This window comes from Vanessa tameamea, chromosome 24 (assembly GCF_037043105.1).
Source record: "Vanessa tameamea isolate UH-Manoa-2023 chromosome 24, ilVanTame1 primary haplotype, whole genome shotgun sequence".
NCBI lineage: Eukaryota > Metazoa > Arthropoda > Insecta > Lepidoptera > Nymphalidae > Vanessa > Vanessa tameamea.
Genome location: NC_087332.1, coordinates 2060368 through 2204546, shown reverse-complemented (window position 1 = coordinate 2204546; position 144179 = coordinate 2060368). Strand labels below are relative to the sequence as shown.

The 144179-nt window shown below is 32.6% G+C and overlaps 1 protein-coding gene across 2 annotated transcripts; it reads left to right on the top strand.

Moving 5' to 3' along the window:
* The first annotated feature begins 25058 nt into the window (after positions 1-25058).
* Positions 25059-123650, top strand: LOC113396496 (thyrotropin-releasing hormone receptor). Of its 2 annotated transcripts, none has more exons than XM_064218770.1 (4): positions 25059-25263; positions 82385-82940; positions 98248-98428; positions 122238-123650. In XM_064218770.1, exons 2-4 carry the CDS (start codon positions 82493-82495, stop codon positions 123343-123345), a joined length of 1737 nt encoding a protein of 578 aa, XP_064074840.1. In that variant the 5' UTR covers positions 25059-25263; positions 82385-82492; the 3' UTR covers positions 123346-123650. The 2 variants fall into 2 exon arrangements, with proteins under 2 accessions (XP_064074840.1, XP_064074841.1); XM_064218771.1 differs by lacking the exon at positions 122238-123650 and adding an exon at positions 109938-111390.
* Positions 123651-144179: the final 20529 nt, after the last annotated feature.

Here is a 144179-nt window from a genome sequence, read left to right as displayed (position 1 = left end):
TGGGGCACGGTGTCTGTTTGTGTTGAATACGAAGTGGCCATTACAGAGTTTTGTAAATACGACGCGGATTAAATATGGGTTGCCGATATTTTTATAGTATTATGTGTCCCTTTGATTAAAGATGGTCTGTTTGTCAAGTTGTGAGATTTTTTTTTAATGTTTGCGTTCATCTTTGATGTTTCTTTAGTCTGATGCAATTATTGTTTGGAATATTATATAAATTATTTTTTGTTTATGGCAACAACGAATTTTTATAGTTTTTTTTTTATTTATAGAATGAATGACAACATTCTGATTGTTAAGCGAGTGTTTAATATAGCGTGCTTAGTATCTCTCTTTCTGTCATTTGACATTTGAAGGAAGAAGAAACAATATTGTTTAACCCAACCCGTAAACAACATTTATAGGTAAAACTGTTAAATATTTGATTAATGATTTGTCACAAGTTTTAATTGTATGTAGGTAAACTTTCTTTTTAGTTGCTTTGATCGCATGATTCATAGACAATTAGACTTAATCTTGATAAATTGTTTATGGTAGGGTTGATGGAAGGAACTCACCCAATTACCTTATTGTTCGTGTCATCAAATAACTACTTTCACTGATTTCTCTAGTCAGACAAGAATAAATTTAATAACCGGCAATTTCAATATATGAACAATGACTAAGTAAAAAAAAAAAACCACTATATTACCCTTAAAAAAACCAACAAAAATTTGATATAAATTTTTGTCTACACAAAATTAGACCAAGTACCATTTTCAGAGTATTATTCCCGTAACATTTTCACCCGTAACTCGCAAAACTAGCTTTTTGTTGAGTTCAACAAGCAATTTCCTTTTGTATTCCATTCACGTATCCGGGTAAGTTGTGTTATTTGTCATTTCATAAAAGTAAGATACATTTAAAGGGCACGTTGACTTTTATTGTACAAATCGCCATAAATGAGTTCACAAAATCGTAATATATTTTTTCTTCTTCCCGTATAAAAAAAAATATATTATTTTCGTTAAATATAATTTAAATGGAGTGCATGTCCATTAACCAGGAATGGAGCAAATTCAGAACTTTCAGGCCTTGGCCCAGGAGTGGGACATCCCACACACCCCCCCACTTTCCATCACGTGGGGGAAGCGCGTAACGCGTTATTCCAGCGAGAAAAAAAAAAGGAGTGGGACATTTACAGGCTGTTTTACTATTATAAAAAACTAACTATCTAGAGGTCTAGACTTCACGCAGGTAGAATAATGGTCTAGGTATATCGAAATACATCATATAACATGTTGATATACGCGGCACACGCTAGTAAAGTATGAATAAATTTTTAGACAACTTCATTGTCTTTGTCTTATTTCAACCATTTCACACAAAACCTGTAAGGAATACACCCAAACTTTCCTCATGCATTACATTGTTCATTAGTGAAAATCGTATGAAAATCCCTTCAGTAGTTTTTGAGGTAACGCACAGACGCGGTGGAAGGACTTTAGCAACATATACGTGTTAAGGGAAGTACGGACAAAATTACATGCATAAACAAAATGACATAGTCACCGTATTTAGAAATTGGTGGGTTTTAGTTACGTCTCCGCTACTGTATCACGTGACGGCAGGCATATTTAAAATCCTGTCAGATGTTGAGCGCCATTGTCACAGTCGCGCCGCAGTAAGCAATTTTATCGTGTTTCGCTCCTTCAAAAGTTTATTTTACTGATGGTTTTCTCCTATTTTCTGGTAAGTTATTTGTAATTATTTCTACTAAAATCAATGAACTATGCCAGTACTCCATGATTTCGATTAACTTTATTGCAATCATTAGTTGTTTGATGGAAGTATGATTATTTATTCGTTTTTGTTTACATTTGGACAAAATGACATACATATACAATGGACAAAATGACATACCATTTCTTGGAGCCAAGAATAAATGAGTATGGCTATTGAAGCATAGATGCAAAAAAAAAATGGGATGGGAATCGACCGCAAAAACATTTCGTGTTCCTCAGGTGACGCTTTGAAGTCATGCACTCAATATAAACAAAACCTTGAATTCTAACTCTAAAGGATTAGGACGATTCAAGAAAATATATTCATTCTGAAATTGAGCAGGAGTTAGTTAAAAAACATAAAGTTTTTAGAAACACGACTTTTTGGTTTGACGCGAACATCAATCCAAGACCTTGCCTTTGAACTAGCCGAAAAAAATGTTTTCGATCACCCTTTCAGCACGGACAAGAAACGTGCTGGACAAGAGTGGCTTGAAGGCTTTCTGAGAGGAAATAGAAAGTTGGTTACGGTGTGTTTCTTGTTTCCTTTGGGCTCATGCGTAATGTGCTGATGTCCCAACAATTTATTTGTGAACTGTGTTCTTAAAAAATATCATTATCATTATGTCCTTACTATATGGATAACATGGTTTTGTGATTAGTTACATTTTTTCTTAATGTATATTTTATTATAGTTTTAACTTAATTAAAATACTGTGTTACTGATAGTCAATAAACCTAAGATGAATAAAAACGATTGAGACAGATTATAATACCATTAAATAAATAAATATGATTAAAAAACAAAACACCCTGTCATTTTGTCCGTACTTCCCCTAATTGTCGATATTGAATTCGTGTGTTTTAAAGTATAAAATAATTAGAAAATTCTGTAAAATATGCATATTAAATATAATTGTTTACGCTATTAATGTTTAAACAAATTGGAGGAGATTCCACCATATAATTTTTTTAGTATTTTATCGCGCTCAGACAAACAGACGCGTCGGAGCTTTGTTTTATAATATGTAGTGTAGGGTTCAAAACAATAAAAACTAACGTGGAATTTTATTTTTCATCTTTTGAATATCATAAATATATAAAAACTTTTATACATTTTAAAGTTTAAATGATGAATGAGTTTTTTATGAAACTATTAAATCTACTGCAGTAAAGTCTATTTACATCAAACTAGAACTTTCATTAAGTATTCTAGTAAAGTAAATTAGTTTTAAAGTGAATTTACATTCGTATAATTTTTATTTATTCGACTTCGTGTAACTGAAATGAGAATAAAATTCACATTGCAATGATTAAGCGACTGAATAATTTAATACTGTACCATATTTTTCTTAGTTTTTCGTATATTTAGTCATTTCGAGTTTTCGCCATTTTCGTCAAGCGATTATCTACCTTATTAATAAAGGTTATTTAGTGGATGTTATGTCAAACATTGATTTATCTCTTTGTGTCATCGTAGTTTCGATATTCAAATAAAGAAGACTAAAATTGTTTAGCTTATCATCTATCCAACATTAAAGCAGTATTTGTTTTATATTGATAAGCGTTTGCTTATTGTCGATATTCGAGTATTCGATCATTTTGTTTATTATTTTGTCTTAGCATGAATTTGTACGTTTTGAGTAATTTTTTCACCTCTTATTTTTTATAACACTATTAATAACACTTTTATAGTTCGTCAATAGCTACAAACCAAAAATATCAGATGTATTTACTTAAGTAATTTTTACTTTATACATATAATAGTATTGCTATTTTTATTAATAATTAATGATTTGGAACAAACGTAAAATTATAATAAATCACGTGAAATTGTTTGTGTTGTTACCTGTACTACCTCGGGCAAATACAAAAGAGACTATTATATACGTATAGTTATTGTTTGGATTTTTTTTGCTAACGCTCCTTTGCTTAAGACTCTAATTTTCGATATACATTGACAAAGTGCCATCCTATTCTCATAGCACACAGATTCTATATGATTAAATATATTTATACTCGAAAAAGCATAGAGTAATAAACTATAGTTTTTTTTTAATTGAATCAATTGTAGTTTATGTCATTTTGGTTCTATAAATCTAAATAGTATATTGGTATCAGGCAACCCTTTCAAAGCCCAGTAAGCCAATGGTAGCTCCCGAATTACGCTTCGCTGACAATTTTACAACCAATAAGCGATAATAATATCTTGAATATAGTAACTGCACAAAAAATCGTCAGATATTCGGATCTTCGGATCCGGTTCAGATTCCGTTGATGGCATTTATATTATTAATAGTTCATTGACTTTTCAAAATGTATACATTATTTTTTAAGAAAAAAAAATTAAGCCGTTTACGATTTGATAAAACACATTTGTTGTGATGTGTAACAGAGCGAAATAAACGAGTCAATATATTAAATCTTTCCCCATTCGTTACGACAGATGTGCCTCTGTAACATTTCATATGACAACTCCAAAAAATTACAAAGAAAGATTTTCTAAATTATTTCCATGTACAACAACCATTGAAGGTTTAATACTCATTTGAAATAAGTCTGCTAAATAAAAACAGCGATGGATGTATAATAATGGTTTTTCAAGGACATATTCTGATGTCAGGTTGTACGAAATTTACATAAAATGTATGATGTACGATGTATTGTCAGCAGAGTTGTCGCTTGGTTTGAGTTTATGGTTTCTGCACTCATTTGTTTTAGGTAAATAAAATATATTTACTTTTTTGAGATTTGGAAGACTCATTTGGAGGTATATTTTACGATTTTGCTAGATAACAACATTTCGGATTGTGTATTTTACTCTCTTTGAGGCGTATGTATCTCATGTGTAAGTTTAAGATCCTTTTGTTATTAAGAAATAAATACGTACACCCGAATCACTTGTACATTTATTCCATACTGACTTTCCGTGCCAACTTCACACGTGTCGAATTATGATTTTATCTCGTATACTTCATAAGTGTTTGTATTGCAGGCTTATTAAATTGATATTTATCATCATCATCACATAGTATAAAACAAAAGTCGCTTACCGCTGTCTGATCCTATTTATGCTTAGATCTTTAAATTTACACAACGGATTTTGATGCGGTTTTTTTTAATAGATAGATTGATTCAAGAGAAAGATTTATATGTATAATAAATGCACAATATAGTAGAGAAACACTGATCATTTTAGAGGTTTCTGAAGTGATGTCGTAAATAAACACATTTTTTGCGTTTACATTGCAAACGCTGGCTGAACCCTACGAGATAGATCAAAATAATGTACTACAGTATTGTACAACTTAAAAAGATGTTCAAAAAAGTACACCATAGTATATTTCTATCTCTTAGGGATCACCCACAATAACCATTTTTTATCCTTTACTTTTTACGAGAAATATTGGCTTATTTTCGAAGCGATTCTAAGCAATACAGTATTAAACCTTATCCTATTAAGTACCTTAAATATATTGTGCGTTTAATTTAGATCAATATAGCATGTTATTTAAAACGCAGGGACATAGCGGTTTGTATTGTTAATGACTGAAAAACTGTTAACGTTGTAAGACATTCTGTAGTATATTTTGTATCAGCATTGCACCCAAAGCAAATAAATAAATTCTTCGAGAAATATTTAATACACAGACGACTCTTTGGTACTTTTAATTATAAACGTTTTTATTATTCCATATTTAAAACAAAATAATTTTTATCTCTTCATAAAATATATTCCGTATTTGAAGACTATAAATTAAGACGAGTAGAACCTCTTTAACCGATAATCTTTTTTATTTCTTATTTTGAGAATATTTTCTATATGATATTAAATTGAATTTGGAATATGTTTCATATAATTTTACATGTCACCCGCAAATATTCACCAAATGCGACAGCTTGCGAGTGAAATAGTAATACGAGTTTCATATTGTACGTAAATCTAGTCAAACGAGTCACGGATGTGATGTGAGGTAAAGCCATGATTTGGGATCGCATTTTTTTTAAATTATATGCATAGAATGATAGGCCAATGGTCATCACTGCCAATAGACATTGGTGCTGGTGGTGTGGTGTTAGAAATATTAACGATTCCTTACATCGCCCATGCGCCACCAACCTTGGGAACCAAGATGTTATCGCCTCTTCTGATTTGTTATATGTATTTTATTATCGCCTAGTTTGTATAGCGGTTAGCTCGAATGACAGATTTTGAAGTTCCAATTCAAGGTCGAGCTAATTTAGATATTATTTTTTCTCTTAATTCAGTTTTCCAGCTTTGAGTTGGGTAGTATCATGCCCCAGAAAGGCCCAATGGTTACAGTTCTAGTGTCAAGAGCCGGATGTTTCTCCAGTCCTGTCGAAATTTCCATTGGATTATGGGAGTCAGGGAATAAAAATGAAACTAAGTTTGGGCACCTATGTTCACCAAGTATATTTCTTGCATAGTCATTAATTTTTACAAATTGGCAAGTCGGTAATTGGTTTGGGGGCATTATTAGAACAGTCTCTGTTATCGTTAGCTATATTATAAATACAAATATATATTTGTTTAACAATTTGTTACCTTTTCGCGTAACAACCGAACATTATGAAATGTTTGTATGTGCATCATCAGTAGGTATAGAGGATACAGATTAAATAACAGATAAAACTGCGGGAACTAGTATAATACAAACTATTCAACTTTAAAGTATAATACTAGTAGTTCTCCTGCGAAACTTCGCGTTTATTCAAGAGTTAGAAATTTCGAAATCTATGACAGGTTTTGTTTTGATTTAATTTCAATGTAAACGGCAAGTTACTCATCTGACACCTTATTTGAATTATAACTTTAATGTCAATTAGTATACATTCGTTCAGCTAGAATTTAAGTTTGTCGATGACTTTAATTTTGTTTACGTTTTTCATATTATCCAGATTCCTCTTTAATTTTCTGCACCTCTACGAAAAGCTATTCAAAATGTGCAGCCATCGTCCCATAAACACTGGGACAAAAATCGGCTTACGCTATTAATATATAAGAAAAGATAAAAGCACATTTTATCGGTAGTTTCTAACAGTAATACCGTAAGTCTTCCTGATATATGTCGAGTATTTCCCGATATATAAAAGTATATAAAACAAGATACTTTTTTCTTAACAAGAGTGTTCATATCATTTACCACAGTGGACTCATATCTTAAGTCAAAATGGCTCGCTCTTCGATATTATGTTTTATGTCATGACATCCAAATAACACATAAATGTTATGTAATCGATGACGTTTTTATATGTGTGTGTATTATAATTGACAGCCATTGAATGTCTGATTGCTGAGCAAATTATTTATCCTCCTTCTCTTCTGGAGAAGAATGTTTGTAGCTGATTCCATTGGATTGTTCCAAAGTTGGTCGTTGGTGGCATGTTGTACAATTTCTTTCAACCCATGCAGCTTTTCTCACTATGTATTTTTTTGAACGCCCACATAAGAAGCATCTGATAGTCTTCGCTTAGTCGCTTTTTGAATCTGTTTTCTGCTGATAAAATTCACGATTTCCAACCACTGGACAGTCTCGGCTTCAGATACAGTCAAATATCGATTAACTTGTAGTATTTTGTAACAGATTATTAATACACAAGTTACAAGTATATGAAACCATTTCTCTAGTAGAGAACATTAATCACTATGTTTCAGTACGCATCAAAGGGTTCGTATTCCGCGAAGAACACGTGCAGTTCCGCTGCTAATAGACTGAATCTAGAGCTGCCATTTGTAAAATCAATCAAACTGGAACAAAGTACTAAATCACTTTGGTATTTTACTCGATTACAGCGCAGATTAGAAGGGTAATGGTATTGTTTGTAATTTAATCGAATTGCTACGCTGCTCCAGCTATGCGGAGCGAAATGAGGAGGTTTTTTGGTAGACAAATGAGCAGATGTTGATAATGTTGCCATTATCACTCAAAAGCTAGTCTTACACTATCTGAGCAGGACATAACAAAGTTCATAAGTGTTTGTATCAAACAAAGTTCACTGTCTCCCTCACTCTCTGATCCGATGAGACGGGAAATCCAGGATCAATAGTTTTCCGTTCTATCCCAGGTAAGAGAGTACAAGAATTAAAATAATCAATAATAATTAAATATAGCACAACATCACATACATTACTCTGATACCAATGTAAGTAGCTAAAGCACTTGTGTTATAGATAATCAGAAGTAACGTCGGTACCACAAACAGCCAGACCCAAGGCAACATAGAAAACTAATGAACTTTTTCTACATCCACTCGGCCGGGAAGTGGTCGGACCTCGGAGTGGTGTACCTATGAAAACCGGTGTACACACAACTCGACCACGGAGGTCGTCAAAATATTTTATTAGCCCAACCTGTTTTTTTCATCTCACAGTGATTTGTCTCTTTATTTCTGATTTATCTGTATTATCTTGTATTGTATAATGAGTCCTTAGTATAAAGTCTTGTTTTTACGATAAAATTAAAAAAAAATCATATGGTATACATATTTATTATTATTATTAATTTCTATACATAAATGAAAATTAAAAATAGTTATTATACAAATCATGACCTGGGGCATTGGTGTCTAAGCAGCATTTCCCCATCGAATCGCAATTCCGATCCTTTGGGCAAAAAATGAACCAAAATATTTATAAGGTATTGTACACACCTGCGTAACCAATCAAAGCAGGGTTAGCCGTGAAGTGGAATCATCTGTAAAGGGAAAGCAACACTTGTGCGACGAAGCGAGATAACTACTATAAAGCGATTCCGCATCCTTCGTCGCACACTTGTGGCCTGAGCTTTACAGATATTTTCATGACGCACTTTAACTTCGCTTGATATATTTGATCTTCATGAGTCTTGATTATTTCGAAGATTTATAAGAAATATATTTAAAAATAATAACTAGCTGTGCCCGCGACTTCGTGTGCGTTTGAAATTGAATAAAAAAGTTATTGATATAGTCTAAGTTAGTCCTTATTACATCAGATATTTGCCAGTGAAAGTTTCGTCAAAATCGGTCCAGCCGTTCCAGAGATTAGCTGGAACAAACAGATAGACGGACAGACAGACAAAAATTGAAAGTTATTTTAGTATATGTACCGTGTATACATACATATGTATTTAGTAAAAAGCGGTTTAATATTACAAACGGACACTCCAATTTTATTATATGTATAGACTAAGTAGGATTTCTGTAGTACTACTTAACAGTTTTAATGGCAAATCCATTAAAATTGTTACGTAGTCATTGTAAGTCACAGTCAAAAGAACGTAATAGGATTTTAAACGTTGCATTAAATAGCTTCTTTGCTAGGACAGACAAAGGGGTAACCCATTGCAGCTTGGAGTCAAAAATCAAGCCACAAACTCAAGCCTTTCATTTATTAAGATACGCAGAGAAGAATTAATTATAACTGAACACTTAGCAGAGAAAAAAATCTTTATTTTTAATACGGACTAGATTATTTTTGTCAAACCAACCTAGAACCTGCGACTGAGCGCTGACTATCAATATTGGACGTTCTGACAAGACGAGATAGTTGTCGATCGTATATTGAGAACATTTTTCAAAAAAAAAAAACCAAAGATTATATGTTAACTTCAACGTTATGATGCTTTGTTGAAATATCTTAGAATATATGTATGTATATAAATATTGTAAAATGTACTCAATATTCCCGTAACGTGCTTCAAAGGCATTCGATTCTGCGAAATACAGCAGGCGATGGATCGTTTAGACTTAGAGCTCAAATGTTAATAATACATGCAACTTACAAGTTTATGTCACTTCTAGTCCATCGGGTTCCGTCTGTGCAAAGAATACAATACAAACTTAGTTGGGTAATCTCTTAGTCTGCACGTAACATTTGGTATCGAATGCTTGATATTTCGTATATTGCAAACATTACTGATATCCGAGTATGAAATTAATAATAAAAAAAAAAATTAAAGAAATATGTGAGAACATTTACTGCGCATTAGTAGGTAATATTCAAATTTTGTAATTTTTTTTATTACTACTAAAATAAATACAATAACAAGAGAAAAAGTTACACCTTTAACGGAGCCATTGTCTAAGCGAAAATGAAGTCCACTGATATATTTGTGCGTTTTATTTTTATCATGAAAAATAAACACAGACTAATTAATATGCGATATATTTGTATATGTGTTGTAAAGTAAGTTCGAACAATATATATGAAAAGCTGATTTAAAGTAACAAACAGTAAATCAAGCTCTCGATTCAAGTGCAGCGAGGTGTAGTTTCCAATTGAGACTATTATCATGGAACGTAACTTTTTTTTTAATGAATGTTTTTTAAAAGCGAATGAATAAAAAATGTTTGCCACTTACAGCATAAAAATGAAAAGAATCTACCATCGTCTTGAAAGAGAACTACAACAGACATAAGAAGGGCCAGCGAAAGAAACGTAGCGGTTGGTCAGTAATATGAGAGTCTCATCCCAGTTTATCAACTCTAGTGATACCAAGAAATATTGTCAATTAGTTATTAGTATAGAATCAATGCTTTTTCACGTCGACTCATAAAAGCACTTTTGAATCATCATTTCACTGCTGAATTTAATTTAAAGCTACCATCGGTTCGGAAATTAGATTCTACAAGAAGAACCGGCAAGCAACTGAGTAGTTACTATTTTCCACCAGTTTAATTACAGAGTATGTCAGTAAACAACAATTAATTTGATGTCTTTAATATAATCTTGTAAAGAGTAATATGCCTCATTAATGATTATTTTTTTTTTATTTTATAACTTTTTAATCGATAAACGAACACCATCTCCCAGGAAGTATGTATTCACTTTGCGAAGTCGGAAACTAGGTCTTATTAGTTTACCTTTCCTCTTTGTGTCCATACAATGATTGTCACCGTTGCTTTCGAAAAGATCTACATATATTCATTTACATATTAAACATTTGGAATAACAAATTTGATACATTGATATTTTTTGCTATTTATACTTAACAACAAGTAGGCAGTTTGTACACTTATCTGGCTGGAAATAAAAAAAAAAAGCATTTGCGTAAAGAGCATGTTTCGTATCTAAAATGTAAGAGGTCACATGTAGGCAAGTCGTTAGGCTTAAAGGCGTTGGCATCGCTATTAAAAAACGATTAACCTTTTATACCTAAGGACATTAGTTAGTTCAGCTAATGTGATTCTCTTGGGTAATTTATGATTAGGCCAAATCTATCGGGGATATTGTACATACTGCGGGCCATTATAAAAATAACTTTCAAAAGATTTATAAAAAACTACAGGTCCACACATCGGAGAGTTTAATAATTTTCAAAATATAAACGCACATTTTTTGTCAATTTTTGGAAATGATGTCTACTAAGGCTGAAGAAATTTCCGAAATTTCCAATGAAATCGCCACTATTTCTTGACTATTTTTTTATTTTACTTTGCTATTTTTTAAACTTTGCTCTTCAGATATCCCCACAAAACGGTAGATAAATCTGGATTTCGTGATGGCTACTCATCACATCTTCCCATTTCATGTCACTTTTCCATAGAACTTTGGCGACGACGTCCGAATTGCATCCATGAAATTGCCTGTCTGCCTAGAATAAATAAAATTGTATAATAATCCGAAGTTTATTCTAAAAACAAACTATTAAAATGCGTTATTTAATAAAAACATAATTCCGCGTTAATTAACGTATCGGCTACAGCAGTCGTTCTCAAGGGAGATTAGCCGACAAGTGCAATCTCTATCCCTTCACTCACAATGCCAATGGGACGGCAAGTTCCACACTAGCGAAAAGGCTTCAGGTGTAAGGCAATATACGAGTATAAGTACGAAACATACATAATAACAAAAAAAAAATAACACCGTTTATATAGTGTAATTTCAGTAGTTTAAGATGACAAAATAAAATCACGTCTTATAATAATTCTCCAACGAATATATTTTTTAATAACTTTCAATCATCTCATTATATCTCGATCATCAATTTTTAAATATATATATGTATTTGTGCCAGTCTTAAGTAGTGTGCCAAATAAAATAGTATTAATTAAATTTTAACAAATTATTAAACAACTAATTATAACAATAATTTTATAAGTATATAATAATGTAAAATAAATAGTTTAGATTATAATCATTATATATGTATAATAATGTTATATAATTAATAATGACATCCTATGACGTAACACCGTATCCAGGCTAGGGCTAACAGTACATAATAACAATAAAAGTAACTCCTTTTATAGAGTCATTCTACATCGAAAGACGTGATCCAATTTTTTTTTTTGGTTCATACTTTTATAATAGTAATAAAAAAGATAAAACATACAATTAAAGAGAAAGAGTTCACGCGTAAGAAAAAATAGTTATATATGTATATATATGTATATATATGTATGACTTTTTGCGGGGTGGTAGTGTAAACTTTAAGCTTCTGAGAATTTATCTATGGAAGACCTGGTTCAACATCTTTTTTTTTGGTTCAATCCAGGGATTCAGCCCTCAGAATCTGCAGTATTATAAACTAGACCACTATACCGGCGAGGCAAGTATTATTCCTATATCACAAACAGCATGAATGTAATAACATTATTTAATTTCCAAAGATTTTTCAATCGAGATTAACTATAGTCTATAAGATGCGACTTCAACTGTCACAAATAAATAAAATGTTTAACGTCTGTTTGTGTATCTTTATTAACGACGCGACGTTAAGATGTTGATATAGGAACTAATCCTTCGATAAATTTAAAGAATAAACTTTAAGAAGTTTTAAAAGTTGTGAGTTAAATACCAGCATGGATGACTGCTGCCCGTTTCTTTGCTTGGGTTTCTTAAAAATGTATACTTATATTACATACATAATAACAAAAAAAAAATAACACCTTTTATATAGTGTAATTTCAGTAGTTTAAGATGACAAAATAAAATCACGTCTTATAATAATTCTCCAACAAATATATTTTTCAATAACTTCCAATCATCTCATTATATCTCGATCATCAATTTTTAAATATATATATATATATATTTTTTCTTACGTTAATTAATTAATTAACGTTAATGTATATTTATTTGTATACTTGTATTAGCCATTTGCTGAGCCGGATTTAAAGGTCTGAAGATAATAATATTATAATTCGACTACATCTAGATATCTAAACATATATTATTAAAATTCTTAGCTAGTTGTAATCTCTTGTGAGGGCCATTCTCTTGTGGACTTTTGCCCCGGTTTGTCCTCCCCTGATTCGGACCACGTGTACCATCCACTTAATTCAGCTCACTCAATTATTCTACCGCCAAACATTACTCTTTTGTATTTCACGTTCCGTTTTAAATAGCGAGTGACTCAGTGTAATTACATCGGACAGCGGATGGATATATTCTATCACGCGTTGGTTTTAGAAGTGTTTATCATATCTGGCATTGCCAATGTTTATGTGCGAAGGTGACTTAATATTAAGTGGTCCATTTACTTTTTCACTTCCGAAAATAATTGAAATACAGTTTTATTTCAATTCTTTCGACCCTCTTTCATATTGTTAGAAGAATTAGACCGATCCTGCGAGTCTCATTATGCTATTGAGCTTGTAAGATTCATTTATAGTTACTTAACACATTACGTTAGAATAATTTAAGAAGAATTTATATTTCCTTATTACCTATAATATTTTAAGGTTGTTAGATAATAATAAATAAATCATATTCATTATTATTACAGAATTTATTGAAACATACAATAATTAATGTAAGCGTTTTTGCTTTTTAACTGTCACGTGCATTTAGTCCTGTGACTTTGGCCTATTAGAATTTAGATCAATATTTAAAAAAAAAACAGAACATCAAAGATAAAGATGAAAAACGAAGTTTATATAATTTATACATTAAATTCGATTATGAACAGAAGTATCTTTACATTTTATGTAATTTTAAAATTAAGAAGAAAATGCTTATCAGAGCTTCCTCGAGAAACTGATTAATAAACATGAAAAATACCTGTCTTTGCCTCTCCGTTGAGCTGTTTCTCTATTTGTATAATACACGCATCAGTAGAGAAAAAAAGATAGAAGAGACTAACAGATAATTAAATACTATCTGCTAACAAATTGAATTAAATAATTTGTGACTACACTGTTGTTATGATTTTAATACGAACAGATTACATGGTTTAAATAAAATAACATTACATCCTAACAAATACATAACTACGTAAGAAAACAAAACCGGACAAAAATGTATACAAAATATTTTAATGATTACTACGATATGACGGCGAAAATTTTAAAACTCCCTCATGTATAAAAATATAATCGATAAAAACCTATGACATACAGATAAAAACATACAAAATAATTATTATGTATTTTATAAGTATCTCACGTACAGACAAAACTTAAAGAAAATTTTATTATATGTATAATGTATGTTAATACGAAGATGTCACACGAGATGTCAGAACAGGTGTGTTAATTTCAGGAGACAGCATCTTGTATTTAGAGCTTATATATTACACATAGCTATCTAATTTGTTATGATTACAATGTCAAAGTATAACTAAAATGAAATATATACGTGATGTAGTTAAAGTATAATAGTTATATATTAAGATTATAAAGAAACCTCTTCTAAATGTAATCTTTGGGAAAAGAATTGATTTAGTATAGAAAATTTGGGCATGAAATAATAATTTGTGGAATAAAATATTTATATTAAAAATATATTTATTTTTAATTAATTTATTTTATAAAAAATATTTATTTACTCCTAAGGTTTTAATATATTATGAATGTCGGTCGTTTAAAAATCGTCAGATTTGAGAATAAAGGATAGCAACACCGCGAAACAATCTCGAATGTATTCTATTTTTAAACGTCGTTGAATTGCTAACGCTTGGTGTAAAAAGTACCGAGGATAAAAGAATGTCTCACTTTTACAGGGAATAGAATTGCCATTTCACGGAAAATATCTAGTTTAATGTCACCAATCCACGCTGACATGATTTGTGTCGTAAAGCTGCGTCTACATTGAATAAAAATTGAACTTGACAGCCTTTACAGTGTTTTAAAGTGTTATTTAAATTTATTTGTATTCATTGAAATACCGTCAACTATGAGTCAGTATAATTATTATTGTTTAGTATAGTCAATGTCCTCGACGCATTAATTGCAAAAATGTACCCGCCTTATAATTGCGCGTATATTTTTGCGCTTGAGGAAAAGTTTAACTCTTAGGTACATCATTTAGTTTTCAAATGTTTTCAGCTGTTTATTTTTGTTTAAAATATAGTCATTATACCCAATTTGTAGCCAATTATACCGATTTATAATGGGTGAAAAAATATTTTCACCCATTATAAATAAAATTGCTCCATTTTTTAACTTACAATCGGGAATGTTATTGATATGTTATTTCGTATCTGGATATGTGAATAAAATTTTATTCACAAAAGGGAGCAATTTTATTTATTTATATATATTACGGTTATTTATACGAAATAATTTCGGATTATTCAAATAATTCAGATTACAAATACGATTATTTGGAAAATGTATTTGGTATTACTTATAATCACAGATAAATCTAATGGCCTTAAAAAATCAATTTAACTTCCTCTTTTAAAATACACTATGCAAAAATAAAATAATATAATAAATATTTTTTATATCAGATTCGGTTAGAGTATCGAATAGATTTTTATTTCGAATATTCGACAGTTTCGGTTATGGTTACGGAGCTTCATAATATCTCTGATTACAATATTGCTCTAATATTTTAACAATTTATTGTTTATGATGTCTCAAGTCTATTTTTCTTGTTCTTTTAATAATAAGTGAATTTCAGTAAAACAAAAATAGTTTCAAATTATTATGATTTGTGATTTCTATAGATATTAGTGGATTTCCCTGTATTAAGAAATATTAAGAGAGGTGATAGAGACTCTTGTGTCGGAATTTGACAATCTTTGATGAATCAATAGAAATATTAAATATGCGGAAAAAGTCTGTCTGTTTCGCTATCAAGGCCAAACCAATGAATTTCATAATTTTTTTATGAAACAAGCTGAGTCTCAAGGAAAAACATACATGACATTTTTTGTAACTTACAGCTGACGAACAACCCATAAAACGCTAGCGAAGCCGCGGGCGACAACCAGTAATCTTTTTTTTTTAATAAATATAAATTTATTGGCATGAAAAATTAACATAGTCACAAAACATCCAGTGGCCCCGCACTAGGCAAGCCTAGTCTTGCGGGTATCGATAAAGGTTTATAGTTGTGTCTTAAGATATTTGCTTTAAATAATCCTCGTATTACGTCTTCTATGTTTCCATTATTGTGCTTAAATTAAATGTCAAGTTAAAGGTTTCGCATTTTTGTACGAATATCCACGTGTGAACGTATCACAAAATTAAGTCATACATTATGTACTAAAAAGGGACCTCCGGGAGAGATGAAAATGATGTACCCTACTAAATTTAGTTGACAGGACCATTTTTACCGGGACGAAACGAAATAAAAATGTAATAAAATTAGAATACAATTAAAATTACAAGATAGATAACTTCTATTACATAATTATGAGAAATGATTAACTAGAGAGTATTACAAACAATTTAAACTTGTAAATTTATCTATACTAATATTATAGGTAAATGGGAAAGTAACTCTGTCTGCCTGTGGCTCTTTCACGACCAAACCAATGATAGATTTTGATGAAGTCTATGAAGCAATCTTGAACTCCATGGACAAAGGCTACTTTTTATGCCTAACACCAGACGAATAATATCTAACGCCAACTAATTTGATATATAAAAGAAACTAAATATTAATAATATTTCTTTTTAGCTTTTGTTGTACAAAACATTTTCTTTATCACGATGTTATTTTGTAAATTGAAATAATGGCTCCTTTAAAGAGAAAGATTAGTTTGAACGTCACATTGCTACGTTGCGAGTCGGTGCATAAACAAGTATTTTCTGCCTCAAGATCAATCAAGATCAGATCTTCAATTTTATCTGGGAGCTTTACATTCAATTCGGTCCTGTAAGGTGATGATTAAAGAAATATTAAGAAGAAAAAAATGTATGATTTGAACATCAATAATTAAATTTTAGAACTGAATCATGGGAGTATAAGCTTGGTAACTGGACTGCTACTGAGAATTCCTTGACAGAAAAAAAACCCAATTATTTGAAATGGGCCTAACTCAGACGCTTGCCACTAGGTCATCGCGTGAACCACGGGGTATATAATATTATGTAATACAGATGAAATTTCAAATATTCATTCAATATATTTTTTATTACTCGACATCTACTTAAAACTATCTAATCATATATATATATATATAATGTAAATAAATATAATTTTATCACGCAATTATTATTAATCATAATATTTATTATCTGTGGAATTTTTTCCTCTTTCAGCGAGTGTCGTGGGAATAATGCTGTTTCCTGAAGCTGATAAAGTCGCGCGGCATTGACCCATACTACGAGTTCGACGTTGAATCATTTTCATATGAAACAAGCGGGATTTGGTTTTTTATTGGTGATGTAAAATATTTTTAAGGATATACTGAATGTTTTCCTCGTGTCGAATTCGAATACTTATAAAAAAAAAAAAAAGCTGGGGACAATTTTCCATTACAAAAGACCGTGTTTGTAAATATTGTTTATGAGAAAAATCTTAGTAGGTACGATGTTTGTGATGAAATGGCAACGGCAAGGTCACATTTAATAAATTATTCAAAGAGAAAATTTTTGTGCAATATTCATAGACTTTAATAAAATAAATGAGAACTATTAATTAAATAGTGGATCGTAACCGAAAATGCGGGTTCAAATCCGGACAAGAACCTCATGTTTCATACACTTAATTAGTGTTTATAAACAATCCCGGGTTCAGCGGTAAAGGAAAACTGTATTGCACCAGTGAAAAGCAATAAGAGCTGAAGCGCCAAAATTATGCTTTTGGAATATGAGATTTAAGCTAAAAATTTTAAACCTCATATTCCAAAAACATCATTTTGGCACTTCAGGTCTTCTTTATTTTCACGATTTGTTTGATGAAGCTCTTTCGCATGTATCCAACGTTTGTATATACTAATCCTTATTAATATTGTAAATGGGAAAGTTTAAAAAAAGTTTGTTTGTTACGTTTTCACGTCTAACTGCTCAAGTGATTATCATGAAATCTTGCATACACGTCAGGTTACAGACAAAGACATAAATCACCTCGCATCAACCCCCACAATCCAACACGGAAAATAACCTTTATAGTTCTTCATATACAGGCTGTTCCTTTATTTTATATTTGATAAAATTGTATTTTATCAATTATAGTTTACATCTCTATGGTATCGACATATCGGTTGCGGGTTGAGCGATCTGGACTTCTGTCGACGACTTTGACACATTGTTCTGTGACGTATTAATTGATGGACATTTTTGGGTTGGTTCGCTCGAAAATTGTGCACATATTATTCGGATTGTTCCGGTTTCTGGTGAACCGGAAATAGATTGCAAATGTTTTTATTATGTATTTTTTTGTTTAAAATAGGAAGACTGGTAAATGGACCGTCTTATGGTAAGTGGTCATCACCGCCCAGACATTGGCGCTGTAAGAGATAATATGCTCCGCAAAACTTGGCAACGAAAATGTTCCTTATGCCTGTTGTAATACTGGTTCATTTCCCTTTTAAACGGATTCAAAAATACTAAGTATTGCTGCCCGGTATTAGAATATGTGATGAATGGGTGGTATCTACTCAGACAGCTTGCTCAAAGCCTTACCACCAAACAAAATTTGTGTTTTTATTTTAGTTTGTATATTACTGTTATTTAATGTATTATTATGACTATTTTTATGTTTATTTCCAGTTTCCATAACCTCCTATTAATCCAATAAATCTAAGTCAGAAGAGATACATTTACCACAGCTGGATTAGTGCATAGATTTAGGATAAGAACACTATGTTGTTCCTTAGCGGGTCGGTCAAGTACCCTTGATAGTATACAGAAAGATTTTGTAATTGCTTCGTATATTATTCATATTTGTTTACATTTTAATTTATTGAATCTATTTGCAAAGGTATTTATTTTATTTGTATAAGCCTTCTATGACTTACATTTTATATTCCATATTTTCGTTTAAAATATTACAATATATGCAATATAATTTACTTGAAACTAAACGTTTAATACTCGAAAGTTTAAGTTGTTGTAATTTAAGTAAATTAACATAATTCGAATCGAGCAACTACAAGAAGAGATGTAACTGCAACTCTCTCGCTCTAACATTTCGTGAGTACAAATCATATTGCTGATAGAAAACAATACGATGCAATTTCGAATAAATGCAATTATATCATTTTTGTGACATTGTAACAACGTATCATCGTAAATTGGTTTTTATCGATTAGCGAATGAGATACGAAGTGAGTAATTATAGAATATGACTGTTGTATCGCTGTATGTTAAAATATATAATAAGTTAAATAAATATAAAAAGCGATACTATTTATTAAATCCATGCCGAGATTTTCTTTTATATTGATATCAGAAAAGTACGTGATCAAACGAAAAGAGGCTTTATGAACATTGATGTACTTAATGTATCGTATGTCTATGTAATTATTTTATAGATACGTAACTGCTGTCCTGCTGCATATAATTTGTCAGGGTGATTCAAGGTTGTAGAAGTAGATGTGCTGCGGCGACATCTAGCGGCGAGTTACAGCTTACAGTACAGTACAGTAGTATGAAAACCATCCACACAAAAAAATACATAACAAAGATTTGCCAATATAGTAACCAACATATCAGCAACTATTTAAATATATATATAATGTAGATATTAGTTTTCGTTAAGTTTCGATTTAAATTTTATGTGGTTTCAATTTGCGCCGAGAGAGCCGAGGTGGCCAGAGAGCCCAGTGGTTAGAATGCGTGCATCTTAACCGATGATTTCGGGTTCAAACCCAGGCAAGCAGCACTGAATTTTCATGTGCTTAATTTGTGTTTATAAATTATCTCGTGCTCGGCGGTGAAGGAAAACATCGTGAGGAAACCTGCATGTGTCTAATTTCAACGAAATTCCCACATGTATATTCCACCAACCCGCATTGGAGCAGCGTGGTGGAAAATGCTCCAAACTTTCTCCTCAAAAGGAGAGGAAGCCTTAGCCCAACAGTGGGAAATTTACAGGCGGCTAATGTGAAAAAAAAAATTCAATTTGTGCCGATAGGGATTCGACATAGTTGTATATCTTTGATTATTTATATGACTAGGTAGACTGTAAAAACTGAGAACGTCAAAAAAAACGCACTCTAGTAAAAAAACGTGACGTTTGGCGAGTGTCAAGTTGACAAAGACAGGTTGACTCGTTTGTTTTATACCGTGTTCAAGTTAGCTTGATCTTTTTGACAGACGGCCTAGTGATGGGAAACAGAAAATATAACACATATAACAGTCGATGGAACGATGGAATGCGTAATTCAAATTAGAATTCAATTTTTTTTTTACCTTAATTTTCTAAAAAGAGTTATACCAGCCAAAGAGACCCCAACCACTAACCAAAGAGACCCCAACCAAAAGGCCCCCCGTTCGTCAATAATTTAAGAATGATCTTTGATAAGGATTTTTTGTGATCGATATTTGTAACAGTTACTGCCTGTCATACGTGTCCCTACCGACCAACCGATATAACATTGTACAAGCGTCTATTATTTTCAGTGTTTCTATTTAAATTTTACTTTGAAGCCATAAAAAGTCTTAAAATTTTCGAATAACACTTGAATCTTTAGAGACTTTTGTATTATATGTATTTTTTTTTAATATTTTTAAAATCATTAAATTAAAAAAATAATATGCAATGACGCAAAGTTATGTAAATCAGAAAAATTTACATCTGTCAAAAAGATCAAGCTAACTTGTACAGGGTATAGTTATTTTGTAGTGTGACACTCTATCTAGATCGTGGTCACGAACTGACAGTTGCCACTGTCAGCTGTCAGCTGTCAGCTGACTATAACAGCTCAAAATAAAATATCAGAATTAATATTTTCATTTCCAAGAGACTTCTGTTCATTTGATTATCCTTATTTATTAGAAATGATTTCAGGTCAACGCTGTAAAGTATGTTGATACAAATTTTATTGAACATTGGTTTATACATTTAAGATATCATATTTAAATACAAAAACAAATAGAGTTGTTCTACAAAGACGATAATATCGTTTGATCTGAAATTATAATTTTCATTTAAATCGTTTGGACGTATATTAATTATTATCTAAACAGTCATAAATTTATGTAAAATCTAATGCTATAAACTAAACTTTGAGTCTAAACAAATTTTCATCTAGATTTATTTACAACAACATTTCAATATGAAAACATATTTGAATTTGATATAAAGTTAATAGAAATAAGATATAAATTTAGTTGATTTATCAATTATCATATCAATTTTAATGAAAATGGCTTGGTCTTCATCAATGAATAAGAAAGGACGCATAAAAATTATATCATAACATTTGAATAGTAATGCAAGACTTTTTTGACATGTTATGAAGGCTTTGACAAGTCAGTCTGGGTAGATACCACCCACTCATCATATAGTATACCGCCAAGCAGAAATACTATGTATTGTTGTGTTCCATATTGAAAGCTGAGTGAGCCAACAATAGGACAAGGTACATAATAACTTATTCCCAAATGTTGGTGGCGCATTGGAGATGTAAGATATGATTAAAATTTCTAACGGCGCCAAAGTCTATGGGCGGCGTTGACAACTTCCTATCAGCTCCATTTTCACATACATTTTTTAAAATGAACAGCCTGTAAATTTCCCTCTTAAGGCCTCTTCTCCCTTTGAGGAGAAGGTTTGGAGCATACCACACCACTACGCTGCTCCAATGCTGGTTGGTAGATACACATGTGGCAGAATTTCGTTGAAATTAGATGTTCTCCTTCACCGCCGGGCACGAGATGAATTGTAAACATAAATTAAGCACATGAAAATTCATTGGTGCTTGCCTGGGTTTGAACCCGCAATCATCGGTTTAGATGCACGCGTTTTAACCACTGGGCTTCTTTTTGATCGTCCGTTGCAGTTATATTCTGTGAACTTATTCAGTACAGACAAACCGACATACACAGCTTAACTATTCTGACATATCACGATCCTGTTCCGCGATGAGTTTTGAGTTACTTTATAGCTCTGCATATACAAGATAATATATATAATATTGTATCTAGTTCGTAGTAATAAATTTGTAACGACTTTAATTCTGTTTCTATGAAACATTAAATAACGTTTGAATGTAATAATCCGTGTTTGTTTTTGTTTGTTATTACATATGAAAATAAATATGCCCCAGTTATTACAGTTTTAATCATTTTAAATAAAGTTTAGTTGGATCTTATTGTAACCTTGTAAAAACATTCTTTGAATTTTCTTTAAGGTAAAACTTTTTAGATCACTGACGCAAAAACTGATCGGAAAATATACTAATTTCTATAATTATTTGCATAAAAATTATTAACATTTTCCTTAAATATATACAAATATGAATTAAAAATAGTTATTGTATAAATGTTGTCCGCGTGGAATGGTGGCAATTCCGATCCTCTGGGCAAGAAAACGAACCAGCCCTCCTGTCACCAGTGGAGGCAATAAGGCGAGGTGTTATACTTTTAATAAATGAAGATGTATTCAATATCAGTGTTTCTCTAGTAGTATTATACATGTAAACTTTCTTCTTGAGTCACTCGGTCTTTAAAAAAAAGCGCATCAGAATCCGTTGCACAGTTCTAAAGATCAATAATATACATAGGGACAGACAGATAGCGGGAAGCGATTTTGTTATATAATATCTAGTGATACCGAGAAGTATATGAGAATATTGAATAAACGCTCTCTGCAAGTAGTATATATGTATATTTAATGTTGAAAATCTCTTAGAATACTGCGATTTTCATGTCAAATTTTGTATCAAAGTCCATTCATTGCTGTTCCAGATTAGTTTCAATACATACATAGACATAGCGTTCATGTATTTTGCGGCTCAGCTTTGTGAACGAGCAAATGACGGTCATAGACATTAACGCCTAAGATATATTCACCATTCCTTACATCGCCAATGCAAGTAACATCTGGTCTACGACGTAGTTAACTTGGTGGTAGGGCTTTGTGTAATTCGTTCTGGGTTTAGATACCAGTCACTCATCGCGTATCTGCCAGCAGTGTGTTGGGTTTCGATTTTAACGGCGAATAAGTCCGTATAACTAGACAGATGGGGCATAACAACAGGTCACAGGTCAGGTGGTGGTGGTGACCACTTACCATAAGCTGGTCAATCCAGTATACCTACAAATGTATAATGGAATCTGAATCCGTATATGTGTTTTTTAAATTGCGCTATATTACTCATAATTCAAAACAAAGCACAATAAAACAGCTGATAGCAGGCGCTCGAATAGCCGATAATTATAATATATTAGTACTTGTACAGACGGTTCTGTATTCACTATGCCGCACACATGCTTATTTCCGTACGAAGCATTAATTTAATACTGACATATTCTGTGTTAGCTTAGATTTAAAATCACATGTGGTTATGAAATACTTTCCATTGAGTCTCAGTTATCAATTCTTATTTCAGTTTAAAACAAACACACATACTTGGTGGTAGGTATGTTCCGGTTTGAAGGGTAAGTGAGCCAGTGTACGGGCACAAGGGACATAACATCTTAGTTCCCGAGGTTGGAGGCGCATTGGTGATGTAAGGAATGGTTAATATTTCTTACAGCCCCATTGTCTATGGGCGGTGGTGACCACTTACCATCAGGTGACCTATTTGCTCGTCCGCCTAATGATATACTAAAAAACTAAATAAAAAACATACACACATTTATTTGAAGGTAATGTAAACTGTATCAATATTGTAAATAATAAATAATAATAATAGACCCGACCGCGAATCGAACCCGGGACCTCGGAGTCCGAGTCGGACTCCATGAAAACCGGTGTACACACTACCCGACAACGGAGGTCGTCTAATATAAATAGATCTGTTTTACAATCAGTGTTTTGCATCAGTAGAACAGGGGAAATGCGAATATGTTCAAAACAGATAAAAGAGACTTGCACATCTTGAATGAAAAAGACTATAAGGATCACAGGAGTCAACGCTTCCTCAGCAAGGATAGGACCGATACATGCTGCACATTTACAGCGTCTCCGCCGGCGGAAACGAGGATCCCGGCTTGAGACATCTAGTGAACGGATGTGACGACCGTTGTGAGTGGAGATTTTTCGCAAGAGGTGTCTTTAAGATATCATCTCTCTGAGGCGGTATGTGGCCTCCGATTTTCGTGGATGAGTCACAGTTCTTGGTCTCTCAACCTGAGATACTGTCAAGATCATTAGGGCAAACAGAAATATAAAAATTAACGATTATAAATACATTTGTTATATTGTACGTGTGTAACTAAACTCCTAAACGGTTGAAATACTTTATGTGGGTTTGAATGGGATTGTTTACAATGGTTCCGAACCGAAGTTACGGACGGACAGATATTAATACACAATAATTATCATTAAAATAGTTGTTTATGAGTTCCCGGTTTCCGCATGCAATATTGTTAATTTTAATGTTGCTTAATAAAATGCTCAATTTCACGCTTGGATGTTTCACTGTAGATATTTAATTTACCTACTTTATTTTATATTTATATTATATATATTGTTGTAGCTTAATATTAAAAACGAATCACATGAAATGTCACTTGAATAAAGCTCGTTTTGATTTTATTTTATATGTATCTGTATTTACATAAAACAAACATAACACAGTTGACAAATTTAAAATAATTTACTTTAAAACGTACAGCAGTACTGCTAAATGATATACATAATAACTAATAAGGATAGAGAAATAATGATATAAAATAAGTGAAAAGTCGGATTGCCAAAATTGTATTTTGTTATTTCGCTTTGCACTTAAACATTGAGCTGTGATTTAGTATTCAATTACACAAAGCCAGCAAGTCTTTATTAAACGAAAGAGGTTCGACTACTATCAAAAACAGATAATATTACAATAAAATAGTAGGCGGAATCGAGGAGACCTTTGTCCTTTTTTCGATAAATAGAAACAATTTGACCAAAGACAATACGCGACTTACATTCATAGTCCGAATGATATTTCCCGCCCCTAATGCGTGAGCGAAATATGAAAAATTAGGATTTTTTTCAGTCAGTCAGTTCAGTAGACGCGTGACAAGCGCCGAGTGCGGACGTGTTAGAACTTAACGCTCAACGAACCAAAGTTTCCCGCGCGAAAGTTTCCGATCCATTGCTGAACAAAGTGACTCAATATAATTTTATTACCGTGTTAAAGGAGTGTTTTAAATACGTTTTTATTAGTGCTCCCGTGTTCCGTGATTAAAACTTGCTTGGCCGAATTTTTTGATGCACGTAAGTTATTTTAATAATTTAATTTCCTTTAATGTTTATAATTAAGTCGTTTTGAACTCGAAACCTACAAAATGAGACGTGCATATTTTTTAATTACATCATAACTTCTAAAACGACCGTTGAGAAAATGAATGGCATACAGAATTTATTGATATGTGTTTTCGAGATTTAAATTAAATTATAGCAATTTTTGTGTCACTTAAGATGTAAAATGTTTGTTATTGATGATCATTTAGACAGAAATAAAAAATAATAATGATTATGTAGGTGGCCTGGTTTAGCAATACACAATAATTATCAAAAAGACAAAGTCGCAATTGTCTATGCGAAAAAGCGTTTCAAACTTTTGAATTAAATGTATGTATAATTGATATCATCCTTATATAAACATATAATAATATTTATTTGTACCTAAATTAAAAAAAAAAACATGTTTAATTATTTATTGGGCTGAAAATTTAAGACTGTGTGACAAAGACAATTAAAAAAAATATTCTAGTCTTACTGTATTTATGATATCAATGCTGCCAACACGAACAGAAGTCATAATATGTCTCATGTTTATACTGGTCACTTAAATAAATACAGCTATTATCTTTTTAGTATCAGAAACAGCAGTTTATTGTTTCTCAACCATAACAATCTAAGTGACCCCTCATAAGTCTTCATTGAGATGAGAATAAATGTAGGGGAACAGTTTTATTGCATAGATTAAGGAATAAACTACAATTTGCATATGAGTTACTCAATCTATGTTTTATATTAACATTATATTTTATGATCGAGCATGTGCATAATTATTTTTTTAATCTGTACATGTTCAATTATATATTTATTTTATAGTTGTTATTTTCGATGTCATGCAAATACGACTATAAATATTTAAAAAAAAAAATCAGTAACTCTTGTGGGACATTCTACGGTTTCTTTTATAAGAATATAATTAATTAAATAATGAATTTATAGATGATAGTATGCCGTAGGAATGAAACAATTGCCGCTGACTATTTCTAAAATTGGAAATTATTGAATGTTTCGCTGTTTCTTGAGGTTTTTTCTTTTCCAAACCTCAAAGACTACCACTATAGTTGTATTTTAAATGTACATAAACAAATAAAAGTAATCGTACAGAAAATGATAAAGTTTCGTAAATAAGCTTTGATTAAATATACACGTAGCCTGTATCTATTTTATTCAAGTTTTATTTTGTAACAATGTATTCGGAAAAAAAATCTTGCGGTAATTTGAGAGGGTTTTTTCGAGAATTTATCTGTCAAATGAATTAATTTTAACCTTTTGGTCGTAACCGTATTTTATATTTGTAAATGAAAAACAAAAACATTGCATAGGAAATGTATACTCTTATTAGCTGGCCTTATTTATTTTACATTTTATTAAAGAAATAAATCCCTAAGCGTGATCGCAGTAGCAGATATCGTCTGGTCCAATCTAACTATCGATTCGCATCCAAAAACAAAATAATCATCAAAATCGTTCCTGCCTTTTTTAGTTCATTAACAGAAAAATTATATATATTAAGATAGATAAGCTACAGTGTAACATAGTAATAGTATTCGTAGTTTTTGTAACACAGCTATAATCTGTTATTATTTTAAATTCAAAAATTCAAATGAACGTTTCCGTTCTGTAACTTCGGAGATAATACAGGAAAATAGATCATAAGACATATAGAATTGCGGAGTTTTACCAAGAAAAGGTTGCGGGTACGGTGAATCGGTTGATATTGGTTATATGTGTGCGATTAAATCACTATATATTTTAGAAGAATGACAGGCAACTGTTATGTTGTCTAAACTTACATACTAAGATTATAGAGAGGTAAAATTTGTTTGTTTGTATGTAAAGGGTAATCTCCGGAACTAATGAGCCGATTATAAAAATGTCTTCGCTATACGGTATAAATTATATGTATGTGATATTTTTTTTTTTTATTAATACATTTCGTGAGAAGTCTAAACAGGACGTTAGTTTACAAGAGTCGCGAATATATTTTAAAACGAGTTATCGTGGTTATTACGTTTTTTTTTTTAATATTACAGAGGTTATCGTATTATTTTCTATTCTGAAGTCGGGAAACATTAAACGCGCGTATTTACTATATATTGTAGCTTTAAGATAGAGGTCAACAACCTTTACGTAGTCAAGGACTAAATGAGAAAAACTATACGTAAAAATATGTCCATTTTGGAATGATTTTTTATAAAAAATATATATATATTTAGAAAATTTTACATATATACATTGTATAAATTTTAACTTTGTAACCGTTGTCAAATATGAACAAAATTAATAGCCATTATAACAAACGGTCATTGATTTTTTTGTCTTGACAGTAAATAAGTAAGCTAATGAAATATGTTGTAATTTTTGTTCCAAGTTTAATTTTTTTTATTTTTTTTAATGTTCAAATGTCTTTTTAAGTATTGCTTAAATCATATTATTTTTTATATAATTTTGCTGCTTACCTTGTCTGTAATGAGTACAGCTTCGGTGGTCTAGTCTTATAGTAGTAGATATAAAGGCGTAGTTCCCGAGGTCCTGGGTTGAATTCCCAGGTCGTGCCGATAAAAAGTTATTGGGTGTTTCTATCGAAAAATTCTTAGTAATAGCCGGAATCATGAACACACGTATGGCTGTTGGTCTTGCGCCTCAACTCTTTCTGGTCGTGTTGGAATGGACGTCCCGTCGGATTATGAGAGTGCCCAGAATCTATACTAATGTTTTACAAACAACGAGCTACTGAGCTTCTGTAGTAAAAGTATCGTAAACAATAACTTTAATAAATATTGTTATTTATTAAAACCAATTCAGGAGTTTATCGCGACATGGCCATAAGCTGAGAAACAATTTAAAAACAATACGTTTATTGCCTTTGCCTCTATATCAATGTCCCACAGGACCAATATTAAAAAAAATATATATATATATATCTATTTATAAAGGAAGGCATTTAGGTGGGTAAACGGGTCACGTGGTGGCAATTTATTTTCACCATCCATTGTCATTGTCCTTGAGAGTAATGTCAACCATTCCTTCCAATCCTCAACGCATCAACTATCGAAAATGTGTTATAAAAATAATGTAGATCTATACTGGCTCACTGACAATTAAACTGCTACACTTTGGTTTATCTGTTTGGTGTTAAAATAAATCATGAAGGGGTGAGATATACCACCCAAGGCAGGTACACACAAAGCCATACAACCATATTGATTGTACGCGTGAATCTTAACCGAAGATTGGGCGTTTTGTTTTCCATGTTTACAATTATAATTCATATTGTGAGTTTGTTTCTGTTTGAAATTTTGACATTTGTATAATAATTATGGAGAGGTGGATGACCTACTAAAACATCGCCTTAACGAGGAAGTAGACCTTTATTCAGACAAACATACTATTTTAGTATATTATTTATTTCTAACTTTATGAATTTGTTAATGTTCGATTTTCGAAGTCGACCGTACTGGTCTACCCGTCTTGGTCTCACATTGGTAGAATAATCTATAAGATTTTATATTGAGGGAGTAACCTCATCACACGACTAAAGCTTTATCATAATCGGCTGAATGGAGAATAAACACAAAATATTATGTGTAGCGTAAAATAAAATAAATATATTTGTATTTCCTGTTTATAAATTCTCTCTTTTTAATCATAAACCAACTTTTACCTAATGTCTGACGGCTAGGAAATCTCACCGGACTATATTCGTAACCTGGTATTGTAACAATAAAACAACTGACTAACCTATTCCTAGGTTGTAAATAAAAAAAAAAACTTGAAAGGAATACTATTTTTTGTAAATTCCCATTAAGGGCAACATATTTCAAGCTCTGTAGTCTATGCCATGTGACATTTGTGGTAATTCGGATACATGACCCTAAATAAATTTCATAAATATTCAAAACAAAGTTACGACTGTATTTATATAATATATTAATATTTTAATACAGCCGTTGTATACGATAAGTGTCAAGGACATATTGCGTGATGTTATTAAAATTCGCGATGGTCACGGATTTTGTAATATTACAAAATATTTTTTACAACATAAAACTATGTTATTTATGGATTAGGTTCATTAATTACATTATTCACGTAAATGGGTAAACAAGTACGAGTAATATTATATTAATGACACCAGATGTCCGAAAATCCACAACAGCGCGATTTTTAAGACATTTTCTACCTCGCACAACCACTCTGTGGAACCAGCTTTCGCCGGCGGTTTTTCCGAACCGATACGACTTGGGAACCTTCAAGAAGAGAACGTACTCTTTCCTTGAAGGCCGGCAACGCATCTGCAAGCCCCCTGGTGTTGCAGATGTCCATGGGCGGTGGTCCACCTATCACATAAAAAAAATCTTAATTTATTCCAGTCCAGTGGTTAAGGCTTATGTTTGGTGAATGACCAAGGTACCTCAGCACTACTTTATTTAAATGTTAGAAAAATATTGTAAGGGAACCTGCATGTATCAGAAGAAAATTACCCCATGTGTAACCAACTCGCATTGGAGCCGTGTTGAAATAAGATTCGTCTTTTCGTAAGTCTTCGCATTAAACGAAGCATGGACATCATCTAAATTACTTTTTTGTTTTTAGTTCTAGTTATTGTATCAATACTATAATGTATATCATTGGTGGAAAGGAAGAAAGGCTAAAGCCCAACATGGTATTTTTGAGAAATGAGGCTTACTGATTTAATTTTAAACCTCATTTCTCAGAAGCATTTCCTTTTCAATGAAAATATACATTATATTACAGTTATAATATTTAAAACAAAAAATGAACACACTGCCGTTATTTTTATTGAAACTCTGTGTTAAAGTTACCGATATCTCGGACTTTATTCTACATAAAAGTTTTACTGGTGTGAAAGAGATAGAGTGTTTGAATTGTTTTTTATATTGTAGAGGGCTGAGATGACCCAGTGGATCAAACCCGGGCAAGCACCATTGAATTTTCATGTGCTTAATTTGTGTTTATAATTCGTCTCGTGCTCGGCAGTGAAGGAAAACATCGTGAGGAAACTTGCATTATGTGAATGAGAATTTGCCACATGTATTCACTAACCCGTATTGGAGCAGCGTGGTGGATTAAGCTCCAAAACTTCTTCTAAATGGGAGAGGAGGCCTTAGGCGAGCAGTAGGGCATTAACTATTACTTTACTTGTATATTATATGTATAATTGTCGTCACATATGTATAGACGCTCTTTATATAAATGTTTATAATGTATATTTAAGTTGATAGTTAAGAATATATTAAATAGAAACGTCATATAACCGTATATTAGGAATAATATAACATTTATCAAATATCAGGATATTTTCGTCTGCATATATATTTCACTGCATAATTTACCATTGCTATAAGGGTATTATCAGACTGGCGATTTCGTAGATGCGCGTTTTTCGAAATTGATAGCAGATGTTAAAGAAACATTACTAAACTAGTTGCTGCCCGCGGTTTTGCGTTTTAGGGTTCGGTCGTTAGGCGTAAAAAGTAGCCTGTATCTTTCCTTGAAGTTCAAGCTTGTTTTATACTAAATATCATCATATTCGGTTTAGTGGTTTGGTCGTGTAAGATCGACAGCCAGACAAACAGTTAGACAGACGGAGTTACTTTAGCATTTAGAATATTAGTGTAGATTAAGCATATTATTCAGTAGAAGATTAAACGGATGACAGAAGTGCTTGGAACTAGAATTTGTTGATTTTCTGTCAGGGATGCATTTTAATGATATATGACTATTAAAAGCATATGAATTATGAAAAAGAGTTCTCTCAGTTTAATCTACATTCTGTACCGTTTCTAGCAAGATGTTACACGTAGTGAGTCGAAAAAATAATTTTCAAAATGTTTGATTTAAGTATATTGCACTTATGATACGATAATAGTGCCAAAACTTTTCCTGTCAATCAAGTGTGCAAAAAATTTATTATTTTTTTAAAGTAGATAACAAATGAGTCCCATACTTGATGTCGTTTAATTATAATTAATAAAAATATAAAATACTTGTATGTTAAATATATGTTTTTATACATCGTCGTGCGCAGTACCGATTATCTCAGAACGATTTACGTTCACAAGTCGCTAGTGTGATAACGCTTTTATAGTTGAATCATTTTGGACGCACCAGTTGTGCGTGATTGTACCAAATTATGCTTTTTATTTCTACTTATTATGGAAAAAGTTTAAAATATAATGTGCAAGTATCCGAATACAAATTATTGTTTTGAATGTTCTTTAATCTTTATTTTAGTTTAGTAGTTACCATATTTGCCCTCCTTACGTTGACAATATATAATGAAATAATAAATATTTAGTGTCAAACATTATTATCTTATTATGCTAAAATAAAAGGAAATCGATGGGATTTTTTTATTCGCTCAACTCGGAAAGCAAAACTGGTACTTAATGGTATACAGATTATTCAGTCACGAAGTATGTTTTACAGAATAGTACATATTGCTGATTTATTGTAGTGGCGATTCGTTGAATTTGCAAATAATTGTAAGAGTTTATTTGAGTTTCATTTTCATTGGTAATATTACCAACAAAATACATGTTTGGTTGACATCTTGTACGCCATTTTAATGACAATAAATTCTACTAAACTAAATTGCCTTTATTATTCGAACTATGTTGGTTTTAGATTATTTCATACAAATCAGAAACTTGCAATAACAATCTTATGAGTGCTTTTTATGTACTCTTTCTATTTATTTTATTGTATAGCTCGGACAAATGGTAAGTGGTAAAATTGAAAGTAGAAATGTAAGATGTATTAAACATTATTTACATCGGCTATGCGTCACCAACCATGGGAACTAAGCTGAGATTTCTTGTGCCTGTAGTTACACTGGCTCACTCACCCTTCAAACCCGTATCGCTATTTGGCGTTGAAATTGGTGATAGGTATTATCTAATGGACTTGCAAAAAGCCCTACGACCAAGTAAAAAAGTTAGTTTAATAAATACAGCTATTGATAAAATGAGCCGAGATGGCCCATGAGCCGAGATGGCCCAGTGGTTAGAACGCGTGCATCTTAACCGATGATTTCGGGTTCAAACCCAGGCAGGCACCACTGAATTTTCATGTGCTTAATTTGTGTTTATAATTCATCTCGTGCTCGGCGGTGAAGGAAAACATCGTGAGGAAACCTGCATGTGTCTAATTTCAACGAAATTCTGCCACATGTGTATTCCACCAACCCGCATTGGAGCAGCGTGGTGGAATATGCTCCAAACGTTCTCCTCAAAGGGAGAGGAGGCCTTAGCCCAGCAGTAGGAAATTTGTAGGCTGCTAATGTTATAATGTAATTGATAAAGTAACTCCTTTATTACTTTAATTTAAAATGTGAGCTGCATACATAATGCGCACTATACAATTCCAAAGTTCAAAGAATCAAATTAGATAAATCTTTTGTAGGATTAATACAGTTGTCCCCTGCTAGGATGTGCGGCGATTGCACTGACCGCTTACTATAAATCTACACGGCCAATTTATACTGCGACTTGTTCTAGTCGACAGTTTCTTCTCCTATATTGAATTGTCATGCAAAGATCTTAGTTTATAGCGATAAAATATACGCAAGGATTTACAAAAGGAGTATTAGATGCAACCTATAGTCCTCCCATAGATTTTCCAGGTAAAAATATGTTAGTGATGTGGCTGTTAAGGCATGCCCGGCTATATATTATGTATTACTTGAGAATAATTTAATTACAATGAAATAATTGTTATTAAAAATAATATGAAAAGTGAAGTATACAATAGAAAGAGACAGAGAGAATGAGATAGAGAGCCTGGTAATGGAATGGAAAGGTAGCCTGGAGGGGGCATAACTCTTTTTCTTCACGTGAAGATATCTACCAGTCCACTCTACAAAAAGCAAATATATAAAAACATTTTTGTAAACTAAAATAAGTTATATATATTAATATATATATATATAAGTTATATATTAATAATTATAATTATTTTAATAATGTATAGCAACTACAACGGGATAAAAAACGATGACGGAACGGTACTATGACGTCATAAGACAGCGTCATAACGTTTGCGTACGTACATATGAATCCGTCTGACCAGAAGGCGAGCGAATAGATGTTCCATATAAGAAAATGTTATTTGTGCGGCTACTCGTTTGTTTTGAAGCACTTGATCCAGTGTTTGATTTAAACAGTTGAATGGATTTAATATCAAGAGACTTCTTGTGATGAATAAGTAAATATCGTTTATTGCTTGCGAAACTTTTCGGACCTTCAGTTTAACCCATTGGATGGCCTGCGTATTACAAATTCATGAGTTTTAAAAGTTTTAGGGTTCTTTAATTGTAATTAAATCCATAATACAATCACTTTCCTATCTGTCAACACTTCGCTCGATACTGTTATAATTGGTTTTATTTCGGAATTTAAATTAGTAATACGAAGTGTTTGGTGATGAAATATAATTTGTTGGGTGGTAAACCTAAACAAGCTTCTACCATATTATTATGAGAGTGTTAAATAGTAAATCATCATATTATATTTTTCTTTGTCATAAAAAACTTTAAAAAAAAAACAGTATGTAGGGTAATCAATACGAAAATTGTCACACGTGTGGTTTTTGTTCTAAGGCAACTCCAAAAACAATTATTTGTTCTATTACAAAAGCCTCAAAAGAAAGCAGAACAGATGGTTAGTAAATATCACTCATTACCTTATATTATTTATACGGAACCCATGCGCGTCATTTCGATATCTAAATTAAAATGTCGAAAACACTTTGAATTATTTTATTTAGAAACTTTAAGGGTTAGAAAATTGGTTAAAATTGACACAACGTGAATACTAAACAGTTCGTTGACCTTGTTTAAAATTTAAACGCCCAACAAAGGGGTGAACCTACCAAAAATATAATAGGATACTGACATTTTGTCCTGTAAACTTCGCTGTAAAATTATTATTCATCACGTCCAGGCCTCTGGGAAGTGGTAATGGACTGACCCCAAATTGAGATCCGTTGAATCTAGATTATTTTTGATAAACTGAGATTTAAACGAGTTAGGTTCTGCATATTACTATACTAATATCAATGTAATGCGATTTCACTAGATTAGTAAAAAGTCTTAGAAAAATTGTAATTTTGAGTAATTTATTGTTGTTTTTTTTAACAAAAGATATTAAGGATACTAGAACTACGTCTTCTACGTACTCGTATTCTTGGTCAGCGACGCGAACCGAGAACATTTCAAATATGAATTCAGCTAAAACATTACTTCTTAAATTATTAACTTACTCACGTACGTCGCGACGAAGTTAAACTTACATTTGCGAAGCTCCCATAGACCAACAAGTAGTATATTTAACACATACGTATATAAAATATTAAAATGGATTTTATGCGATTAAAATACTAAATAATAAAAAGAAACTCCAGAGAAAGTTCAAGTGATAGAAGTTAAACCTTACGTCAGAAATTTTTAATTAAATTCTATTTTGAAGAAAATGATCTCGAGTAAAACCTGAGCAATATTAAAATATCAAAGTTATAAAGATTTTTTTTTAAGTAGGTCCTTACCTATATTTTTTTATGTTATAGGTTTTAATTATCTGTAAAAACGAGTTGTCACCCGCGGCTTCGCTCGCGTTTTAGTGGTTGGTTGTCATGTGTTAGGCAAAAAAGTAGCGTATGTCCTTCCTTGGAGTTCAAGTTTTCTTTATACCAAATTTCGTCGAATTCGATTCATTGGTTTGGCTGTGAAAGAGCGACAAACAGATAGACAGAGTTACTTTCACATTTATAATATTAAGTATAGAAGTATAGATTGCTGCGGTTACTCTTTTTCTCAAACTAAATGCATAGCATCATCAATTTGTTTACTGTTGTTACTTATTTTCTGTACTCGTCATTTTATTTTTACTTCTTAACGTAAACGGGGTGTTGTTATGAAGCCTTTGTCTATCGCTGGCGAGTTTTACGATGTTATACTTCGCTGTCTAGTACGGTATGAATTATGATCGAAAGTTTCGTAAAACTTGTGGCGCTTGTTCAGATTTAAATATGTGATTTTTTTACGTTTTACTTTTATTGACTATATAATATTGAGTATTTTTATTTTATTTTGTTAGTTCTAGTAGCAGTTCCCTTCATTGAATTTTGGTCAGTGGCAACACTTTAATTTATGATTGCCACTAAGACAATTTTTTTTTTCAATTTAAAAGTGTTACATTTTGTTTATATTAATGAATATCAGCCAATCGTTATCCACTGTTGAACATTGGTCTGTCTCAATGTGCATCAAAGTCCCATTTCGCCACTTTCCACATCCCGTCGAATCCCACCATCCCCCATCGGCTCTGTTACATTGCCGTATGAGCGGTTTCTACTCTAGGACGCCTCTACTCCACTGCTAATGGCCAACTGACTTTTTTATTGACTATCAAAAATCTATCATTAGTTCGGAGAGAAATACTCCAGAACTGAGAATAACCGGCGAAAGAAGTAATCCCGATATTTATATATTCATTTGCAATTAATTCTGCATACAGGTTACCTACAAGTTAAGTCATTTGTATAAATGAAGAAGAAAAATGGTTCAAAGAAATATCTCTGAGAAGCCCACTTAATTGCAACCTCGGGAGATATTTTTATCATTTACACCAACCCTCTGAATCCAATTGCTCTGTTATATAAGTCCTAAGATTATGTGATGATGCTAAGTCATTAGCCGCAGCTAGTGACTTAGCATCCTGTGACTCCTTCCAACTGCACAAATCCAAATTTTAGTTTATTATTTAGCAAATTTTGAGTGGCTGTTGTTCTTCACAAACAAAGAGATATATACAATATCCGCGATACTTCTAACTCTGGGCTACCAGCCCAGTTTATTGACAATTCTGTAACTTCTCGCCCGACTCGGGATTCGAAAGAAGGATCTCACGACTTGTAGTCATGTAAGCTAGCTAGTCATTGACCTTTGTTTCTAAAATTAAGAGCTTCAACTATAGCAGAGCAAATGATAACTTCATGTGGTTAAAGCCGCAAGGTAGTATTGTTAGAAACGATCTAGGACAAATCAATCTATCTAGGTAGAATTGATAATTTAATTTTGTATTACGAAAACTATTATTGATAAGTTTTAACCGAGCTTATTCATAAATTTAGCTGTTATGTCAAGAAAACGTTAATAATTAAGGACATTACTCAATATAAAATCATGTAGGTGATAAAAAAACGTGAATGCTACGTATTTGTTGACTTTGACGTATGATATATAAATGTAATAATTAATTAATTAATAATTAGTAATTTCATGCAGGTTTTTTTTATATAAGATCTTACTTTTTAAATTTATGGAACCCTAAAATACGAAACCTAGAATCCTAAGGCCAATCAAAGTGAAATCACTCAAGTCCAGATTATTCTTATCCTATTACGTTCGAATATATTAAGATAAACCTGATTTATAAACGCTATTTTTCATCTAGACTAAATGACGAATGGAAAATTAACAAGCTTAAGTGAGAAAATTTCATTTTTATTTGAATTTCAAATGATTATTATTTTAAAGAGTAATTTCAACTTTTGTTTCGATGTTCTTTTTGACAGAACCGTTGGTACTTCTGATATCTATATACATATTAATTTACATAATAATATTTAAAAAAGACGTATTTTTGTTTGTTTGTATATGGTAGCTTCCGCAACTAATAAACCAATTTTAAAATTTTATTTACTAATAAAAGCTACTTATTCTAAAGTATTATATAATATAAATTATATGCATATGTTATCTTTATTAATGAACTGCATCTGTGCGAAGCCGGGGCGGGTCAATAGTATTGAATAATATCCTAACCTATCTGAAATAAACTAAGTTATTAAAATTAATTCACGCGTCGGTCGAACATTGCGATATGCGAATACGTTTATTTAATCAAAGTAGGAATAGGATGATCGATACTCTTCGATTTATAATGAAATCGTTCGATGAGACATAACACGAGTGTTCATTTTAACTTTATTAATAAAATACAATTCCATAATAGAATTCCCATTGTAAATTTAAAGTAACTTTCCTAATTCTTCAGCTTCAATAAACAAAAGGTTTATAGAAGTATGAATTATAGTCGAAATAAGCAGTAAAAGTCATTCTTACAATTTAGTGGTTGGTTTGTAGCAAAAATTTTTAGTCAACTTAATTTACTTCGCTTGTTTGTGAGTTCATCCGTGAAGTTCTTAAGAATAAACTTATTGGACTATCTAAAGTTTATAGTGCACTTGGAATAATGAGAATTGGTGTCAATTTCGCTTAAGACTTTAGGATTTAACCACAGACGTCTATAGAAATAGAGGCCGCAAGTGCATCTAATTTTATGTAACGTGTCACATTTTTAAGTACCTAGTATGACGTCACGAGAGCAATTTAATTACGACAAACGTCGGTTATTTTTTTCAGCTATTCCGGCCTTCTGGCAAAGTGTACCGAAAACCATGGGATATTTAATGATAATCAATTCGTATTATTCCTTGCGTTAGTCCATTTTTTTTAAAGACATCAATTTAAATTTGTTATAAATATACCATTTCAATTGAAATTCATTCATTTAAAACCAGACACCAGGTATTCTAATAACAAAACTACTTACCGACGAAACGGAATAAGTTTTTTCCCATGATTCTTTTTATTAATTACTCTGATTGAGTTTTTACAGTTTAATGTGGCGCATTTTTTTTTTCGACAGCACTTGGAGAATGGCTTCGTACCATTACAATAATAGTTTATTTAATCGAAGAAGATAATTATATTCTATTATTATATCATTATAATTATTATTTTTTAATTAGAATAAAGTTGTATATATGTTTATACAGGGTGACTTAAAGATGGGTGCAAATCTTTAAGGAGAAGCTAGTATAGGCAATTCTAAACTATTTAGGCCAAGGTTGTCATCGACAAAGTCTGCCTATTTTTCTATACAGGTATATTTAAGTCCATTATAGAAACGCCCTTTATTTGAAATATGTCATGGATAGAATAATAATTATCTATATTATGTTGCATGACGTATAATATTTGTTTGAGTGTATCATGCAAACGAAAGGTTTTCAGTCTTCTTAGTTACTCTTATAAATGCTCGTAACATTTTACATTACATTAGCAGCCTGTAAATTTCCCACTGCTGGGCTAAAGGCCTCCTCTCCCTTTGAGGAGAAGGTTTGGAGCATATTCCACCACGCTGCTCCAATGCGGGTTGGCGGAATACACATGTGGCAGAATTTCGTTGAAATTAGACACATGCAGGTTTCCTCACGATGTTTTCCTTCACCGCCGAGCACGAGATTAATTATAAACACAAATTAAGCACATAAAAATTCAGTGGTGCCTGCCTGGGTTTGAACCCGAAATCATCGGTTAAGATGCACGCGTTCTAATCACTGCGCCATCTCGGCTCAATGCTCGTAATATTATTAAAAAAAAAGTTTTTCTGTATCCAAAGATTACGTTTACTGGTGGTTACATTAATTTTTTGTATGAATTATTTTGAGAATAAAACAATTTATAACATAAGAAACAAACTATTATAACAATACTTTTAGTTACTGTAATCATTCCAACAACTGATGTCGATTCGTAGTTTTCTCGAGTTCCATTTTAAAATAAGTTCCAGTCGTATACACTACTATTAAACTGTCTTTGTGTGAGTGCGTATTTGAAATACAATTAATGAATATACACCTGCATTAAAGATAAAACAAATTCTTGGAATATCTTGTACGATTTAAATTCGTTCAATGTGGCATGGAAAATATTTTAACTTAGCTTCTCTGAAGTTAGTTTGGTTCTTGAATGTGAAAATGGATTAAAAAATTATATTCAATGCCTGAACATTTATTTACTATTTAAATTAACTGTAAGATGTCTCAAATAACTATAATTTTTCATACTAATCTTAGTAATATTGTAAATGTGTAAGGCTGGATGGATGTTTGTTATTGAATCACGCCAGAACGTCTGAACGAATCTGAGTAATATTTGGCACAGATATAGATTATAGTTTAGAATATCACATAGGTTCATTTCTATTCCGGGAAACGCTCTCACGTTTTAACCAATCGTTGTAAAATTTCGCAAAAAAATCGTCAGAGACATAATATCTCCCCTCGGTATCATAGGTGGAGACGCGTGCAGAAACTAGTACCAAACAAATTAAAAAGAGTTACTTACGTTTTGTCGCAAAAATATAAGTAAATACTCTGAGGACATAAAGAACATTGTATTAAGACGTCAACTGGCTACGTAATAATAATAATAAAAATAAACTTGAAAGCTAAATAATATGCAAATGTTAGTGTGGCGTTTCGTTGCATTTAATTAAAACAACAATAAAATTAAAAATTAACATTAAGTAATCATGCAACTCGTGTGTCAATTGTATATAAAAAAAAAACATGGATAAGATAAATAAAACTATCTAAATTTGTAATTGTCTTTGAAGTTAGTTTATTTTTTTTTTTAAATTAAATAAATAGTTGGCCTCCTGAGGGTAAGTGGCCAACATCTACCCGTTCACCAGGCGCTGCAAATAAATATTAGTCATCCTTTACATCGTCAAAGCGTCACCAATCTTAGGAACTGAAGTGCCAGTTACACTGGCTCACTGACCCTTTCGATCGAAACACAACAATACCAAGTTTTGCTGTTTGACGGTTGAATATATGAGTACCACCCGTACCTACTTGGAAATGGACTACGATCAAGTAATATTTGATTTTACTAGTGGTAAAGCTTTAGGCGTTTATGTGTCTGTAGGCGTTTTAAAATCAGATTGTACCCCAATAAATACGTACTTGGTATAGTTGTGTTACTACTCGTTTTTTATTGTCTGTGTTGTCTTTTATCGAGTAATATTTGTACGTAATTTCTAGATTGCGATCAATAGTAAATACAGAACACAGAAAGGTCCAAATCATGTCTAAATTGGTTTTGTTTGATTTTAAAATAGCGTACATGGAACGCTGCTGAAACCTAGAAATTGAATTTAGAAAGAACGATTGCGATGTTCTGAATACTAGCTATCTTTCAATTCGAAGTTTCTCGGCGTACTTCAATGAGACTTGACGTAGAGTTTCAAATTATTAGAAGTGGCAACTATAAATATGAACTCCAAATCGAATCATTGTATCGATTATACAAATCGATTAATCGAATATTTTTCTTTTTTATTTGTAAGATTATATTTAAAAACCGAATAATGAAAATAGAACCACCTGTATTCATAAGTTATAATTAATAAGCCGACATAAAATAAATCGGTAACGCTGCAAATAATTCCGAACGCAGTGACGTCACTTATCCGTATTGTGCAGTTTTACCTTCACTAATTATTTTTCTTGATAATTCATATGTAAATGGTTATGTATCAATATCGGTTATTTAAAATAGTTAAAGTAATTATGGTTATTGAGTAATATAAATTAGATTCCTGTACCATAATCCATTTCTAAATCACTAAAGGAAAAACTTCTTTAGTCGAGGGGTTCCCGTGAGGGTTGACAGAGAACCCTCGGTTCAACAATTTATTGATTACAACTCAAACATTATCATGTTATATATGTCAAATAAACCAAGTATAAACCAATTCTTGAGAGATGGCTGTTAAGTTAGTTACAATATTGGAACTCCGAGTTACGATTGAAATGAATTGGGTTATAGGAGTCTATGTTAATAAATCGGATTTAAAGTGATAGGAAAAATATAAGGACAATAAAAATAAACTAATAATTGGTAAATAGGACGTAATTGGTCAATTATCTTTGGATCTAACCACTGTCTAAGAAATAAGGCCGGTAGATGATCTTGTACATTTTCCTGCAGTGTTATCCGATTGCTCACTTAATATTTATGTCGTAGAATATTATATTCTATTCATTGAAAACGAACATGAGCTGATACGCTTTTTGATGCGTTTATCTTTTAAATATTGTATTTATTATGGTCAATATCGCATAGCTATATTTTTATCTATCTATCTATAAAAGCCTGTAAGTGTTCCATTTTTGGGCTACACTCTCTTTGAGGATAGTGTTTGGAGCCAAATCCACCACATTGCTCCAATCCAAGTTGGTCGATACACCTGTGGCAGAATTTCATTGATATTACACATGCAGATTTCCCCACGATGTTTTCCTTGAATGAAAACGAGATGAATTATAAATACAAAATAAGCACACGTTAAGTCCGAGGTCCTTTACTGGGTTCGAACTAACAATTATTGGCTAAGATGCACGCGTTCTACTGGTAACTACTGATCCATTTCGGCTCCATTGCATAACTCTTTCTAACATTACACTGTCGAGTCCGCGATGAGTTTTTATAGTTATAGTTCTTATATACTAATTTTAAAAGTTTTATACTATGTTTAAGTTCCTCTGATCATCATCCTTCTGCCCTTATCACAATTTTACTTGGGGTCGGCGCAGCATGTCTTCTTCTTCCATACTTCTCTCTCGGACGTCACCTCACAAGTAATATTCTTTCTAACCATATCGTCTTTCACACAATCCATCCATCGTTTCTTTGGTCATCCCCTACCTTTATATCCATCCACATCCATTCTCAAAATCTTTCTCACAACATGGTCCTCATTCCTCCGCATAATATGCCCATACCAAGACAGGTAAGTTAAGGTTTAAGTTCCTCTGATATATAATGAAGATTATGTACTGCATTGTATCTGATGTGAAAAATTAATACTTTCAAAATCAATCAATTAGGATGCTTTGAAATATTTGAATGATACTTTTGAAACATTTTACAAGTTGATAAATAAATGTTACCGGTATAGAATACATATTATATCAAGACGAATTAGCACTAAACTAAGTAGCTACTTTTATCTTTTACTAATGGAACACATAATACATAATCATATTTTTTACATATATATATATTTCTGACTACAAAAACACCGCCGGCTGTTCTCAGGTCTGAGGTGCTGCTTTCCGAACCGATGGTAGAAAAATAAGGAACTGTAATAATGATTGATGTTGAATAAACAGTTCTAAATTTGAATTTTGTTTTAGTTTTTTTTAATTTTATCCACTCTTAAATAACTTATACCGTGCAATGACACTAACCAACGACTTTTGAGGATAAGATTTACTACCGAACCTACTTTGTCATACTGCCTCAATGCAAGTTGGAGATTTTACTTATATCGAAATTTCACCTGAAACATTAAGGCGTTACGATGTATCAAACGAATTATACATATAGATCATCCAAAGGACACGTGCGTATTCAATTTTGAACTGACTAGTCTGTCGGGAATATCAACGCGAGGGCCATAGCGTCTCTCAATTTTACAACCTTTAATTCGCTCAAGCCGTTAAAGGGGTTAAACTTAATAAAAGTAATGGACAATCGACTTGGTGATGTTAAAAATAAACGAAAGATTTTCACAAAGAAATGACTGAAAAGCTTTAGATCCACTTTCGAAGCAAGAAAAACTATTTCATTATAAACCTTCGGGTTCTTGTTACATTGCGTTCTGTAACCTGAATGTAATTAAAATATAATGAAATTATTTGTTTTAACCGACAATGGAAATAAATTGGGTTATTTCTTTGATTTTATTTGTATATACGGTACATAAGAATTATTGACATTAAGTTCTTAAATAAATACAAATATGAATTAAAAAATAATAAATAAAACATAATCAGCCTGTAAATTTTCCACTGCTGGGCTAAGGCCTCCACTCCCGTTGAGGAGAAGGTATGGAGCATATTCCACCACGCTGCTCCAATGCGGGTTGGTGGAATACACATGTGGCAGAATTTCGTTGAAATTAGACACATGTAGGTTTCCTCAGGATGTTTTCCTTCACCGCCGAGCACGAGATGAATTATAAACACAAATTAAGCACATGAAAACTCAGTGGTGCCTGCCTGGGTTTGAACCCGAAATCATCGGTTAAGATGCACGCGTTCTAACCACTGGGCCATCTCGGCTTTTAAAAATTAAAAAATATTATATACCTAATTAAATTAAAAAAATAGTTACTTTATAAATCTTGACAAGATATGGTACATATTATAATGCATGTTACTAAAATGATATTTCACTTTTGAATGGAGTAGAATAGAGTCAACAGCAACAAAATAAAAAAAAAATCCTACTGCTGGGATAAGGCCGCCTCTCCCTTTGAGGAGAAGGCTTGGAGCATATTTCACCACGCTGCTCCAATGCGGGTTGGTTGGTTGGATACACATGTGGCAGAATTTCGTTGAAATTAGACGTAAAAGTAATTAAACATCTGATGTTCTCATGTGTATGTGGTAGTACTGGACTAAGACCTATCCTTTTGAGAAAACACTTGTGACAGACGACATACGACACATGAAGGATTCTTCACGTTGTTTTCCGTGTGAAAAATATTATAATCATATGAAAATTCAGTGTTGCCTAATTTTGAACCCCCAATCTTTGGTTAAGATTCACGTGTTCTAACCGTTGGGCCATTTCTGCTTATTTAATTATTATTGGTTTAAAATTAAAGTATAGTGCCAAAAGTCGCAAATATTGCTTATGATTGGGCATATGTCTGATGGTGTGCGGATAACTTAATTACTAGTTTTTTATACTAGGGTTACGATTTACTTGGTAGGGCTTTGTACATGTCCGTCTGGGTAGATAACATCAGGTCATCTGATATTCTACCAACAAACAGAAATATGATGTTGTATCTATGCTCAAGGCACAGAACATCTTATGCCCAATGTTCGTGGCACATTGGCCATATAAGGAATGGTTTAAACTTCTTACAGCAACATAGTTTATGGGCGGTGGTGATCACCTACCATGCCATAGCCCATTTGTTCGTCCGAGTAGCTATATCATAAAACTAATAAAATTTTCTATACTAAATAGTCTCGAGCACCAAAATTGTGCAAAGCAATGAATTAAATTTAAAGTATTATTAATGAGTATTCAATAATAAATTAAGAAAAAAATAAAAAAATGTTGCAAACAATTAGATTTATATATAATATAAAATAAGAACCAGCCTACGTCATTCTTGCATCCCCTGCAACGGAACGAAATTAAAGTAAAAACTCTGGTATTCCCCGCATGTGTACAACTTCAAACTTAATCTGTTCTATAAAGGATTTGATTAAGGTATTTTAACAAGTTGCTGCCAGAAATCTTAATTGCTAACTGATAAATCACTTACAAACGCATACACTAGACACACACAAGCATACTTTGTATATATTTACGTAAATATGTACACACTACGAATATGTAAACAGACTATAAATATATTAACAGCGTATTAATATATTGTCCTCTTTTAAATCCAAAAAAATGTAGATCTTATTTAATATTTCTGTTAAATATCATAAGAATGGTAAATATTGTAATTAAAAAGGCTGTAGGATTACTAATGAATTTTAAATATCGTTCCAAAACTTAAAGACTTCTACATAAATAATTTATAAACAATAAGCCCATATTTTTATAACCATTTTTTAACTGTAGTGGTGGTATTTTTCCTTTAAATTTAATTAGGACCCAACGGGAAATACAACCTTCCAAAAAAAAAAAATTTTTATAAAATTTCATAATTTACGGAGTTCTGAGGCTTGTTATCTCAATACAAGTTATAAAATAAAATACAAAAAAACATTTATAACCTCCTTCTTTTTTAAGTCGGTTAAAAATACTCATAAACACATTCAAAGACAACATGATAGATGCTATCGTCCATAATAGCCTTAATTATTATGACGTCACAAAACCTAAAACAAAAAAGATAAATATCTTTTTTGCTTTATTACGTAATTCTATGGTCTCATTCTACTAACGAACCTTATTGCTAAATGAATGTTTATATGTTATCTGCCTGGTAATAAAGACATGTAGGCACACTAAAATAAAAAATAAAAATACAAATTAAAGATAAGAAAAATATCTGTGGAGATACAAACGCATTTTTTATATTATATTTATGGCATAGGTAGGCGAACGGGCGTATGGCACACCTGATAGTAAGTGTTCACTGATCATAGACAATAGGCGCCGTAAAAAAAAAAAACTATTCCTTAGATCGCGATGTTATGTCCCTTATATTTGCAGTTACACTGACTCACTCATCCTTCAAACCGGAACACAACAGTGCTAGGTAGGTAGGTGGGTCACAAAGTCCAACTACTACGTTAATTATAACAAAAACCAATGATATGATTATTAACTGTGAAGTCGCCTCGTTTGTTTAGCTAGCCTGAACAGGCTGGTTATATAAACGAGTTAGGCCGATTGAGTAATACAGAGCTTTTGTACCGAGATATTCGCAGTTGGTAGCATTCCCATGAATCGGAAAACATGCAGGGGATTGGTCCTGCTTCTAAAACAGAAGGACAGGGAATAATAACGCAGCTGTAACTGCACACACACATATGTATGTTCGCACACATATATCTATTACATATACACTAACATTTGATGTTGGCTATGCTGGAATAACACCGCTACCGTCGCTGTTCCGTTCTCGTCACAATAGTAGAGAAATATATCCCCGGGAAACTCAAGAGTACTGATAAATAACCTTTGTTAAAAGATATTACAACACTAATGACTTTTTAGTTGACTGCACACCTTGGGAATGAAATGATCGCCTCCAGGCTGGTTCAAATAACTAAAATATAATTATTATTGTACATGCAAAATGAAAATATATATATCCCGCTGAGTTTCTTTCGCCGGTTCTTCTCAGGTCCGAGGTGCTAAATTCCGAACCGGTGGTAGATTTTTGACAATCAATAAGCAAGTGTAAACACTTCTATATTGAATAAAGATTTTTGACTTTGACTTTGACTTTCATGATAATTTTTTAATAGTGTGGTGTTTGAATATTTACTGCAAATTACTTAGCATCGACTATGTACGAGTATAACATACCAAGATACAATATATTATTACAAAATACTAAACTTCTTTTGTTAAATAAAAATTTTGGTTTAGCGCATATTGCACAATCGTTTCGCAAAACATAACCATTAATGGTTTCCTTTCTTATCAATGCATTTATGCATTTCCTTTTAAAAGAAAAAGAAACATTTTTCAGGGCCATAATTAGTGTCATTAATCCTGACACTAAAGACCATTTTCCGTCGACAACGGCTCGAAAGTTACACACAAGTGTAATTGAATTTAATACATATGGCGTAAAAAATAAAGTGCATTTTTAAATGTTGTTTTTTATTTAAAAAATGAACCGGTTATGCGAGTCGAGATAATCGCTGTAATGACGTTGAAGTATTTTGATAAGAACTTCAGCTGAAGTTTGAAATTTCCTTCGTTGACATAGTTTCTGAACGATGTGTTTGTCGAGAAAAGTTATTATTAAGATATTTTCGCGTACGTTTTAATTATGGAATGAAATTTCGTGTGTTTTTTTTTTGTTTTTTGTTTCATAAAATACTTTTATGTACACGTATATGGAATATGTTTTATTAAGATATTGATTAATTTCTTTATATTTTACTACATTTTTAAACTTTATAATTTTAAAATAATTATAAAAAATATAAACTATTATAGAAATAAGTTTAGATTATCTATATAGGTTATTATGGTTAAATATCATTATATAAATGTGAAAGTAACCCATTTAGAGTTGGTACATAAATAAACTCAAACACTTCATGTCAAACTTTATTATTTTTTTCATTAAATTATTTCGTTAGTTAGGCAGACGACTATAGTATTTTGACTTCTTACCAAAACATTAATTATATTTTTTTTATAACAATAACAGTCCTTGAATGTCCTATGAACATTCTTAAGTGCCAATATACCTATGTGTTGTTGGTCATCACGATATCATTACATGGATCGAAGAACCCTTAGGCTGACATTTTTAGGCTTACTATCCGTCGGTCCATAGCGTTAAATTATACAGATTTAGCTTTTGATATAATATAAATGGGCTATCATAGCTTATTCTTATTTGATCTGATGATTGATGATCAAACGAACAAATAAAATCTCCAGCTATTATAATATAGGAGTCAATTGTTTAATAAGCTTGGTAATTTAAACGAAATGGACATTTCATGAAATTTGTTAATATAGGATACATATATTTTTCATTCGACGACCTCCGTGGTCGAGTAGTGTGTACACCGGTTTTCATGGGTACGCCACTCCGAGGTCCCGGGTTCGATTGCCGGCCGAGTCGATATAGAAAAAGTTCATTAGTTTTCTATGTTATCTTGGGTCTGGGTGTTTGTGGTACCGTCGTTACTTTTGACTTTCCATAACACAAGTGCTTTAGCTACTTACATTGGGATCAGAGTAACGTATGTGATGTTGTCCAATATTTATTATTATTATTATTTTGAAAATATGTTATTTTGGTATCATCAATGAAATAGAAAAGGCAAATGAATGAAAAAAAGTCCTCTACGAAACCTTTACATAGCTTGCAGACGAATTTCAATCTAAAGAAATATTAGCAAACACAAATTGAACAAGATTTGCATTCATCCTATTAGGTCTTTCTTTGGATAAAGTAGGATTCTGACGTGCGGTTTATTGGATGAATGCTAATGCTGATTGATCGAAAAAGTTTTTAGTCGAACGATGAGGATAATTCTCAGTTCGAATTAACTAGTATATAATTTCGTCATCATGTTACAGTCACGGAAACTTTTAAGACGATTCGATTTTTGTCGATGATTGTAAAGGACGACCGTGATCGATGGATGTTGTTGGGGAAGTAGTCTCGGGAAATCTCCGGGATCTGGGGAACGATTCGCTGGAACAGCTTGCTTTTCATCCACTTATAATTGTTGGAGATGTACAAAGTATTATATAAGGATATCTCGTTAAAATTCCGAGTATCGAAAATCCACAACAGCGCGGTTTTTAAGACAATTTCCACCTCGCACAATCACTCTGCGGAACCAGCTTTCGCCGGTAGTTTTTCCGAACCGATAGGACTTGGGAACCTTCAAGAAAAGAGCGTACTCATTCCTTAAAGGCTGGCTACGCACCTGCAAGCCCTCTGGTGTTGCAGATGTCCATGGGCGATGAGACTTCTGCTCTTTTGCCGCCTATAACGTATTCATAAAAAAGTAATTTTTTTTTCATTTTACTTGACCATCTATAAGGCTTTTCTAATTGGATACCCTTTCCTCTTACTTAGACCAAAACCTAAGTAAGTCCTGGATAACGCGCAATGACTCAATTTTCAATACAATTGCAGTAAGACAATTAGTTTAATCTAAGATGTAATTAGTTCATTTGAAAGGATTAGTCATATGGCAGTACTACCACGTACTAAGAACTGGTTAAAACTGGATAAAACTGAATAGCAGCCACTTTTGTACAATTAAAATGTCCGCCATATAGCATAATATTGTTGCATTCCGGGGTGACTCAGTGAAACTACAGGCACAAGGGACATAACATCTCAGTTCATAAGGTTGGTGGCGCATTGGCTATGTAAGGAATGGTTAAAATTTCCGATTCCTATGTCCAGTGGTGACCTCTTACCATCGGGTTGAACATGGACCTCCATCTACCAATTTTATATAAAAGTATACACATATAGTGTTTTTGTTACGAACATATATCGTATTAACGAATCTTAAATACGAGGAACGATAGTTATTTTTTATTAGTTCAATGACTGTAGTCTTTCGATTAGCTTCGTAACTTAAATGTCGAACATATAAAATGTTTATAGAGTCATAGTCGGCATTAGATAAGGCCTTTGTCTATTTTCTTTTAATGAAGTATTTATTATGTGGTTTTGTGGATAGCGTTTTGTTTCAGCATTGTAAGTGGTTCAATGCTTTTATGCGAAAGAGAAAACTAGATTAAAAGCCTGTAGTAATACTTATATTGTAATGTTTTTGCGCCAATCACGTAACGATATATACGTTTAAGTTATAAGATTGTAACCAATCGACGTTGAATCGTCCAAATAGGGTTAAAGGCTTAATTTATTTAATTCGGTTTGTATCAACTCCCCCCACCTCTTTCTTCAATAGCAAAGGTCGGTTAACAGCTAGTTTATTGTATAAAGCCCTTTTTTTAAAATGCGAATTTCGGATCTGCAAATTTTATTTAGTAAATATATTGATAAAGGTTAAATAAGATATAATATCGCTGTGATCAACGATGGTTGAGCAGTGATGTTTATTGCGAGTGAAACAAGATGGCGCATTTTTATATAGCAAAATAAACAACTTCGACATTGAATTGACGTGATATCATTGGTCGAGATCTTGAATAATTTAATCTATGATATTCACTATGGATTAGAGAAAAACGTCGTTTTGTTATGTTAACGATGTTGTAATTGCGATAACTTTGGAAGTGTAATTAAACTAAGTAGTAAAGTGGAATATCTACATTTATATTTATCAAGAACTGTCTGTAGTGTATATTACGGCAGACTATATGACAATTTAAGGGTTGTGTATCTTGACGTATTCGAATGAAATAGTCGTGATCGCCCATTAAAATTAAACCAGTATCGTGAGTTTTATGTTGTTAAATTGGTGTTTGTAATTCTTTCTTTCTTTCTTCGTACTTGGCTGTGTTGTGAATGAAACCTCTTTACATATATCAACTACATCAACAAGTCCGCATAGAAGAAAAGCTGTAGAATAAACTCTATATTTTTTTTTTATATTTTCTATTTACAACTGTTACTTATAGTCACTCCAAAACCTTCTCCTCGAAGGAGATGACTCCTTAGCCTAGCTGTGGGATATTTACATTACATCAACAGCCTGTAAGTTTCCCACTGCTGGGCTAAGGCCTCCTCTCCCTTTGAGGATAAGGTTCGGAGCATATTCCACCACGCTGCTCCAATGCGGGTTGGTGGAATACACATGTGGCAGAATTTCGTTGAAATTAGACACATGTAGGTTTCCTCACGATGTTATCCTTCACCGCCGAGCACAAGATGAATTGTAAACATAAATTAAGCACATGAGAATTCAGTGGTGCTTGCCTGGGTTTGAACCCGAAATCATCGGTTAAGATGCACGCGTTCTAACCATGGCCAATATAGATAGATAAGATTCTGGAATCGCCCAGGATTAAGATATGTGATAACCATTGGACGTATTCTATGCGCAGTTCTTAAATAGCGGAAAAAATGTTTTTAATACTAAATAATATTTTTTGGGTGTCCATTTGTTTTTTGTTACTCGACTATAATGATGTCGAGTAGAGTATAGTTCTGTGTGTTTACTTTTATCGCCAGTCGGAAGTCGTACGAGCGAGGCTACGTACATCGTCGTTTCTGCTCGATACATTGACATATAATGATAATAGACATTATTAAAGTGTGGTTAACGTTTAAGTAATATTTTGTCTTTAATCTAGTTTACAAATAAATAAAAATAAAAAAAAAACAATGTTATGACAAAGAGATAACTATAATTAAGATTACAATTAAGTACGACGTTACTGTAGTACATTATTGTACTGTTATTAATTTATAGGCGTGAGCTGTCAAAATTAAATATTTATATGGTCATACCGACTATAGTAATATTTTGGTGTTCTTTTTACAGATCTATCTTTGAGGTAGATTTAAAATAACTGCATTATATTACGTATTTAAAGTTCTTTTTTTCTAAAATAATATTCTTTGTTACTTTAATGTCCAACTGAAGGACAAGCGCTTCCTCTCCTTTAGATAAGAATATTGCGGCTTATTTCAAAACGCCGCTTCAATACGGGTTCGAAGATGTCCTCCTGAATAAACTCACGATGTATTGGTATTAAAAAATATAATGCTTATATAAAAAAAAAAACATGTTTTTATTTTTTTTATATTATCGGTAGGCGGAGGAGCAAATGGGCCACCTGATGGTAAATGATCACCACCGCCCATAGACAATGGCGTTGTAAGAAATATTAACCATTCCTTACATCACCAATGCGCCACCAACCTTGGGAACTAAGATGTTGCGTAGTTACACTGGTGCCTGTAGTTACACTGGCTCACTCACCCTTTAAACCGAAACACAATAATACTGAGTACTGCTGTTTGGCGGTAGAATATCTGATGAGTGGGTGGTACCTACCCCGACGGGCTTGCATAAAGCCCTACCACCAAGGAAAGTTGGAAACATTGATAAATAACGAATATTAGCAATACAAAATTATATTAAAGATAAAAAACGTGGTTTTAATATTAATTGACTTCTTCTTCTAAAAAATAATTCTCGTTTACTCAAATACTTTGTAATTAAAACGGTGGAACAGAGTAACTACTGAGTATCTTGCGGGTTTTTGCGCTAAAATCTTCTTTTCAAAAACGGTGCTAGCTTTAAATATCATTCAACAGTGTAACACGATGAACATGACGATCAAAAGTGCTTTTATGAGCCTTCTTGAATAAAGAATATGTTTATTTTGATTCTGTTTTTTGATTCGTTTGTCGTTGACCATGAGATATATTATAAACGCACATTAAGTACATGAAACTCGGTTATGCTTGTAAACGCGTGATAATCAGGTAAGATTAAAGTGTTTGTTTGTGAACGCTACCATGTCGGTCCGACCCCAGGATCAGAACTCAAAACCTCTTTAAGAACAGCGAAGCGAGAGACTGGGAGACGTGATATCTCCTGTATTTCTTGCAAGCTACCATTTAAACCGGCAATATACACTCAGGAAAATATGCCCATCAAAAGCAAAATTCTATTAAATTTCCTTTGAAACTCATTTTTAACGTTTATAACGTCTTTTTATATGCCACCATACACGCTGTAGAGGTGATGAAACTGTAACAATACAAGGACTTTGACTTAAATGCCTTGATGACTTAAATTTTATCTTCTATCTCGGAATAAAACGTTTACAGTCTAGGATATGGTGTGAAAATTTCATATCATAACTTTTATCATTACATAGTATAAAACAAAGTCGCTTACCGCGGTCTGTCCCTGTGTATGCTTAGATCTTTAAAATTACACAACGGATTTTGATGCGGATTTTTTTAATAGATAGATTTATTCAAAAGGAAGGAGGTTTCTGAAGTTATGTCGTAAATGTTCATTCTATTTTAAGTCGTCAAATTTTATTTCGGTACAATAAATTCCGTAATTGAAAAGTATTTATTCAAATATACACTTATGCAATGATGAAGTCTGAGATTACTAATCAAGCTTTACAAAGATTAGAAAAAGTTGATTTCATTGACAAAATTGTATATGTATGTATATTTATCTATTTATTTTTATTTACAAATACATACTTTACAGATTTGCATATGTTCATAAAATCTCTTTAGAAACGTCTTTTTCCAAGATTAAATTCTACTAAATGTATCTGCAAGAAATCAATTATTTCCAAGTTTCCAACGATTTAATTATTTAACAGTCGTCTCCTGAACTATGTGTCGAGTATGATCGGAATGAAAACTGTTTTCAGTGCAATGTTCGGAATGAAGAATTGTCATTTAACTGTGACTATAAAATACTTAATTTACTTTTCTTAACTATTTACTAAAACTCAAACATCTTGTAAGAACGATTAGGGATACCAAATTTTCTGATTTTACAGGACATGTCCTGATTTTTATGTTTTAAAAAAAATCGAATAAAATATCAATATCTGAATATACTTTATTATAATTTTAGCAGCTCCGGTATAAGAAGATATATGTACTTTTCGTTTTACAAATCGGCACATTAAATAATGGCTTATATATATAATTAATTCGTGGACAGTTCAATTATATACTAGACAATAGGAAAGGTGATTCTATGAAACTTGTCTACGTGAAATAAGAGGAGACAAAAGTTGTAAATCACCGTGTATATCAAAATGTTCAAGTTTTATTTCTAATAAAGTATGAGATAATATATCAAACGCTTTAGATATATTTATAGTATGGTTATTATATTAAACAAGAACAACTGGATTTAACAATAGATGCAAATACGATTACCGGAAACGTTGTTGATATTGTTGCAGGGAACTCGACTTTGAAATCGCAGAAGTTTCTAACTTCGCAAAGTCAATAACCCTTTCCTGGGGCCAACATATCTGTAACTAAAATAAAATCACGTAGTTATTTTTTTTAACTTTGCCTTTAAAATATACATTTTGTCTGATTTAAAATATTATGTTGAAGAATAATGTCTACAAGTCAATACAAAATATTTTCTCCTATATATATAGTTTAACCTGCGGTTTTACTCGCCGGAGTTTATAAAAGTTTACCAGGTAGGTAAAGTTTTATATCTTTACGTATACTCTATTCCAACCATAAGAGGAGAAAACCCAAATAAATAATATTTGACAGCAAATTGACGCGATATCATTGGTCGAGAGCTTGATTAGTCTATGATATTCACTATGGTTTAGTGAAAAATGGCGTTTTGAACGTCGACGAAACTGTTATCGGAATTTTTGAAGTACAAACAAAGTGGAAATATATAGTTAAGTGTAATTGTGTTGTAATATGAATAAATATATATTAATCATATACTCTTAGCAGCGCACAATATAGCTGAGTTATTAGCGAATCGCATGAAATACGTGAATCTAAGCTTTGTTTATCTTTACGGCGTTTATTACCGTTATCCACATTTTTTTGTATATTTTATTCATTCCTGAAAGGTCGGCAACGCATCGGGTGAACTTGCTCTAGTAGTAACTATATATAAAAACCCACCACCAAAACCCCGAAGTCAAATAAATAGTATTGAAGTAATTTTTCAACTCTTGGAAATAAAGACGCGTCCAATTCAGTTTGACAGAAGTTCGAACAATTTGTAATCTTGGAGTTAGTGACTCTCTTGGGCATGTTTTTAACAAAACCAATATACTTACGGTAGCCATACGTCATATTGTATTGAAAATAATATAATGTATACGATAAAATCTTGCTTCCATCGAAAGAGTGACAAGTCTTACTAATAAATGGCATAGTTTGGACGTATTTGTTATTCAATTACGTCAGAAAGGCTGAACGAATATGTATGAAATATGGCACAGAGATAGATTGTAGTCTGGAAAACATATAGGTTGCTTTTAATCCCTAACCCTTACATCTCACCCCCTCCCCCATACACCCTTCAAAACTGGCGAAGCTGCGGGCGTAAATTAGTGTTGTATAACATGACATTGACATTTGCAATTTTTACTCAGAGAGAGAACTAGTCATGATGATATTATACAACACTAATTTCAGCTCCCGGCTTCTGAAATAAGAAAAATTGTAAACCGGCACACCTAACTAAAACTAAAAATTAAAAAAAGACACTGTCGATTGTGTGTCAGTGGGTGTGGTGTAACTTAAAAACAAAATTTCCGATACTATATATGATTAATACGATCATCATCATTATCATACGATTAATATTACAAATTGAAAAAATAAGCCTATCCATGGTACATGTATGCACAGAACAAATTTGCACATTACTATACTCAATGTACAGTCGTGTACAAAAATAATCAATCAATATTTTAAAAAGAGAACAGAAGCTGAAAGAACTAATATTATTTCAAAGGCCGCGAAGGAATTGGAGAACGTTGCAACCGTTAGAATAACACCGAGCTTGGAGATTAAATTCTATGACGTCACAAGTTTTTAATATCAGAGGAAAATATTTTAGCCATTGTAATATTTAAGTCTAATAGATATAGAGGTGAAAATAGTCTGTAGTAAATATGTACGTTGCACATCGATAAGAGTTATGGATATTTTACATAGTAATTGTTAAAGAACAGCTATGTTGTTTTCAAATGTTCTTTTTAACCTAGAATTTTTGCAATGTTTATTTTTGATCAATATTTAAAAGTTTTCTGTTATTATGTTAAGTTTTTATTTTAGACGAGACCTCGTTTTTGTTGACTAAATGACTAGTTTTTGCCTCCGCGTGTTGTGATTGGGGGGGGGGGGGTGATGTTAGAGGTATCGACCTCAACACGTACGTTTTATGGAAGTATAAAGTCCTTCCTTGGGGTTCAAGCTTGGTTTATAAATATGATTTAAATTCGGTTCTGTGGTTTAGCCGTGAAAGCATAACAGACAGACAGACAGAACAGTTACTTTCGCATTCATAATATTAGTATAATTATAGATAACGTTAAGGCTATGTTTACATATATAGCTTGGTTTCACCATCCTTTTTTTTTCATCCTTTCGACTGATTTATAGCAGCCATTATTGACGGAGAACAGCGTGCACAGGCAACATTGTAGTGCTTAAGTGTATGCTGTATTTGTACTTTCTTCTCCATTATTCTCATAATTAACTAAATGAGCTTTGTTACATGTTCATACCGCCAAACAGCGATACTTAATATTCTTGCGTGAGGTACTGTAACTCCTGGTACAAAAGACATAGCATGTTAGCTTCTAAGGTTGGTGTATTGACGATGTGAGTTTTAGTATTTCATACAGTGTTAATGATTTGGTGAAGACTTATCATCGGTTAGCAAATTTGACAGTCTCTCTAGCTATTGCTAAAGCAACCCGGCACCACCGGAATGAGATCAGGTGCAGCAGGCTCTACAGTCTTAACTGTCTGAGTCTTAACTCCAACATTTATATCACCCATGGATCCAACATCTGCCAAACTGTAATACGATTAAAAATCAATTCTAATAATTTCACTTTCAAATCGTAACTTGACCTCAACTGGGCAAAGGTGACATTTAAATGTATAGTGTTTGTTAACAACATAGAACATCACTGAAATAGATTCATTAAACGTCAACCCACACTGCTTTAAATATATCTCATATAATTTTATCTCGTTGCGTTTTCATTAGTATATGTGTCCCTATCCATCAGACTAATAATATAAATGTCTTGGTCTAGTGACTATCTTATGTAGATACAGATCTCGTGGTGCATGATTCAAATTCCGGCAAGGGCGAGTCCAAGTTATTGGACTTTTCTGTGAAGTCATTTTCAGAAGCATCTGGTGCCTCAGTAATTACTATGCTTCTAAATTTACTAGCTAAATTCTCCTTCGGTTGTGTCGGATTTTCACATTATGAGAGAGGGATATTTGAGAGCTTGTAAATGGGAAGCCACTTAAGCACTTTGACATCTCCTGCACAGTTGGCTTATCTTCGTTGAGAATATTTCCATGATTGAAGAGACCTTCATTGATAAAACGGCGTTTAATTGAATCCTACTGGACTTAAGTCTGAAATCATCTCGCTAGGCTAAATTAAGAATGTTACTAGATATTTCTTTGAAAATATTAATTGTTATATCACCTTGTTTTTTATCAAATCTATCAATACAAATATATATATTTATAATATACAGATAGTACCTTTATAAAACTACTATAAAATTTAGCCATCACAAAACGAACGCTCGACGTTTATTGTAATTTTTTGTATCACAAAAACTTTACTATTACAAAACAGTTACTTTTTCCGAATACTTGATTAAAACAAAGACTACGTTATCTCTGAGATATACCTAATAGATGTTTATGATTTTAGCTATTTTTTTAATTAATTCATTCGTAAATATTAAGTCCGTTGTTGGTTTCTGTAAATAATTGAATAAAAATTATTTCTAAAAGGTTAATGGCAAATTGAAAGAGAAGTTCTACGAAACACGACATTGGACGTCTATTGGGCTAGATTAGAGTTCGACATCAAAGCGTTGGAGCATAGCCAAGTTGTCATACTTTTGTTTTTAAAGGTGGCTCTACACTCTCGCTTTAGTCAATAAGAGGAGCGATATAAAATATAGTTCAGATTTTAAATCTGATGTTTTGTGTATGGATCTATTTTTAATTTTTAATTTGATGATGATGAGCAGATATTTCCCAGTGGTTGAATGATAAAGGAATGCACAAAGAGTTAAATTATTTTTCATAAGCATTTACTTACATAACAAGACTTATTTACATCGATGACTTAATTATATACAAATAGTATAAGGCACCAACAAAATATTGGTATTTCTTTGTTTCAATTTAAAAAACATATATGCTTATTTAGAAGCTAAGGACGGACGAATTTTAAGAAATTATTTTAAAAAGTAATGAGAGAAATGATCCATTTCAGCCTAGTAAATCGGTATTACGATTCAACGGGGAAATGCTGATAGCATTATGGCCAGCATGCGACGTAGAGTAAATTATTACATTTGGATTTGAATGTTTTTGTATTTAAGTCCTCTTTGTAAAAAGGTAGATTTACTCTTCTAATTTATCTGTTTGGTATAACATAATTAATATTTCTTATATATATCACTTCTATTCATCATCGGGTGAACACACATCTCGTCATGCACATCGGCTTTCGTAACAAAATATAGGCACAGTATAGAATAATTCCGATTCGAGTCGTCTCGTGTCTAGCCGAGAGTGTGAACGCTATATAAAAGAAATATTAAGACCTCTATGATTAATCGCATAAAAGCGATTATTTACGCAGCTTTAGAGATGGCAATCAAGAGAAATGGTTGGTCAGTACTTTTTTTTTATGTTATATTTATTGATGGTATCGAAATGACCGCCTCGTATCGGATGTTTTTGATGAGGAAAATGTTGATAAGTATCTTAGTGATGCTCTTTGAGATTATATGTGAATAATTGTTTGCGCTGTGTCATCTATTTTGAGCCAAGGCCCAGGGGTTGGAACACGTCAACATTAATACATGATTGCGGGTTTAAATTCAGGTAAGCATTATTGAGTTGATTTGCCTAATTCGTGATTAAAATTTACCTCTTGTTCGGGGGTAAAGAAAAAAAATCTGAATATTTCGAATGAAAAATCTTTTACATTTGTTGCCACTAATCTCCGATCTTCTCCTTAATAGGAGAGGAGAGAATCGGACTAATTATAAAAGGAGTTACCGAGTTTTAGCCAATTGCAAACAGGCTAAGTACAGGCTCATCTAAGTTAACATACTCATTATTATTATACCGAAACAATGTATACGATTTGCTATGATGTGTAATTAAGGGTACAATTAATTTACTAACTTCCATCTAAGGCACTCTTGGTATGAACTAGAAATGTTCTTAAGATATTGTTCACGCGTTATGGAATCCGCATGTCATGTGGCTTGTTCGTTCTGCTTTATTATTAGTCAAGTGAGGATTTGTATTCATGAGAATTATTATATCATAAATAATAATCATAACATTATTTTACATTAATCTTGCTGGTGAATTAACACAGGCAATGATTTTCAATCTTTATATTTCAATTATGTTTTATGATGCTGCTATATAATTTAGTACGTTAGCTATTATTTCCTTAGCTTAGCTTCCTCTTGCAGCTATGTCCGTATGTTATGGGGGGGGGGTCATTTATGTTAGATAGCCTATGTGTTAAGTCGATTATAAGCTTTTTTTTCTTTTTCAATTTTCATCCAGATCCGTTAGTAGATTTTGCTTGAAAGATTGACAACGATTCATCCATCATCACAAACTTTCGCGTTTAGAATATTAATTAGTAAGAAATGTATACAAATACAAATGTTATGGACTGAAGAGGGAACCATTTATATTTAGTTTATTAGTAGTTTAATGACTGCCTCGTTGGTCTAGTGGCTAGGTATATTGCCACAGATCCCGAGGTCCGGGGTTCAAGCCTTAGGTCGAGCCAAAAAAAATGTTATTGGATTCATCGAAATTACTTCGTGGTCGGGCTTTGTGTAAGCCCGTCTAGGTAGGTACCACCTATTCATCAGATACTATACCGCCAAACAACAGTACTCAGTATTGTTGTGTTTCGGTTTGATGGGTGAGTGACAGTGTAACTACAGACACAAGGGACATAACATCTTAGTTTCCAAGGTTGGTGGCGCATTGGCGGTGTAAGGAATGGTTAATAATACTTACATCGCCATTGTCTATGGCCCCTATGCTTGTATCGTCATTTTACAAACTATATAAAGTGAAGCTACCACCGGTTCGGAATGTAGATTCTATGTTAGTTAAATACAATTGTATATGTATATAATATATCCTGCCTTAATGCCTAAATATAGTCAGAGTATAATAACATTTAATATATTGGTACTAATAAAGTACAGTGCGGTAAGGCACCTGTTAATTAAGGGAACATTCAAGCAGAGGGTACTCATTGAGATACTTTAAATGTAAATTTTATGAATGTCAGTGTTTCCTACAGTGTAATTTGTTTTTTTTTTCTTTCTTTATTCTTTACTTTTCTTATAAAATAGGCAGGTGGGGTAGCTAATGTGCCAGCTATGTATAACTATTTCTTAGTCCGCCGATGCGCCACCAACCTTCCAAAATGTAGTAGACTGGGCACTGGTAGAATTTGTGATGAGGTGGTACTTACAAAGCCTTACCCGTTGTTGATTTTAATATTTGAGTTAACAGATAGCGCTGAGTGTCCTTCAATGAAACATTAGAACATAATAAACTAATAAAACACGTTAATCTTTAATATTTGTATTTAAAGTATTATTCATTATTTTTGGTCCTTCGAGCCGGACTTAGACCAGACTCATGATTTATTTACAATCTATTAATAATAAAGTTTCGTGAATGATTGAGAGAACCTTCTATTGGACTAATTATCATTTCATTGTCGGCGGAAGTAAAATGTGATCCAATTTCAGAAGTTGCATACATAATTTATATAGTTTAATAGTAACACTTAGTTAATTTATTTATTTATTTAGTTTAATTATTTATTTACGTATGAGTCAATGATGTTGTACGCAGTGGCGTAGCTAGGTGGGCAAATCCCCCGGTGCATAAAAAAAAATCGGGCCCTCAACACCTCCTTCCGCCCCTCTTTAACTTATATTGTCCTTCAAAATTATATATAGGAATAAGAATAGGATACAGGCTACAGTGAGTTCAATTTAACATTAGCAGGCTGCATCCTTACGTCATCTCTATTCAACGCTCTTTCTAAAGCTAAAGTTAGAGGGCTCCGTGAGCTGCAGGGCCCTGGTGCACTGCACCACCTGGTCCTACGTTAGCTATGCCACTGGTTGTACTAATTGTGCAGCTATGCATCACGAGTACAGGAAATAGCTTGAGTATCGTAACCGACCAACGTCTACCAAACTCCCCGGAGCCCTGGACGCCGAATGCGCCCAGGTACGCCGGGTTTAGCCACTAAAAAACCAGCGGTACCCTCTCCGCCTTTCGGCGGGCGCCACGGGATCGCTTGCGCATGCTACCGTTACGCCCTGACGGTCGGCTCGCCTATGCGGGCCTCCAACACCTAGAGGGGGTTCTCGGGGTCTACCAAACCAACCAACCACAAACCAACTTCTACTCATGGATACGATACGAGACATAAAGATACAATCCGCTGATTATCTAAGTTTAAATCATTAAATATATTGAATTTACGATATAACAAAATCTAAAAATCTTCTTGTATGTATATGGATAGGTTCAGTATCAAAAATCCTTACTAGTATGATATAATAACAAACTGAGTGCGGAATAAGACGTAGAATACCTGGTCCCTGTTATGGATAGACTGTTGTAGGTATAAGTATATAATATGTATATAAAATGCGTAGAATGTGCGAACTATGTGCTCCCACTGAGTAATAGCCAAGTAATCAGTAATCAAGTCCGTTTAGTTTCAGCGTTTGGAGCGGGATTATTATGAGTGATTAGAACATTTGTGAAAAGAGCCGAGATAGGCCAGTTTATGAAACCACGTTGATATTCATCAAAGACTTCAGATCAAAGCTACACAATTGATTTTCCATAGTTTGTATTCCCTCGTGTTTAGTAATGAAGCAAAATATTTTCTGAAAGGCATATATTTCAGACCTATTTCGTTCATAGTGGTTTTTTTCAAGGAATACTAGCTAATTCCAATGACCCCTGTATTCCTTTAATCTCATAATTCGTTACGGCATTTCAATATGATAAGAAATCAAGCGTTCTACCATGGACATTGCGTGCACCCAAATTTTGTCAAATTCTGCCATCTCTTCAAACTGCTATTGATAACTGCTTGACAACAAACTTAAAAATGCTTTTGGTACCCTTGGGAACTTATACGCTAGCCACTATAGCAACGAAAAAACAAAAATTCAGCGATACATACATACGCTAACCCGTACTGGAGATGGCGTAGTAGACTAAACTTTAAGCCTTCTTCTTAATAGCAGCATTCCCCTTCACGCAAAACTTATTTACGCACTGTGCTACTATAAATTGTTTGTGTAAGTCAAAATTATTTTAAAATATAATTTTCTCATGATGCGGCGTCTCTAGTATTTACTATTTATAAAATAACAGATCTATTTTGAAACGTAAGTTACACTAAAAACTAACATTTTCTTCGACGTTTTTATTTTAAACAGAAGGAAATGTAAATCGGGCGAGATTTCAACCGAGTGACAGACGGGCGGACAGTTGACATTATTAGTTGAGATTAGGAAGTAATGGAGTTGTTTTTAAACTAAAATAATTAATGTCAGACGTACGAGTCATCTCATACAACGGTCTTAATTAGACGGCTATTTTGAGAAAATAAACTTTGCTAAAGGTCAAATGTTTGATCATAAAGATTTGCACACACTGAAAACAAAAGTAGGAATGTACTTTCGTTTTTAAATGTATGTATTTATGTTACTAAAACAGACTAAACGTCTCAATTACACAAACAAAGTCTGATAGGATTACAGAAATGTCTCAACTTTTAACGGATGTACCGTCAGTACAAATCGACTATAGCGAACCAATTCAGTTAAAATTATTTCAGCAGTCAGCTGAAGTAGTCAAGAGATGTTTTATTGACATATTAATCATAAAGCAGACATCGTTTTAAAGCGTTAAACCATTTGAAATTATGTAAATGTATAATTGCTTAACAATTAATAATTGTATTGAGAAAACATTATTCAAAACAGCACACTGAATGTAATTTTAATGACATGTTTACAATATAATAACAATATGTTTACGATAACAATACATACACACACGTGTTGAAACTGCCTCCTCTAGGGAACAGGAGGTCTTAGCCCTGGGGGACATTTACGAGCGGTTACCTTACTTTTATTACTTTTACTTTTTATGTAAAAGCTACAGAGATTTTTTGTCTTAAAGTCCACACCAGCCCAAAGTTACAAAATAGGAATATGGCGTCTCGTGCCTCTCGTGATTGTGATCTTCGCAACGATTTGCTTTCCAGACGAACAACAACGACGATATTAATAGAAAACACAAATTAATTACATTCAATTTCAGAGGTGCTAGTCCGTTTCTGAATCTGCAATCTTTGGGACGATTCATGTTTTCTAGCCACTGGGCCATCTCTGCTTTTTTGCAGAAATTATTATCCAATATTTTTGGACCTTTCGTGTTTCGTAAAACTTATATCGGAAATGAATCTCGTATTAACTATAAATATAATTAAACAAATGAAATCTATACCTCGTATCGACATATTCCCCGATACACATTGTGCTTTTAAAAAATCAACAATCACTTTTCAGAATACACTTTTTGAATAAATTCCAAAAACTATAACAAACTTAAACCTGTTTAAATAAACTTTATTAATATGAGTTTCTTTATTTTTTCCTATATTATTTATACGAATATTTTAATATTTTAATGCGAAAATATCTCTGTCTGTTTGTCGCTCTCTTACAGTCAAATCATTGAACCGAATTCGGTGAAATTTGGTATGAAGCAAGGACAGAGGCTTTTTACGCATAACATCTGTCAACCAAAGCCTAAAAAGCGGGCGATACTATTATATAATTATAAATGTTGTAAAATTAGTTGATATTTTAAAATTTGTAAATGTTGTATACAGATATTCTACCGACAAACAGCAGTACTCAGTATTGTTGTGTTCCGGTTTGAAAGGTGAGTGAGCCAGTGTAACTACAAGCACAAGGGACGTAACATCTTAGTTCCCAAGGTTGGTGGCGCGTTGGTGATGTAAGGAATGATTATTATTTCTTACAGCGCCATTGTCTATGGGCGGTGGTGACCACTTACCATTAGGTGGCCCATCAGGGGTACCGTATACCATAAAAAATACATTTTTATACGATTATTACGAATTCTATGTTTTTCTATTTAGTGTAAAATGTGTATATTATTAATGTACCTTTTTATATAAATAAATTTATAAATAGGTTCAAACGAAGACTTGAAAATAAACATTTTCTGTAATTCACTTGTACCGTACCTTCAAGACTCTACCCACATTCTGTTATTGGACGTGACAACGTGACAAGCAAATTAATATAGTCAACAATTAACAGCATCTCGCTCACTTGAGAGAACATCACTAATTCATTTCGTTGCCAAAACATCTATCAAAATGTTATCGCTTCGTAAATGACCTGGCTCTCAATTTTAAACTGGTCTGATCTCTATTTATTACAATGTATTTGTAATATCGAAAAATGTTTTGTCTCGTCTTGATTTTTTATCAGTTGAATCGATTAAAAGGCTGTACAATATTATTTATTTATTTATTCGGAACATCTTATAAAAGTAACAATAGCTTTAACATAAAAAAAATAATTCAACATCCGACTCTAAAGTTTTTTTTGTCAAATCTAAATGGGACCAAACGGAAAGCACTTTTTACAAATGTAAAATTTAATTATCCCAAAGAAAATACCAAATCAGTTAATAAACAAAAAAAGTATAAAAAACTAACCAAATTGATGTCCTCCCTTCTCTTTTAGAAGCCAGTTAAAAATAGTTGTAATATATTGTTATAATTCATCTAATACTCGGCGTTGAAGGTAAACATCGTGAAACTTGTACGTTTCGGAAGGTTACGTTTCATGCTATATATGTGAGGGAACACTGCGAAAGAAAACATTCCTACCCTTGCTATTAAGATGAAAGTTTGAAGAGGGCATTATAAAAATTAAGAACCATCTCGGTTCTTAATTTTTATAATGCCCTCTGGCCCAGTGGTTAAAACGCGTGCATCTTAACTTATGATTTTGGGATCAAACCCAGGCTAGCACCACTTTTCATGTGTTTAATTTGTTTTCCTTCCTCGCCGAACACGAAATGCATTATTTCGTGATGAAAAGTTGTAAACACCAACCGTAGACATTGACGGTGTATGAATTCACCGAGACCCTTGTTATTACACTGGCCCACTCAGGGTAATAACAAAACGTAACAACTAAATAATGCTTTTAAGCGGTATAATTAACTATGAGAGGGTAGTATTGTAACCTACCTAGGCTGGTTTGCACATAGCTCTACCTCGAATTATATAATTTAATTTAACCTTGTCTTCTAAATATAATTGTTCATAATACTTAATATTATTTCAGTTGTTAATGATGTTTCAAAGTAAATTAAAATGTTTGTAACTTCTGGTTGCTTTTCACTTTTGATTGTTATTTGAGTCATTAGAAAGTATATTATACAAAATATTTGTTAAGTCTTGTCATTTTATCGTAATTAATAAAATAATAATAAATTTAGTCATTAGTGTTTGACTAGCAACCGAGCCCAGCTTATATTATTCAATTGATTAATAAATATAATTTATACTTTAATGCAATCGAGTATAATGTCGCTTTCTACCAATGAAAACAGTTTTCTTATTGGATCATTAGTTCCTGAGATAACCTCCTACATACAAATTAACTTTTTTTAACAATATAAGTATAGACAGCTGCAGTGAGCCAGTTGATGAGTGAATAAGCTAGTATCCACTTAAAATCAGGTGGTCCACACCCCGCCTACTTACCCACTATTAAAACATGCAAAATAGACGTAAACATCAACGAACGGTGTCTATTTACATAATGTTTGTTTATGTAAATAGTACATATGTGCCAGAAAAAGATGATCAAAAACATAATAGATACATATCACTCGAATATTGTTTCAAGTTTGTAAACGCTAATATTAGAAATAATCCATCCAATAAATTAAAATCTATGTCGTCATAGAAATCCATATAATACAGCAAGTACAGTAAAGGAAAATAAACAACTTTAACATTGTATTTACGTAATATTATCGGTAAAGTTCTCGAATAATCTATATTATTCACTATGGATCGCGAAAAAAGGTTCGTTTCATAACTTGTAAATAAAATTAAGGCGGATATAAGTAGTAATGTTTAATTATATCTGAAGATATATTAATCACGAACTCATAAGTTAAGCGATAAGTAAATCGCACGGAATATGTAAATCTGAGGTTATATATATGTCGGTAACAAAACTCTCAGTTTTGAACAAGATTGATTCGTAAACAATAAAATAAATATACAAAATAAGATGAATTTAAAAAAAGTTTATAGCTTCTGGGCAATTTGTAATACAAATAAAACATTGTAATGAATACTGAAATGAGTAGTTTATCATAAAAATAAATCTCATTGTATTTTAAATTAAGATAAAAGTTTTATGATAAAATACTCTTACGCTTTTTAAATAAAATTCTCTAGAGTTGAGAGCCACTGGCGAAAAGATTAACCTTTAAATAAAAAGAAATCTTTATTTTATAAAAAGAACACAATGTTTCTATGACAATCTTGCGTGAGAAACTAGAGCATACTTGGAAAATATATTTCATAAAGAATTCGCTTTTAAGTTATTAAGTAACTACTATATTCATACAGCGACTTCGCTCGCGTTGCAAATATAAAAGTTTATTTTTCAAATTCGGATATATACGCGATTTTAACATCATTGTGTTTCTTATTAATTTCAGCAAATGCTAATATTCTGGAAATATTCGTTTATTAATGACAATTTTTTCACTGGTGGGGAAAGGCCCCCTCTGGTCTTCAGAAGTTTTGGAGCTTATACCACCACGCCATTCTGATGCAATATTAATATTTCATCCGATATTTACCTTTACCAGGCATAAACATATTACCTATTTAACATAAAAAGGTCAAATCCATACTTATTGATTTGACCTATTTAACATAAAAAGGTCAAATCCATACTTATTGATTTTAATGCTGGATATATAAATTCAGTTTATAATAGAATGTACAAGAAATAATGCACCAAGTTACGACAGCTACATTTTTAATCGGTTCTAGTTTTGATTATAATTAATCTTCCATATTGACGATTATACTATTTATAGTCAAGAAATTTCCATTAATTTACAAATATCATAAATGTTTGACAATATAATTAAAGCAGATTTGAGGTCGTTCATATTCATATTCATTGAGTTATTTTATATTCTCAGATTGTACAATCTATTACACTTAGGTAGAAAAATAAGTATCTAAATATTATACTTCCAATGCTTTTAATGTAATGTAAATATTATAAGTACAGTCAGCGTCAAAAATGTCAAAAAGTACAGCCTGTTCTTCGATACAAGAAACCGTCGTGCCGTCGTCGGCCGTGTCGGATCTGCCGTCCTATCAGAATCTAAATGTTATTCAACGACATTATTGAATCGAAATGTGTGTCTCGATGTTATTGGTATACGTGAGATTCTAGATTCCTGTCTGCACGGCCTAGTCTAGTCGTAGCTATTCTCCCTTGTAAATGGCTCCTTTGGACGCCCAGAAGGACATAATTAACCATTGGACTTATAAATTAGCTCGAACGCGTGAAGTGTTTTCATAAAATAATCTCCGTTCTGTTTTAACTTCAAGTAGACATGTTTGCCCTGCAGTATTTAGTTTTTCTTTATAAGTACTAGTGGTCGTTTAGTGGTCGATATTTGACCATCTTAATTATTAAAATTTACGAAAACATACATGATTAATTCTTTTTAATTCATATCTACTTGTTTCAAATATATATATACACAGTTAGTATATATATATATATATATATATATATACTAACTGTGCCCGACTATAGGACTTTCATACAATCTCCAACTCCCGCTTTACCCCCTTAGGGGTTGCGTTTCGAAAATCCGTTGTTAGCGGATGTCTACACCCTATAAGGAACCTACTTGCCAAATTTCATGTTGGTAGTTTCAGAGGATCATTGGTATAGTTTCAGAGATTTCGTGATTAATCAGTACATATACATATCCGTACTATTATTATTATATATTTTAATATTATAAATGCGAAAGTAACTCTGTCTGTCTGTCTCGCTTTCATGGCAAAACTACTGGACCGATTTAAATGAAATTTGGTATACAAATAGTCTAGAGCCTGAGAAAGGACATAGGCTTACTAGGCTACTTTTTATATGGAAAAAAAATACTGTAAATGGTTGAAAAGGGGGATGAAAGGTTGTAAGTTGTTGAAAGTATTGTCATTTCTAGAACTAGAAGCATAAAACTTATATTTTAGGCTGTACACTTATAAACTAAGATATCATGACACCCACTAAGGAGTGAATTTTGGAAATTCTACCGATAAAGGGGTGAATTAGGGGTTGAACGTTTGTATGGAAGTCCGTAATTTTTTAAGTTAAAAACATGAAACTTTCTTTTTGGTATACTGATTAAAAAGGAGTATTTAAGTCGTACTGCATATTCTACCCCCACGGGGGTGAAATAAGAGTTGAAAGTTTGTATAGAAGTCCGTCATTTTTTAAGATAGAAATATGTAACTTTGTTTCTTGGATACTGATCCAAAATGAGTAGATACGTATTTAAGCGTTTCTGGATATTTTACGCCTAAAGGGAGAAATACAGTTTGACATTTCGTATACATGTTAGTCTGGAAGCCAGTAATTTTTGAAGTTAGAAGCTAGAAATTTTATTTTTGGGATACCGATTAAAAATAAGTAGATACGTATTTAAGCGTTTCTTGATATTTTACGCCTAAAGGGAAAAAGTAGGGGTTGACATTTCGTATACAGGTTAGTCTGGAAGTACGTCATTTTTGAGTTAGAAGCATGAAATTTTATTTTCGGGCTACCGATTAAAAATGAATTGATTTGCATTTAAGCGTTTCTGGATATTCTACCCTAAGGGCTGAAATACACACCAATGTGGTATACAAAGAGGTATTACATTCACGTAACATTTTAAGTTAATTTGTAAATATATTCATATTCTACGCGTGCAAAGCCGCGGGTAACAGCTAGTATAGTTATATTTTTTTCTTTGTGCTTCAATCACTTGAAAACTACTGAACATATCGGTATGAGACTGATGACCAATCGACGTGGAATCGTCCGTTGGTCGAAGGGGGAAGAATAAATACGTTATTTATTCTTTATCCTTTTTTGTCTTATAAGAACTAGTACTTAACGGATTTTTTCTTTGTTTATTTATATATATACCCAATAGTTATGAGCTTAACTAAGAAAGATAGATAAGTATTATATCGATATAAAAACTAATTGACCATAATTCAGCATAACGTCAATGTGTACTCGTATTTTCGGTGCTGACTGTATATTTGTCTAACGAGGAGTCATAAGATTATACAAATCCCGAGTTTTGATGGACATACTAACCATAAAATATTGTATTGTACCGACTACTTCTTGTTTATTAGCTAAGTTTACTGTGACGAATAAATAAAATATTTTATCTTTTATATTTATTATCTGTGATAATATTTCTTATTGAAACCACTAATGAAAGAGAAACCAGACTTTTTTTTCAAGTATAATGTAATATGAAGAATGATTGAAAAATTAAATCTTTTTGTTAAAAAATGTTCTCTATAACAATTGATTGTAGTAAATTACGTAGATTCAGCTATAATATATGTGTCATAATATTATTATATATCTGTTCAAATGGGACTGCAGATCTTGAGTCCTGGGTTCAAATTCTGGGTTAGATAAGAAGTTTTTTTTTCTGTTACACAGAAAAGATATAACGGCAAGTGATTTTATGGCTGCGTACACACTTCTGCACTATAACTGCACGAGTACACGAGATGTGCAGTTACCTATTCTTTGGGATAGATAGATAATTATTTTGAGTTCTATTGATTCCAGAGCCGTGTATTCTGCAAAATCAAATTCGAAATGCACTTTAGTGTGTAAATTATTTATTTATTTATTTATACTTTATTGCACCCAAACTTAAAACTAAAAATTACAATATTGCAACACAAAGTTGCATGAGGTGCAACAGGCGGCCTTATCGCTCAGCAGCGATCTCTTCCAGGCAACCTTTGGGCAGAGGTTATTAGTTATTATTGGTGTTTTAATAGAATAAACTTAACAAATATTATCTAATTTGTATTTTTTGCTGCCTTTACTAGCTTTTGCTAGTCTCACGCACATTAAGATATCTTGCAAGCACGAATGTATGTCACTCACTCATACTAATGCACATAATTTAACGTAGAGGGGCGTGCCTTCGTGCGTGTGTGTAGACATCCATACATGAAATGAAATTTCAAAAGCTATGCTATGCGACATTCACTACAATAACTATGACACAAGATATACAAGAATTAAAAGAACGTGTCAACGTAAGTCGTTTTCGACGGCACACGATTCATATACAGAGTGAGTTTCTACAGATTAGATTTTAAGAATTCCTGATCACGTGACACAATCAAATAATCTAATATTATAACGAATTAGGACTCATAATTGGATATATAAGTGTCTAAAAATATATCATTAGGTAAACATAACGAAATAAGATTTGGTACGGTAATGTGAATAACAGTCTTTTTGTATGGGGATTATTATTTTCTTCCTCGGAGGATAAAACTATTATTTTTTGTCTATTTATCTGTTATTGATAAATTCTCTGAATCACACTTCCTTATTAGTATAGTAAACAAATTGATTAAACATTTTCTAAATTTAAAGGCTGTTGCATATAATAGTATTGAATGGTTACTAGTTTGATATGTAGTAAACTGTATGACAGATACAATGAATACAAAATCATAGCATTTGGAGTTAGGGCCACTGAGTTATTTAAATGTTTTGCTACCCCTTATAAACCAAACAAACATTTTGTAACATAATATTTGCTACTTAATACTCTTTATAGATTTATGTAAACCTGATATAATTAAATTATTAATTTATCAAAATAAATGACAAAAATTATAAATAGTAATTACTGGCCATGAATAATTGTCCGCAAGTGTACAATGCCTACAGAGTAACGCACTTAGCGCCACTGTTAACATAACCCGGCTTAGACGAAATCAATATTACGATTCTATTGCGTCACTATTAACTTAATGCTTAATTCGTATACTTGATAGTTTTATTTTTTATATATAAAACCTTTTTTCATTGTAACTGGACAAACGTAATCGTTAAATGCCGAGTTGGTGCAAATAGAGCAAGTAAATAAATAAATATTGGACATAACATACATTACTCTGATCCCAATGTAATTAGCTAGTATGTAAAGCACTTGTGTTATGTAAAATCAGAAGTAACGACGGTACCACAAACACCCAGAGCCAAGACAACATAGAAAACTAATGAACTTTTTCTACTTCGACTCGCCCGGGAATCGAACCTCGGAGTGACGTACCCGTGAAAACCGGTGTACACACTACTCGACCAGGGTAGTCGGCAAATGAATCTAAACATCTAAGATGGCATATTCAGTCTCAGTTAATACTACTGTTTTTACATGTTTAATTAAAAGATGATAGAGCCAGTGTAGGCAGAAGGGACTTAATAACTTTGTTCCCGAGGTTGGCTGTGCATTGGAGATGTAAGAAATGATTATAATTTCTTACGGCGCCAATGTCTGTGGGCGGTAGTGAACACTTACAAACAGGTGGCCTACCTATGTCATAATATATATATATATAAACTAAAGCATCAAAAAGTTTAATTAAGATTTTTTTTTTATAGAACATTCTGGCAATGTCGGTAGAAGAACACGTGACGTATGACATAGAAGAAAACGTAACGACCGAAAAGTGTCATAGTTATTGTGAATATCGAAAATATATTACTAACGTGAACACTCATATTTCGAATATCATCATGGATGATAACCTCTCGTTATATATGTAATTACTTTTTTACTTTACTTATTTTTGGTTTCATTTCATTATAAATGATTTCAATAGCCATCAAATTCGATGTTCCATATCTGCCGGGTGACATTTCTCGTTATTATTTCATTCTAAAAATACTCCCGCGTTACCCTTTTTAAATATGTTAATTGAACGTTTGCCACATTGCCCGGCAGTGATAAGGCTTCTACTCGCTTTGACATACCGTGTTTCGTGTAAAAAAATATTTATTTGTATGCAATCAAGTTTACAAACAAAATCTTAACTAAACCTAGAAATGTTCTTTAGATGAGTTAGCTCTACTCTCGAGATGATATTACAGATCCTGTAATTATACTGGCAAGATGTTCCAAGTGTTGCAAGAACACCGGACTCTTTGCTGAGCGGGGTTTTAATAATTATAAAACCGTATTCTTTGGGTAAGATTCATTAGAACAAAACGAGCTATTTGGAATAGGCAGACACACTCGCAAATTATAAATATTGATACTCTGAGAAATAATAATAAACATCCCTTAAATCTTCACTGCGCCAAACTCTGGGAACTAACACGCTATTTACTTCGTGTTTGGAATTACACCGGTTTACCTTTATAAATGAAATACAAGAATACCAACCGTAATACAATAAATAAAATAAAATATACAATATGATATGATTTGTCAAATTTAGCAATCGCTTCTAAGTATTGGAAATATAGAAACTATTCAGTACGATCCACAAACATGTGTGGATCTGTAGTAGATTTAAATATCACTCGGCAAAGTATTGCAAAGATCCGTTATACGTCGCCCGTCACGAAGTTCTGCAAAGTAAAGCTGACGTCGTATAACAATTTAAAACGGATATGACTGACGTAGGGAAAGTTTATAATTCAAAAATAACTGTCAATTTCAAAAGTTTTTATTTATTGCACTACTAGTTTTAAAACTGCATTATATTTTGGAACGATGTTTCTTTATGTGGCGACCAAAGAGACGATGGATGGATTGTGTGAAAGACGATATGGCTGCAGAGAATGTTACTTGTGAGATGACGTCAGACAGAGAACTATGGAAGTAGACATTTTGTGTGGCTTACAAGATTGAGAACCGGCAGATATAATCTACGATATCCATGTATTTCAACTTCCACACAACAATACTGATGTTTCACGAGAAAGAATTGTATTCATTTTGGCGTCAAAATCAACATCAAACAATACTATACTTTATTCAAACAGATTTTACAAGCACCTTTGAATCATCATTTTTCAGAATGTAGATTCTACTGAGAACAAGCAAAAGAGTTCAGTCAGTAGTTACTATTTTCCAACGTTTGAAATACATTATGTACGTTAAAGAAAATAATTAAAGAAACCTACTGAAGAAATATTACTTATTGTATGAAACTTCTAATCTTTTTCCGGTTCATATTGTAGCAGTGTGGTGGCATACATTAGCAGCCTTTAAATTTCCCACTGCTTAGCTAAGGTCTCCTCTCGCTTTGAGGAGAAGGTTTGAAGCATATTCCACCAAGCTGCTCCAATGCGGGTTGGTGGAATACACATGTGGCAGAATTTCGTTGAAATTAGACACATGCAAGTTTCCTCACGATGTTTTCCTTCACCGTCGAGCACGAGATGAATAATAAACTCAAATTAAGCACATGAGAATTCAGTGATGCCTGGGTTTGAACCCTAAATCATTGGTTAAGATGCACGCGTTCTAACCACCGGGCCATCTCGGCTCTCCGTGTGGTGGCATACGCTTTAAACTTAGGGGACATTCACAAGCTGTTACTTTGATTTTTCTTTATTGTTCGTGTTTATTCCCGAGCAAGTGTAATCAGTTTTTAATTAAAAGTCGGGTAGTCGGTTTGTAGGGAGCCTGGAATGTTCTGAATTGGATTTAAATTTAATCAAGTGCAAGAGATTCCCGCTAGGATTATCAGAACAGATGTAACTCGAATTAAGTTACTTTGCTAGTATCGACCTGGAGTGATATATTGTTGAAATGCCAAAAATATACTCTCCGATATGCGATAATGATGCATACAGCTTTAAATTGTGATAATGATTACGTTAAATATTGCATGCCATGAAATGATGTTACTACATTTCAAGATCGTGTTTACGTTTTGTTTTATAGACAACCTCTATTTAACTTTGATTGTATGGTAAATATTTAATAGGAATTGCAACTGTTTGATGTATAATTGGGCACTATTTGCGTTTTAATATATGCGATAAGCGTAAATTATCCCTCTGATTATAAAATAACACGCCCAGTGCGCATGGAAACTTAAAATGAAGCGATAAATGCGAACATGGGTCGTGTCGCGAGTAATAAAAAAAAAAATATGTATGTTAATAAAATACTACAAAATTTATAAACATATCTTGTCTGAAAATCAAGAAATACTAACTCTGCGCTTCATATTGAACAATAATAGTAATAAAAGCAACACTCGAACTTCCACTGCTGACCTAGGACTGCCTTACCTTCTGAGTAAATTTAGGGTAAGCCTCAGATTTACTAAGATTAATAGAGGTTGAATAAGTTCCACCACGATTGTGCAATAAAAAATTGTTAATTGTTACACTTGTACATACATCCATACATGTTTTCCTTTACTGCGGAACACATTATTAAGATAAATTAAGCACATGATAATTCAGCGGTGCTTTCCCGGTTTGCAACCCAAAATCTTCGGATAAAATTCAGCTCATTTCAGCAACTGAGCCAAGACGAGCTTGCACAAAGCCCTACCACCGAGTTACATAATACAATAATATTATTTATCAATATATTTTTTTACCAAAATATTTAAATGTAATAACGAGCGAATTAAAATCGTTACATATCCATAACAAATATTATATACCCTCGTGCCTGTAATTAACGATTGAATTAACTACACGAGAGTTCAATGAACTTCATAAACGTAATAATATTTACTATTGACAGGAATTTAATTATCAGACTCACTAAATGTTTACTGAACATGAAAACAAAAAGCTTTCGAGAATTTTAATTGGCTAATATATTATTAATATACTTGAAATTAAATACCTATTACCACGATACGTTGGGTTTATTTTGATATACCTTTAATAATATTATTTAAATATACGTCCACTGGAAGTTTTAAGCTTAAAATTTTATTTTTTTAAATTAAATACCCATGACGGCCATCTTACTAGTTTAAATAATGTTATAATGAATAAAAAAAAAACACAGGCTTCCTCCCCTTTTAAAAAGTGTGGGAATCTTTACCACTAAACTGCTTCAGTATCAATGAGATAGACATCTAGCAGAATTTCATCTACGTGATTACTATCTTTGAAGCATTAAATATAGAATAAACTATTGTATTATTTTATTTTTCTTTGTAACTTCAACAAACCTCCTACACAAAGTTTCAATATATGTTTTAGTTTGATAAGAGTTTGCCAGTAAAATACTCGAATCGACGATGCTCTTTCTGAGTACGATGATATTTCTTATAAAATATACTATCTAAATATTTTGGGTGGTATGTTTTATATATGTATATAAATAAGCTCTTAGAACTTACGAACATTAGAGATTTATGTCATTGCGGTTATTGTAAACGAGAAAAATATTAAAACGCATAGAAAATATGATAATATTTTCTGTGGTAATATTGGTATGATTTTATTAATAAAAAATATTATTTTAATTAAATATATCTAAATAAAAATCTGTTTCATCCAAATTAGTTCAAACTTGGTGCAATTTTTTGGCACTTGCGTGAATGTTTTTATCAAATTATTCGTTCTTCATGAGGCGCGTATTAATAATTTGTATTTTAATGTTCCGATGTGAAGGGTAGGCATTAAAGTCGTAACATCTGATATACGATGACGATGTAGGGATATCTTACAATTCTTATAATGTTTATGGGCGAAGGCATGCCGTATGTAGTGCTTGGGCAGCTTGTTGCTTCGTCTATTCTTATAGTACACTAAACAAAGTCGTTTCATCAGAATTTCAATACAAAATTTCTATGACATAGTGCTGTTTGGTTGCGCTAAAGCAAACTTACGCGTTATGAATACCCAAACAATTGAAATTTGAAATATATTTTGTTTCCACTGACAAACACACTCTGCTCCATACCCGTCTTAGGCATAACAATCGCCTGCATGCAAGCAGAGTCTGGCGTTCTCACCTCCCGTTCTCCAAAAATATTTTAAGATACCTTCGGGGGCACCTCATTTATGGTCCAAGACTTGACCATTAGCGACAATGCGAACTGACGGCACCAGGGGTTTTTGCAACCCTGGATTAATATCCGTCTGCTCCAATAAATAAATAATTCATCAAACTAATACAGTTATTGTATAAAAAAATCATACATACATACGTTCAAAAAGATCTGTAAACCGTTATTTTTTTCCATTCTAAGTAACTTTTGCGAAATAATGGGCACATAAAAAACTCATATCGCTTCTTACGATTAAATTTTAAGTGATTGTCATTTGTTGCTTGACAATAATAAAAAGGATGCAATATGAAAATGAATTTATGAAAGTCAAAATTCGAATCTTATTTGAATACGTTATCTTTGCTTTATTCTGTTGAAAATCTGTTCAAATCTGTCGATGTAGCAGTTAACCTATTAAGCGATTTTAGTTGTTACGTAGAAGCGACTTTTGCAAAGAATCGAACGCAAATTCCTTACGTTTTCAATTACTTTTTTTCGTGTTTATAAAAATTCTTGCTCGCAAGTGTATCTGCATTTGTCGTGAACTCGATTCTCTTTGAATCGTGAACGAACTTTAGTCAAGTCGAATAATAGAACAAAAGCACTGGAACATTTCAATAGAAATAACGTTACTACTATTAGATTTATTTTTTGTTCAAACTTCTCTTTTAAAGAAATGTATTTTAATGTCTCGGGTTCCGTAGAAAACATTAACTCTTACTTTAACTTTTTACTGGTCTATATATATTATGCCACCGCACCCGATGTTCTGAGTTCAAATCGTGGGAGACCAATAGTATATTGGGTGTTCCTGTCGAGATATTCCCGGAGTCTTGGCAGTTTAAGTTCCTGTGCTTCGGAGAGTATCTAAATCTGATCGTCTTGCATTTGAGTTATTTACGGTCGGTTATCAAATTGCATTATGAGAGTGAAGGTACAGAGAGAAAAGTTATATGTGTCGCTATGTGCATCATCTTAGTAGGTACCACCATCGTATAGCCTACCGCCGAACAGAAATATTTAGTGTTTCTGTTTTGCGGTTTAAGGGTGAGTGAGACAAAGTTGCATAGGCATAAGTGACATAACATCTTAGTTCCCAAGATAGATGGCGCATTGAGGACATAAGAAATGATTAATATTTCTTACAGTACCAATGTTTATGGGTAGTGATGACCACTTAACATCGGGGTGCCCATTTGACAGACCACCTATAAGTCGGCCACTAATTAAATCTGACTATTTGTTTGTAGATTCCTTGCAATATTAATTGTCCAAGATAAATAACAACTTATGTATTTCATCAACATGTTAAATCGGGGTCGATTTTTTTTCTACTCAGTTTATATTGTCTTTTGGAAAGGTCTTTAACCTTAATAGCTCATCGATATACAATCTATCTAGGCGTTCTGACATCTGAGGTCGTACTCACCGGCTTACCCTTTATAAAAACAATACATCACTATGAAATTACTATTAAAAAAGAGGCCAAGTGCGAGTCGGACTCACCCATGAAGGGTTCCGTAGCAGCACATAATATAAAAGTTCTTGTAGTTCGTTGTAACTTTTGAATGAAAGGTTAATTGCGGTTTACGATTTATGACGTATTAAAAAAATACTACTTACTAGATCTCGTTCAAACCAATTTTGGGTGGAACTTTGCATACATCGTATATATTTTTTTAGTTTTATCATTATCTTATATTAGAAATTACAGGGGGGGACACACATTTTACCACTTTGGAAGTGTCTCGCGCGCAAACTATTCAGTTTAGAAGTGGCTGTGACATACGCACGGACAGACAGATAGACATACATGACGAATCTATAAGGGTTCCGTCTTTTTCCATTTGGCTACGGAACCCTAAAAACCGCTTTGGACGTACAGTATTATACAGTACAGTACGGTGTACAGTATTCTTTAGTTGTATGTTGACCATTGCATTTACATTATGCATGGCAACATTACGTCGTTTATCGATAAAATTGATTTATTATGCAAGAAGTTGTCGTGTGGTGGTTTTCATATGATAAATTCTAATACTAATTATAGTTTAAGCATAATTAACGTTGCCCAATGTATTATTAATGAGTGTTGAACTCTAGTTGGTCGTACGATCTTGCCAAAATTGTTTATCCATGTTTGTATTAGCAATTTAAAATATAGTGTTTGGACCGAAATTGTTTTACGCGGCTCACAGTTGAGTGAACTGGCAGAACTCGTCGCGTAAGAGTTATGCCACATCTAGGGGACATTCCTTCTTTCTCTTTTTAGTTTATACGTATTTATTATTATTCAAACTTAATTTAAGTTTAATTTTGTAATAACAAATTTATTTACTGTCATTAAATTTCTCAACAGTTACGCTTACGTTAATTTTTTTCATTATGTTCATAATTTATAGCAAAAGAAACTTCGTTATAATCCAGTGTCCCGCGACACCTCTTGTTTTTTTTTTTTAATAGGTAGGCGGAAGTTTCGCTTGTGAAAATGGAAAAATTAAAAACAAATACATTACTAGAAAATATATTAAAATGTTTCACACTTCTTTAAACTATATACATATATAAAATAAAAAAATAAAATAAATATTGGACAACATCACATACATTACTCTGATACCAATGTAAGTAGCTAAAGCACTTGTGTTATGGAAAATCAGATGTAACGACGGCACCACAAACACCCAGACCCAAGACAACATAGAAAACTAATGAACTTTTTCTACTCTACTCGGTCGGAAATCGATCCGGGACCTCGGAGTGGCGTACCCATGAAAACCGGCGTACACACTACTCGACCACGGAGGTCGTCGAATATACATATATATACATATATGTATATATATATGTCTAAAAATAAAATCCGTGATCTGTGTAATAATGGAGTGACCGTTTCAATGTCCGTATATAATACCCGTCGCAATAACGACGTTGGTAAATTTATTTCTTTATTGTTCCCGCTGATTTCGTTACCAAGTAACAATGGGAGGCAGCCCTTATATAGGTCACAAGTACTGTCAGCGTAAGAATTATTTACAATCATGTTAGGATAAAAACTACTGCGTAATTGTGCTATTAATAGAACATTTTAATTTTAATTCGTAAGTATTTCCCAATTTCTCCACAAGTGCTACTGTAGCGCGCTCGTAATTTTGTAAAGTTGTTTCGTGATGTTTTCTTAACAAAGCTCGAGCATTCGATAATTAGTGGAGCTGGTCGACTCAAAACCGGCGATTTTCAAGTATATTCGTATGTATAGTATGGTAGCTCACCAGTTAACTACCAACGAGTAATTAATGAAATTTTCATTAAGTCTCAGTATTATGCCCATCCTTATTTGCTCGAAAGAAAGGATTCTAAATACGATTCCTAAAAAAAATCCAGGTTCCGTCTCTTTTAGGCGAGTTAATTCGTAATGGTAACTATTCTAGTCTTTACAGTAATTATGAATAATTACTAAATGTCTCGCAACGAAACGTGATACCATGTATTCCTTATTGGCATTTAAATGACCTGCAAGGTGTAACATTACTATTTTTTTGCGCACCGTACCACGTGCCTGTAGGTTATAAAAATAAACAAGGCACGTATTGAAACCGATAGCTATGTGTGTACTCAAACACGTTTAGGACATCTCACTAAATCCCTCTTCAACTAATATAGGCTATGGAAGGAATGCTTTAATAATGACGTGTTTATGACGTATGTGTTTAGATTAATTCGTCTCGTGTGTATGTGTGTGTGTGTGTGTGAGAGAGAGAGCGGGTACACGTCAAAGTGTGAAATATTTTGATTCATTAATTAAAATAATAGTAAATAATATTTAGTATTGTACTTCATTTATTAGGATCGAAAAGTAATTAAAGGGATGCTAAAAATATATTTCTGAGAGGCGATTAAAGCCCTCCAATAGAGAGCTATTCGGAGTAATTCAGGTGTCGTTTTTCGTAACGAGCCGTTTCTTTCTGGAATAAGCTATTTCTTGCTTATTCCTTTTAACTTTATATCTAAAGTAATTTATTATTAGAAGGTGTTTATAATTGATGTTAACTTTGTTATTATAAGTTGAAAGAGAATCTATGCTATAAAATAAAACAGTTTGTTGAACCTTTTTCGTTACTTAGGCTATTTTTAACTAACCTAACACCTCCCCCGTCGAAAATACACTCAGGCCAAAGCACGGATGGTAACTAGAAGACTATATTACATCACATTACCATCTATGTGGTAAGGACAGATTTTTTTTTTGTGATATAGGTAGGCGGACGAGCTTACGATCAGGTGGAACAAATGGTCCACCTGATCGTAAGAAGTCAACAACACCGATAGACATTGGTGCTGTTGCTTTTACTGAAATATTGACCATTCCTTATATCACTAGTGCACTAGTAATCTTGGAAGCTAAAATTCCTTTGAGCCTGTAATAACACTGGCTTTCTCACCCATCAAGCTGGAATACAGTATAGCTGTTTGGGGGTAGAATATCTGATGACACCCAAATAGTCTTACACAGCCCTACCATCAAGTAAAGAAGGTGAATACGCTTAACATTCGCAATCACTAGTAACTTGAATGATATCGTTGTTGACATACCCATAAGTCGAACTAAACGGCTTGACAGCTTGTTTTTGGTGAGAGTCGCCAAGATTTGGAACGACCTGCCTGGGTTTATTTTTCCTGATAAGTTCAACTCTGGAGCCTTTAAGAGTAGAGTGAACAAGTTTCTTTTGGATGGGCGTGTACCACCTTCGTCTTCATCTTCACTTTCCATCAGGTGAGGTGGAAGACAAACTAGATAGCCTATTCCATTACAATTATAAAAAAAAAACTATATTATGCAATTGCAAAAAATTGTACATCATTATATATGATTGCTTTTGACTTCTTAATCTGCTTATGAATAAATATTAAATTTTATAATGGAATCGTATTACGTGATTGGACTCTTGACTGTTAAAAGCCCTCACTTGAGCTAGCTTTTGCTAGAATCGCTACGAGTACAGGGTTTCATATTATAATAGTTTATATTCATGGTATATATAGTACACTAGCTGAACCTGCGGCTTTACCCGAGAGAAATTTATAAAACACAAACTTCCGACCTCCGTTTTATCCCCTTAGGGATAGAGTTTCGTGAACATTAGCGGATGTCTGCACCCTATAAGGAACCTACCTGCCAAATTTCAAGTTTGTAGGTGTTATAATTTCGGAGGTTTCGTGATTAATCAGTGAGTGGTATTTTGCGTTACTTTTTTTTTGGCGTAGGTTGGCGGACGAGCATATGGGCCACCTAATGGTAACTAAACCACCAACATTGGGAACTAAGATGTTATGTCCCTTGTGTCTGTAGTTAAACTGGCTCACTCACCCTTCAAATCGGAACAACAATACTGATTACTGATATTTGACGGTAGAATATCTGATGAGTGGGTGGTACCAGACGAGCTTGCGCAAAACCCTAACACCAAGTAAAACTATGACATTTAAGCTAATTTAAGAGATAGAAGTATAAATGGTAATGAAGTTTAATAAATACAATAACTAATCGTATAAAAAAGAATTAGATAATTAATATCAATCAATCAAAGCCATTCCATTAAAAGTTTTCACAAATTCACCAATTGTGTCTTAGATTTATGCTTTGCCATCGCATCCTTTAAATCTAACCAGTCAATCTTTCACCATAAATCACGAAGGTACACAAGCCGATAGATTTGCACAAATATTGGCTGAATTTATAGGATTTTTTTGTGGGTTTCTTTGACATGTTTATGTTCTTCTGTAACGAATAAATACCCTGACATGTTGACTGATCCTTTTAAGGAGAAAATAACAGTTTTTTTTTTATAATAATTCAATTAGACGAAAGTCACCTTTTACTTAATCTTAAAACTTAGCTTCGCACAGATAAAATAAAGGTCTACGTACAACGCTTACCTATATTGAAGGACAAATGAATAAAGAAAAAAATATTGTAGCGTAAAAAAGTGTAAAAATGTTGCCAGCGTTGTAAAAAAATTTAGCCATTTCTTAAATTGTTGTATTGTTTGTTCATAGTATTGCTGTTTTGGTGGTAAAATACACGATAAGTGGGTTTTACCAACTCACACGCACTTGCACAAAACCCTACCACATAATAAAAAATTACACAAATAGTTTAGGAGCGCATAGACGGATATATCAAGATTTCTCACACTGATATATTGCGTTTATCTGTGTAACGTATCTGTGTATCATAATAAAAGCAACTGTAGTGTTATTCTTAAATAACTTTCACGTATCACATTTTTGAAATACCTAAACGACTTTCGGTGACACACTATTCTGATACGCGTATCCTTTTAACATTGTAATTATAATAGGCAATGTCACATATCACTCTCTGATATTTCCAGATGGTGTTCTGTAGATATCTTCGAGTTTACTTACAGAATAGGACTTTTGTACCCAGACACCATATATGCCTACTAATTTCGTCAATGTTGTTGTATCAAATCATAAGAGGTGCCCTTTTTTTTGTACGATCTGTCTTTCTGTCTGTCAGCCTCATTGGACTATTAGCGGCAGACTGGACTGCAGATCCCGGAGTTCTAATTTTGAATTATGATACTGTATGAATATTATAATGCATTTATGTCTGCGCACAAACTTAGTCTCTATATTCATTGTCTTCGTCATCATCATCATCATTGTCAATAGTCTGACTGGTCACGTTAGTTAAAATAATACTATATACTATAATATATAATATATATACTATAATAAATATACTAAAGTTTTCAATAAACATAGTACATTTTTCCATCTACATCGTAACCTATTTATTTCAGTTGTTAAAATACTCACACAATTTATACAACAAAAAATATGGAAACACAGCGTCAGAAATAATAATTCCCGGCGATCCGTATAACAGTCCAATTCGTCTCAGTCGTAGCATATTTTTAATGTTGTCTCGTGAAATGAAGTAATCAATCTGTGTATATTGTTTCAGATCACGAAAAGAATTCCTTTGACGTCAGAACTCAAACTAAACTGAATTGCCAAAGAAGTGGAAAGAAAAATGTGAAGCTCACATGTCCACCCACACTCTCGCACGCACATGATTTCAATAGCGAATTTCACGCACACGAATACCCAAACACCGATACAGTACAATACAAACACATATAAAAATGCCACACAAAACCCCCGCGACAATCCCGAAAACTTATTCGAGAGATTCGAATTTCAAAATGCTACGTTCCCGAATAATTCGATATCGAATTCAACGTTCGAAATGTCGAATAACTTTACCGAGTACGCTGAAATACCGTATTATATAAAGGCGACATCGATGACGTTTTGCATAGTGATAATGTGCTTGGGCGTGATAGGCAATGTGATGGTGCCCATAGTGATATTAAAGACTAAGGACATGAGGAACTCCACGAACATTTTCCTGGTTAACTTAAGTATAGCGGATCTGATGGTGTTGCTCGTCTGTACGCCGACTGTGCTGGTTGAAGTCAACTCGAAACCTGAGACATGGGTGCTGGGGAAGGAATTGTGTAAGTATTTTTGTATTTCATTTCAGAGATATTTTTACTATAACAGACAGACATATGGACTATATAATGTTAAGTGGTCACCTGCTCATAAAACCGTGCTTTTTATCGCGTATCATAGAATTTTCTAGTTAGCCAAAAAATTTTCTAGTGCCCAGGACTGCGCTAATTACACCGGAATATCCACTAAAAAACCAGCGGTACCCTCTCCGTCTTTTCGGCGGGCTTTCACAGGATCGCTTACGCATGCTACTGTGACGGTATTGATTTGACCTGATCTATACTCAAACAAGTAATCGTAAGCTGTGTGTATACATCCTTATGGGAGTTCAGTGTAAATGCGCATAATTTTCAAGTCTGCCTTCCAAATTACGTATTTTTTACAAACGATTAAAAGTATTTAAAAACTTATTAATCCTATCTATTTGTCAAATTTCATAAAAGTTAAGAATTCTATATCACGACATAAAAATGTGAACCTAACTTAACTTATGTTATTCCTTGGAATTCAAACTTTCAACAAGGGGTCGCTCGACAACTGACGCTGGTGTTGAGCTCGTTAAAAATATTTACAAGGCCTGGGAGGAGTCACAGGATGTCTTAAGGATATTTTGTGATTTATCTAAGGCCTTTGATTGTGTGCAACACGAAACTTTGGTCAGGAAGCTACGTCATTATGAAATTAGGGACACTGCACTCAGTCTTCTGATTTCGTATCTGAGCAATCGGATTCAGACGGTTTATGTAAATGAAAAGAGATCTCCCGGGTCTCCAGTTACTGTGGGGGTCCATCAAGGATCAATTCTTGGACCATTTCTCTTCCTTTTTTATATAAATAACCTGTCACATCTCCTAGGTGATAAACTCGAGATAGTATTGTTTGCTGATGATACTTCTTTAATTTTTAAAATAAAGAGAGCATTGTTCACATCGTCATATATTGAAAGACGTTCAATATATAACGATGTGAACAATGCTCTCTCTGAAATAGTAAATTGGTTTAGTGTTAATAATTTAATGTTAAATAGTCAAAAGACAAAATGTATTAAATTCACTACTCCCAATGTAAGATGTGTCAAAACGAGTGTACTTTTAAACGGGGAAGCATTAGATGTTTTAGAATCAACAGAGTTCCTTGGTATGACAATAGACTCTAAGCTCCAATGGGGCTCCCATATAAATAAATTGGCGAATATATTCAGCTCTGCAGCCTATGCGGTAAAAAAAATTAGACTTTTGACTGATGTGGATTCGGCTCGCCTTGTGTATTTCAGTTATTTCCACAGAATAATATCGTATGGCATCCTACTCTGGGGTAATGCAGCTGACATGAATACCATTTTTGTACTGCAGAAGAGGGCTATTCGTGCAATTTATAACCTGGGCCCAAAAGATTCGTTAAGAGGTAAACTTAAAGAAATTAAAATCATGACTGTCGCTTATCAATTTGTTTTTGATAATGTTATGTATGTACGCAAAAACATAAATGATTTTCCCAAAAATTGGGACGTACATTCTATTAACACTAGGAACAAGAATAAACTTGTTACTCCAAGTACCCGATTACACAGGGTTAGTAACTCTTTTTTGGGGCATACATTGCCCAAAAAAGACTTACTACGTTTTTACAACAGGATCCCAGAAAACGTTCAAAATTATTCAATTATAAAATTCAAAAGAATCGTTAAAGAGCGTTTATGTGCTAAAGGATATTACATAATAATGACTAATGACTTTTAGTTGACTGCACACCTTGGGAATGAAATGATCGCCTCCAGGCTGTTTCAAATAACTAAAATATAATTATTATTGTACATGCAAAATGAAAAAAAAAAAAAAAATACCCGCTGAGTTTCTTTCGCCGGTTCTTCTCAGGTCCGAGATGTTAAATTCCGAACCGGTGGTAGATTTTTGACTATCAATAAGCAAGTGTAAACACTTCTATATTGAATAAAGATTTTTGACTTTGACTTTTGACTTTCTTCATACTAAATTTCATCATATTCGGCTTAGTTGTACAGTCGTGAAAGAGCAACAGACAGACAAACAGACAGCTACATTCGCATTTACAACATTACATTAGCAGCCTGTAAATTTCCCACTGCTGGGCTAAGGCCTCCTCGCCCTTTGAGGAGAAGGTTTCGAGCATATTCCACTACGCTGCTCCAGTGCGCGTTGGTGGAATACACTTGCGGCAGGATTTCGTTGAAATTAGACACTGCAGGTGATGGTGATTTCTCATGATGTTTTCTTTCACCGCTGAGCACGAGATGAGTTATAAACACAAATTAAGCACATAAAAAGTCAGTGGTGGTTGCCTGGGTTTGAACCCGAAATCAATGGCATCTTAATGCACGCGTTCTAACCACTGGGCCATCTCAGCTCTTCTATTTTAGCATTTACAACATTAGTATAGATTAAACGTAGGCGAAGTAATGGTCGAGCTGATATATCCCTGTATTTGTTCAGGTGATATTATCATAAAAATCTCATGTTCAGCACAGAAAAACATCGTGTGAAAATACTGCCTGACTCAAAAGCTTTAAAATGTCAGAGAAAATCCATAACTGTGATATTTATGCGTTGTTAAATAAGCCTCAAATAAACCAGCTAGTATTCAATTTAATGTTTGTAAGTATACTTTTTTTTAAAATTGTTATATTTGTTGATCACAGACAATATGTTGTCCGTACCTTTGGTGTTAATATATTTAATTAGTTTTTTTTTTTTAATTTATTTATGTTTATATATTTTTATTACCAGTCAGCAACAATATGTATGTTTGAGGATTGATTATTACTATTATTATTATTATACATAAAAAGATTACTAGGTTAGCTCTATCCTGTTCATAACTGTACCTCTGACAACGTGTGTACAATTTCACGATGATCGGTTTGGTCAGGACGTGAAATCATAATATATAAATAAATATATTTTAGCTTTTATAATATTAAGACAGCGTTTTCACTTAGGCGTTTTAGCGTTTCAACTTAATATTTATACTTGCATCCTTATACGCGGCTTACAGTAGACGGGCAGTAAACGTCACGTAAGGTCAAAGCGTTATAATCTCTTCTGTGGTACTATTACGGTTATAGCATAGCAACAGTTGCTATCAAATATTCGTTGCAGATTGGTATCAAATCAAATCAAAAAAATATAAATCAGTATTATGGACCTATGCAGTAGATACTCCATAATAAATATTTATCGGCTGCAACATTTATCAAGCCGCAACAAATATTTGATAGCGACAGTTGCTAAGCTATAACCGTAATAGCACCACAGAAGACATGTTCCACACTTACTCTGTATATCTATCTCTTTCTATTACATACGGCTATCCAATAAAGTACATTAAATACATTGTGCATTGAATATAGATCAAAATGGCCTTTTACAGTTTGTAATTTAAATGAATATTTTCGAAGATATTACAGATTTAAACGCAGGGACATAGCGGTTTGTATTGTCTAATGACTGGAAAACTGTGAACGTTATAAGACATTCTGTAGTATATTTAAGGCGGGCCGCTTGTATATAATATAAATTTATCGGGAAGTTCTTTACGTTAGTGGTCTAGTAGCAATCACCACGTAAGGAAAAATCGTTATTCCCCCCCTCCAGAAGCAACTTTGTTCCGGCCCACCAAAACTTTATTTTTTTTTGACTTGTCATATACAAGTTTTATTAGTATATAATATATATATTTAGTATATATGTATATATATAGTTTATATATATTAGTATCAGTGGAAACTTAGCTGATTTATGTAATATTATATATATTTATGCCATAAGTGTCATCTCATTGTTTGTTTCCCTAAAATAATAAAATAAAAAAAATGTTGCCGTAAAATTGTAAATACCGTTAGATCATAATCTATCTCGCGAGATTGTGAACTGTCGAAAGATTGTGAACCGTAACATACTGGTTTCATTTTAACGCATAATGTTCTAGATTCTGTAGATTATAATCTAATGAAGCTAATTAAAGTTAAATTATAAAAATTCTAACCTAACCTGCAGTTTACAATCTCGCGAGATAGATAACAATCTAACGGTATTTACAATTCTACAGTGATATAATATAAAGTTCCTAAATAATAAAGTGATCGCGATAGGTCATTGACGCGTGCCTGCCATTGACATTTTATTGGAGTTCACACTGAGTTATGAGTGAGTTTCTGCGAACAGCGTGAATACTTATTATGTTATTGACGACTTATATATTCAATTTCGCATTTTTTTGCTTTATAATAAAATATTGTATTGCGTCGACAATAATTCAAGAGATCGATGTTCGTGTGTTGCATACTGATTAATATTTTCAAATTCTTTAATAATATCATCTATACCAATATTATAAATGCGAAAATAACTCTGTCTGTATGTCTCGCTTTTTCACGGCGAAACTGTACTGTAAATTTTCTGTAAGATATTTAATTGTTAAATAAAACTAAATATTTTGTGAATATTTCAACCGTTTACCTGGCGCTGATTTTGATATCATGAAAAAAACGGCGAAAAATCAACTATGTAAACTTTGTGGCAAAGGTGTAAATGAAAAATTAAAAAAAATGTTTCATAATTATTCTATAATTTTCCATGTTCGATATTAATTCCAAATGTATTTACAATAATTTATCGCTGAGCAATAAGTACTTTCCATTTATTTAATATAATTATGATATTATTTTATATCTAGGATTTTAAACACGACATACATAAATTCACGAACAGTTTTAATCCTCGAAACTAATGTTAACCAAAAAAAAATATATCCAAATAAAGACTTTAAAATTCTAAGTTTCACCCGCACCGCCTAGATTTCCGAAAATCCACAACAGCGCGATTTTTAAGACATTTTCTGCCTCGCACAACCACTCTGTGAAACCAGCTTTCGCCGGCGGTTTTTCGGAACCGATACGACTTGGGTACCTTCAACAAAAGAGCGTACTCCTTCCTTAAAGGCCGGCAACGCACCTGCAAGCCCCCCGCTATTGCAGATGTCCATGGGCGGTGGTAATCACTTTCCATCAGGTGGGCCTCCTGTTTGTTTGCCTATGACATAAAAAAAGACTTCAATAACAGTGGCAAAAATACTAGCTTCCTCATTAAACCGCAACTCCGACGTCCAAAGCAAATAACCAGCAATGGATTGCAATTGGCTAATGATGAATATATTTTAAAAAAAAGCCAATTGAACCTACATAGTCCACCAGTGGAAAAAAGAGATCTTTGTATAAATAATCCATGGCACAATTTCAATTACTAAACTGCACTAAGGCATAATTTCAAATAAGAAATAAGTTGTATCGTTTCCCCGATTTAATATTTTCCGCAGCCCCTTAACATAACATACATTTGGAGCAAACATTTCCTTCAACGATATTTCGAAATCGGTTCAATCAAAAGCAAACTTCGAACAGTAAATTTTTAAACGAAACTCGTAAAACAGTTCCTTCGCGTCTTTATTTTAGCTTTAAAAACGAAATACACTTACGTTTACTCTCAATTAAGAACTGTTATGCTTTTTATCGGAGCTCTGACCACCCCAATATAATCTGTATTACAGACTATAATATGTACGGGGAAACGAATATTCATATATTTCCAGACAATTATAGATCATATTGCAACTTTATAAGGTAGGATTTACTGGTTACATAATAATAATATGAGTTTCTTGTTGTTTTAAAATAATAATTTCGAAAATCGATGTATTCTTGATTTCGCGATGGAATTCGAAAGGCCACGGAACGAGCGTTTTTATGACATTTCAAAGAACGTTTAACAATTAAATATCGACGATGAATACTTTTATTAGTCATCGTAAATAATTATCCAAGTATATTGGAACATTAATGAGAGGCCCAAATAAAAGGCTTATGAAGATATAAGTAAGAATTATAGTAATAATAATAATCATTATGAAATACTTTACGAACGATTAAAGTAAAAGCATTACTTTACTCAAAATTACTGCAATGTAAATCGTTACATTATAATAAAATTCGAATTCTTGTAAGTTTAATTAGTTACTTATACTTTTATCGTTCTATAAATATAATAATTTATTGTATGATAAAATGAATATGATTGAAAGAAAAAACTGAGACAGTATGTTTACGTCAATTACTTATACTTAGAGTAATTTGAATATACATTAAAATATATTTTAAATTTAAATTTCTTGTAGAAGAAAGTTTTACTTTATTTAAAAGATATGTAATTATGATAAATAATTATCGATCGGTACCTACCGAAACCGAATGATTCGTATATATTTCTATAAATGAGTAAGTAATTAAGTTCCATTAGGTTTTAAATTTAATTCAGCATTCAAAGAAAAAACTCCTAATTTATTTAAAATAGAGAACCTGATTCTTTATTTATTACTAACAATTCTCTTTTTTCAACTATGCTTATAATTCTGGATGTTGGCTTAAAAAAAATAGGGCTACTGAACAGGACAATTTTATTGCAAGCATGACTAGGGTCAACTTGCTATTTGATAAATAAATATTACATTATTTTGCTTAAATAAATATTGAAAATCTAAACTATAGAAAATTTATTCATTGGTTATATTTTAGGTTATAATCGCTTTATTTATGACCACACTGTAAACTGCTTAAAGACGATCACATATTAATATTCAAGGACACGGCAAAATAAAAGAATTAACAAAACATCTATAATCACTCTTGTTCTTATAAAAATAAGGTTAAAATTCCTTCATCGAAATAATATTTTAAGTTTGTTCACGCGACCCAATTAAAAATACTAAAGTTACTAAAAATACGCGAAGTATTTAAATGAAGTTCAAAGAATAATTTGAAAGGATAGTTTATGATTTTATATTTATTTTTTAGACGTGATTTTTGTGAAGGTTAATTACCGGTCTTTGTCGAAATATTCCTCTCCTTATTTAAACAAATTTTTTTATAACCCATATTTTTTAATAATAAAGTTTTTTTTCATAGAAACAAAGATTTGTCTATGGTTCAATGTGGTTAATATATAAAATAGAACATTAAGTTTTATTTAAAATAAGAACTCCGTGAACTAAAAATGAATGAATCGGAAAATGAAAAGTTTTATGTTCCAATTATTTATTCATTGGTTATTTTTTTTGTGTCAAGCTGAAAGTTACGTGGGCAAATGCATCAACTGATGTCTAAGTATTCGTCTCCGACCATAGACACTGGCTACTCATTATACCACCAATAAGCTATTAATTAATTTATTTATTTCTTGGTCATTACATAACTTATTATAATGAGTAAAATTAATATATTATACAAAAATAAAGCTGGACTATAATATTTACAATACAACACAATGCGAGTACTGACAGCGTAAATACAGTAAATAGTACTAGTACAAGAAAAATAAATAATTTTAAATCCTTTATACAAAAATCTTTTTTTTTGCCAATGTCACCTGACAAGTGGTTACTATCGCCCATAGACATTGGCGTTATAAGAATTATTAATCATTTCCTTCAACACCAATGCGCCACTTCCTTGGAAACTAAGATTTTCCCTTATGCTGTAGTTACACTGCCTTATATTACAATTTCTTATAGCGCCGATGTTTTTTGGCCTTATGATGATATGGGTGGTGACCACTCACCTTGACCTTGATAAAAATAAAAAAGATATTTCATAAGCAATGATAGTTATCGTGTCCTAAATATACCATTCAGCTTCCGAGTTGGATTCCAAAACCCAACGCTGATTTTCAATGGTACCAAATGAAGTTATGACGCTTAAAGTTTACAGAATATACCTACATAGATAACAGAAAGGGAAGAAGAAGAAGGGAGAGAGAAAATAAGAGAAATAAGTAAAAATATTCCACATGTACACATGTACAGCTTGTAAATTTCCCACTGTTGGGCTAAGGCCTACTCCACCTTTGAGAAGGTTCGGAGCATATTCCATCACGCTGCTCCAATGCGGTCCGTTGAATTCACATGTGGCAGAATTTCGTTGAAATCACATGCAGGTTTCCTTACGTAGTTTTCCTTCACCGCCGAGCACGAGATGAATTATAAACACAAATAAAGCACATGAAAATTCAGTGGTGCTTGCCTGGGTTTGAACCTGCAATCATCGGTTAAGATTTATGCGTTCTAACCATTGGGCCATCTCGGCTTAAATATTTCAAGAGCTCATGAATAAGTACACTATGTATATAAGTAACTAAACGAACCAAATGAAATAGCTGTCTGTACGATTTCAAAGTGCTCTTAATAACTCGAACACCACCAGAACAGATGGGACATTTTAGTTTCGGCACAAAACTATTCGACTAATGAGCGAACGTTTTGATCGAATTTCGCTCACCAGCAGCGATATTAAATTTCGCGAGCAACAAAATTGTTTTGGCAAGATTTAGTCTGTCAAAGAGCAATTTCATTTCGAGTGTTTAAATCGCTTAGGTGACAGATCTGAAAGGTTTGATTTAAAATCGGGTAGCTTTAATAAATTATTTTAGGCACATTCATTAATTTCGTTTTGAATTGGATTGAAAGTATTGTTTTACGAGGATAGTGTTTTTAGGATTGTGTTAGGTGGTAAGGCATTGTGCCCATCTGGGTAGGTACCACCCACTCATCAGCTATCCGCCAAACAGTTGTATTTAGTATTGTTGTATTCCAATTTGAAGGATGAGTGAGTCGGTGCAACTACAGACAACGTCTAAGGATGGCGAGGGATTTACCATCAGCTGGAACACTTGCCTTGAAAATCAAATCAAATCAAAATATTCTTAATTCACATTGGCCAACAAAAAGTATTTATATCGGCATTCACGTCGGTTCCACACAAAGCATTTGAATCGGCATATTACAGCATTAAATCAAATGTAAATCTACGTCCGTTTCGGTGAATTCATTCGACCGAGAAGAACCAGCAAGAAGTTTTGTAGTTACCTTATCCACCACTTTAATTACAGAGTACGTCAATGAAGTAGAATTAAATATATTTAACAAATACTAAGTACATGCTTTTTATTAATAACCTTATTTGTCAATGTTTTCTTTATATGAGTTTATTTTTGTTGATATTCTTAGCTAAAAATAACTGTGCAGTCTTATTATAGAAATATTTAACAAATAAAATTGGTACTATGTACTCAAAACTCTTGGTATAATTAAATATTACACTTGTACCACATCTGAGTTATTAATCTTTTAACTGCAACGTCGTCCAGGGGTTAACACAATGCGTGTGTATACAATACTCTGATACTGGCTTTCAAGTTGTGTGGGACAGTTGGAACTTGTTCAAAATTGACTATTATTTATATTCTAAACTATTAATCGTATCTTTATTATAATTGTTACATTTTAGTATTCAATTTAATTTAAACAAAATGTTATATAAAAGTTTTTTAATAAGCTGGTATATTTATTTTATTGGCAATGGTGTTTTAACGTCGAAAATTTTCGGAAAGGACTTAATTATAAAGTGGTTATTATTAAATTAAATTAAATTATAAATTTGGAATGTTTTTAATCGATTTAAAATACGAGGTTCCCAAATCGTCTGTACGTATAGATAGACGTAAAACGTATGTTCGCCTGTAACTATTTTGTTTACGAACCGATTTTGTTTTTTTTTTTTTATCGTTTTTGCCTTGGTATTAGTATGTCTACAAGGTAGTCCCTTCTCGAATTCATTTTTATTGTATATTGTTCAATTTCAGATTGTTATCTTTTTTATGTTAATTTTAAATGTTCTACAGATATTAATAAAACGAATATCTTGTTAAAGAGAAAAATCCGTTTCCACTACAAATTTACCTTTATACGTATAGAAGATATATTTCATGCGATTTCCTAATAACTCTGCTATATTATTCACTGCAAGCAGTTCTTTATATATTATGTAATACATGAGTATTCCGCTTAACTATTTACATACATTTAAAATAAATCACAAATCCACTATGAGAAAACATATGAATTATTTAAATCTCGACCAATGATGACACGTCAATTCAAGGTCAACATTTATTTGGCTTTACTCGTCCTTCCATTGGAATAGACTATAGATACTCTATACATTGCAATGTAAATATACTAATACTGTATTAATAACTGACGAACACAAAAGTTTTTATATATTTTTATTTATACAAGAATTAAGGTCATAAATATATTAAACTTTTTTTTTTTTTAAATGATGACCGCGTGGAATGCACATGAAAATTCAGTGGTGCTTCGGTTAAGATGAACGCGTTCTAACCACTGGGCCATCTCAGCTTTTAAAAAAGGTTTCGCACTATTACTCCAAGGTAAAATAACAAAACAGATATTCTTATCAGAACTTGAACTATTGGCCTTCTGTGAAGATCGCAACCATCGATTAATCCAGTTTCTCTATCATTTTGTCGTAAGATATAAATGGTTTCAACTTTAACTGTAGTTAGCCAGTAAGTTTGAGAGGATTTAAACGTCTCAACTCGACTTTAAAAGATTTACAGCGGTAATACTTTGGAGGTTTAAGGCATTTCCTGCTCACATTCTATTTTCTTATATTTTATTTTGTATGGTTTAGGTTTTATTGCTGTGTAATTGGGCGTAAGCGACGTTTAAGAAAGCATCTAAATGTCCTTATAGGACAAATATTTTGGGCTATTTTGATGTTATGATCTCGCGTGGGAGCATTCTTGATTTTTCGGTTGGTGAATGTACTGCGGTTGAACCGTAGTTGGCGACTTTGTGGTTATCGAGAAACCGAGGGATATTAATGGTAACCGCATTTCAACCTAATAAAATAAAAAAACAGGTAAACTTCGATGAATCAAAGCTGGTTTCGTCAAAACATAGAGAGAACAATAATAATAATAAACGCTGCTTAACATACGTGATGTGTTTCTGTTTGCTTGATAACTAGTTGCCGCATACACCCCCCCCCCCGCGTAGTCGGGGGCATCTGTAAGGTATCCTCTGTTATTTTCCGTACCCCTTTCTTGGATGCCATTCGAGTTAAGACGTAGTGTAACAAACAAATAAGACTCACTTATACATTTGTATGATATTAGTTTCTTCGGACTTCGCCTACGTGTAAAAAAGGGGGTGGGGTTGCTGTTGCTAGGTATATTTTTCTGATGTATAAAGTAACCTATGTGCTATTTCTGTGACTGTAATCAATCTCTGTGCCAAAATTTCATTCAGATTCCATCAGCTGTTCTGGTGAGATTTAGTAACGAACATCCATCAAAATTTATTATACAAAATTTTGCATTTTTAATATTAGTAATATTGCTAGGATGTGCCGTATGTAAATGTCCATTAGGTTTTAAATTAATAAGATATGGAACGAAATAGGATGACAAAAGTAAACCTAAAGAAAGGCAAGGACCCGAATTGAGATATAAATAATTCGCGACTGTAGCTTGAAGGCTGTTCTAAGTTTTAACAAGCGATAAATTGTCAAAACGCTGTCAACTCTGTGTTTTAATATTTACTACTAGTGCCTGTAATTAAACCGGATAACATCATTTTAAACTATAAAATTTGGTGACGAAATTTCTTGTAATTTTTAATACAAAAAATGACTACCTCAGATACAAATTACCCCTATATACTACGCAACTACTTTTCATGCCTAACAACATGCTGGCGAGCTCTAAAACGCAAGCGAAACCGCAAGTCATAACTGGTAATTATGCTCGAAGTACCTGAAGACAGCGTGGGTAGGCCCACAAGGTGGTCCGACGACCTGGTGAAGTTCGTGGGAAGCCGCTGGTTGCGGGCTGCATAAGACCGGTCATTGTGGCGATCTTTGGGGGAGGCCTGTATCCAGCAGTGGACGTCCTACGGCTGAGATGATGATGATATACATATGTCGGAGGGACATCAGATCTATTGTCACTATTATTGTACATCGTGTGAGCGTACAGTGGATTATCGTGAAAAGTATACAAAGAACACTTAGTCAATATTTAATTACACATTATTACACGATTAGGCTCACACACAAAGCAATCAAAATACGAATTATAACACTCAAAGCGCTTCAGGAACGGTAGGACAGCTCCGAGACCTCACTCGACTAATGCGGCAGCAAGTGTTCTGCCCAGACCCGAGCGATACCTTAACGACTCTGTCGAAATCGCGCTGAAGTTAGCACCGAACTCCACCGAAGTCGAGTTCACAACCGTAGGCGCGCTTTTCGTTCCAATAAGTGTATGTATGATTGACCGGATGCGACATTTACAAGAAATTATTTAGGTATATCGGTATGCAGACTGTAAAATGGGTCACTTGATGGTAAGTGGTCTCATCGCACAAAGACATTGACATTGTAAACAATTTGTTACTTCTTGCAAACTAAGAAGTTAGGTCTCTAGTTTACACGGGCTCACAGGCGGTATATAGGTTTCTTTAGAGCTGCACGAGATGTATTACAATAAAGGATTGAGAGATTTTCCTAAGAACATCTTAATTCCATTATTTAACCGAATACAATTTTATTTCCTCCATTTGCTGTTACCACCCACACACATAACACAGTGCACATCACTAAAAGTATGTGATTAAACACAACAATAATTGAACTTAAGCTGGATTAATATTCTGTTGCGCGATTCGATCCACATATTTACTAAATGGTTAACTAAGAATTGACTGAGATGGGTTTTGAACACCTGAGCAAAAAAATCTATCTGAGCCGTTGTAATGTTTTTTTAGTATTCAGATTAATTAATTTACAGATTCTCAAGCGGCTGGAAATTGGTTGACCTCGAAACTAGGTTACCAGATTAACCAAGTTAAGAAACGTCCTCGAATCCTAAAGAGATCAAGCGGGCCCCTTAAGGGCTTTAAAGTTGAGTATTTTAGGTTCACTGACGTATCAGATTATCAGTCTAATAATTTAAATGTGAGAGTGAAAATGTGATTAATTAATTTTATTTAGAATAAATAAGCAGACTAGCAAATTGACCACCTGATTGCATGTGGTCGCCATTTTCCAAAAACAAAGATACCAGACCGATATTCAATCGATATCGTCTGGATTATTATGTAATCGATTATAAAATGTCACAGTTAGTGTCTATAGACGTTACCTACTACAACAAATTATCGATTCATTTAAGCCCATCGCGATGTTTGATGGATATGTTATCGTTTAGCCAAACGGTTAGCTATGTCGATCAGCCAAAGCCAACCAATCTATTGACACGATTGATACGACGATTGTTATGGAAACACCGTATGAAAATAAAGTTTGACAGCTTAAGACACAGTTTTCAACTAGACTATTAACTAAAAACTTCAAATTCTTCTAATTATAAGTCTATACAAAAATGTTACTACCTCAGATATAATACGCAATTACTTTTTATACCTAACAGCTGATGACCTCTAAAACGCGATCGAAACCGCAAGATATAACTAGTAATTATATATATTTAACGATTTAGCTTTGTTGCCACTCGCCACTAGATGGCGCTTCAGCTTTTCATCTTACAAACCGTTCAACCGTTCACTATGACAATTCCATTTTACCGCATAATTGTATAGATCGTTAGTTTATAATAAAACAATTTTTAATGTAAGGAACCAATTAATAAATAAAGGGTTTTTTTTATGGCATTGGTTGCCGGACGAGCATATGGGCCACCTGATGGTAAGTGGTCACCACCGCCCATAGACAAAGGCGCTGTAAGAAATATTAACCATTCCTTACATCACCTATGCGCCACTAACCTTGGGAACTAAGATGTTATGTCCCTTTCGCCTGTGATTACACTGGCTCACTCATCCTTCTAACCGGAACACAACAATACAGTGTACTGTTATTTGGCGGTAGAATATCTGATGAGTGGGTGGTACCTGGTTTTTTAGTAGGTTATTAAATACTTTGACGCTACGCTATTTTACTGCTATAAATAATTGTAATAGGCTGGATACCTTTCTTAGGTTAGGCTAGCAGAGTTATCTAGATATATTAGTATGTACATAATTATTTTATACTGTAAGTAATTATTATTATAAACGGAAAGAGTAATTTAAATATTTTGTAATAAAAGAAGATTTAATACATTAAAAAAAAGAAACTTTAAATAAACTTTTTACTATAACATTTTTTTTTGTTATCTTTACATAGGTAGAACATTAGTGAAAAATGCGGGTCTAATTTATAAATACGTCATTAACTGAGTATTCATTTTTAATCCTAATTACATATGCTGGTATTGACTAATGGAACAATTTCATTACTTTGTTCGTTCTAAATTTAGGCATTTACTAAAATGACTTATACTTTTTTAGAATACAGGTGGACGAGCAAATAGAAAAGCTACACTGATTGCGCTGATGAAACATTAACCATTTCTTATATCGTTTAGCTAAGATGTAATTGTCTCTCGTGCCTGTAGTTTCACTGACTCACTCACCCTTCAAACCGGAATAAACATTTTTTTTTATCAATACATTCTAAAGCAGGCAATCTGCTCGTTTATGTAGTGTTTACAGAAATAACTCATAATTCATTTATTATGGGTGAGTCAGGGCAAGAAAATGTGTATTTTTTAAAAAGGACAAGATTAACAAATAATTTGTCAAATATCATTAATGTTTTTTTAGGATTTTATCAAATGATTCTATTAATTAGAGACAAATAAAATTTTGTACAGAATTTTTTGTTTTTGTAACTTATAAATATTTGGCTCATAATAATTTTAAAAAAATCTCGTGACAACGGATAATCGGCATAAACGCTCTTAATAAGGATAATTATATAATATCATTTATACCCTATATAACTCAGCAATAATGTGGCTTTCTACCAGGAAAATATTTAGAATTGGGTCATTAATTCCGGAGGTTACCCTACATACAAACAAACAAATTTTACCTCTTTATAATATTAGTGAAGATAAAAAGTACTTATTTATTTTGACAATGTTTAATACTCTGTGACAATTAAATTAAATCTGCCGTTATTTATTGGTCATTTTTAAATACAAAAATGAGGGTTTTCTTTAACAGATTAGATATATTAATAATGGTGCCGTTTTCTGCAAATATATTGAAGACCTACTATTCTCTCATATCAACTTTACAAAGGTACACAAACCCTTATAGTTTTGATAGCTCTTACAGAACGTGTTAATTTTAGAAAAAAAAAATCACAATTGATCACATCACTGCATTTAAATTACATCCGAAAACAGCAGACTTGGTGCTTGCTGTTATAATTTCAAGAAAAAAAAAATCAAATTTAGAACATATGTAAAGTATACGAAATAATTTAACTTTTTTAATCTGTTATTTTTACAGGTCTCGCAGTTCCATTTGTGGAGCTGACGGTGGCGCACGCATCAGTACTTACTATATTGGCGATAAGCTTCGAAAGGTACTACGCGATATGCGAGCCGCTCCGAGCCGGATACGTTTGTACGAAGACGCGTGCCACGCTTATATGCGCACTGGCGTGGTTCTTTGCAGCGTTATTTACTAGGTTAGTTTATCCCTTTTTAAATAATATATATAATATAAATGCAGCATCAGGCTTTAATCGTTTGCAAGACTTGAAATAGCGATCATCTACGTATGGTAGAACTATTTCTGGTTAATCCTACCTTGTACGGTATGTATTTGGGTACCATTCAGTTATTCTACCAAAGTTCTAGTTTTTAAGTGTTTAGGAATGTCAGTAAGCCATTGTTTTTACAAATACAAGGATCAAAACACCTTGGTTTTTGTGAATTGTCCGATCTAAAAATCAAAACTTTACTTAGTGGTAGGGCTTTGCGAGCCAGCGTGGGTAGGTACCACTCATTTATTAGATATTCAGGAAAACAGAAATACTTAATATAGTTGAGATCCGGTTTATGAATGTTATGAGTTAGTTAGTGTAATTACAAGCACAAGGGACATATCATCTCAGTTCCCAAGGCTATTGGCGCATTGGCGGCTTAAGGAACGGATACAGAACCATGTGTATGGGCAGTGGTGACCACTTACCACCAGGTGACCCATTCTCCCGTCTGCCTAACTATATCATAAAATGTATTCGAAAGCCACAACGGCACAACATTCCTTATATGTATTTCAACTACTTCTGAAGTGCACTAACCACGGTTTTGCAAGGATATATCCAAATATATTTAATACTTATTTACGAAAATAAATTTATCAAAACGAAATAAATATATATATATATATATTTGTGTCGTTGAAGAGAGTGTATTGATAAATCTATGACCTACAAACCCTGCTAAGGATCAAGGCCGTCTTAACTTATGTACAAATAACCATCGGAATTGAACCATTGGAATCTTTTTAGTGATTTGTCTGAACGCCGGTTGTGCCTGGGCGCTTGTGTCCTTAAGACGGGTTTTCCTAGGGGAATAATAGTTATCAATGATGTACGTATCAATGTTATTTCAAATGATAAGCCCATAAGAGATACAGGGATATCTGTTTTTAAATAAAGAACTTTTATAAGTAAAAGCGTATTTGAGCTGATATGGCACAGTGACTAGAACACGTGGTCTGGTAGAATCTAACCTAAGACCGTGGGTTCAAACTCGGTTACACAACCAATTTATCATGGACTTAATTTGTGTTTATAATTAATCTTGTGTTCGTTTATGAAATAATACATCGTTAGGTAATGTGCCTGTATTAGATAAAAATTGTGTAACTAGAATTGGAGCAGTGTGGCGGAATATGCTCCAATCCTTCTTCACATGAGGATTGGAGGCGTTTTGCCCAGCAATGGAACATTTCCTTATTTCTAAATCATAATCTTTGATGCTATCGTAGGGTAATATTTTTTTAACGTAATATTAGACATTATATGTAAAACGAAAGCGACTTCAGCGATTTTTACAAATGCTCGGTCGAGATTACTCCATAAGGTCAGAAATTGAAAGCGCTTCAGCTAACAAAAGAATTCGAGATCATTACGTATGCGTGTAACAAAATTGTCGACATTACATCACTACGAGGACAAGAGAAATGAGTAATGACGCGCAGATGACACGCGGTAGGGTTCCGCAGAGAGATATTTCAAGGATCAAAACTGTTACATCGACATACATTTATTAGCTTAGTACTTTATTGCATTATATATCTTATTTATTAATAGCTTAAGCCGATTTTTGACCCAGTGATTATGGGACAATAGTTGCACATTAAAGATCGGTTATGGTCTTATTTTGAAGAGCTCCAGCCGTATAAGTGCAGAAAATTAAAGAGGGTTCTTATTTGAAATTTACTTAATTGTTACGATTTAATAAAGAATTAATTTTAGAAAGTGTAAAAAAGTTACAGGCCGGGTAGAGAGCGGTACTATGGCTGTTTAAAAAAATAACAAATGTAAAACGAGCCAAACAGACGTCGTCAGTTTACAATGAAATTAAATCACAACAAAACCTGTCATAGGTTTCGAAATTTGAATAAACGCGAAGTTTCGCCTGCGATCCACTAGTGTTCATTTATTGATATAAAATCCGTAATTGACTACTGACTTTCTTGGTTTTTCTTGGTAGAACATACTTTCTATCTACTTTCTTTTAAAAGAATATTTTGATTTTGATTCGGAAAATAAATGTGCCCATCACGGGACGCTCGGCGGATACGAAACATCGCCAACATTTACGAACTCTGATAGAAAAATATTAAATAAATATGTAGTAAAGTAAACCAAAACAAAAAAATCAGAAGTCAAGGATTTTGTTTTTCTTATTATTATAATTATACTATAAGCACATAGTGTATCCGTGTATAGTGTGAGCGCCACGCACACACAAGACAGACACAGAGAGACCAGACAAGATCGACACAGAGAGCGGTCGCGGAAACATATATGCATAAAATATGTTATACACACATACATAAAATCACTAGTTAAAATAATAAATGAACATATTATAACACCTGTATTTAGATAAACAAACATTAATCTACGAATACTTTTATTCACATTTCGAGTTCACGAATTATTCATATACAAGAATATGGAATTCAAGTCTGTCGAGTCAACAGCTTAAAGAGGATGAAATTGCGAAGCCTAGCTACTCAAAGCTCTGCAGCTTGAATGAATGAATAAAAAATAGTTACTGTATAGATCTTGACCACGTGGAATGTCGGCAAGAATACTAGCAGCATTTCCCCGTTGAATCGCAATTTAAATCGTCTGGGCAAAAAACGCCAGTGGAGGCAAATATAATATATAATATAATATAATATAATATAATATAATATAATATAATATAATATATAATATAATATAATATAATATAATATAATATAATATAATATAATATAATATAATATAATATAATATAATATAATATAATATAATATAATATAATATAATATAATATAATATAATATAATATAATATAATATAATATAATATAATATAATATAATATAATATAATATAATATAATATAATATAATATAATATAATATAATATAATATAATATAATATAATATAATATAATATAATATAATATAATATAATATAATATAATATAATATAATATAATATAATATAATATAATATAATATAATATAATATAATATAATATAATATAATATAATATAATATAATATAATATAATATAATATAATATAATATAATATAATATAATATAATATAATATAATATAATATAATATAATATAATATAATATAATATAATATAATATAATATAATATAATATAATATAATATAATATAATATAATATAATATAATATAATATAATATAATATAATATAATATAATATAATATAATATAATATAATATAATATAATATAATATAATATAATATAATATAATATAATATAATATAATATAATATAATATAATATAATATAATATAATATAATATAATATTATATTATATAATATTATATATTATATTACAGTCACTATATTAGAGTCCAGCAAAAACTACAGTTTTCTATTATATAGACAAGTATTTTATATATCTTGATTACTAATTCAAATTGTATATTATTAAATTAAAAAAAAGTATTCTCATTTATATAAATAGATTTACTTTTATTCGAGTACGAGAGTTTTATTTATTTAATAGTCGAATGCACGAAATTCAAGTCACATGTGTAGGTACCAAATCCGAAGCGATCAAATACCAACAATTTCATTGAATTGCAACAACAAATCAAGAGTTCCCAAACTTGGCAACTCCCAAATCACAACTTCGCCACGGTCACTTCCCAAGTTTTAATTGTGTTTAGTGATTCCCAACTTTACATACAAATCTAAATAGATTTAAACCACAGTTGTGCCTTCTTATATTATGTACGTTGGTAACTGCTAACAGCTTATTTGGATAAGGTGCCAGTTAGATTATTTTTATTGATGATCTTTGTATATTTTGTATTGTACATCGAAAAATATATGTGCAAATAATGACTTGTGTTTAGTACGCGGTCGGTATAAAAAGTGTTCATTTAGTTTTTAAAATAAATAAATAAAAACTTTGTATTATTTAGGGCAATACACAGACAATACTAATCAAAAACTTTCAATGTAGCAATTTATTATATGCGATGGCCACAGATGTCTAGTATTATGTAATCTTCTTAGTCATAACTTTACAAGTTATATCATTTTTTATATGTCCGGTAGCATAGTGAGTTAAGTGGCTCCCTATTCGCCTTCGCAGGAATACTCACATTTTAGTACTTCTCTATTCAATTATTTTTAATCCAGCCACTCATTTCTATCTCAAAGAGTGATTCAAGGTCCTAAGGGAGATTCATAAGCGCGCTCTTCGCTGGGTTGAATATTTAATTCTCTCTATTCTTCCCCATCTTCTTCTTATTTAATTCTAAGTCCTTTACTGTTGAAGCTTCTGGACTTTGGAATATGAAGCGTGTTCAATCTCTAGGTATTTTTAAAAGTATGATTAAAGATTTTTATTTATCGCTTTAAAATCAATAAGCAATTGTTGTAGTTGTTACTTTGATTTTTTTTTTAATTTAGGTATTAAATAAGTTTACATATATTATACCTAATTATTTATGTTTGTATTTATTTATATTTATGGTTATGAGGGCTTTAAATGGGCATTAAATAAAGGGGATATAATCAACGGAATTCAAATAAATTTTAATTCATCCCTCGAGAGGGTAAAATTGGGGCTGCTGGGTAAAGCCAAGTTTGTCTAGTAAATATATATATGTATGTATATAGAATTTATACTAAAACCTTTTCCGAAATAGACTGGACCTTCTGGTACGAGTTTTGTATACATGTGTTTTACAAAAAAATATATATTCTTGATTTATAAATGGAAATTAATTTTATTTACAATTAGCTTAGTTTAAATAAATTGGCAATATTATATTGCGTATTTAGAATAATTTTCTTTTAACGTCTTTATGTGCAGCTGTCCGGCCTCGTGGTCGGAAAGTTTCAGTAATTAAAACACCATTATAACCGCAAACAGCTTGCCGTTTTAAATTTGTAAGCTTGGAAGGATAGATAAAATGTTTCTATTTAAATTTCAACAATAATATTGTACAATTATACGAAAGTGGTTTTATAAAAATTAAGCGGTGTAAGTTTATATAAGCAGGGAGAACATCGATTCGAAATTTGAAAAATATTGATGTGTTTTTATGTTTTGAATAAATAAATCAATAAAATAAAAAATATTTAACAAAATTGTGACAAATGTTACGATCGCTGTTATCCGGTTTGAAGGTCAGTGTAACTACAGGCACGAGGGACATAACATCTCCCATGGTCGGTGGCAAATTGGCGACGTAAATAATAAATATTTCTTACAGCGCCAATGTTTAACAGCGGTGACTTCTTATTAACAAGTAACCCATTTTGACGTCCGCCTAAATATATAATAAAAAAAATACTTCAAATAAATAAATCAAAACATTACTTCCTATGCGATTATAATCTTTATTTGGTTGAAAGTCTGTATGCAAGCCCGTCTGGATAGGTTTGAACAAAGAGTATTATTTCATATATCCCGGAACCCAAGGTTCGACGAGACTTTCCGAAGCACGGGAGTGTATTGCTACCAAATTGCTTACTTGAGACAACTAAGAGGTAACTCCTTAACTATGTTCTATTCCAATGGAAATAGGAAAAAAGATAAACAAACATTAGACTTACTTATTTCATGCGTTTTGTTAAAAACTCAGCTATATTGTGCACTACTAAGAGTTTATGATTAATATATCTTTATTTATAATACAACACTATTGCACTCAACCAATTAATTCTACTTTGATTTTAATTCCGATAAAAGTTTTGTCGCCGTTCAAAACAACAAGCGACGTTAAACAAGCTCTCGACCAATGATATCGCGTCAATTTGCTGTCGAATTTTGTTTATTAGGCTTTTTTCCCGTTATGGTTGGCATAGATTATACAAAAACGCACTTCCATTGGCTCGTCACAGGATTTGAACTTGGGACCTCCTGCTTTGCATTCTTATAGCTAACCAATAGACCGACAGTATTATATAAGATAATAGTAAATTAAACAACACAAATAACAATCAAACTTAATAAAATATTGTAAGCTATGAAAATCACCTCGTTTCATTCCGTATTCGATCCACCGAATACTTCGAGCGTAAACAGTGTCCGTGAAATATAATTAAAACAATCAAATATCAAAACAATTGATACATCTTTATCGATATCAAAAAGCAATTTATTCGAATAAACAAAACTTGCTTTTCAATTGACGCAAAGTCGACTGCCGATATTTTGTAAGTGAAATTTAATTATTTGCGCGTAAAATTGTTTTACGTTTTTATATATAAACTATGTTATTATATTTACATATAGTAGTTACTATTCGATTCGGTTTGCGTAAATATAAACGGAGGACTTTATTTGTTTATTTGGTACACAATATATGATTATACAATAAGAATACATGATTATAATATTACACATTTCGCTCACGTAAGTGTAAGCAAATAGTGCTGGTTAGGCTGGATTAGAAATAATTAATATTCTTAATTTAAAATATATGAGTTAGTAACTCATAAGACAATAAAATTAAACTATATTCTCGTTTTCATTCTCATCTCAGGTTTGATTACAAGTGTAATTGCAAGGGACATAACATCTTAGTTCCCAAGGTCGGTGGCACATTGGTCATGTAAGGAATGGTTAATATTTCTTACAGCATCATTGTCTATGGGCGGTGGGGACCGCTTACCATCAGGTTGCCCATATGCTCGTCCGCCAACTTAATCCATACAAAAAAAAATTGTTTCAATATAATGATGATACAGATTTCAAAGCTCTTAGATGAAAGTCCTTGAAGATTGGCAAAAGGGCCAAACGGTTATTCAGTGGTCACCACCATCCTTATACATCGGCACTGTAAGAAATATTGACTATGTGTACGGGACACAGTCAATGCGTCACCAACCTTGGGAACCAATGTATTATGTTTTAGTAGTAACATTGACTCACTTTTTCGAACTATTCAACAACTAGGTAGTCTCTTTGAGGATGATCCGCTGCGGCCAAAATTGGTTCGGAGGATATAATTATCACATCATTATCATTTTTATGAATAAAAATGAGAAATTTAGTACGAGGCAAGCTTGAACCTCAAGGAAGAACATAGGCATACATACCTTTTCAACCTTTGATCAGATAGTTACGGAGATAAGAACCACCCTTTCTAGTACTTATATAATATTATAAGTTCATTTTTTTCGTCACCAACTGAATTCCACGTAGGTGAAGCTGTGGGTTTAAATTTTTTTTTTTAATAGATTAAAAAATAAACATAAAACGAACGAGTAAAAGGGATTGCCGTGTGAAAGCAGCCTTAATATAATAATCTTGAAAATAATTTCAACCGTAGGAGGATAACAACAAAATTCTTTATATGATCCTACGTTTTAACAGCAAAATTAATTGATATGAATATTATATTAATGTTAAAGTAACTTCGTCTGTTACTTATACTCGCTTAAACTGCTGAACCGATATAGATGATATTTGGTATAGAGATAGGTTGAGTTCCAGGAAGTATAAAGGCTACTTTTTTTATTCAGGGTCACTCGAGGTAAAATGAGGGATGACGGTTTGTGAGTTACAGGTAATGTTGTATAAACTTTGGGCGGGTAAAGCCGCAGGTTTAACTAGTTATAATATATATTAAATATAAGTATAATAAATTACTTCAATTACTATAATTTATTGCTACAATCGTTCTCAACAATTTTTTTTTTAATTTTAATAGAAATATAAGACCGTGTAATAGAAAACAAAAAAATCAAATCAATAAGTTGAAAATAAATCAATTTAATTAATTTTGTTTTATTATTATTAATATTGTCCAATACTTGTAATACTTGAATCTTAACCGCTGATTGTTTTTTCAAATCCAGTCAAACATTACAGATTCCAATCTAATCTAGATTATAAATCGATTGGGATTAAATCTGCACATATTTAATGAAATTCTTCCAAATTTGATTCCAACACGCATCACCTACTTCTTAAAAGAATCCTTAGCCCACCAGTGGGACATTTATAAACTGTTACTTCTTCTACTTTATTATATTATTTTTATTTTTATTATATTTATTTCCGTTTATAGACGTTGTTTACCAGTCCGTAATACTGTTTAAACTTTCAGACTCAATAAATCCAACATCAAACATTCTATACATGATACTACTATTCTGAAGAATCTTCAATACTTGAACTGCAACATATTTACACAGACTAGCTACGAACAGATGCTTTATTAAATACTAACGATTCGCCCTGGCTTCGTTCGGGTGCAATTTATTAATAAAGAAAATTATTTGATTTACTTAAATATAATCTGTACCCTATACAACTCAGGACTAGTGTAGCTTTTACCAGTGATTTTTTCTTAGCTTATCCCCCTACATACAAACAAACTAATTTTACCTCTTTTTAATATTAGTATAGGTATTTAATCAATTAAAAATTTCTTCAACGTCTTATATAGAAATTTTCATTCAAACGTTACAAAAAAAAACACAATCAAATTCGACTTTGACGAATTGAAATTTTGAAATTTTAAACTTAACGCCAACTTCAAAATTTAACTTCAATTGCTTCAATAGATCGATTAATAAAAAAATACAAATGCACAATATCGAAAATGGTATTGCCATACACAAATAAATAACTTTACCTTAAAACAAAGAATAACTACTTACGTGCACATGTTCACGGATTAAAATAGGTAATTAATTCGCCATTTTCAGGGTAATTACTCTCAAAGCGTTATGAATTTAATGTACCGTTTAAGGGTTAATCCTTAAATAGTGAGGCGTGATGGGGTGGAGGGAGGTGAACGAAGATCATTTGTTATTTCATTACGATTCCAAATCTCTATGCTCCAATTATTTAATAGCATTTCGTACGGTTAATTTTTTTTTTAAGTTATATCTAATTAAACTTTTTAAGTTAAAAAAAAAACGACTATTTCAATATTTTTTATTACACCTGAGGTATTAATCAAAATGAATAATTTTATTTTAAGCAGTAATTAAAAATGATGGAAACGCTTTACGTTTTAAATAGTTAGTTTTAGATATATTTGATATATAAAATGTTATTTGACGTAAGACAGAGAGATCACTCGGCTCGATACTTATTGTATAAAGTAACGAAGTCGATATTCTATGTGTATAATATCACAATTATTTGAACGATAGAAAACAAAGTGGTTCGAATCGTTTCAAATAAAAATATACTTCATCCAAATAGGCTTTTACAAACACTCTTGAAACGTCTTTTTACAGAATTTTATTAAATGTAAATCTACCACTGGAGTGTAGTTTCTACCAAGAACAATCGGCAACAACCTCAGTAGTGTCTTGACGATATATGGATAGTATAAAACCCTTCTCAAACGGTAAACAATTAAGTTTTCGTTATTTAAAATTATCACGACATATTTCGTTATCACATTCCGAAGGGTAATTGCTAATATTACAATTTCGTTTCTAGGTAACATTATATTGAGAAAACAACAAAGTCTCGATTAAAACGAAACCTATTTTTTTTTCGAGCAAATAAATTTTGTACAAATATGTCATTGTTGTTATCGAACGAGTTCTTCTCAATGGCAGCATTGATTCATATCATATATGTGATATATAATGCTACCATAACTTTATGAGATCAAACAAATAATATCAGATAGCAAAGTTGCGACCGTATCAGTTTTGAAGTAATATTTCAATTAACGTAATTAGATTAAATTTCAAGGTCGAATTCCCTTTTAACACTTAATATAATAATACTTTTTATCGATAATTTTATTAATAAAAAAATGTTTTTAAAGAAGAGAATGGGTTTATTGAATAATTACTTGTCAGAGTAGAAAACTATATATCAGTATATATTTTATGTTTCCACTGAAAAAATATTAGATATTTTTAATATACTCGTATTCTTATTCATTAAAGTGCAAAACAACTTGAATTAAAACTCATGATTCTAGAATAAAAAAAACACCAATATAATAATAATTGTCATTCTATAAAACAATAAAATTATATTTACTCTGTGCAAAGTCGTCGAGTCGTTACTGTCCGTGATATTGGTTCAGTCCGTAAATAATAGATGGCGTTACTGGTAATATGCTTCTGATAGAACGTCGGCCCATATTGCATTGGCACATTGGCAGCTGGCACTTGGCACATTTTTCTCTTGCTCTTGAACAAATGGCTTAGAATAAATTGCTTCCTATTGAATTTTCAGTCATCTTATATTGCGTGCTATACTTACTGATATAAATTTGTCTTTTAATAAAATAATTTATTATTTATATACTTAATATCATGAGTCCTATTTTTAAAAAATCACTATAACATTTAATTTCTTTCGCAATTCCTTATTTTTACGATGATACTGATTAAAAATAAGTAACTTTGTCTCTTACAATTTAGCTACATACATAACACAGCCTTTTAAGTAGACAGTGTAAAAGAATGAACTGAATGAATGTATGAGTTAAAATTCGGTCACAGAGTCGATATAGATAATATCCTCGTATGTTTCCGGAATTGAACCCTCGACTGGAACGTAATGGTCATTAAACGCAGCCATTCCCCACCCGCGCATCAAAATATTTGCAGTGTTAGAAGTGCAATTTAAAAACATTAAATTGCAATTAAAATTTGGATCTTTATAAATAATAATTACCAGCACAAAGCTTAACAACACAAATCACACAGCACTTTGATTAAACTATATATATTAACAAACCACAAACAAACTAAAACTTCTTTAGTACTTAAATGTAGTTAGTTAATTGAAATAATGTTCGTTCTATAACAATGAATTAATCTGTGTATCGGTAGATTATAATCATCGTACTTTTACATCAGCGACTGTAAAAGAGACCTGCGATTTGATGTGTCACACTTCACCGATAAAAAGACTCGGCGGAAGTGTTGACGGTACTTTGTTATTTCTAATAATTTCAGGAGCATGAAATACGGACATTTTCTAAAAAGCTTTGAATATTTAACCGAAAAAAAAAACCCTTTGCGAAACAAGGTTCGTACATACTTTAATACATATGGCTTATGTACGGTATGCTTATATGTCTTCTGGGCACAATTTTATTTACCACAAGCTTCTTTGCACACTTTTTTCTAATTTAAATATTATTTTATGTCAACCACACCTGCCATTTACATTTAAAACCTTAATCAACATTTTTCTATCTTTATTTTCGTTACTTTTTTTTTGCGAATTTAATCTTATTTAATGAAATTTATTTACATTTTCATGTGGACAGGACTAGAAGTATCACGACGTTATGGCCTCATCTACTAAATTGTATAATTATATGAATTTTATTAAGTAAATAGCTCTAAATGTAAATGCATACCGATTATCTCTGTATTAAGTATTTACAGATGCGATCATTACGTCGTTCAATATATTAAAACGGGGCGTGTTTTTTATTGGCATTTTTTCTTCTTTTCAGTCCAATCCTGGCAATAGCTGAGATGCACTCCGTGACGAGACAAGATGGAAACTCTTACCAATGTCTCACTCAAGCCGTCACTTTCTGGCAAATCACATTCTTTGTTATGGTCATCATAATCCTCTATCTCCTGCCTTTAATCATCCTTATCGTTCTGTATACGGTTATAGCTAAAAATTTAATATCAGCCGCTTCTAAAGTAGTTCTAAATAAGACTGTAGATCCTTATAATACCAGAGCGAGAAAGCAAGTTATCCTGATGCTTGGTACAGTAGTTCTATGCTTCTTCCTCTGTTTAATGCCGTATAGAGTACTTGCTCTTTGGATTATTATAACACCATCCGAACTATCAGACAATATTAGCCCAGAAAAGTGGTACAATTTACTTTATTTTTCTAGAATTATGCTGTACATAAACTCTGCTATTAATCCTATCTTATATAACCTTATGTCTTCTAAATTTCGTATTGGATTTTGTAAAGTTTGCATCTGCTACAAGAGATCATCGGAAAGAACCCAAAACAGACGAGCTCATAGAACGGTAACTAATGGTTCCACTACAAGCAGCAGTTTATCGAGGACAACGAATAGTCTTAAAAAGCTGTTTACACACAGAAGTAGTTTGGATAGAAGCGACACAGAAGCAGATAGCAAAGATGACAAAGAAGCAACGGCTAAACCCAATAGATTTTTCGATAGAATGTTTACAAGCAAACGATTTGTTCGACAGCAATCGGCACCAGTTTGTTCCAATCCAAAAACGAAAGTCATTACAAGAATGAAAAGTGAAGGCAGTATGCTCGAATCAGAAGATAAGAACAGGGAGTTCGGAGATACCGCAAAATTTATAGGACATTCCAATATTAGTGGTAAAAATAGGTTGGATATTGAATTGGAACAGTCCACTCGTAACCACGGATCGCTGAGGCGTAGTGTTTTAATAAATAGTGCAAAAGCGAGGAGTGTGGAGGGCGACCCTAATAAAAAGTTTGTGTCTTACCAAAAGATAAAAGTTGATTGCGTCGTCGGCTTCCAAAAGTCTAAGAGTGTGGATTATGATTTTCCAGAGAGTTTCGTGTGATTGATATAGTTTTGTATAGAGAAATTTATCGTGTGAAGTTTATTCATAAAATTGTTGAATAAGGCAAAATGGGATTTTCTAAAGTTTTGCTTTCATATACGAACAGTTTTTTCTTAATATTTCTTTGTGTGGACCAAATGAACATTGAACGTGTATCAATATTAGTTGAAATGTAGTTATGTGATTTTAAAGCCATTACTGTGCCAAATAAGTTTTATACAAAGTTGAATCGAGTAGATAGTTTAAACGAATGATTTTGTAAATAAAATATTTATTCTTAGACAATTATTGTGTAGTTATGAAGCCTGATGTAATGCCTAAATTTGAATATACAAATGTATGATGTTAAGGGAATAAATAATTTTACCTTGACCAGTATGAAGATATTTTTCAGGCCATCTTTTTATAGGTAAGTAAATATAATACTCACGTGTCTTAAATATATAAACGTCGTTCTTTTTTTAGTATTTATTGTTAAGAAGCGGATATGGTCTAATAGTCACAAGTAGCGAATTTTAACGAAGATTGCGGGTTCAAAACCAAGCAAGCACCACTGAAACATGTGTTTTTTTTGTTTATTATTTAATTTGTGCTCTTCGGTGGAGAAAGCCCGTGTAAAGAAACCTGTGTGTGTCGAATATAATTCGGAGACATATGTATCCACCTACCCGCATTGAAACAACTTGGAGGGATAGGCATGAAGCTGTCATGTCTGGCCCAGCAGTGGCACTTTTACAAGCTGTTTTTTAATTTATCTTATAAAAGAAGGAAAATTAATCTTATAACCAGCAAAGGGTACTGTACCTTACCTCTACACAAAATAAATGAATTGAATGAATGTATGAGTTAAAATTCGGTCACAAAGTCAGTATAGATAATATACTCGTATGTTTCGGGTATTGAACCCTCGACTGGACATTAAACGCAGGCATTCCCCATCTGCGCATCAAAATATTTACATTATTAAAAATACAATTTAGATCTGAATATACATAAAAAATACAAATATTATGTAAATAAAAATCTAAATTAAAATTAGCTACTGCCATCCAGGCATTATATAACCTACCGCCAAGCAGCAGTACTTAGTACTGCTGTGTTCCGGTTTGAAGGGTGAGTGAGCCAGTGTAACTACAGGCACAAGGGACATAACATCTTAGTTCCCAAGATTAGGAACGGTTATTATATCCTACAGCGCCAATGTCTTTGGACGATAACCATTAAGAATCTGAGATGACATCATGCCCCTGCATTTGTTTAGTTTTATATTAGCAATAGTAACGGTTGTAGAATGTCAACTTGGCTAAGCCCTCTGGTCGCTCATTAGGCCGTCCGTATAAATGGCGACTGTACAAATTATGAACGACATACGTTAAATATATTAATTATTCCGAAATGTATAAATAAATTCAGTTGGTTTTCAAATTTCCATTTTGTTAAACTACGTGAAGTTTATCTATTGAATCTATTGAAGTAATAATCAATTTTATGCATTATTATTATACTTAGACGTTCATGACGAACTTTCGTTTTTTGCGGGATTTCATCGCCGAGTATCAAGGACCTGCGTCGATATATTTTTATCAAACAAGACCACTGTTTTATTTTTGGAATAATTTGCGTTGATATTTATGCAATTATATTCAGCGCGTTTCAGAGAAGGTTTTTGGGTAAACGTTTTTATATAACATGTGATTTAACGTATGACGAAGCCACAGCAACGCTTGGCCGGGTCTGCTAGTAGATATATATAAAGAAAAATGGTCACCGGCGGCTTCTCCCGTTTTAGGTGTTGGTCGTCATGTATAAGCATAAAAAAGTATGTCCTTCCTTGGAGTCAAATTTCATCAAATTCGGTTTGGCCGTGAAATACAAAATCACACAGATGGACAGATAGAGTTATTTTCGCATTTATAATATTAGTATATATGTATATTGATTTGATTGCGCGCTTTAAGCAAACTAGCATATAAGACATACAGCCAAATATCAACACTCAATACTTGTTTCGGTTTAAAGGGGCGTAAGATAATACTAGTATATACTACAAGGGACATAACATATTAGTTAACTCTCACCGTGCCAACATCGACAAGAGCCGAGCCGAGATGACCCAGTGGTTAGAACGCGTGCATCTGACCGATTATTGCGTGTTCAAACCTGGGTTTGCCTGGCTGCAAGCACGGCTGATTTTTCATGTGCTTAATTTGTGTTTATAATTCATCTCATGCTCGGCGGTGAAGGTAAACATCGTGAGAAAACCTGCAACCGTATGTGTCTAATTTCAACGAAATTCTGCCATATATGTATGTATCCACCAACATGCATTGGAGCAGCGTAGTGGAATATGCTCTAAACCTCCTCAGAGAGAGATGAGGCCATAGCCCAGTAGTGGCAAATATACAGGCTGTTAATGTTGTGCTAACATCTATGGGAAATGATGACTGCTTACCAGCAGCTGGCCCACCTATTAAACAACAAACCATAATAAAGCTTAATTAATTGGACACATGCCTTCATTATATAAAAAAAAAAAATACCAGAAATGGACAAATAGATTAGTGATAAAATTAAGTTTAAATACATTATAATAATAGTTTAACCTAGTGCATTAATCAGACATTTGATTTTCATAATTTCTCATGAAATTGATTCAATCCATAAATCCGCTATTAAATATAAGCTGTATATCAGATTAAAATTACAGGTAATTTTCATTTGTTTACTATTGCGTTTTCACGCAAACTGACTGTTACTTTATGGAGCATAAACGAATCGTTAGAGTTACTATTAATGTCCCGCAACACATTGATCTCGTGAATTATTTCCGTACTTAAATTGGCTTACTTTTTTCATGTATTTTATAAAGACTGATGAAACCGATTTCAACATTATCGATTTAAGATACTGTATAAATTGTGCTTGTAATATCTGATGAGTGTGTGGTACGTAACCAGACTTGCACAAAGCTCTATCACCAAGTAATATAATTTATATACTCGTAAGCCGTTACTATAATGGTCTATAAATGTTGCAGTACAGCTCTGAACCCCCTCCCACTTCTTTTAGAAAGGTTTGGAGCTAATTTCATCCACCACATGTAGATTTTATGATATTAGTTTCCTACGCTTCGGAGCAAGATTAATTAAACACAAATTTGGCACGACATGAAAAATCAGTGATGCTTGCCTAGGTTTCAAATACTCTGAATTCTGAATATGTTTTGTGCCTGTAATTTAATCATCAACGAGACAGTTGTCTGCCAAGAGTAAAGTACCGTTGAGTCGCTTCACAACAACAGCTGAGTACTAGTCCAAGTGTACTTGACACTTAGCATATTGCTTTCTAAAGTTATATTAAACCTTTTTAAAAGTTATGTTAATTTAAATTTGTTAAAAAGAAATAGTATAAATATAAAAGGTAGGTGGACGAGCAATAGGTTCACACTAAGTAGACACCACCGCCCATAAACATTGGCGCTGTAAGAAATATTAACCATTCCTTACATCCCCACGAGTCACCAATCTTTGGAACAAAGATATGTCCCTGATGCCTGTTACACTGACATACACAGTCAAACCAGAAAACAAAGCCCTAACACCAAGAGTTATTTATTGGATATATATATTTCTAGCTGCCTATTTATTTAAGGAATTTCTTCTTACAATTCGTTAAAATGACTACTTTGAATCACATTTTTACTTGCAAAATAGTCAAATTTATTCAATTGTAAAATTTTAAAGAATCGTTAAAGATCGTTTTTGTGCTAAAGGATATTACAAAACTAATGACTTCTTAGTTGATTGCAATCCTTCGGAATGAGATGATCATCTCCAGGCTTTTTTAAATAACGAAAATATATTTACTGTTATTGTATGAAAACTATAATTGTAAAAAATGCGATAAAAAATATACCCCTGAGTTTCTTACGCTGGTTCTTCTCAGGTCCGAGGTGTTAATTTCCGAAACGGTGGTAGTCATTGACTATCACCTCTTTATTGAAAAAATATATTTGAATTTACTTTGGCTGTAAAAAAAGAACAATAAAAATCTTCCTTAAGAGTTGTCAATAAACATAAACCACAATAGCATAGCGACGGCAATTAATAATTTTATTTATTTTTATATTTAAATTCGATCGTTTGTAAAGCTACCGCCCGCATACACAAGTTGCATTGTTTAAGATACGTGAATTAATGGCTCCCGTTTAATTTATCACATATTGTTCCGTACAATTGCCGAACTAGCTGTTTTGTGCGACTTGACCTGCAAAATTTTTTGCTCGGAGATATTAAATTTTAACAGCTATGACAAGTGGACGAAAGTACCTTCGCTCTGCAGATGAATATCACAATAGTGTTGCACGTTGCGCTTTATAAAAGATACAATATGAGGTACCTTATTAAAATTAGTTTCATTTGATATCTATACTGTAATAAAAAAAGTAGAATTTAGTATACAAGATCTTAGTTTTTCCGGGAACAATAATTTTTTTTTAAATTTAAATTCGGTAGACAGGCAACTGGAACACCTGCTAGTCATCAACCCGTTGTGAAAAAAAAATAGGTTACTACAGGCATAAGGGACATATTAATATATTGGCTCCCAAGTTTGATTGTGCGTTTGCTATGTGAGGAGTGACAGATATTTCCAACAGCGCCAATGTCTTTGGGCTGTGGAAACCACGTTCTATCAGGTAGCCCTTTGTTCGCCTACTTACTTCTACTACTGTCTACTATATAAAAAAAAACATACTAACCATCCCTGACATCGTCAACGTGCCTCCAACACTGAGAACTAAGACGTTACGTCTCTTGTACCTCTTGTTACAATGGCTCTAGGCCCATTTAATTCAACACAACATTGCATTTACATACACGATGTATAAGAATTAAGACACGATTCAAATATATTTAGTATTATAATCCCCAACTTACTAAACAATTCAATGTACAAACAAACAGTGTTACATTTTATATTGTGTGTTAAAAATAAGTAACCAAATAAAATAAAAAAAAAACTTAAAGTTCATACACAAGGAGACATTTAATTGTTTCGAAATCTGACTTTAAACGTTCATATTAATTCAACAATAATTCAATCGATTATGAATAAAATAGTGCCTCTTAGTGTGGTATATCAACTACCTTGATCAGTTGGTGTATTCCGTGGTCCTGGGTTCAAATAAAATCTGCTTAATTGGCTTGTATTATTTATTGCCTGAGCCGAGATGGCCCAGTGGTTAGAACGCGTGCATCTCAACCGATGAGTTCGGGTTCAAACCCAGGCCTACCCTGAATTATCATGTGCTTAATTTGTGTTTAAAATTCATCTCGTGCTCGGCGGTGAAGAAAAACACCGTGAGGAAACCTGCATGTGTCTAATTTCAACGAAATTCTGCCACATGTGTATTCCACCAACCCGCATTGGAGCAGCGTGGTGGAATATGGAATATACGTTTTAAAAAGAGTGATATTTCTTTAATAACTTTAGAATCAAAATAAACACGTCTTACGTCGGGTTACGTTCTATGACAGCTGTCTAGTGTCACCATACTTACAGAGAAGAAATCCAAAAAAAAAAAAAATCCTCTACTAAGGAGGTGTAACATTAAATAAATTAACCTAACTATCTTAGCATATACCACGTACATATTTATTTATTTTACAATGGCAACTTAATCATGACTAAACATGTCTAGAATTTTAAATTAAATTTAATAAATTAAACGCTTCATTTAAATTAAAATGAAACGATATTTTGACAGTTCTTTATAATAAGCAAAGTTTTTGCTCGCGTTTTTTCATAATGTTATTCAACTGGATTTTATTTAATACGAAGTATAATATAATATATTCGTGAATTAATTAGTAAGACTACTGTTATTGTACAAGCAGATTAAAACATAGAAACGGCCACACGTGATAAGTACACACCATTCTGTTTTTAAAAAAATATATGCTAATTAATATTTTAATATAAAACCTTTTTCAACGTGTTAGATAGCTATATATTTTTCACAAAGGGCACAAAGTATGTTACTTATTAGGCTGGTTACACACGTGGTGAGTCGTGCTTCCGTGAAATTGAAATTAAGCGGCGATTCGAGTACAAAAAAAAAATTGAATGCACATCTGTAAAAAGCCTTAGGCTATTTACACCCAGAGCCACAAAAGAAGAGATAGTCGTTATTGTGATACGCTGTTATAGTGGTCTTTACAGGTGTTGCGCGTCTCGTAGCGAATCGTCATACCACGTCAGCAACATCAAACACATCAAAAACAGAAATACAAACAATAATTTTAAAATGCATACTGTGCTGATACAAGCTTATGGTCATTGTTTTTTTTTTATTGAACAATAGACAGACGTCAGGAACGTTTAGACCCAGTCTCGGACAAAGCTTCTTATTTTAGGTAGAGGTTGACGACGCTCCGGTGCGTTTTTTTTTCTTTGCATCGTGTGTACAAGCTTAAATAATTATGTCCTGTGTTTCTTTCATCATTACATACAATGGTTATCGTTTCAGAGAATCACTTCTCTATTCGCGTAAATAAACTAATAAAATGCATTTATCTGATAAGATTATTTACGACGGCAGCCAAAGGGATCAGCTTAGTCTTTGCGATGTTTGATTGGCAAGACTGAATAAATAGAGCCATAAAAATTTGTTTGCTTATGAGAAAAAAAAACATAAAATAATGATTTGTATAATCATTTAAACATGAAAACACACTATTTAGAATAATAAGTACGCAATTGTTAGACAAATACACATTTTTCGATATCGATAGATCTCATAAAAAAACAATATTCGTAAATATTATTTTTATATCGGAATAAATTTCCACAAATATCAAAATCTCTGTACAAAACACAGTTACAAGTCGCTCTAAAAATTATGTTATCCTCGTGAACTATGACGACTACTTTCACGAGAGACGTCTACTACCTACCACCTATGTAGGTACCACCACACATCATATATTCAATCTCCAACCATAAATACTTTGTATTATTGTGTTTCGGTTTGAAGGGTGAGCGGCCAAAGTACAGGTAGAAGGAGCATAATAACTTAGTTCACAAGTTGGTGGCGCGTTGGTGTTTTAGGGAATAGTTAGTATTTCTTGGACCGCCAATGATTTTGGCCAATGATGACCACTTGCTATCAGGTGACCCATTTGTACGTATGGCATAGTTTATCAATCAATCAAAACATACTTTATTCAAGTAGGCTTTTACAAGCACTTTTGAATCGTTATTTAACAAACTATATTAAGCTATCTGTTTCATACCTTAACCTTAACAGCCTGTATATTTCCCACTGCTGGGCTAAGGCCTCCTCTTCTTTTGAGGAGAAGGTTTGGAGCATATTCCACCACGCTGCTCCAATGCGGGTTGGTGGAATACACATGTGGTAAAATTACTTTGAAATTAGACACATGTAGGTTTCCTCACAATGTTTTCCTGCACCGCCGAGCACAAGATTATAAACACAAATTAAGCACATGTATATTCAGTGGTGCTTGCCTGGGTTTGAACCCGTAATCATCGATTAAGATGCACGCGTTCTAACCACTGGGCCATCTCGGCTCCTTATCTGTTTCATAAAAAAAATTAATTCCTATCTTATTAAATTGACTATCCGCTGTAGCCAAAACGAAGTTACGACATTTTTTATTATTTATTTTAAGGAAATAAATATTAACAATGGCAAATCTTACAATATGTTGCCAGCTGTGGCGCTTATATTCCTAACGCTGCAATTTAATACAAGAACGCAATATTACAAAGTAAAGTCGTTTATCGGTGAAACAATTCCTGAGTGCATGGTACCGAGCCACACTTGCACTAAACTCTTTCTGCAAATGTGACTAAACCTGGTTCACACGACAGCAGAACTCCGCTTATACTAAGAATCAAATGGTCCGTGTTATAGCACATAATATGCACAGTTAGGGCTGGTGCACACTTGTGCGAGTTCCCGTGCTGTTTACTCGCGATAACGCGAGAATGCGTAACAATGATTTCTCCATAGAATTTCGTTCGTGGTTCGGTTCTACGAAGTAATTGATATCCTTGTGGACCAGTGGTTCAGTTTATTTGTTTTAAATGATATGACGGTGTCGTTCTTGAGTTTAAATGTTATTTGACTTACAGTTCCGTGCACAAAATTGTCAACAATGTCCTTAGTATAGGTTATTCCAACCACAAGAGGACAAAAGCCAAATAAACAACATTTGACAGCAAATTGACGCGATATCATTGGTCGAGAGCTTGATTAATTTATATGATGTTCACAATGGATTTGCGAATAAATGGCGTTTTGAACGTCGACAAAACGGTTATCGGATTTTTGGAAAATTAAAGTGGAAATAAGTAGTTAAGTGTAATAGTGTTGTATTATAAAAAATCAGCTGAATTATTAGCAAATCGCAATAAATACGTAAATCTAAGGTTTGTTTATCTTTATTCATACTTCGATTGGAATAAGCTATATATATGAGATATATGAAATATGTTTTTATGTATGAAATTTCAAGGTCATCTGAAGTCACTTCACTTCTACCCTGGCGCTCCGCTATTTTGCACTCTTAATTACATATTAAATAATTATAAATATGTGATTTGAAGAATTTTTGTTTTTGTCGTCATTAATGACAAAAATAACGCATCGGACAACCGATACATCGGACATCGGAAAAAACAATACTAATTGAGGATAAATTGTTAAAGGGCGTACAGTTCAATATCTTACTCCGAATATGTAAATTAATCGTCGAGTCAATTTTTTTTTTACTCGTACTTTCAAATCAATAGTGAATTGAATCATGAATCGAACTTATATAATATATTTAAAAAAAAAAACAATAACAAGCATTTTTACTCGTTAACTATTCTAGGTATGCAATGCTGTTTATTAATAAAATATGGAATTTTAAATATATATAATAACGGTTTTAAATATATTTAATTAAGACTTAATTAAATATATTTAATTAAGGCGTAATTAATGACTTCACATATATGTTGATTTTCACATGAATTATGATGGTTATGATGGTTACTACGAGATTCCAAAACTGATTATAACTGGCTTAGTAAAACCGGAAAAAAAATGGTTAATTTTTAATTAAAATTAAAGCCTGATGCAAGTTGCGACTATTTATTATGTACCTATATCAAGTAAATAACACAATGATATTAAAACGAAGCCATATCTATTATTCATACTAACCCATACTAATATTATAATAGCGAAAATATCTCTGTCTGTCTGTCTATCTGTGGTCAAACTTTGATGAAATTTAGTAGGTATGTAGCTAGCTTGAACAAAATACATAGGCTACTTTTTTTATACCTGACGACCAGCCCTTAAAAGCGATTGAAGCCGCAGGCAACAACTAGTGATGATATATTATTAAAACATCTGATACCCTCGGCATCTAACGGCATTAAAAAATAAAGGTCTCATATAATCACTAATAGATTGATTGCGCAGCCATTGGAGGAAGTATTGAAGCGTGAAATCAGTGATCCGAATATGTGTTCAAATGTATTCGTTCGCACAAAATAAAGATGTGCTTGTAAATGAAACGTGCATTACCGAGTAATATATGAAATTAAATTTTGCCATATTTATATTAACATTTTTGCAATGATTCACCACCTGGTAAGTGGTCACCACCGCCCATAGACAATGGCGCCGTAAGAAATATTAACTATTCCTTACATCACCAATGCGCCAACAACCTTGGGATCTGTAGTTGCACTCATCCTTCAAGCCAGAACACAACAATACTGAGATCTGCTGTTTGGCGGTAGAATTTTTAATGAGTGGTTGGTACCTACCCAGACGGTCTTGCAAAGTTCTACCACCAAGTAATACAAAAATTAGCATAAGAAAAACACATATCGTTTATCGTCGTAGCATACTCGTAGGTCCAGTTAATATATGTATTCTGTACTTAATAATATAATTATATTTATTTCATTAATTACACTATGTTTCTATTTATTTAACTCTACATTTATTGATTGGTTTTCGTTAATTATAAATTCTTTCAATAATCATCAAAAAAATATATCTATGTTTTCGTCTGCAAGGCGTCGGGTTACAGACATATTTTGTGAAATATAGTCGTCATTGTAATGAACCAGAATAGAAAGATTACTATAATACGAAGGCAAATTTACAAAATATATGTGTCAGCAACCGATCAGCAACTCCTCTTACGCTGCCGTCCATGGGCAACGGTGAACATTTACCATTAGGTGGACCTTCTGCTTGTTCGCCACCTAAAGCGATAAAAAATCAATTCTACGTAATTGTAGGTAATTTATTTCAACGGTTAAAGGTATCTCGTAATGAATACACTCGCCAATACAAATTCATTTGTTTTACATACATTTGCAAATTGATTCGATCCAATAGAAAAAGCTCGTGAAGACAAAGTACGATTTCTTAGGAACACCTTTACGCTAAAACGTAGTAGAAAACACAGTTTTTATCTGTAATTGTTTTCTGTATGTAATTCAATATGTTAAAGTAAAAAAATCAACAGTCTGTATACATCTCACAGCTGGGCCGACACTATGTTTGGGAAGGTAGGAGTTTATTTCACGACGTTGTTCCAAAGCTGATTGGTAGATACACGTCTGACAGATGTACGTTCAACACATGCAGGTTACATAAATTAAAAACACAAATTAAGCACGTTAGTGTTCAGACCACTGAGTACCAACTTGCTTAATTACGATGCGTCTTTTTGTTAAGATATCAAAAGTATTGTCACTTTAATTATAATTATTGAATAAATAGTTTCTTCTAATTTATATGGATCTGACTATAAATTTTGTAGATTTTAAATCATGCCTGTCTTTTAACTTTGAATAAGTTAAATATGAAAAGGGACCAGTACGCACAAGTGTCGTAAATTATTATTATTATTATTAAAAACGTTTATACTAAAGATAATGAAAAAATAAGTTCTTGAATATATACAAATATGAATTAAAAATAGTTACTGTATAAATCTTGACCGCGTGGAACGTTGGCAAGAATACTATCAGCATTTCCCCGTTGAATCGAAAATATATGTTTAAGAACGTAATGTTAGTAATTCTTATGCAAATAAAAAGTACTATACTAATTTATATAATAGTAAAAAAATAAATGAATTTCAGCTTATGTATTAATATGTATTTTTTTTCCACAGTCCAATATTGGGAGTGGCCACATTCACATACGAGCGTTACAACGACGGCACCGAAGTACCTGTCTGCCTCACTCAAGCGGACACCTTCTGGTCAGCATTATTCTTCATCCTGATCATCGCAATTTTCTTCATCATCCCCCTTGGAGTTCTTCTAGTCCTCTACAGTGTTATCGCAAAAAATCTCATGGAGAACCCCGCTATTATTGCTCAAAACACCAAAAACACGAATAACGCTGGTAATGTCCTTCGATACAGAAAACAAGTTATTTTGATGCTTGGTACAGTTGTTCTGTCCTTCTTCATATGTCTTCTTCCGTTTAAAGCTCTCACTCTTTGGATTATAGTGTTCCCACCGGAGACCATATTATCATTAGGCATAGACGGCTATTATATACTTCTATATTTTTGTAGAGTTATGCTGTATTTAAATTCAGCGATCAACCCGATATTATACAACTTGATGTCATCTAAATTCAGAGAAGGGTTCGTTAAGTTACTTAAAATAAATAAATTGATGAGGTGCAGCAGAAACTTAAGAGAAAATATGCAAAGGAGAGATACATTCAACACAACAACTTCTACGGGTTTCTCGAGTAGTCAGAACACATCCGATTCGTTTTGGAGGAGATACAGTAACAGAGCGTCTTCGCAGAAGTATTTTATTAATAGAGATAGTAAAAAAATGAAAGACGTTAAAGATATTTTCGATACAAAAGTCCAACAAGTCAAAGTAGGTGAAATAATAAATGTTGAAAACACTAGACGTAACAGTATGAAGTTTATATCAGCTCTGAATGAATTGAACGACACGCTGGGTGATATAATCGAAGTCGACAGTGGGACACGTGACAACATTAAAATTGCTAATGGTATTAACGATGTACAAGTAGAAGTCCACGGCAACTGCGCTGATGAAGATACAGTCAGTATAACAGAGAACAATAAACAGATACAAATACTAAATTTAGATGTTAAGACTAATAATGTGTATTCCGTAACGTTGGACGTTAGCGAGAGAGGCGATAGGAACAGGTTCGTATGCGTGCCTGCACAAGAGAGTAAAAATATATTTGTATACGACTTTAAAAGTAACGAGAGTTTTGTTTAAATGTAGCGTTTTGTATGTTAAAATTTAGAGGTGCGTTTGGCTTCGAGCCAAGTGAATCAATGCATTTAGTTAGTAACAGTATAATGTATAACTCCATGGTACGTTCCTATAGATTCCGATTTTTATACATCGATATGAATATATGACAATAGCATGTACTTGTAGGAACAAAATGTATTGTAAAATTCTATAGATTATTTGTATTTAGAATATACTTTATTTTGTCCAAAATTATTATGAAATTGTAATCAACACTGCCTTCTTATGTGCTACATTAAATAAATGTTAAAACTTTTTATTACAAACTCCTTTTATTCGTGTACTTCCTTCGCAAATTCGACAACAAAATATCATAAATAAATAAACGTTCCAAATATAAATCATATCAAAATAGTTTCGTTAAAATAATATCGAATACAAGAAAACGGATTATAGTTTCCAATAGAACCAATCACGAGAGAAAATGTCGTGACAGAAGTTGTTCGAGTTATGTTAAGAGAGAGCAAAACTACTAACAATTTTACGACGCCACGATCCTTGAAAACTTTCATTTAGAAGAAAATTACATTCAACAGGGATATAAATTGAATATAAATTTAGCTCATGTTTTAACATATTGTATACGTGTCGATCCTCGTAACATTCGAAAACTAAAATAGATCATATTTACGATTCTATAACATAAAACTATTTGTTTTATATCTAATAAATGTTTGCACTTTTCTGCTTTCGTTCAATCGATGAAATTGTTTTATCGAGATGTATACAAGTATTCGTTCTAGATTTTGAAAGAATATTGAACAGAAATTTAAATACTCAACGAGCTGTTCATGATGTTTACCTTTCATAATAAAGGTAAACATCTTAAGACAAATCTTAACTAAAAATAGTAAATAGAAAACCAGACAAGCAACACTAAATACATTTATATATACATATTATTTATATCATACTTTGTGATGAAGGACTACCGTGAGAACACATCAACCCATTTTGAAGAAGCAAGGTAAAATATGCACCAAAAATTCTCGTCAAAAAGTTGTGAGCATGGGCCCAGCAGTGGGAACTTGTCAGATTTTTAACTGATCTTTTATATTAATATAAACCTATATCCCTAAGCGAAAGGGAGGCTTATTCAAATGTTTGGTACGGCAATAGATGTTGATTGAGGTTCAGCTATGCATTTGCAATTCTCGCACTAGTTCTGGGTGTAGCCACAGAATTTTTATGAGGTCGAGCCTGAACTTCAAATGTCTGCGAAAGGACAAACAAAATTCTATTTTCGAGCTCATATGTCGAGGTATGCGCTGAATGTTCTAATCTTGGGTTCTCGTTTTCCTCTATGGGGATAATAGTAATTGAATAATTTTTATTATAATTAAATATTCTCTACATAACCTAAGTGTAAAAAGAAAAATGACAGCCAGTTAATGTCCTACTTTTGAGGCCTCTCCTCTTGAAGTTTTGGACTAATGCCACCACGCTGTTCAAATGTTGTAGTGTTTATGCGATATTTTCTTTTAATAATACATTTTTAATAATAACTTGAACTTTTAAAGAGCTTATGTTTATAATATACTGGCGGTCCGCCCCGGCTTCGCATGGGTGCAATGCTGATAATAAATATACTACAGAATGTCTTACAACTTCACAGTTTTTCAGTTATTGGACAATACAAATCGCTATGTCCCTGCGTTTTAAATCTGTAATATCTTTGAAAATATTCATTTAAATAACATACTGTAAAGGGCCATATGATATATATTAAATTCACAATGTATTTGAGGTTGAGAATTGCTTAAAAATTGCTTCGAATATAAGCCTTTATTTCCCGTAAAAAATAAAGGATAAAAAATGGTTATTGTGGGTTACCCCTAAGAGGTAGACATATACCATCGTGGACTTTTTTGAAGACCTTTTTAGGGCGTACAATACTGTAGTACATTATTTTGATCTATTTTTTAGGGTTCAGCCAGCGTTTCCAATGTAAGCTCAAAAAATGTGTTTATTTACGACATCACTTCAGAAACCTCCAAAATTATCAGTGTTTCTCTACTATATTGTGCATGCATTATACATGTAAACCGTCCTCTTGAATCAATCTATCTATAAAAAAAAACCGCATCAAAATCCGTTGTGCAATTTCAAAGATGTAAGCATACATAGGGACAGACAGCGGTAAGCGACTTTGTTTTATACTATGTAATGATCATGATATATAAGCCGTAGCGCAATCGGCTAACGTGTTCGACTGTTAACCGAAAGGTTGATGGTTCGAGTCCATCCGGGGGCGATTATAATTTTGTACGCGTAAATAATATAAAAATAAATATACTCCACTATTTTAATTTTAAAAAAAATTCAAAGGTCAAAGAACATTGATAAATGAAACAATACTCAGTGCAAGATTATATTAATATTATTAATTATACTTTACTGTCATACTCTGTAACCAAAGTGGTGGAAAATAGAAACTATTGAGTTATACTCGGTAACAACTACTCTTTAAACCGGTCGCAGCTTTAGTTTCAATTCAATACTGTAACATGTCGATCGAAAATAACTTTTATGAGCCCACTTGAGTATAAGATATTTTGATTTTATTATGAAAGTCGTAGTCTACTGGCCCCCTTTATTTACGACATATTGATGTTCTGCAGATAACTGTGATCCGTACCCAGCCGGACTATCTCAAGGTTCTACTTCCAGTAGCAATTTAAAGAAACATTTAATGGTATCAAAATTAATTTGATTAAATCGAAACGTGCAAATGAGTCACTAAAAGTGGTTGTTAAGACAAAATCGCAAGCATGTTCTCGTTTCGATAAGATATTTATGTAGACATTGTAATAACAGAAATATCTGATAGAGTAAACGATAAATACGTGATATAATATTTAACTACTTATCTTTTATAAATATATTTCGTGACCTTAGATGTGAAGAATTTGATTTTAAACGAAATTAATTTTATATCTACCCTTTTTTGCTTAATGTAACTAATCTAAATATTACATTAAGAACATAAATATTTACATAAAAACTTCATTGTTTACTTGATAGGGCCTTAAGCAAGCTAACACAAATTCTACTCTGAAACGTAACGGTGTGTGGAGACGTTTGTTTCTTGTAATACCACTGTTTATGAGCGAAGGTACTAGTCAAACTCAAACTCAAATTCCTTTATTCAATATAGAAGCATTATACTTACATATTGATAGTCAAATTAAACATTACTACTGGTTCGGAAAAGGACACCTTGGCCTGAGGAGAACCGGCGCAGAAACTCAGCGGGTCTTTTTTTTTTTTATCAATCTGATTAAGGACATATATTGAATATGAATAGAAATAGCCTTACTATCAACTGGCCCTTTTGCTTGTCTGCTTTCCTTGTCTGCCTTTCCTTCCTTCCTTAACATATTATTTTTAAAAAATGTCACTGGTTTTTTAATATTATATTCATCTAGACAAAATAATTCATACTAATTTTATAAATGCGAAAGTAACTCTGTTTCTGCCCTTTACGGCCAAACCACTGAACCTCTGATGTGATTAGGTATGAAGCAAGCTTGAACTCCAAGACACAGGCCTTTTATGTCTAACACGCAAGCGAAGCCGTGGGCGATAACTAGTGCCTTATAAATAGTGTACCATATTCAGCGAAGCGAGTATATTTAATATATCATTTATACTCTCCTCATTAAATGCAGTTTGGCTTCAATCTGTCAACGTCAGCGTGAGACAAATATCCCTGGAAAATTTCCATATCTCGAGTAAAACTATAGTCGATTTCCTTTTATAAGTGAAATTGATTTTGTTAATGTCCACGGCCAAAGTGGACTCAACTTCTGAAGTTTTAGAGAGGAATTTCGATTAAATATCTTTTGTCTATTTTAGGAATCCGCGACAGTTAAGTCGAAATTAATTTGATAAACGTTATCTCATTTCAAACAGGACGTCCCGCTATCAGTTCACTTTCGTCTCAGAACTTTACGTTTGTCAATATCTTGGATTCCAAATTTAAAATACTTTTACTTTTAAATTCTTTTTTTTTTTCAAATACTCAATCGCTATTGTAAATTGAATTGGTCTCGACCCCTCGGCTTTTAATGTGGAATATATCGAACCACCGCGGGCAATATTAGACAATATTAATTTGGATATCCTGACAGTAAAAATTGATTGTATATATACGTAATCGATCACACACAATAGATACGATTCAATTACTATGCTACTCAAATAATTAAATTAGATTCGAATTTGATTTAGGGATCTTATATTCATATTCGACGAAATGTTAGTACATTGATATATTTGTATCGTGCTTCACTTATACGGACTTTTTGAAACTTGTGGTATTATTATAATTCCAAAATTAAAAAATAATTGACCGAAATCTTGGAGATCTAGACAATAATGCGTCAACGCGATATCCAATATGTAGCCCGCCTTTATTCCACTGCTTCAGTGAGGGTCGTTGGTAATATATTTTTTACAGAATTTCGCCCGAAGCATGGCGGTTTCTTCACGATGTTTTCAAATTGAGCACCCAAAGCTCAGTCGTGCTTCGTCGGATTAAAGCCCGTGACTTTCTTAAGATCCACGTGTCACATCCAGCTATTGCGACTTCTTTTCATAAAATCAGAGATTATTTTATTTCTTTTTTTTTTATCATTCAAACAACGAACATAATTTTTCCATATACATTAAAATGATATCTTGTATACGTTTCATTGTCGTTCCGTCTTGAACCATAAAATAAGGTTATGATTATAATTTAAATGGAACAAAAGCTTACATTCTCTTGTACGGATCACGTACAGTGATGCGAGGTGAACAGCCTTTTAAGTAGGAGCTGATTTCTACTAGGTCTTGACGACATAATATCGTAATATATGGATTTTAAGTAAATAAATAATAAATAAATAAATATTGGACAACATCACATACATTACTTTGATCCCAATGTAAGTAGCTAAAGCACTTGTGTTATGGAAATCAGAAGTAACGACGGTACCACAAACACTCAGACCCAAGACAACATAGAAAACTAAACTCTTTCTACATCGACTCGGCCGGGAATCGAACCCGGGACCTCGGAGTGGCGTACCCATGAAAACCGGTGTACACACTACTCGACCACGGAGGTCGTCATTAAGTAAATTCGTAAATTGAAGATTACGGTTTAGTTATCCTGACAAAACGTACACTAATTCGATTTGAGGTGCCATTTATAAATAAATGCCGACTAGATAGTACCACGGGTGGATGTCTAAATGCGCTACAGATCTCTGCTAAGATAGACGACACTTAAAATAAAACCATTAGTTCCGAATAATGTCTCCTTTATCTGCCTTCATGGACGATCAATCTTCTAAGTACGGTGGTGAGTATTTCACATTTATGAATTATTCTGTTGCTCTACAAATACAATCTTAGAGATCCTATGGATAGCACACAACAATATCTACGGACTTTAATTTAAGGAAATTCATTTACATCAAGTTCCTATGTTTATGACGGAAGGGGAAATTCTATGATCTCCAAAACCTTCATGCCTGACTGAAATTGTGAGGTTGAGACAATAGCTTGTGGGTTAAAGTGACAATGAAAATTATTGTCTCATATTAATAAATGTATTTAATAGAATACATGTGCCTTTAATCTTTAGCCAATACACTGAATATAATCAAGTAAACAACCAGCTTTGCCAATACGTTCGGCGCGGTATAGCTGCTCCACTAGCTTATCAATCGCTTCTAATGTTATAAATGCGAAAATAACTCCCGAGTGAAAGTGGGCCGAGATGGCCCAGTGGTTAGAACGCGTGCATCTTAACCGATGATTTCGGGTTCAAACCCAGGCAGGCACCACTGAATTTACATGTGCTTAATTTGTTTATAATTCATCTCGTGCTCGGCGGTGAAGGAAAACATCGTGAGGAAACCTGCATGTGTCTAATTTCAACGAAATTCTGCCACATGTGTATTCCACCAACCCGCATTGGAGCAGCGTGGTGGAATATGCTCCATACCTTCTCCTCAACGGGAGAGGAGGCCTTAGCCCAGCAGTGGGAAATTTACAGGCTGATTATGAAAATAACTCTGTCTTTTGCCTCTTCACACTTAAACCTCTGAACCGATTTACATGAAATTTGGAATGGAAACAGTTTCCGTCGTTAAAGGTAAGGGGCGTGAAGGTTTGTATGGGGAATCAATCAATGTATGTATGAGGGTAAAATGTGGGATGGGTTTATGTTTTCGTGTGGGTAAATCCGCGCTCTGTATAAATCGGATCCTAATAAATTATATTGACAATATCAACTTTAGTTATATAAAAATTTACATTGTACAAATAACTATCGTCACGAAATCACGAAATCAAAACGCAAGCACGAGGTCACGATAAAAAGTCGTCACCATCGAGTGGAAACGTCGAGCATAAGGTGAGACACGAGCTTTCGTAATAAACTAAGTACACGTATTGTATATTTGTGCCAAAGCCTTGTGAACACAATAGATAGAACGTCAATTATATCAATACTTGTGGGTCTCCCGCGTTTATTCAAAATATTTTTTAGGAAGTTCGCGAAACCTATGACAGGTTTTGTTTTGATTTCATTTTATTGTAAACTGCAAGTTAGTCATCTAAATTCGGCGCAGTTCGAAATAGATTCTACAGAGGAGACAGCAATAGAGTCATTGGCATCTAAAAACCTTGGTGTGTTCAGCGAGACAAGACGATACGACTTCACGTCGACCCATCGCCTAAAACTTTACAGGCGCAATTCAAATGAAGTACTACTCTCACCTCCGGACGGGAGCTCCTCAGTACGAGCTTCTTCCATTTGACCCTATTCAACGCAGAGCGGCTCGAATTATCGATGATTCACTTTCCATCAGATGAGTCTACTGTTCGTTTGCCACAATTAAAAAAGTTACTAGTAATATAATAATACATTATTGCTTCTACAAATATCCTCATTCACAATTATAAAATAATAACGATTTGTATTATAATTGATATTCCATACTATAATCTTATTAAGTAGAAAATGCAAAAATGTTTGCGGAATTTTATCCTTGGTGCTATTTTTACAGCATAGCTGACAAACGAGCAGGGACTCGTCTACTGGTAAGTATCCATGAACATCCATAACATCGGTTGCAGATGCGTTCGCTCAACCCAACGACTGAATCCTGAACCGATCTCATACCAGACCCCCTCAAATGGACATCACTTACATCCCTAGAAGGCTTAACTTTCAAGGCAGAGTCTAATAGTCGCCTCGACTCTCAGTAACGTTGTACAGGCCAGTAGGTTGTATACACGAAAAGTCAGGAAAAAAGCAATTATAATACTAGGCATTATACATTTGTATCAAAGTTATTTTGTATACAACCTTTTGACACGTATAAAACCACGTAAGATAGTCAAGTAGATGTGAAATATATTTGTGGTACACGCTATCTCTTGAATAAAACATGAGACTGTTGGTTGAAAGGGAGTAATAGTTGATGGTTTTACAATACATTCGTATCTGTCGTCATCTTGAAATTTGTTGTTTGTGTTGGAATATTTCGATTACTTGAAGAACTTTATGTTTACTTTACGCTCTGATTAGGAAGCAAAGAAAGGTTCAATCGAGCTGGCAAATCTAGCGAAAACAAAGGTGAATAGGGTGCTATCTCTCTCTAACACGAGCTCTACCAGACCACAAGTGGACGATGAGAAAGAAACGGAAAGGTCAACTATTATCAGTTACGTAGTTCCTATCCGAAAACAATTTTAATAGCTTCGGTCCTTGTAAATTTTAGTTGGTCAAATTTTTACAAACCATTTTAATACAAACATTTCTCATGTGGTACAAAAAAATTACTTACCACGCTAATTTTATTAAGTCCAAGTGTGCACATTTACCATTTCGATGCTGTAAGAATTCACTTCCTATCTCACTTGTGAAATGTTGTCAATCGACTTATAGTTACTATTATACTCCATCCATAATAGTATACGCCATCTTGATACGTGTATCATGTAATTTTATAATTAAAATAGTCAATGTCTCGTCTCCTGCGGTGAGTTTCGAGTTTCTTCTTACAGAATACCTCTACAGGTGTATCACATATATGTAGTAAGATAACAAGCGGAGAAGGTTAATAAATCTTAATTTAAAACTTTTGGTTGTGGCAACTTACTTGGTGGTGAAACTTTGGGCGAGGTCATCTGGGTAGACACTTCAGACATTCTATCGCAAAATAGTATTGCTCACCTAAGTGGCATTGTTGTGTTCGGGTTTGACGGTGAATGAGTTTTTGTAACCACAGGCACGAAGGACATAACATCTTAGTTCCCAAGGTTGGTGGCGCATTGGCGATGTAGGTATGGGATGGTTAGTATTTCTTACAATTCTTATATCTATGACCTAACCGTATGTGTCTGGTTCACACTTATCTCTGCGGTTTATTAATGTTTAAATCTTGGTTGGTAAGTGTAAGGTATATTTCAACAGAAACAAATGACAGTGGAAATATAATATAAAGGAAATTCTGAATGTGTTTTTGTAAATGTCACACTAATAAGACGAAAACAAAAATGTACGTTCGGTATTTCATTAGCAGTCTTTTTTTCATGCATTGGCGTGCGACCAGCCACCGCCATTATATACTGAGATTCAATTTAAGAGTGGCTAGTGATGTACCTACGTACATGTGTTGCTATCGACAAATATCGTAATAATATCGGCAATTAATGTAATTAATCGGTATTTATAGAGAGATTATTTTGAACATCGTATCAACCAAATCAATTAAGGTTTCGATTATTTAAATATTAAAATAATATAATCGTCGATGAGACTTTTTACTATTTAACGATAAAAAGGTAAGCTACGTAAAGTCATATGTACATTTTATTTATATTACAAATTTATGTAAATATTTTGCGAATTAAATTTAAACTTTGTCGTGGCAGTTTTTTCAAATAATCGTTTTTTCACAAATTTGATACATAATGCTTTAGTTATACTATATAGCTATAAGTATATATTATATTAATAGTGGTATACTATATGTGGACACGTGATATATACGTCACTAGTCACACTTACTCATAATTATTGTTATTATTTATCTTGTCTAGGCTCGCGGAAGCCGGTAGGGGCAGAAGTTTGCGTATAAAATTTAATGACATCAATCGAATTGAAATTTAGTGTAATGTCTATAATAAAAATTAGATTTATATCAAGTATTGCTAAGATTGCCAACGATTATCTGTTAACCGTGTTTGAAGGGTATATAATCGTAAGGATTATTTGGAATTTGATATTAAAAATTTAGCAATAATCATGAATAAGACTGAAGTTCACGTAATATCATTTAATTAAATTTGTAATTTAAAACAGTAAATACTTATTTTTTTCGCGGTAATTCTCAATAATCTACATTTCAAATTGGCAATATAACGAAAAATATAGATTGTAATAATAAAGTGCAATAATAATTCAGTTTTACTGAATAAATAATTAAGATTTTGATATAGTCGATATAATTGCACATCCCTATTACAAAGAGGTCAATGTAATTCCTCGGCCTGGGCTATTTTTCTCAATCAGCAAGCTTTCCCGCTTAATAATACCAGTAGAATAGTTCCGCGATAATACACTTAAACTGTGATTGATAATTCTCGTTTTAAAATAACGACTTGTACTTACAAAATGGAGTACTTTCATTTATAATCATTAATAATTACTAAAGTGTTTTTCTTTACATAATATCGGAAATATTTAATTGAAATTACGTTATTTTTCTAACGACCAATTTAGGTTATGTATTTTAGTTTAAATGGAACACGTTCTAAATAGTTTTAAGTCCAGGAATTGTATTGGGTAGTTATCAACATTAAACAGGCGATCTAATGTCGAGTGGTCAGAAAAGATCTTAGTTCCTGCAATGTTACTGAAAATGATACGTCAAATAGAAATAGTCAAATAGGGCGAAGTGGAAGCATAAAACTAGGAAGGCAGACCCCTCCATCAGATGGGAATAATAAACGCACCGGAGCGAGAGAGTTACCAACGTTAAGAAAATCAGGCGACTAAACTGGGATAATTGTAGTTTTTAAAATTTTCTCTAGTTTAGCGTTTATTGTATTGAGGTCAACACATGCGTTGAATGATATTCTTCTGAATGCTAAACCATCAACCATTCTGTATCGATACCCATATTTTCCACGATTTAAATTCTATAATTTGGTTTACAAGCATTTTTTTCAGTTTTATTTTTTATTTTTGACATATTCTTTAGCGGCTGTCTTACGTTAAGTAATATTATCTTGTTACAGTTACATGTACAAGCTATGATTTAAGTTACTTTAAATAATATAGAACATTAAAAAATATCAGATGTAAATAGAATTCAATAGAAGAAAATGACCAACTTTGGGAAGTGAGTTTGAAAAGGCAACGATAAAAAAGTTTTAATATGTCGAATAAGTATTAAAATATCTACAATTGTATATTTTGCATAAGTTCAGTTGAAACTTGGAATAATCTTACATACAGACAGAATAAATGACAGTCATTAATTTTAAATGTACCAATGGACTTATTCTGTGAGACAAAATCGAAACTCATCGCAGAATGCAAGATTACACGATCGTGAAAGACAGACAGTGAGCGTTAGTAACTATAAGAATTAAAACATTTGAGGGTTACACGTATCAAAGGGCACATAGGCGTAAGTCGAATATCAACTTTTAATTTGGTAGACTTAGTACAAGTCTATCTAGGTACCGAACATTAATCACATATTGTATTAGTGTTATAACTTATGTTATATTCCAGTGAATCAGTGTGACTATAGGCATAAGGGACATAATATCTTAGTTATGTTAATATGTTAATATTCTTTATTATACACCACAAACGTAAAATACAGAAATGTTAGGAATTATAACAAAAAAAAATATATATCTAGAAATATTTTGTGTTGTACAACGGGGGGACTTAAGGCTAGTTAGCCATCTCTTCCAGACAACCCAAACTTGATGCTGCATTAGCCGTGTAATAAATAGTTAATATTTCGTACTATAAATAAATATATATAAATTCGTACGTACATTATTTAGAAAAGTGTGCTTTTTGGCAAAGATTTTAACTATAAAAAATAGAATTAAGAATGCACATGACAAAATAAAAATGACTTGGAAAATTATTAATTTTGAAACTGGTAGAGGTGGCATTCGCAGCTCCGAATTGAACTTAAATTATAATAATAAAGTCATAAATAGTGAACGGGAAGTTGCTTCAGTTTTTGAACAATTTTTACTGACATACCAGTTTCTACAACTAAGTTACTTATTTCTTCTCCAGCATTTGCCGAATCATTGATGAAAGAAAATGTACGAGAATGCAAATCAAAATTTAAGTTTACCCCTGTAAACACCAATGACATAATTTGTACATTTAAGTCATTAGACATTAAGAAAACTGCTGATCTAGGGGGTATTTCTGTAAAGGTGATTAATTCAATTATTGATGTGATTGCACCTTATCTTGCAATAATATTCAATTATTGTGTTCAACGTGGTGTATTTCCTAACCTGATGAAACATAGTAAAGTCATTCCAATATTTAAATCTGGTAGCTCTTCAGATCCTAACAACTATAGGCCAATCTCAATACTACCAACCCTCAGCAAAATATTTGAAAAATTTTCAAATATTCATAAAATTCTAAATCATAATAACATAACATAATCAGCCTGTAAATTTCCCACTGCTGGGCTAAGGCCTCCTCTCCCGTTGAGGAGAAGGTATGGAGCATATTCCACCACGCTGCTCCAATGCGGGTTGGTGGAATACACATGTGGCAGAATTTCGTTGAAATTAGACACATGCAGGTTTCCTCACGATGTTTTCCTTCACCGCCGAGCACGAGATGAATTATAAACAAATTAAGCACATGTAAATTCAGTGGTGCCTGCCTGGGTTTGAACCCGAAATCATCGGTTAAGATGCACGCGTTCTAACCACTGGGCCATCTCGGCTCAATTCTAAATCAATTATTAGCATATTTCAATAGATACAATCTGCTTCATAGAAAACAATTTGGATTTACAAGGGGTGGCTCGACTACCGACGCGGGTATCGAACTTATAAGAAATATCTATGAAGCCTGGGAGGGGTCGCAGGATGCCTTAGGGATTTTCTGCGACTTATCCAAAGCCTTTGATTGTGTTCAACATGAAACTCTGGTCAGAAAACTATATCACTATGGAATTAGAGAATGTGCACTCGACCTTCTGACTTCTTATCTTAACAATAGAATTCAGAGGGTTGACGTTAAAGGAACAAGGTCTCCTGGGGTCTCAGTTGGTGTGGGGGTCCCACAAGGATCAATTCTTCGACCTTTTCTGTTCCTCATATACATAAATGACTTGCCCTTTCTTGTTGGGAACAAACATGATATAGTATTGTTTGCTGATGATACCTCTTTGGTTTTTAAAATTAATAGGAAACACGTACAGTATGACGATGTAAACAATGCTATGTCTGATATAGTACACTGGTTTAGCGTAAATAATCTTAGGCTGAATAATAAAAAAACTAAAATTGTAAAATTGAGCACACCAAACGTGCCAAATGTAAAACCCAATGTAATGGGGAATCGATGGATCCAGTTGAAACAACTGAATTTCTTGGCCTTACTCTTGATGCCAAGTTACAGTGGCTCCCCCATATAAACGGATTGGCGGGTAAACTGAGTTCTGCGGCATTTGCGGTCAAAAAAATTAGATTATTTACCGATGTTGATACGGCTCGCCTAGTTTATTTCAGTTACTTTCACAGTATAATGTCCTACGGTATTATGCCTTGGGGTAACGCAGCCGCTATCCATACTATATTTATGCTGCAGAAAAGGGCTATTCGCGCAATCTATAACCTAAGAGCCAAGGAATTGCTTCTAAATATATAATTTTGCTTCTAAATATATATTCTGTAATGTTTTGTATGTACGGAAAAATATTAATGTTTTTATGAGAAAATGTGATTCTCATAATATTGGTACAAGGAACAAACACAATCTTGTTACTCCTCGACTCCTCGACTGCATAGAGTCAGTAACTCTTTTGTTGGCAATATATACGCTTCTACAACAGGATCCCCGAAAGCGTTCAAAATGCTTCTGTTGCCAAATTAAAAAAAATTGTTAAGGAACGCTTGTGTGCTAAAGGTTACTATACAATTAGTGAGTTTATGTTTGATAGCACACCTTGGGAATGAAACGATCGCCTCCTGGCTGTTTCTATTCATATACAATTATGTATCTAATTAATTTGACAAAAAAAAGCCGGTTCTTCTCAGGTCAGGGTGTTCCTTTTTGCGAACCGGTGGTAGTGTTTAATTTGACCATCAATAAGTAAGTGTAATGCTTCTATGTTGAATAAAGGAATTTGAGTTTGAGTTTACATTGCCAATGCCTTTTGGCAGTGGTGACGCATACCATCAGGTGGTCCATTTAAAAAAACACCTAAAAAAATTTTAATATCAAATCTCACTTGTTCCTTACAGAATAATTTTACAGGATTACATTGTCGAAGTTTGAACAAGGGTCAATTACAAAAAGATAAGATTTTACAACTGCAATTGTTGGCAGTAAACACGAAGCGGCCAACTTGTGTCGTTAACTATTGATTACAGACCTTTAAGGACTTTTTATTAGGTACCGAATGTTTTAAAATGATTTAGTTTTACGTATATATTTTAGAACATGAGGTAAAAACATTGTATCACTTTTTACGAAAATTCGCTGACAGAGTAGTATGAAATTTGGCATATTTACAGTTTATATAGAAAATAATGGAAGAAGACTAATATTTTTTATATAATATGGTATATAATATAGTAGGGCTTTGGGTCAGACCGTCTGGGACTAGCTATTCATCACATATTCTAACGTCAAAGAGCAATGTTGTTAATGTTTCTCAAAACTTACTATCAGCATCTTTGCCAGAACGTTAAAATTAATTTAAAAAAAAAAGTCATCACTTTTGGAAGAGTTTTTTCACAATAAGTCAGCTGTTATTCTCAGGTTAAACGCGAACAAACAAGCAAAATGAAAAAAGAAGTATTCATAGCTGAACTAATAATAATGTCAACACGATAATTACCAACAGATTTTTCAATCATTATATTCCAACGTAACCCTTTATTACGCGTTAAATTCGAGTTAGTTCCCGAAAACACGTCGTAATATCAAAGAAATATTATAAATAATGGCGCCCCACGCATAAAGATAAGATATGTTGTTAATGAATTACCTAATTCCCCATTTATCGTTCACGACAGACGCTAAATCTTCACCAACAAATAGTGTGTATACGGAATCAGTCCTCGGCGATAAATAACCATCGTTAGCGGTGAATATTATTTATGGCCGAGCTAATTTTAACGAGAGAATGTTAAAATGAGGGATTTTTCTGTGGTTCGACGTTTTTTTCGCGTAAAACATACTTTATTTTTCGTAGTTTATCATCTTTTGAAGTATAAGTAAAAAATACCACTTAAAATTTACCACTTGGTAAAGGCCACCTTGGAGTTCATCAATGCGGTTAGTGGATACCCGTGGCAGATTATGTTGTTGTTCTCTACCAAGCACGAGATGAATTATATAAAAACAAATTAGGCACATTTATTACTGCATGCTCGGGTTGAACTCAAAATCATGGCTTAAGATTTGTGTCTTCTAACCTTTAGACCATCACGGCTTTTTTGCAAGTTATGGTATGCCAACCCCACCATAAACTTTGCCACTGTAAGAAATATTAATTATTCCTTACGTTGTCAATTACGCCACCAACCTTAGGAATTAAGATTAGATATCCCTTGTGCCTGTTGTTACACTGGCTCACTCAACCTTCCAACCGGAACACAAAAAAACTATTACTTTTCGGCGGTAGAATATTATTGGGCATACCTTATTAGACGGGCTTGCACAAATGCCTTTAACCTAGTGAGTAAAAATATATCGCTATACAAGATACCCCGAAGTACGATACAAAACATTTATTATCTGTGACATAAAAACAATTATTAAAAATATAAGTCATAAAGTTCAAAGCTGACTCGTAAAGAAATGTTGTCACTGTGTCAGTTTAAAATAAATATAAAATATTTTGATTTTACTTCATAGAAACAATAAATGACAAGATTCCACAAACTACACCCACGCTAGCATGTCACAAAAACAAATCCTCTAAAAATTAAATTATTGAATATTTTATTATAACAACAACCGAGGAGGGCATAAAGCATATATATAACAAACAATATAATTTTTTTATACGCTTATTTGAAAATAAACAAAACAATTATTTTGATAAAAACGTTTACAACGATCGTCAATTTCGTCTTGTCGTATTTATAACGATCTAAATCTTTTTTATATTTGGTATGGCAGATGAAATGTAGTCGAAGGGTTAATTTGCTGTTTTTTTTATGAAATCAATTGTTTTTTTTTTAATATAGGTATGTACTAATATTACGCTAAAGAATTTGTTTCTCTGAATGCGTTAATTCCAACATCTGCTGGACCAATTTGAAAAAAAATTATGGAGGTCAATAGTCTCATAGCATACATCGAAATCGATGTCTGTTTGTGATATTAAAATAACCACTTTTTACTAAATGCATATGTATGTATACAATGTACACATACCAAAAAAAAAATCAATTTTTATTTGTCTGTCTGTCTATCTGTTTGTTCCAGCTAATCTCTGGAACGGCTGGACCGAATTTGACGGGACTTTCGCTGGCAGATAGCTGATATAAAGAGGAGTAACTTAGGCTAGTCACGAGCATAGCTAGTAATTAATAGAAAAAATGAGATGAGAGAGCATGATCCCGTTTGCCGTAACATGTTATATTGTTGTTATGTGTTGGTATGTTGTTATGCCGTATCACGTTAAAAATATTTTAAATTGTTTATTAAGAAAGTTTAATGGTTATAGGTATATACAACGAGCCAAGGGGACTGAGCAGTCACGACGATTTCACGACGTTAAGTATGTTCAATACTTAACGTCGTGAAATAACGTATTAAGCCGCACGCGGAAAACCGAAGCGCGAAGTACCGACAACATTACACCCCGAATATACAAAAATGGAAAACGATTTTTAAATGATTTTAATACGAATTGTAATTCTTTCATTAAATAAAGAGCATTTATTGGTTATTAAAATTTAAAGCTTGTGTCAAAAAAAACATTGATAAATAAGGCATATTATTCAATACAAGATTATATTTAAGATGTAAAGCGTGAACTTAGTATTCATTGATTTATATGCAGGATTTTTATAAAATTTAATTGTTCTTTACTGACACACTCATACATAATTAATAAAACATACAAGATTAAAATAGTTGTACTACTGAATTTCTTGCCGTCTCTTCTGGATAGAATCTACTTTCCAATCCGGTGGTAGCTTTAAATTTAATTCAACACTTTAAAATGACGATTCAAAAGTGCTTTTATGAGCCTAAATAAAGTATATTTTACTGCTAGCGTTACACGCTTGTCTCCTACTGAAAATTCATTTGACCATATTCACTTATATTAACGTATCAATAAGCTGAAATTAAAGATTTAATGATATACAGCTGTATTTAAAATCTAAATTACACAAAACACTTAATAAAATCAATGACGCATAATTTAACTTTCATGGATAACTAGATCACATTATTTATTTTATTTTCACTCCATAGTATAAAACAAAGTCGCTTCCCGCTGTCTGTCTGTCCCTATGTATGCTTAGATTTTAAACTACGCAACGGATTTTGATGCGGTTTTTAAAATATAATACATTCATAATATTAAATAAACACTGATAATTTTAGAGGTTTCTAATGTGATGTCGTAAATAAAACCAATATTACCGTTTACAGTGGAAACGCTGGCTGAACCCTACGAGATAGATCAAAACAATGTACTACAGCATGGTACACCTTAAAAATGTCTACAAATAAGTCCGCAATGGTGTATATCTCTCATGGATAGCCCACAATAACCATTTTTTAGTCTTAACTTTTTACGAGAAATAATGGCTTATTTTTGAAGCGATTTTAAACAATACAGCATTAATTCTTATCCAATTAATTAATGAATTTAATATAGATCTATATGGCCCTTTACAGCGTGCAATTTAAATGAATATTTTCGATGATTTTACAGATTAAAAGCGCAGGAACATAGCGGTTTGTATTGTCTAATGACCGAAAGTTGTAAGACGTTCTGTAGTATATTTAGTATCAGCATTGCACCCGTGCAAAGCCGGGGCGGTTCGCTAGTAATGTATAAGAAAATAATATAACTATATTACAGATTAAATAAACAGCCATTTTTTCTATATACATTCATTCCAACTTTCACATACCATAAACAATTTAAGGTAAACATTTAAAATAATAATTATTACTTATTTAAATTTATTGCCCATAAACAAGGGACTACTTAATGAAGGTATTCAATAATAACATTAAAATATTATTAAAATTTTAATTGTGCTTGTAATGGTACTATGGGTAGTGTAATAAAAATTGTTTTATATAAAGTACTTCGTTTTTAATAACCATAACCGATAATACAAAATTGGATTAAATTATTTTTTTAATGAAACATTGAAAATTGAAGAGTGATTAATTATTTTTATCTCACTAATATTATAAATGCGAAAGTTTTGATGGATGGGTGTTTGTAATTCAATCACGTACGAACAGCTAAACGAATCTGAGAGGCACAGAGATTAATTGTTAGTCTGGAATAGCAAATAGGTTACTTTTTATTTGTCAGACACAAATCAAGACACGTATGAAAAATATTATTGTATATTCTCACGTTCGCATACAAAATAAATAAAGAAATATAAACTTAAATACAATTTGTACAAATATACATTATATGGAATCAACTCTATAACCACCATAAAGAATATTTGATTGATTAATTGATTCATCATCATCATCTCACTGCTGGACAAAGGCCTCACCCAAAAATGTCCACAAAAGCCTCGCATCCAGGGGCTTCCAGTGACCCTCACCAGACCGTCAGTCCACCTTGTAGGAGTTGGGCAGGGCCAGGCTAAGATTGACTGATTTGGTTTATTTTGACGAGTCGACTATAATACTTTTACCTTATAAAATATTTTGAGTTTTGAAACTATAAAAAAATCGAAATGTCATTATTTGTCCACGTGATGGCGCCACACAGTTAATTTTTATAATTATTTATAATGAACGAACGAATGTACGAATAGAAATGTGAATGTAGTTATATTATAGTTTTAATCTTTAAGCAAATATGAATCATATTATTGTATTCAAACCACTAGGCCCCTAAATAACGTTATAACACCAATTCTAGAATGAAATATTACATTTTTTTTTTCCTCACAACCCTCTCGAAGTTAGTTCAATATAATTTTATTGGCGCACATTTTTGCCGCTAAATTCTTCCAGCACTTTTTTATTATTAGACAAGTTTGAGTCATCGCTATTCTGTCTACGTTTGACCTCTTTGTATTTAAGAAAATAACCTCTTAGGCAGATTAATGTCTAGAAAAAAAAAACTTTTGTTATATAGGATTATATTCAATCTGCGGGACCTTTTTTGATCGATTTAAGCCGTGAATATGTCAAATGATTTTGTCATTTTCATCATCTCCCAATCATACTGGAGGTCATGACCTCACCCAAGATACGCCAAAATTCACCGATCTCCATCTTCCGTATCCAATCGGGATCTGACACTATTTTCAGATCATTGACTTATCTAGCTAGAGGAAATAAATTAAATTAAAACAAATTATTTAATTTTGTATTTTTTTTTTAATATTATACGTCATACTTTTTCGGTCGAAAATTAAAATGCCTAATATAAATATAACAATAAAAATAATTTAAATACAATTTGCGTCATATAAATATAAAAATAGAATATTCGAGAAAATCTCTACAAGAAGCGTAAATCTTGGTAATACTTATTCTATTACAGACAGACGCCAGATTTTATATACGCTAGTAAGATTTTAGTACATAGTCAGGTGTCCTGAATGCTCGTGGTTAGTGATGGATTGTCTCGAATTAATCAGTATATTTACTCGAAGCGGACTCGATTTTTTCACAAATATTCGAAAATCGAACGATTTTGGTACATAAAAAAATTAATAAAACAATATTTCTATATTAAAAGTACAATATAGTATAAATTTATGTAGTTTTTTTTTTAAATTACCGATTTATAAGAAACAACTTTTTTAGTCTATATTTACTCCTTTGCCTACATTAATGGAGTATCTTTCTGAGCATAGCTTTTTTTATATTATTTAATAATTCCGAAATTAAAACTATTTTATATTCTGTCATGTCAAAGTTTAGAAGGTAACGTAGGTAATAAATGATACGTTGAATGTTTATTTATTGTTAAATATAAGTTAAGTTATTACAACAAATATATAAAAGCAAATTAATTCAGATAGAAAGAGCACAGAGGGCACTACTTAAGGTAGCTTATTTCAAAAAGGGTAGGTTTTCAACTCAGAAACTTTTCACCGAAACTGATTTACTCTCCATTAGAAAACTTTTCGTATTACATGTTATATTAAAAAAACACACAAAATTAGATTACAACCCAAAAAATATGAATAAGAGAAGAAAATACAGACACATACAAAATTTGCTCAATCACAGCTACAATATCTTGCATCGCACTTGTATAATAAATGCAATGACATCCTACCCTTAAACTAATACCCTTTAACTCTGCATGAATGTAAAGCGAAAATAATTGCTTGGCTTAAAAGTTTGAATTATGAAGATACTGAATTATTACTTTATCATCTTTTGTAGATTGAATTGGATATCTATACAGTTAGGCATTTACACATGAACATTTAACGCGAAATTTACATACGTACTCACACACACACAAACAGAGACACACACGCGCGCGCGCCTTACTACCATTAACTATTTTCATTAGTATTTTGTAATTCTTAGCTTGTTTCATCTTATAACTTTGAATTAAACTATGAGTGCGTTAAGGAAGAGCGACTTCTTCTGGCGCGGGACCTCATGGCACTCAAAAGAAGAAGTCAACCTTTGTGATGTTATTGTACTGTGTTGGTTATTGATGAAATAAACATTATTATTATTATAATATAACAAACTAGAAGAATGTCTTTTATTTTCATTTTTACGCTTTGAATCTAGACTATTGACGTGGCAAGCGAGAATTTCAATAAGATTATTATGAGTCAAGGCTGTTGAAATTATCGAACAATTTATAAAACTTTACTAACGAAGGCGCGCCCCTCCGAACTAAATCATCTGCGTACATTAGCAAGATAGACGGTCGTGTTTGCACGTCGATAATATAACATGGACTCACGCCGTTTTGAGTGAAGATATCTGTACTTATAAAAGTTGATAATCGAGTTGCTGTCACCATTGATTTGACATTTGTAAGAAGACAGATTTTGATCAACCAATCACATGACTACCTCCGACAGCCAATGGATATCTGCAACACTGGTGACTTTGCATGGGCATTGCCGGCCTTCAAGAAATGAGAGGACACTTTTCGTGAAGGTTTCCAAGACATACGATTTCGGAAAAACCGCCGACAAAATCCGCAAATTATTAATAAATACTTCCACTAGTAACCCCACTCGATAGTAATCTCTTAAAGATTAATTGTTAAGAGTGGAATATTTTATTTTTTAATTAAATAATTATTTCTTCACGATTCGATTGAAAACGATACATCGATTCA

Excerpts from the sequence above, each read along its gene's own strand:
- LOC113396496 (XM_064218770.1), top strand. The coding sequence starts at position 82,493 with ATGATTTCAATAGCGAATTTCACGCACACGAATACCCAAACACCGATA. Across the intron at positions 82,941-98,247 it reads GGTGCTGGGGAAGGAATTGT|GTCTCGCAGTTCCATTTGTG; the intron begins GTAAGTATTTTT and ends TTATTTTTACAG. Across the intron at positions 98,429-122,237 it reads TTTGCAGCGTTATTTACTAG|TCCAATATTGGGAGTGGCCA; the intron begins GTTAGTTTATCC and ends TTTTTTCCACAG.